The 144,179-nt window shown below is 40.0% G+C and overlaps 1 protein-coding gene across 7 annotated transcripts; it reads right to left on the bottom strand.

Moving 5' to 3' along the window:
• Positions 1 to 73,744: 73,744 nt before the first annotated feature.
• On the bottom strand, positions 73,745 to 131,099 carry TMEM200A (transmembrane protein 200A). Of its 7 annotated transcripts, none has more exons than XM_081141140.1 (4): positions 129,388 to 130,094; positions 116,300 to 116,390; positions 115,236 to 115,337; positions 73,745 to 76,764 (listed from the first exon to the last, which is right to left on the bottom strand). In XM_081141140.1, exon 4 carries the CDS (start codon positions 76,746 to 76,748, stop codon positions 75,273 to 75,275), a length of 1,476 nt encoding a protein of 491 aa, XP_080997266.1. In that variant the 5' UTR covers positions 76,749 to 76,764; positions 115,236 to 115,337; positions 116,300 to 116,390; positions 129,388 to 130,094; the 3' UTR covers positions 73,745 to 75,272. The 7 variants fall into 7 exon arrangements, with proteins under 7 accessions (XP_080997266.1, XP_080997262.1, XP_080997261.1 ...); XM_081141136.1 differs by lacking the exons at positions 115,236 to 115,337; positions 129,388 to 130,094 and adding exons at positions 121,446 to 121,493; positions 130,373 to 131,099 and having other exon boundaries at positions 73,751 to 76,764; XM_081141135.1 differs by lacking the exon at positions 115,236 to 115,337 and adding an exon at positions 121,446 to 121,493 and having other exon boundaries at positions 73,751 to 76,764; positions 129,388 to 130,093.
• Positions 131,100 to 144,179: the final 13,080 nt, after the last annotated feature.

Here is a 144,179-nt window from a genome sequence, read left to right as displayed (position 1 = left end):
CATGGATTATACATAAATGCCACTAAAAGAACACATTAGTTCGATCATTGCTTTCTGAATAATGCATATTAACAGCATGAAACAAAGCATGGAGGGCTCTGCACTCGTTGGCAACAAAAAATAGAAAAAATCTTCATGTAAACTGTTAAAACCATTGTTTAAGAGTAGAAAAACAGACCAATAAATTATTTCTAGAAACAGACTGATCTATAAGTGTATTGGGGGAGAGGCAGCATGGGAAACATTTGTTCTACACCTTCAAGTTTGCAGATTAAGAAAAATATTAACTGTTGAAATGTAACAGAAAATTGTCTAAAGTAAATACCAGTCAGATATGTGAACTGGAACATAAGCCATTAAGCAGGGTCCCAGGCAAATTTGTGACCAAGATGGGACGTAAAACCCACCATTACAAAAACAAAGTAATCTGTGACCCCATCTATGACATTGCTAATATTTACACAAATCTTTTGTGTGTCACAGTGGCTGTTAACTAGATTAGAATTTGATTAGCAGATATTAGATAGTTAATTTCAAACTCATGTCTACAATAATTCCCTTTCCTTTTTTTCCTTTTTACTTTTAAAATGAGATGGAAAACCTGCAAAGAGATCAAAAACATTTATTAACTTTTGAGTTTTTGAGATTGTTGCTTCTTTTTATAAAAATACAAAACTTACTTAATGTTATATGACAGCCAATGGGAAAGCAAACTAAAATGTAAAATCTTCATATTTCTCCTATCATTCAAACCAGGCACCTTTATGAAAGGCACCAGCTTTTATGTCCACATGGTATATGATCAATAAATATGCACAGGCGAATGTATCCATAAGAAACTCGAGGAAAGGGTGAGTTCACGAGCAGAGCATTTTCCTTTTCTTTCCCAGTTAAGCTTGGCGGTGAAGCGAGAAGGGTCATAGGAAGACCAGGCTGGCTCTGTGTGTCCAGCTTCCCTGGGGGCTGAAGTTACTTCAGGTTAAACAAATAAGCGACCCCAACCTCTGGGAGGGGCGCTGAGTGCAGAAGAAACAAATTAGAAAGGTGGTTGAGTTTGGGGAGCAGGGAGAAAGGTGCACAAAGATGGAGAAAAATGCTGAGCTGTTTACCTGACCTTCGCCCCGTTCCTGGACAAATACGAAGCCGGTGCTTTCGCTGAGTTTTTGCGTCTTCTATCAGGGCCAAGTGGGGCTGGATGATGCGGCCTTGGCGTGGCGCCCCGCAGAGCCCCCGGAGACGGGGCGCAGGGGCCGGTTCCCCTCAGCTGCCGCAGGCGCCTGAGAAACCGCAGGTCGGGGAGACACTTGTGGCCAAAAGGGTTTCCCAGTGAAGGGGATGGAACCTGCAGGCAACACACCTAAGGCTCTGAGGCAGGAGAGTCGTTCAAATACGTTCCACTTCAATAGGGAAAGAGATGTTTCCTAAAACCTTTGGTAGATGCATTCACAATGCATGTTGTAGGTTTGTGAAATAAGAACAAAGATCGTTGAATTAAAAAAACTGTGGCTGGAGAAGATGGCATGATTAAGTCACAGAATTCTTGAAATTTAAAGACTGAAATTTGTGATTGCAGGTGGGGATACTGAGAATATTTTAAAATCAGTTTATCAGACGTAACTGGAGTGGACCAGACCAGGAGACTGCTTTGTAGTGGACATACCCAGGTCCTTCATCATCTAACTCTTGCTTGCCTCCCAGTAGCTCCTGATAAGTCTCCTTGGATTCTTACATTCTAGGGCTACAAAACTGTACATGGGTCTCTGTCACATGCTTCTCCCTCTCCTCTGAGCGTCCTCCCTGTACCTTTTACTTTGCTAGTGGCTCCTTGATTTTTATGCCCCAGTTTGAAAATAATCTCCTCCAGGAAGCTGTACACAGTTATGCTAAGTAAGATTTTATTTCTTTGGAATCATCTATTTATATTTAAGTCTCCCCAACTAGATTATAGATTTTTGTTTATCCATTCATCCATCCGTTGGACAAGGAATTAACTTTCTATGCATGTCAGTAATAGGCCCTGCTGACAACGGTGAAGCAGATGGAAACGGTTCCTGTTTCCGTAGCCTGCCAGTCTGAGGGAGGTGCTGGACTCTTTGATCTCCTCGGCAGCTGGCCTCGTCTTGAGGGTTCACTGAGTTGTCAGTGAATCTTCACTGTGTCATGGAGAGATTCAACAGGACTAAGTTCTGTGTATGCAATTTTGTCACTTCAGTAATACAAAAAGCCACATCTTATACTTGTCAGGTATTTTTCAAGGTATCAGTTAGGAATGGGTTTGGCTGCATACAACTGAAAACCCAGTTTGCGGATAAGGGGTTAGTGGTTTTCACATACCAAGAAGTGTGTGGTTAGGCAGACCACTGTCTCCATTGCCATCAGGGATTCAGGGTCTGCTTCAGACACCCCTAACGTGTGGCTTTTATTTTCAAGATCGTTGCCTCACGGTGGCAAGGTGGCTGCTCCACTTTCAGCATCACGCTGCATTCCAGGCAGAAGAAAGGGAAGGGTAAAGGGCAAAAGGTACACGCTAAGTGACACTGCCCCCATTCAGGAGATTTCCCTGAAGTCCACCCAGCAAGTTCTAATTACATCTCGTTGGCCTTAAAGTACGTCATGAGACCACAGATTAGCTATAAAGCAGGCTGGGGAAAAAAATCTTTTAAACTGGTCATACATTGTCACCATGAACAAAATTTGGGTTCTGTTCATAAAAGAAGAGAAAGTAGATATTGGGTAGACAGCCATCAATATCTGCCATATACAGAAATCATGATTATAATCATTTTATTCATATCACACAGGCAGTTCCTAACTCTGGATTGACTGACGTTAAAATGTTCATTTCAAGATTTATTGTTTGTAACTCCGGTTGTATTTACTCATGCTGCAATTATAAAATGGGTTATGAGTGCTTGTTTATTCCCAATGTGTTCCAAGCAATTCCAAACATAACAGAATTATATTGCACAGAGGTAAACTCAGAAAGTACTAGAGGAGTTTTAACTCTCCTGACAACTGTGGGAAGCCTCCTGCTTGGCACAAAGCCGAACATCTGACAACTGACTGTCTCAAAAGATAAAGGAAACAATGAGTGGAATTAACACTATGGACTGAATTCTTACCAGCAAGAAAAAATAATGTAAAGAGGCCAGGCTTTAAAATCAGATGGTCCAGCTTTAAATTCCTGGCTTTTATGCTTATTGGTTATTTGACTCTTGGGCTATTTTCTCAATGTCTCTAAGCCTCAATTTTTCACTGATAGAACTCAGATAATAAAAAAATATTTCATAAGATTGTTGGGACAATTATATAAGACAATAATGTTAAAGGCCTGGATAGTCAGAATTCTTTTTTTTACTATAAAAGTCATATTTGTATTTTGAAGTAGAAGCAATTGGAATGTTTAGGGAGAAATGATCCTTTTAGTGTTAATATACCTTAAGGAAGGGAATTCTAGGTATAAACAGGCTTCAGAAAATACAAATTTGCTTTGTGAGCATACAAATGATGGCATTTCTGATTTTGGAATATAGATTTCAAAATTTTCTAAGACAAAATAGGTATGAATTTACAGCCAGAGATTTTAAAAGGGAAGATGATTTGAGGAGGTTGGTAAGCAATAATAAATAACACTTAGGCCACATTATTACTGTGATGAAAAAGAAACAAATGGCATTCAGAGAGCATCCCAGTCAATAGCCACAGATTTTTAAAAACATACACAGGGGTGGTGGAAGAGGGGCCCGTAAGTTAAGATGCTGTGCAGCTCTGGCATAGCCAGCCTCTCCAGCAGGATCTGAGCCTCTGTAGTTTTCTGTACCTCTCTTGATACCTTACTTAGAAAGGTTGTTTTTTAGCAAATCAGAACAAGTCAGAAGGCCATTCAAGATAGTCAGGACTTTGGTGGCATTTGATCTGGAAAGAAAGACATCCCTGAAGACGCAATGTCTGTCTCCAAAGGCTCAGAGGCCGTCACGTGGCCCAGCCTTCAGACGGTGTAGCGAGACAGAGGTCTGCAGAGGGGTTTGGCCAACTCTACATTGTCCCAAATAAATTTTTTAATGTTTTGAATTAATAGCCAGCTCTTAAAATAATAAGATTTTGTTCTTAAAATCTTGACTTCTGACTTCTCTTTAAGAATTAGAGATGATATCTCGCTTTATGACAGCAAATAGCTGGAGGTGAGTAGAGGTTGCCTGTACACGGGGCATGCGCCCTCCATTTCATCAACCTGTTATTCTCAGTGTCTGCTTACAGAGGCGGATTCATAGCAGTCTTTCATCAGTTTTTGGCCATACTTTTCCTAATGACTAAAATCTGGTGTAACTGGGCACGCATTGGAGTGTGCAGTACTCCGTTAGACTTTAAGACTTGATATAGAGTTTATTTATAGCCCCTACCTTTAAAATATCTCCATCCCTTGGTTCATCCAGACAATACTTATACCTCTTAATTCAGTGCAATTCATGTTTGCTAGGCTATCTGGCTCTGTAGTTGATTCTAGGGAAGGAGTACAAAACAATTATAAAAATGAAACACTAAGAATATCAAAGAGCTCACACATAGCCATTTGACAAACTTCCTTTACACTTACAAGTGTAACCGTAATTTTCAAACTCCTTTATTTAAGGAATGAGCCTTTTTTTCTTTTTCTTTTTTTTTTTGGCCTGAGGCATCAAACAATACTTTAAAGAATTTTTACAATTCGTCCACATGGTGTTAAGAAATGGCATGGTATCCAGTGTACATCTAAAGATGCTGAATGAGTGTGTACTATGTACAGAAAAGAGGTTTCTGGACAGAGGGCGACTTAAAAAAAAAATACTGATCCTGCAAATGAAATATTTTGCTGTGTTTATTTCCCATTATGAATTACTCAAAAGCCTGAGAAATTGTTAGGGCTTGACTTAGAGCTCTGGCTCTCTTACCTGAAGAAAAAAAATTGATGTGTTTTAATCACCTGTTCATGGGAGATGAAATGTACCAGGGCTCCCTGCTGCCAAAAATTAATTTGCTCGTGCACCAGGGCATGCACTGAGCGCGTGGCCTGGTTTCAGGGGAAACATGCCCGTGGCTATTTTGTAAGCTAATGTGAGCTTGTGCAGCAGTGCAGGGTCTGTCATTGACTGGATGATGGGCTGTGACTCAGAAAATCCCGGTTTCTATTTTTGCCTTTTTCCCTGACGTAATGTGTGACCTCAATCTTTTAACCCCTCTCTGCCTCAGTGTCCTTACCTGGTCAATGCTTCTCCCATTTTATAGAAGATAAATAAGGAGTAAAATATTGCTTGATAGAAAAAATAAGTGTTCTGCCACAGCAAAATATTGATTTTTTTTTTTATGAATTGCTTCATAAAAATGAGATGTCACAAAGGAAAGTGAGGATAGAAAATCTGCCAAGTTAAAATAATACTGCCGGTAACTGTGGTAATTGTTCCTGATGTTATTATTACTTGTAATGCTGAATTCATAGTGCTTTACTATAGAAATGCCATGGTTTGAAATTCTGTCCCATTAGATATATCATTCACAGAGCAACATAAAAATAAAAAAGCTATCTTATTATATGTATATGTGTATTTTCTCTGTCTCTCTTTCATTCCTGGAGAGAAAACAGAGAAAGCTCATTGCCATCATCCTCCAACACAGTAGTACACAGGCAAGGAAAGGAAAGTGTCTTTAGGAGGAAGAGGAATGAGATTTGGCTGTTCACCTAGAAATAACAAGTGAGAACTCTGTTGGTGAGTTTCTTCTCCAAACTTAACTGAGCAACAACATGGAGGACGATTGGCTCAGCAGTCAGCTCCTAATTTTGAATGGACATGAGCTAGTCAAGTGGATTTCCCCCTCATTTTGTTGGTTTAAACATAACCTCTGACTTTCAGTTATGAGCTAGCCCGATTCTGGACACTGAATAAACAATGTAAATAAGCTTTTCTTTAGAATATAACACTAGGCCATGCTTAAAAATAATACATAGTCCATAGAACTCCAAGTTTAGGCTTGCACTAGTATGTCTAATACAAGAAATGAATTTGTATTTCTTCATTCACATTCTCTTTACTAGTTTCCACCTGTAACCAGGCCATGGCACAGAGCCACACCAACCCGCCCTATGCATCCTTTGATTAGCGTCACAGTCTTATTTCTGACCAAAGAGATCTCAGGTCCTGACAGGCCTCTAGTGAGAAAACATAATGTCAAAACCTGAAAAGACCTAAGCGTGAGCTCAGTTCAACTATCTTTTTGGAGCCCTAATAGTTTTCAGTTGAGGGACAAAAAGATGAACTCACTTGCTTACGGTCTCATAGCTAGTGTCATGAATGGAGCCTATGTATCTTGATTCTAAATTCAAAGTTGGTTACTGTTTACTGTATCAATGCATTAAATAAGCTGCTTTTGTGTCCCAGGATATGCATTTTGTTTTTTACAGAAAGTTTGAAATGTAATGTAAGAACTGTAACTTGGTGGTTAAAAACAGGGGTTGGGCATCAGGCTGACTGAGTTCAGATTCTGACACAACTTAATGTGAGAACTTGGGAAAGTTATTAATTGACATAGCCTTTCTATTTCCCCATCTGTAAATAGATAAAACAATAAACTCATATGCATATTTTTGTGGGGATAAAAATGAGATAATCTGTATAATGTAGTTAATATAGTCTATAATGCCATTTAAGCAGGTAATAAATGAAAGCAAGGTGTACAGCAAATATAATTTTTTTTTCTCCTGGAGTACTTTGCACAAGTCCAGTTAAATTACAGAAACATACAAATTCTTAAAACTGGAGCTTTAGATGTTATCTGAAAAAAAATTCAAAGAGCTGAAAGAAATGATTCTGAGAAATGTGTGTAAAGTTCCTTGAATGCTTGTTTATTTAAAACAGATATTTGATTGCTGGAGTCAAGCCTAGAGCAAATCTTAAATGATATGTAAAGGAACACAATAAATCTAAATTTGGAAGAAGAAAAAAGAAGGGCGAAGCAGGACAAGCTTTCAGTGAAAATTCCATTTATTATTTTTCCTTTTTAAAATCTCTAGGGGATAAACTCATTCCTACGTTTTACACTTGGCCCTAGTAATTGGCTTCACTGCCCTTCAGAACACAGAAATATGGCAGGACACATGAACCCGGCCGTCCTGCAGATCAAATAAAACCAGGGACGGTTGGTATTTCCCTCACTTTAGCCTCTTGTCTGAATTTAATAGATGGGTGTATAGAATCTGAGCCAGCTGTAGGCTACAGAATCCAATCCCGAAGCTGTTCCAGGAAGGGAACTTTTCTGCTTTGTCCCTCGTCTCTCTTGGTATTTTCATTTCCTCTGCTGGGCTCAAGTGACTCAGACTCTCTTGCCCTCTCAGAGGCCTGCCTCTCCGCAGGCTGCCGATATGCACGTTTTGAAGACTAAATTGCAGCGTTAAGTAATGAAACCTCAAGCCACAATCCTCCCTTAATATCGTTTTTAGTTGTTTTCTCTTGGACCATTACGAACCCTGTCCATGACTTTGTAATAGAGAATAGGAATGCATGTTGGCCAAGCATATTCACAAGCTAATTATGCCAGTGGTTCTCCTTTCTGTGTAAGCAAACACAGAGCCATCTTAATAGCTCCCTACGCATTTTCCTCTATTACAGACCTTGCAAGCTGTGAAAAGTTAAGGTTTCTTTTAAAAATTCACTTATTCCTCAGTCAGAGAATCAGACAGGGACCAATATGAATGCACTAGGATTTTCTTTAATCACTTTGCTTTGGAAGAAAACAACCTAGTAGCTCTGTAATGCACGTTTGTAGTGCATTTTCCTAGGAAATGAAATCTTAAGTAATGTTTGCCCTATGCATTGGGGTAGAAGCTGGATGGTGACCCACATTATTTTATGACGGTGATGCTGTGGGCTCCATGTGCATTTCTTCTGGTGTTGTCCTTTAAGACAGAACCCCATTTGTACTTTTGCCAAGTGCCCAGGCTTCTATGGCATTAACTTTGAATATACACTCTACCCTCCACCTTTTATTCTATTATTCTGTCTTCATTTCTTGAAATCCCACTTTCTGCCTGTATCTTTTCCTACCTTATGTGTTCTTTTTTAGACTTCTTAAATACTTTTCCAAATGAAGCATGAGTGAGTGGATGATAAATGAATGAATAAGCTTCTCAGTGTGATCTGTACATTTGTCTTAATCTCATAATTAAATTTTAAAATTACCCCCTCAAAAAAGCAACGTTCTTCTTGGTAATACTATAGTTTATAGGGCAATCCATGCTAAGTTAATTCATGTATTTGTTGATGACTGTTTTGTACCAGGTTCTATGTTGTGTAGTAAAACAGTGGTATATAAACAGACATGGTTCCTGACCTCATGGAACATGCAGTCTATTTAAATAAGGTTTTCTACTAATTAATTACTACAACATCAGCATCAGTATTTTCTCTTCAATATGCTTTACTTCAATATATCCTGCCATACCTTCAATATACAAATACATATTTGTTTGCATGTGTGATATATGCAGCTGTTTTTACCTTAAACGTGTCTAGTCTGACAGAGACTACAGCCTGGCACAAAATCTTTCAGTTTTCTGTTGAAGGGTTGCTAGCACTGTCCATCTAGGAATTATTGATTAGGATTCATCCTTCATATAACTCTCTAATAGATTGTAGTCTCTGTTACTTTAATGTTTAGGATAAAATTTATTTTCTTTTGCTCATTATAAAAGGAATTTCCTCTGAGGGTCATGGACAGTCTTCACTACCTAATAAATCAAAGCTGAACATTCAACTGTTAACTAAATTAGTGTGTTGCTGTGTGTGTATATGTATGTACATGTGCATATTATTAGATGTTTATAAATATGCGGTGACTACTGGCTTATGAACTAAGTGGGTTGAACAGACGTAACACCTGCCCTCTAGTGTTATTGTCAAAAGCTTTTATTAACCACATACTTGTACAAGGCATTGGGCAGTTGCTTCACCAGAAGAGCTGCATACTCGGAGTTCTTAGATTTTTTTCCCCTGTCAGAGATGATTCTTAGGCAGCTTAATTTTCATATTCATGAAATTAAAATATTGGAGTTTTTTGTTTCATGGAAGATTGAAGCAATATACATCAACTCATAGTCTGGCACGTCCGTAGTCATGTGCAGGTGGCTGTTTGCTTTATCTGCATCTTTTTCTTTCATGGTATATTTTCTCTTCTCTGTCCCTGATTCTGTCTTTCTCACATAAGAAATCCTTAGATATTTTAACATCTTTTTTAAATGTATAGGATACTAGGTTCAGGTTGATATTTAACTAACTGACCATTTGTTCAAATCCATTTAAGAAAAATATCTTTAATAATTAAAACTTAAGTAGCTATAATGTGCACCACAGTGCTTCACAACTCCAGGGGGCACCATCATAGCCTCTGTGACTTGTACTTCACAACCAGATGCGCATATGGACCCCCAGAAACCCACCTCTGGCTCTGATCTTTCTCCTACAGTCCCAGTTTGTCCACAGAATGTCCCATTTCCCAATATTGATGTGGCTAAAAATGACATTTTAACTCCTCACAATCCAATAAACTCTGTACTGATTTCTCTATTTTTGTTCTTTTAATCACTAAAAAAAAAAAAAATCAGTGTCTTGAAGTCCTTCTTGCCTCATATCTCCTTAGTCACAAAATGTATTGAGTCACCAAAATGTCATGGGCATCTATCCAGATCTTTTCCTTGCTGGTCCTAACATTCTTAGTTTAAGTTCCTTATTAACTCATGTTTGCATAATTGCCAGTTCCCTTGCTTATTGGGGCCTTTCTCTTTCAATGATCAAAACTCCACTTAAAACTTCCACTGAAACTAGCTTGTTAGCACAACTCAAAGAGATTTAAGCCTCCAAGAATTTCTATGAAACTTAGATGATTATTTTCTAAAATAATCAACAAAGTTGTAAAATTCTTGAGAGGCAAAACCTCTCCTAATGCATAGTGTGCCATCGGTACACCCAGCAGTGACTATAACCTGGTCCACCATCAGACGATAAACACATGCTCAGGCCGCTCTCTCAACTCCGGATGTCTGCAGCTGCTCTCCTGGCCAAGGGAGTGAGCACGGCAGTGTCCCTTAGAAGCACCATGCCTATGTCCCGGTCCACCTACCTCCATCTCTCCTGGGCCGGTGACAGTATCCTCCTGCTCTCCCCCTACAGCCCTTTCCTCCCATAGAACTCACTGAAGTACATTGAAAACCCAGCTCAAAGCATGTCATCCATTTGCTGCAACTCTCCATTCTGAATAAAATCTAAACATCTATGTCTACAAGAGGCCACATCGTCTGTTCCTAAGCTCCTCCCTCGCTCCTGCGTTTCAGGGCTCTGCCCCTCCGTCACTGCTCGGCCACACCAGCCGCCTTGGTGTTGCCCCGAATACCCCGCTGTCCCTCCTCAGGGCCCTCTCATCCAGTGTTTTCTCTGCCTGGCATGTTGCTCGCTGACACTCCTGTGCTTACTCCCTAATTTTACTCAGAGTGTTTCCAACAGAAGCCTTCTCTGACCCTTTATCAAAGTTATGACCCTTTATCCTATCACTGTCTCTTTGACCTCCTGTATTGCATGTCTACTTTTTTATTTATTGGCTGCCTTCTCCACTAGAATTTAAACTCCATGATGGCAAGGAACTCACTGAGGAAAAGAAGCATTGAACATATTCTCTTTCTTGGTTATCTGACTGTGAGATAAAAATAGTGGCTTTGTTGGTAGCAGGACTAGAAGCGGAAAAGACGTAGAGGGTTAGTGCTGTGCATAGATAATTTCTGAGTGAGAAGAAGCTCTGAGTATTTGAATTGAAGAGCCAGAAACAAGAGTGTGGGCTATCAGGGAAATGGCAGTTATAAGAGAAATAAGACAGACAGAAGCCCGGTCACCATGGTAGTGAGGGAGCACTGAACTCCTTTTGCTGAGGGACAAAGCAATGCTGTGATCAGTGAGCTTTGCTAGGTTCTCCCAGTTCCTGGACATTTCCATCATGTCAAAGCCTGCCTGGTCAGCTGTACTCCATGTTCAGGGTGGTTTCAACCTGCTCTGATATTTACAGAGGCATGTACTTTTCGAAGTACCCTAAAAGCTCATAATGAGGTACGTATAAAACAATTTTAACATTTATAAAGAGATTTCACATCTATTTTTCAATTGAAATGCAAACCCTAACATAGATGTTAAGAGAGGGAGTGTCTTCATTTGACAGGTTCAGTTAAGTTTCCTTTGGGGAGGTTTCGCAGCTAGTACATGTATGACTTCCCCAAGTCTCATGTTCCTGCCACCATTCCAAGGAATCACACAGCTTTCCATTAAGCCATGGATACCATTTAAACTCCAGATTGAATCTGTGCATCATTTGTCATATCTTAAAGTCAATTATTTGAAATTCAATTTTGCAGATCTCAAGATCTTAGGTGTCTGGTGAATAATAATAGGTATTCTGTGTTTTTTTCCTTTGAATGACAGGTTTTGTTAACAGAGTCAGAGGGTAATAAATTTGCCAATGATAATGCACAATAAAGCACAGGGGCTATTTGATGCTCTAGGTTGCTGTGTGTTGAGGACTGCTTGTATTTAATGACTTATCAAATATGATAGTCATTAATATTCATAAGAAAATGACCTTGATATGATAGGACAACAAAACACCTTTAAAAACTCAAATCCACACATAGAAGCACAGTAAAAATGACCAAAAAATCAGGTTTTTCAATAAGTCAATTTTTATTTCTTTAATACTCAGTGCCAAATCATCTTCTAACTTTGTTGTCTATAAACTACAAGAGATAAAAAAGAAATCCTGTCACACACACCAGCCTTTCTCTCTGAACTGATATTACCCTTGAATCACTAAAGAGGTGTCCTATTTCTGAGATTTATGTTAATTCATTGTAGAATTAAAGATTTTCATTGTTGGCAGAAACCTGAAAGATCATATAGTCCAACCATCTATCTCAAGCTTACAAAATGTGCTAGCAATTTCACTGTTTGCAAGAGGTAAGTTACTGTTTCCTGACATTGTACTTCTGGAAACTTCTAGGAAGTGTAGCCAAATAAACCAACACTCAAAACAACTATAATAAACAAATAAACAACACTTCCCAACAACAGCAATTGGAAGGTGATATGTCTGAGATTTCCTTGCTCTGAAAATGGCCTCTGTGGTTGTTTCAACACTGTCACATGAACTTCATTATATCCAGGCTTCATGACCTTAACACAGACAAGCACTCAGCTCTGTAGTTTGCAATAAAGTCTAATACAAAGTAATGCTGTAAAAAAGAATTGGTACCCACAGAGCAGGAATCTAGGATACATTCTTTTTTTGTCTGGTAAATCCTCAGTAAATCTGGATGGAGAGATGTGAACTGCACTACCAATTTAGTAAGATTGAATGGTAGATTCAATAAAAGATTGACACTTTGAGCAATGAGAGTCCAGGAAAGTCTTCTTGTCAGGATATTCTAGTAATCTTCTTTGAGAAATTCTTAATCAATTGCACCATCCTTTCAAACACAGGATTTTAATGAGACACAGAGATGTTCTAATCCTTCAAGTCAGCTGAAGTTTTTGCAAGAATAATAGTGTCAAGGCATCTACACGTTGCACATAACTGCCATGGAACCGTGATTGTTTCAATAAAGGATTTAGCAAGAAAGGAAGTGAAAATCAGAGCCCATATCTGCCTGACTCTAAAATCCATACTAAAATCCATAGCACTATGCTTTCTCTCGGTCAATGGGAATTGTTTATTCAAAACAATGTGTTGTCATCTTTCTGGAATAACATGGAAATATTTACATCAAATATATTTTTCTATAAGTAGGCAACATATGTTGACAGCATGTGAACTACTTGAAAATTCAGGAGTGACTGATGAGAAAACAAAGATAATGGGGTAATACTAACAATGATCATGTCCATGCATAGTGTTTCACCAATTATAAACTATTTTCATTTATGCTTTTTCATTTGAACCTCACAACAACCCAGCTGAGGCTCAGAGATATTGAAGAACTTATTCAGGGTCACAGAGGTAATAAGTAGAGTCACTGAGAACCAAAACCAATGATTCCCACATAGCTTTTAAATTGCTCAACTCCACCGACTGCCCAACACATTTAGATTAAGACAGAGGCCATTTTAAGATCAAATCATATTTAATCAAATAATATTTGATCAAATCATATTTGATGCTGCTCTTCCAATTTATGCAATTAATGGTGTGGGGTTTTTTTTTGTTTTTTTGGTAATTCAAGACATCAGTTTCAAGTGTAAGAAAAGTCCCCAGTGGACAAATACTTCTGATTTAATAATAGGATGCTCTGGTTTCAAAATAGCAGGCTGAACATACACTGAACTCTGACATGCTACAACTCTAAAAATAAAACTTTATATGTGTATATAGTTAAGTAAATATATACATCTATATGTATTTAAGTAAACAAATGCATTATCACATTCTCACCAATAAAATAAAAAATATTTTCAAAAATCATGATGAATCTCTAAACTACTTAACAAATGGTATGGATTTTAAAGAGATAAATAGCAGCCCCAAACATGTGCCGAAGTCCAAGGGAAAGTGACACCAAATGTGCTTCAGGCTAAGAAGTGGGGAAAACCAGAAGCTGGAGAAGGCCAAGGGGTAATCAGAAAGATGCCTGATTTGGTTGTTGCAGTAAAAATGAGTTGGCTGATAAACCCTTAGAAACATACATATGCACTTTGTTTTAAGGCTAGGAAACTATGACAGGAGTGTCTGTTTCCAAGAGAAACAATGCTTGGGACAGAGAGCCGAGCCCTGGATAACAAGTGGAGAACAAGATCTATTAAGCCCAGATCAGGTGCCAAGATGTCACACCAGGGCATCCTGTCCTTCCCCCATACTCATTTAAAGCCTTGTAGAGCTCAATACCTTATAGGAGCTTCTGTTTTTTCCCTCCAGTCAGGTTTTATGTACAGATACCACTGGCCATCTGCAAGAATCATAGCACAGAGAGAAACTCAAAGTCAAGAATGACAGACAGACTGAGGAAAGCCACCCAATGAAAAAGGCAAAACATGGAACTTCCTCTGAAAAAACAGAACTAATAAAGCATTAAGAACAGGATGTGTAACGAATCTAATGCTATTATTGGAAAGATTAGGAAAAGCATTATACCCAGAAAACAAATTACAAGCAGTTAAAAGGAAGAAATAATTAGAAATTAAAAAATTTAATACACAGACATGATTAAACTACACACATACACACACAACTAATAGCTAACTAGGTATAGAAGAAACTTTTCTTACCCTGATGAAAGTTATTGACTAGAAATATTAAGCAAAGTTTATATTTAATGGAAAATATAATGCAAGTAAAACCAGAAATAAGATGAGAACGTTGGCTGTCTTGGGTAATATTCCAATTGTGTCTGAAACAAGAAGTAAAAGGTATAATGATTAGGGAAGGAAGTAAAAAACTTTGATTATTTACAGATAATATAATTGCTTACCTGGAATACACATGATAATGAATGGCAAGCTAGTCGAAGTAGTCTGAGAGTGTGTCTAAATGATATCAACAGACAAAAACCAATGGCTTCCATATACCTGAGCAATTACTATTTAGAAAATCCCAGTTACAATAGCAATAAAGACAATACAGTAACAAGAATAAAGTTTAATTAAAAATTAGAATACTTTTATAGAGAAAATTATTAAATGTTATTAAAGGACATAAAATAAGACCTCAATAAATGGTGATGTGCCATGGTCATTAAAAGGAAGACACATTATTATAAAGATGTTGCTCTTTCCCAAATTAATATATAAAGCAATGCAGTCCCAATCAATAACCCCATCAGACTTTTCATAGAAGTTGACAAATTGAATATAAAATTTGTATGGAATACTAATTATGTAAAAATAATAAAAACAATTCTGAAAAAGACTGTAAATGAGCTGGACTTGCCCTATTAGACATAGAGTTTATCACAAAACTAGGGTAAATAATGTGGTATTGATGCAGAAATAGACAAGTAGATTAGTGGACCAAACAGATCCCAGGGACAGATACATATACATGTGGATACCTGGCGTGTGAGGTTGGGAGGAAAGAAAGGATGGACTACTCAACAGAGAGTTCCATGATAACTGACTTGAAACTTTTTCTAACTCATGAAAAACAATGAGTTAGATCCTTAGAAGAGCAAATCTAACTGTCTTATAGACCTAAATGTACAGCAAAATTAAAACTATTCATAATACTGATTGCCTCTTAGGAGGTAGGGAGAGAAACAATTAATATGTGGTAGTAGAGAGTGATCAAAGTAATTACTTCACCTGTACTATTCAATTTATCTAAAGGGGGAATGTATTCTATTAACTTACATTGTCGAAATCAATTTTACAAACTAGTTATAAAAAATATAATGTTATAACTGCATATTCACTTAGTGCAATTATTCTCATGATTTATAGTTCATTCTTGTAATAAAATTAATAGCTACTATTTATTGGTCACCTACCACATGCTAGGAACTGTACCAGAAGCTTTATATACATCTCATTAATCCTAATTCATCCTGGGAGTTAAGTTTTACTAAAGTCTGATAGGTGGAAAAAACTGATTCTCAGAGAGGTCAAGCACCTGACCTGATATATGGCAGGGCCTAAGTTTGTAAAACCAGCACCCGGACTCATTTCTGTAACACTCTGAGACCAATGCAATTCCCACCAGCTAAGGCTTCCATCATGTCGTAGACTGATTAAAGCCGACCACTGTCTTCGGCTAATATGGAGACCAGGAGTATAGCACCATTTAAACATGAAGCCTGTCTCACAATTGTCTTTCTCTGGGCCCTTATGTTATAAGGCCGGTGTGAGAACGCAGGGCCTCATTTGCTCTTTGCAGCTCCTATTAGTGTATACTCCTGATTTTTCAGCGTTCAGGATAAACTCAGCTAGCCTAAGGGATTTGCTAGCTAAATGACCCAGTCTGCAGCACCACGAATGTGCCCAGACCAGAATGTACCAGCTTGGGTGTGAGGGTGATAGATGAGGCTTTTGTTTATGCCTGGGTAAGCCGTGCACGATGCGTTACATAATGCTGAGATTGACGCAGTGTACCTGGCTTGGATGTAGTGGTCACTGGAATGTGTCTTGCTGAATTGTGTGTGCAGAAATATGCTAGACTGGTGCATATAAAGCTGGGCCTAGAGAGGGGCAGTTATGCTTCAAGAAAGTGACTCACATAACCATTATCACCTGCAGCTGTGATGGCCCTATAATGTATTGGGGTGGGCCCAGAGGCTGCCTCTGTCCAGGAGAATGCCGCTCTCTCTGCACAGCAGGGCGTCAGAGTACAGAGGGTCTTAGTCACAGCGAATTGCAACTGAATGTCGCCTCTACAGTTGGGCAGTGCACAGCTGGGCAGCCATGCATGCTGGTTCTGTTGCTATGTGTCTTGACAAAGCTGTCTTCTTTGTGGTCTTTGATAAGTAAGCCCTGTTTGATTGGTCCTAGCAGTGTCTACATCTAGTCTTTTAAAAAATCTGGACCATCTATTGACATGGGCCAATACAGTAGCTGTGCATACCTTATTATGGGCCTTGGCCTTTGTTTTATAGATTCTCTGGTTACTCATTGGGAAAGCACATTTGTCAAGTCAATTCCTCATGCTTCCAAAGTAACCACATGGCTAATCTGTGTAACATGCGTGTAATCTTTCATCATCTTATTATTAAAAGCCTTCTGAGGGGATAAATTAGATTTATAGCCAATACTCCATTCACTAATACAATAAATAATTATTTTATATATTTTCTATTTTTATTCAATACAAATGCTTGTAGCTCTATAATAATCATGTAAAACAAGTGCGATAACCCACATGATTAGATCAAATTATAAATGTACCAGTCAAAGAATTATGGTAAGTGAGGGAGTTGAGAGTGATGTCTTCTTGGTCCCTGGATAATAGCAAACCTTTTTTTGTTTAGGTATAATTCCATTTGGTAGATGGAATTTTTTTTTATGCTGTTGGCAAGTTATATCTTAGATCCATTAGACAAGTCGTTGCTAAGCCCTGCTCCAATACTGTAAATTGAAACATAAGTGATAGGAAACAGGAGCTTCTCATGCAAGCATGCAGTCATCACAGTGAACCAGCCCAGACTTGAAAGTCAGGAAATACTTGACATTCTAAAGATTGTCCTAAGGACAGTGATTTCAACTCTGTAGATTTTCCTTTCTAGTGTGAGTTGTAGATACTCAAAAAAGTTGCCTTTAGAAAACATTAATAAAATAAAGTAAACCTGACACATGTTAAATAGCCCCAAGCAGAATAAAGTGATTGTCTTAGTTTAAGGATACCTCCATCAAGAATGACATATGGCCTGCCTTGGAGGGAGTGATCTCACAGGGGAATGGCTGTGTGCTGTGCCTAGACGCCACTGATGATACAGCAAAAATGGTGGCACTATTGATTTCACATGTCCCTTGAATGTGATGTGTAGAAAATACAAACTCCTTGCTAAAGCCTTTTTATGAATATATTCTCTAATAATTGCATCATTAGGAGATCATAGCAATATGGTACCTCACCTGGAATCCTACAGAGACAAAGTTTCACAGAGCTTTTAAGAATTCTACACCTACATAAACTATAAAAGAAAGGCCTTTGTTCAGAGTGCTTCTAGATGAGAGAGAACTGGCTGAATGCAGGAACCACATACGAAAAACTCTTAGAGAGTTTAGAAAATATCAAATTTGTAAAGACATTTCCCCAGATAGTATAACAGTAAGGATTTAACTGACTGCCTCGAAATGGATGCAGAGAAGGAATCTTGTTCTCAGTGCTCTGTATCTCATTCCATTACTAGGCCTAGTGCTATCTGCACCAATCTGAGGATGCCTGGTCTGCTTAGATGCTGAAACTCTTCATGCAAAAGAAATATTAATAGACTTCAAATAAATTATTGCAAGGTATGTTGAATTAAGCTATTTTTGGCTCCCTTTTTAGCTCCCAGGTCCTTAGATAACACCTAGACAAAGGTAATCATTGCTACTGTGAGTAGCTTCATATAATCACTCTTCTGTTTATTCTCTCTTTCAACTAATAAGTATTCTGTAGAGAAAACACTTTGAGGTTATGCAAATAATCTCTTCCTTAGACAAAGCGTATCTCTTAAAGTTGTTAAATCAACTAATAGAAGTGAGAACATATTTAAGAACATGAAATTAAACCTAAAGAAAAATCATATGCTTGACTAAAATAGAGTGGAGGAAGAGAGGGGTGGGAGAGGAGAGAAAGAGAAAATATTGTTCACGGTAGGACACTAATAGAAATTGTATAAAGCCTAAAGATAGTATATAAAATTATAATTACAAATGGAAGTCCCTAGAAGCAAAATATAATCCTTTGGACATATCAGAACTGTATTTTAAAATTAAATCTAAACTAAGCAGCAAATAGACCATATAATGAAAGACTTTGATAAAACTGTAGAAGCAAACAAAAAAAAAGACAAAACTAAGACAATACATAGCTGTCACATCTATACATAAATAAATAAAGCCTCATTCACCTATTAAAAGGAATGGATTTTCAGAGTGAACCACCAAGCAATATCTAACTCTGTTTTTTACAAGAGAAATTTAAAACAAATAGAAGATACAGAAAACAAATTAATTCTGAAGGTTGAAAATTTTTAAATGGACATATATGCATGAAGAAAATGCAAGCCCAACAAATCCCAAATCAAGTAACAGAAGTATGTGGTATTTAACAGTACAAAGATAAATAATAAGATAATGTCAGTGACTAAAATAGGGAAAGAAGGGGAGGGATGAGAAAAGAGGGAAAAAAAGAAATATTAGGTCATAATCCTAGTACCAGACAAGGCGGAATTCAGGCCAAAGAGCATTCAGAGAGTCAGTGCCCAAATGTGCAGTTCACAGGGAAGACTGAAATACCACAGCAGTGACATTCATAAGGCAGTATTCACAGAGATACTAGAAATAAAAATATGATAGTGCCAGGAGACTTTAATTCACTTCTCTTAGTCTGTGCCCAGTCAAGTTTATAAAATAAAAAGTATAGAGAAGATCTAATAATAGAATTAACAATTATTTCTTAACAATTAATATTTACTAATTAATAAAAACAAGTAATAGAGCCAAAAATCTAAACCTTTTTTTAAGGTTCCTTAATTTCTGGTAAACTCAGAAATTAAGATGTATTAGACAATTTTTTAAAACTTTGATAAATTTCATAAAGCAGAAATAACATTTTTCTACCACAATGCAAAAAAACCCCAAATTAATAGCAAAATCATAAAAAGAGCCCTTCCAATTAAGAAATTAAAAATTGCAGAGAACCTAGGAAAGATAAAAGGCAAACACTATATCAAATCTAAGAAATATGTTTAAATAACTGACCAGAGAAAATTTCATTGTCTCATATAGTGAAAGAATAGAAAGGAATTGAGCACCTGATTAAAAGAGTTAACAAAAGAAGAGAACTAAACCAAAAGGGAGACATTATTAAAGAGAAAGTGTGTGAGTTAGAAAATGGAAAAACAGTAGGACCATTAAACAAATCCAAAGCTGCTGCTTCGGAGGAAAAAAAGAAAATGATAAATTATATAAATCATTTTATATATGCTTAGCATATATGTGGGAGCATATATGTGGGAGCAGCAATTCCATAACTTCTTCTTTATCTTTTATAAAAATATATATTTTTAGATTTTTGTTTCTTATTAAGTTAGTTTTGGTAAACGTATTTCTAGAAAAGTATTCATTACATTAAGGTTTCCAGATTTATTTGCATCAGTATGAAAACAATCTTTTATGATACTTTTAATTGATTAAGCTGTACCATATTACCAGATAGAGGAAAAGCATATCACAAAGGTTCATGATTCATGAATGTTGAATGGCCCTGTTCGTATTATGTTTGAATTGCATTTAAAGCCCTAAAGGTGGAAACAATAAGTACTCAGGAGCAGCAGGACATAACCTCTTAAATAGCAGCAAAACCGGACCTGCTACATCAGCCCAACTCTTTACTTAAACAGAAGTCAAGACATACTTGAAGAGTCATGCGTTGGAGAGTTGTCAGCCTAAAGATAGGGCTGCAGTGCCCTTTCCCCAGGGAGATGAAAGGAAGCTTTCCGTCACCCTCCCTCAGTCCACAGTAAATGGACAGTAAAATAAAATGCTCAGAATTGGGCTCCGGGGGCCCGAACCAGCGTTTCCCCTTGTGCAGTTATCCCCTGTGCTTTTTGAATCAGGAGTGGTGGCAGGGCAGCGGAAGTCCCCCACTATTTGGCATGCAAGGCTGGGTCAAGTGCACGCTGCAGGCAGCCAGGCTTGAGCATCGTGCTGACAGCCGGTGTAAAGTCACCAGGTGAAGAGGCCGCTCCAGCCGGAGCCCCAGGGGTGAGCTGCCAGGGCAGGAAGAGGCATGAGCAGATCTCAGGTCAGAGCACTGCGCACTGGGGAGCTGCCAGCAACCCAACAAGGGCCACAATTCCACTGTCCCCTTCCTCTACCCCAAGCCCAGCGAAGCTAAAGAGGAAGGGCCCCCCACTCTGGGTCCTTCCTCGGGGGAGGCCTGGCTGGCCCTGGGGCCTGAGCAGCTGAGCATGAAGTTGGACTGAAGTTGTGAACTGAATGAACTTTTTATATCTGAAAATAACAGGAAAGATACGGCTCCTGCATGAGGTGTCTTTAAGGTTCAAAAAACGAGGGGCATTCTATAGCGCCTTTGGGACAAGTGATTAGAGAAAAAAGTAAAGCAATTTCTTGCTGTACCTTCGTTTCATGACTCATCTAACTGAAAATCCGGAGGCAGGTATTGTGAACTTGGACACCTCAAACCTCTTGCTGTTAGAAACTGTGGGACTCAATCTGGCGGATTATAGTTTAACACGAACTGTTCTATGTTTCAACTTTTGCAAGAAAATGAAATATGCATGAGAAGCAGATTGATCAGGAACATGCCTCTTCAGCGCATTCTTTTGCTTTGAAGTGTGTGGAATTCACGACTAGTAAATCCTAACTTTGAACTGATTGACGTGTGTCCTGTATCACTATTTTGTAATGTGTTTAAGGCAATATGTTCTATCTGAATATCTAAGGCCATATTCCTACTTAGGAATTTTCATCTTTCAAATATAGTGTAGTATGCATATTTGTCCTCAAAAAAGAAGTTCAAGTAAAAAAAAAGAAATAGTCCTGGTTGCTTGTTCCTATGGCAAAGCTACACACATAATGTGAATTATACAGATGTGTTCCACTGTGGGGGCCATTTCATTGGTCAGATGGGAGCTATATAGAAATGTGTACTCATCATCAATAACCTGAGCTCCCAGCCTGTGTCTGGGTGGCCTCTGCCATTACCTTCAGTGTAATCACTGCTTCCCATTGAAACAGAAGCGTCTGGTCTCTCAGCAGAGCTCACAAGGCAGCCAGCAGTAACCTCCCCCTCTTTCCTTCCACCTTCAGAAGAGCAGACAGGGAAGTTGTGTTTTACTTGCTGGAGCTAAAAATAACTCATTTGTAAGTTTTGTTTCCATGACTTAATCCTTCAAGGCAAAGGTAAAATAAAATTATACATCCTGATGGTGAAATTATCTAGGCGGGGGCAGGCAGGTGTGGAGAACCATCTTTCCCTAAACTGCAGTGCTGCTCTCCTGATTGAATATAAGGTGGTGATAAATGCACAGCCTTTGGTAAAAATATCACTTTTACCACTAATTAGCTGGGTAACTGATCAGACTCTTGGTCTGTTTCCTCTGAGGTATGAAGAGCAAGGAAGAGAAAGGACATACCAGTATAAAAACCTGTTCTAACCAGGAAAACAGGAACCATTCCTTACAACACAGGGTATTTACTGAAGGGAATGGGTGATGGAGGCTGGGAAGCCACCCAAGCAGAGTTAACCTCTGGCAGGCACAACTTTCTAGTTGACTCAGCCCCCTGTAAACCTAAAAATAAAAGACCTTTCGCCCTAGTAGGTTTGGCTCAGTGGTTAGCGTGACAGCCTACAGACTGAAGGATCTTGGGTTCTATTCCAGCCAAGGGCACCTACGTACTTGGTTGCAGGCTTGATCCCTGGCTCCAGTCGGGGTGTGTGTAGGAGGCAGTCAATTGAGGTATCTCTCTCACATCAGTGTTTCCCTCTCTCTCCCTCTCCCCCACCCCCTTCCACTCTCTCTGAAAAGCAATGGGAAAAATATCATTGGGTGAGGATTGGAAAAAAAAAGCCTTTCAAAGTGAGAGGCAACATTTATTTGAGATCAAGAATAGCTATTGAGGATGCACTGATTCAGGCAGAAGCCCAAATAGTGTTTTGACTAGGAGACAAAAGCAAAGGTTATTCATAAGAAAGGAAAGGGGAATATTTTCATCAGTAGAGGAAGGCATTTCTATTGTTGCAGATAACATAACAGTGATGTTAATTCCAAACAACAGTTTCAATTTTCAGTTCAGTCGTCATCAGTCTTGTAGTCATAATAACTGCTTTTTTAGTACCTTTGCAAACAGTTCTTTGGGACATGATGTTGCTTAGGCCCAGTCCAAAGTTTATTTTGCCCTGTTTTGACACTCCAAAGGATTGAGACAGAGGCGTGCAAGGCAGTTTCTGTGGCATGGCAGCTCCCACTCTATTTTAAAGTTGGTTCTCTTTATATTATTGTTTAAACCCCAAATCCTGATACTTAATGAGGATTCCTCAGTAAAAGATTAGGAGAAGAGACTGGAGGAGAAGTGATAACCACATCTGCTCTGGTGGATGCTAGATTAAACAACCCTATGCTCTCTCCCTGGTCAGAGCCTTGACGAGACTCCAAAACCCAAGTAGGACTCTGGGATCTGAGAGGAGAAGGGAACCTATGTTCTGCTCGGGTGGAGCCCCAGGGACATGGCAGTGCTCAGGCTGAGAGGAAGTGTCTGCGTGGGGAATGACATGACAGACTCCTCCCAGCTCTGCCCGTCACCCAGCAGGGCCCGTGTGTAGCAGAGCAAGTGTGGATGTGCAGGGACAGGCAGACAGGGATGAGCTACTTCAGTAGCAACCTGAGTGAAAGCTTCACCACGTGTTTTTCTCCCTGGAGCCTAGTGAGAAGCTTTTAAACTAAAGATTGTATGAAGAAAGCACTGTGGGACTCAGATAGCAAACACATCAATGTTCTCACAAATAAATTGTTATTTATAGGAAGCCAAGCTAGGATGGGGTTTGGTTTGCAGTGGACATCTGTTATATTTGGTCTCTGCCTCTGCATCCAGGCTGAGCCGGTCAGTATATTACAAACCCTGCATGATTGCTTTAGTAGCAGGCACACAGTCTCAGGGTAAAAACTGTTGGTTTTTAGCTACTGAAAAGTACATTGTTTTCTTATTGAGGGGCTGTTTCCATGAAGCTCCATGGGAGGGAGTGAGTAAAGAATGAAATCAACACAGAAGATGCTGGAGTAGAGACAAAGAAAATCAGGACTGGATGACATCATTTGGGCTGTACCTGAAACTAGTCCTATCCCTGGACTTTCCTGTTGTTTGAGCCAATATATTTCATTTTTGTTTAAGTCCATTACTGTTAAGTTTTCTGTCACCTGCATCTAAAAGTCCTAAGTGATACACTGTTCAATCAATTTATTTATTGCCCCATGTGACTTTGGGTAAATGACTCAAGCTTCTGAGCCTCAGGAAGAGTAAATGAGATAATAGCACCCTCAATTTCAGGGTATTCAACAAACATTAATTTCTTATATAGTATTACCTACTTTTCAAAGAGCTCGGGTTTTGAAGCTGAGCACCTAGATTCTAATCATTTGCTAGCTGTCTGTCCTTGGGCAAATTACTTATCCTCTCTGCCTTAGTTGTTTCATAAAAGTAGAATAGCATTTGTATCAGTCTCATAGGTTTGGTGATACAGTGGATATGGCACTGGATTTGAAGTCAGAAGAACTTGGCTTATGCCCAACTTCTGCCACTCACTAGCTCCTTGACCTTTTGTAAATCACTTAAATAATGTGGATCTCAGAGAGCCAAGGCTACTATTACTTGTTTGTAAATGTCAATAGTCTTCTTTGGAAAACTCAGCATTTTATCTGTCAGTGTGGTTGCCAAATTCTTGATAGGGTCGTGTTGTGAAATGGGATCATTTTAGAACCACCGATGAAGCAGCAGTGCTCAGCCTGGCCATTAAATCCCAGGTCGAACTTGTATAAGAAACATATTCTGGAGCCCACCGCCGTAGATCTCTGTTGACTAGGCTGTGGGTAAGATGTGAGAGCCTGCATTTTAAAATAATTCTTCAGATAATACTGATGATCACCTAGGCTTGGAAACTATTGTACAAAGGGGCTTGATAATCCAATGATGAGTCTGAATTCATTCATAGCTTCTTAAATGAATAATATGAATTTAAAGATAAGTATTTTAGATTAAAAAATTATGCATACATAATAGAATATTAGCTCTGGAATGAAGCGGAGATGATTAAGTTTGATCCACTTATTCACAAATCACTTTTTTCCCAAATCTCTTGATGTTTCTAGATTCTGGAGGTTTGCTCAAGGCCCTACATTTTATAGAAACAGCTACAATTAGAAACTCAGTCCTGACTTTGCTTTTCCTTTCCCCATACTGTCATCGTAACAGGACATTCAGGAGATGTGCTCTCTGCTTTAAGGAATGAAAGGCAAGATTTCAGGCCCACTTTCTCAATGTTTTTCTCAGTTCTTTAGTTTCAGCAAAGATGGCAGAGAGGGGTATTGCCTTTGTCTGGGAAGGGAAGGAGGCTAAGATTTACTAAATGTTGATTCTGTAATCTAATTTGTAACCACAGAGGGCTACGAAGAGCAATTAGACACTGACCCTAGTAGGGAGATCCTATCAGAACAGCTTTCCTATGGCACAGAGGGGCTTCAGTGAATATTTATTCTGTCTTCACTATTACCAGGCTTCAGAAATGTCCATCTGCTATGTACCATTTAATTTTCACAGATATTTCACTCTTTCCGGGGGACGGTGAATAGATGAAAAATTACTCTTTTAATGTGATGAGCAATACAGATCCCTCAGCCCTGGTCATATTAATTCAAATACCAAATTTGTTTACTTAATGATAAATTATACTTATTTTTAAAATAGCTTTGTAAGGTATTTTTGTAATGTACACACAATATTCTATTCTAGCATTTGTACTATATTTACTCATCAATCATAAAACTCTTAATGAGCCTATGTTTCAGAATTATCAAGCAAACCTATTATTACTAAAAGCCTGATATTTCATTCATGCTGCCTGAAAAATGATTCCATTTAGATATAATTTATTTCATCTAAGTCTTTACATTTGGTTTTAGTTGTAATTACTAAACCTGCCATCTAATTCCATGTATTGTTTTTGTTTCTATAATGAGGAAGCCTATTTAACTAGGAGAATGTAAAAATGTTCTTTATAGTAGTTAATAACCTCTGCAGGAAATATTAATCCACATAACACATGCATGATCTGACTAAAGTCTTTTAATAATTTTCAAGGATAATTTGGTTTTATGAATGGAATCAGAATATTATATGCCCACAGGGCATTTTTTGTTTTGCACAAATAGCAGTCATAAATGTAATACTTTTAATTCAACTTTTTATACAATATTTTTTTTGAAACAGAAGAGTTATAAAAATAAAATGAGAGTCAGAAGGTCGAAGTTCATGTCACTTGTAACTGGCTGAGCTCTCTAAAGTAGATTAATCTCTTTAGAACTTAGTTTCCTCATTTTTTATAAAAACAGAAAACTAACCATGCATATTTTAATGCCAATATGAAGATTAAGTGGCATAATTTATATGAAGTCTCTGTTAAACTCTTTGAAACTGTTAAAGATTATAATCGCCGTGAAGTTTCATAAGCTATTTAGCTTTTAGGAAGATAAAGAGCTTCTTATTCTGCGACAGTCATTATCCCAATAATGACCTTATCCAGTGTGTTTTTCACCATCCTAAAGTCGGCTCATATATTTTATTGATTTTATCCTAAGTTTGCATATCTGTCTGATAGGGTGAATTTTATTTTCCTTATTTTATAAAATAAGGGACAAAAAAATACATAGTTAGGTAACAGTTTTATTCTCTCAGTGAGAGTGCGAGCTCTTTTCTGGAGGCCACCTGCCTTAGGGAGCTAGTGGGCCTTTGCCAGCATCTTCCTCCAGATGATTTCCTCGGCGCAGTTCAGAAGAGAAAGTGGGAGTGTGCCCATTTGCTTTCTGGGTGTGCAGAAATGTCTTTTCTAGGATGCGGGGTGGCCAGAGGCAGAAAGACAAGTCGGCGCTAGCCCCAGGTGAGTCTGAGTCAGCGCTGAGTCAGTCTGAGCCAGACCTAGGAGAGCCCGTCTGCACTGCATAGAGTGATTGTGCATGTGATTCTGAAATACTGACGTAAGGCACATAAAACGAATGTGTGGCGGTACACCATGTTGCTCCTCCTGCGTGACAATCATAATGTCATCAGTAGCACACACTTATTAGGTACTTTGAGGGGCCTCCGGAACCTGAGAGTTCACAAGTGCCTTCCACCCCTGCTCAGGCACTGGACCCAAGAAGATTCACTGGCTTTGATCCTGAGATTAGGGTCTTCAGTGATGGTGCTACAAAGTCACAAAAGGCGGAAGGTTAGGGCAATGTCACTGAAGTGGGGATCTGAATATAGAATGAGGGCATTAGTGCCGGTATTTCCAAAAGTAGGGTTTTATATTAGTCAGGGTTCTCCAGAGAAGCAGAACCGATAGGATATCTATGAGGAGATTTATTATGGGAATTGACTCACATGATTACAGAGGCAGAGAGATGTCACAGCCTGCTGTCTGCAAGCTGGAGAACCAGGGAGCCAGTGGTCTAATTCAGTCCCAGTCTGAAGGCCCAAGAACCAGGAGCTCCAACATCTGAGGGCAGGAGGAGATGGGGATGCCAGCTCAAGAAGACAGAGAGTTCGTCCTTCCTCTGCCTTGCTGCTTTATTTGGACCCTCTGCTAGTTGAATAATGTCCACCCTCACCAGTGATGTTCTTTACTCAATCTACTGATGCAAATCTCTTCCTGAAATATCCTCATAGATACATCCAGAAATAATGCCTTATCAGTTATCTGGGCATTCCTTCTCAGATTCAAATGGACACACAAAATTAACCATCACAAGTTTTATAAGTGGAAGTGTGGGAGGAGGTCGTTTAGGCAAGCTAGGAGGGACAATAAGATTAATGAGTTGAACATATCGTGTTTCAGTCAATGAGCATTATGGGGTACCAAGGGGTTTGTGATCATCAGATCATCTCAAATTAAGAAAATTACTTCATCTGCTGCTCTTTTTATCAGAGCGTAAGAATCAGTACAATTTTCTTATAGTTCCTTTGAAAACATTTCTGACCATGTCTTGCTACTCATTGGGTTAGGAGAAGAAGAGAATCCTCCCAAATAAAGCCATCCTGCCTGTCAGCACCATCATGGCCATGTCCAGGGGATGGCAAGATGTCCCGGGTCTTCCATGTGATAAAGAGGCATGGTGCTTGCTCCAGATGAACTTAGTACGTTCCAAATACCGGGCATAGCTTCATTCTGTTTCTACTGAGAATTTTAGTTTCTCTAAACCTTCAAACGTACTGTCCCATGTGTCTGATTTTGGTTTGTAAGGGGATACGGATTCAACAAACTGCCTCCTTAGTGGTTCTATAATGAGAGTCCTTACTAATGCTACTTGTTTCACCCAGGTGCTAAGACAGCGAAGTTGCCGCTGCACCGATGTGAGTCAGATATTACAGTGGCATCCTTTGTTTTTATGAGGGATGAAACTGAAACAAAGCATTTCTCATGGTGTTGCTAGGTAACAGAAAATAGCTGGAATTTTTCACTCTCCAGGCAGATTCCCTCTTTCCTCCTTTTCACATTCAGAGATTGAAGTTACCTGTGGTGAAAAGAGCACTTGGGCAAAGGCCCTGGACACGAGGTCCTGCATCTGCTTTACCGCACAGCGAATGTGAGTCTTGGGCAAATGTGAGTCTTGGAGCTGCTCTTCATTTACTCACTCAGCAAAAATGTATTCAGCGCCTACTATGACACAGTGCTAATCCCTAGGGATACAGCGATGAGAAAATGATAGTCTTCATTCTCAAAATGCCTAGTATGTGGTAGAATAGAAACAGTTACCCACAACTGCTATGCAATGTATTTTCTGACATAATGAGATAAAGCTCAGGGCACTATGGGAATGTGAAATTAAAGCACCAAAGAAACTGAGGTTATGTTTCACTGTACGAAGACACTGACTGATAAGTGTGAATTCAGACTGTGGACTGGATCCTCTGTCAGAACACAGCTTCACAATCCAACACCAGTGCCATGATGTGAAAACAGGTATGGTGACATATTAAGCAGAGAAAGAGGGAGGCTCCCTGCGTTTAAATCCTAGTTCTGCCTTATTAACTCCATCACTTAGGCAAGTACTTCTGCACCTTGTTTTCATACCTGTAAAATGGAGAAGACAATTGAGCTATAAGTTTTCCAGAAGTACAAAATCAGCCATTGAAGACTAGACACTCTTATAGGCAATTCATATACTTTATTTACTTTTTTAATTTATAAGATCCTAGCACCTTCTTATAGGCTGTCAAAGAAGGATGAGAACAGCTTTTAGTTTTAATTTCAGTTGCCTGTAATACACTTTGCTGGTTCAATTCTATAATTCTATCTCATGTCTCTCTACTCACCATAGGAACCCTGAATGGATATAGGGCTGGCTGTTAAAGTGGTGGTGTTAATAATATCACCATTGGTCTTCGGTCTGTAGTTCTAAGCTGAGGAAGATAGGTAGGTCCTTTGCCAGACAGTATGGCCAAGAGCTTACAAACATGGTAAAATTCATCATGGAAGCTCTAAACAGAGGAACACACTTGCTGTTAATAATCCCTTCTACCGCATCATACAGATCAAAGTGCTTCCCTTCCCTGAATCGTGCAGTAGGTGGCCCACTCCTTATTACCCGTGAATGGCACTCCATTCTGTTGGACTTTCATGTGATACATGGTCTGTTAGCTGTGTAAGGTTCAATGACTGTTTCCTAGGGAAAGGAAATCTCAGGGATCAATTGCAGTAAGTATAGGAAAGTATAGATATTTAATCCAGTTTAACCTGGCCTTGGAACCATTGGCTTTTTGACGACTGTACTTCTGTTTCATATTAGGGCTAAGTAGCTCACTGAATGGCCCACCCATGGGAGACATTCTGCTCTTCCTTTTGAAGCTGCAAAAGAGACACCTAAATCCCAGTAGAAAAGTGCTTCTCCACAGATGGCTTTGAACATAATGTGCCAGGTCTGTCCTTTGTTGAGGCCCATCCAGAGCTCTTTAGCTACCTACACACAGATGTCCCCTAAAATTTATTACTTCCTTTTTTCTGTAAACAGCTTCCTCTTTTTCATCAGCCTTGCTGCCCTTCTTATCTCAAAATAGCAGCTTTTACTAACCTATGATAAACCAATCTGAAGATGAGAAAACTGAACCCGAGAGTTTGTGAATATCGCACCACTTCTCACTGCTTATGACTCAGTGTTCAGTGCTTCTTCCACCACCTCGTGAGAGATCTGCTTCCTGATAGAGGGTTGAACTAAATGTGTACTTAGACTCCTCCCATGATTGTCTTGTGAGTTAGGTTATTGATCTTAATAATTGTATTATCTCACAAAAAAGTTTTATTAAAAAAATTAAACCTAAAAACAAAATGATTTATGGAAAACTTTCAAATGAGGGTAGTAACTTGCAATATCAAATGACTGGCCTTAGTATTAGAATGAGGGTATAATATTATAAAATATGACTATTGTAAAATATGTTTAAAAAGATTTGTCTTAACTATAGAGTAGAAAATCTATTCTTGTGTGAACTGCCTCAGATTCTAATTAGGCAGATTTTTTTAGTGTCATATTTTTTTTACTGCATTCTATTATTTTACAGTAAAAATGAATTAATTATCACTATAATTTGAGACTTGGTCACTGTGGTATCTTATTTTAAATAGAAATGGAATTGTAAAGGACTTTATTCACATGACCCCATCACCACAAAGCAAAAAATCTCTACATAATGTCCTTGTAAAACAACCAACTAGTTGCTCCCTGAAGATATTTCTTGTTACATTTTTCTGTTTTGTTTTCCTTTTATTAATATGCAAATTTGTGACACAGTTGTGGGATGTATTCAAGTGTACCTCTATAGATATATCCATGAGGGATTCTTCTATCTGTCTGTAGAATCTTACTAATTGCCTATAAACAAAACACCAGTATCCTGGATACCAAGAGAAAAGCACTGACAAAGTCTGGCTCAATAGCTCTCTTCTTTCAGACTTCCATAGAAATCGCTATTAATATATCATAACCCCAAATAGGACAGTTGCAACACACTATATTTAAAAACATTTCCCTGTGAATTAAAAACTAAATATAAAATAAATCTATACAAGTATTGAAAAAAATACAGGAGAAGATATAGTATCCCCGATTGAGCACAACTTTCTTAAGAGAAGAAACCCACTGAAATGAAACAGGATAAAAAGAAAACAAATTGATAGATATTTCTGTATAGAAGTGTACAATTTCCATCTGATAAAAAATATTTTAAAACTCAAATTCAGATAGACTGAGAAAAAGAACTTGTTTTTTAAAAAAAGAGAAAAATCTCTTTAGAAATTAAGGGAAAGATAGCAAAATATAAAACTGAGTAAAGAGCATAAATAAGACAATTCACAGAAAAAGAATTGCAAGTGAACAATAAATATATTAGAAGATGCTCACCAAACTAGAAGTTGGGAAACATAAATTTTTTAAAATGTCTTTTCATTTATTATCCATCAGATTGGCAAAAATTAAAAAGATTAATAACATCTAGTATTGGCAAGGGTGTGGGGAAAATTGGTATTCTCATATGCAATTAATGAGGTTGTCAATTTGTACATAGCACTTTTGGAAAATAATTCTTGCATATTTTATTAAAATTGAAATGTGCATAACTTCTAATTCACTTTTAGAAATATTTATGATAGAAATGAAAACAGGACTATGTAATAATACACGTATAAAAATGTTTATTGACTCATTGCTTGCCATAGCAAAAAAATGAAAATGTACTACATATCTACCAATAGGTCCCACATAAATAAATTATGGCACATACATACTCTGAAACACTCTGCTGCTAAATTGGTACCTAATCTGTATATAATTGGTATCTAGGCAGAGTTAATGTCCCATCTACCTGCCATATATAATGTGGGACTTCATATTATACCTAGACTTCATATCCCAACCATCTTTGTCAGCCCAGTTGCTGAATATCTCTCCTTCTGCATCATAAACTCCCTGACTTCTCCGTCAGGGTTGAGGCGTGTGGAACTCTTTTAGCTTTCTCTTGCCAAGGAGCTTTGAGACTGGGCGTGAAGGAAAATGTGGTCTGTAAGACTTCTTGACTTGTGTTAAGACCTGATGGAGAGGTTCTGAGAAAGGTGCAGAGTGACTTAGAAGAAACGGAAGGAAATAAGGGGCATTTCTTAAAGCCCAGCACAAAACAGAGGACTTCACCCTGCAGAGGGAAGACAGGGAGCTGGGTGAGTGCAGTTGGGTGGGCAGCTAAGCAGCAGGTCAGCATGACTGAGCCAACTAGGACCTGAAATTCTAGTATTGGGGTTACCAGCCTCCCCAAAATGCCCTCATAGGAAGCGCAGCACAGGTGTTGCAGCTATGGGGTCATGCAGACAGGGTGGTGCACCATGCACATACCTTGGCACTGCTGTGCAGCCAGCAGTCTGGGACTTACACACACATTGAGTTGGGGGAGAAGTGACTCATATCCTGCCAGCTTGAAATACCAGGTCTCAGAGTCAAAAATGAAGTTGATTTATGGGAAATGCAGGAAGTGATATTTCTTACATACCTATGCTTAAAATTTATAACTGCTACACTTGCGCCTTCTCTCTAGGTGGCAGGGAGCATGTAAGAGAATTTCCTTCTGTTTTTGATATTGAGAGAAAAGTATTCGCCCTTCTCTGACAGATAAAGCTTTGGGACTAGATGTGGAATTCAGCCAGTGAGTGTCTTTTGTGTCTTGTTCCTGGGAAAAAAATTAAGAGTTCTCAATCTGTTTCTAAGAAAATCTTCTTTTAATGGAAAAATTCAAAGGCAAAGAAAAAAACAGAATTTGGCTCTAAGGTTAACAGTGGTTTTGGAATGTGAAACTACAGATAATAAATGAGATCTCAATTCCAGTTGTTTTGGGGGGTTTCTTTTTGGTAACAGCTTTTAAAGTGATTTTAAAAGTAGGGAAAACCTAATAATGTTTTTACTCCAAGAAAAATTCATCTCCTCAACCTTGCAGTCAGGTAATAAAAAAGCACATTCAATGTAGGGAACTTCATGCCTTCTGAGGCACCAGTAATGCAAGCCAGGTTTCTCTTGTCCTGTGAGGGAGTTTGCTTTGCAAAAGGTAAGGCCCTTATGTATTACATTATGTCCTGCTGGAGAATGAGTCATTCTGCTTGTTCCTTCCTTAGTCTTGAAGTTCTCAGCAAAGCAAGTAGAAATTGATTGATCTACTTTGAACAGAATGAGACTTTCAGCTGCCCAAGAGTTGGAATCCCTCCCTGTGCTACATCTTGAGTCCTCCTATGTGGCTTGTGTTGGGAAGGCTCACATTTCTGCTATAACATCATTTCAATTTCTCCTCTTTCTCTTTCTTGTAAATATTCTTTTTAAAAATTTTTACTTTAATTACTTTATATGTTACATATCATATGAACTTGATGTATGTTTTAATACCTGTATTATATTCTATCATGTAGATGTTCTATTATTTGCATAAACATTCCCCTATTACAGGAAACCTGGCTTGCTTCAGATTTTCTTTATAAATAAACATTGATGATTTATATTATCATTTATATAGTTTTTCTGTATCTTAGATTTTGTTTCCTTAATATAGATTTCTGGGTGTAGTTCTTGATAAATAAATTGCTACAATCTTTTAAACATTAAGATAAAAATAACTTTGACTCAGAAATCCTGGTTTTAGGAACAAGTCTTTAAGATAAATTTTAGTGTCATAAATTGGATCAAATTATATGTTTACTTGAAAATGAATGGATATTATAAATTGCTCTTAAACATTTCCCAATCTGTTTTCCAAAAGAAATAATTAATAATGTCTTAGCAATGTATGAAAGTTAGGAAGAAGCTGTTATCATTATTCAACACTACAAGTTTAAAATATTCTCTCTAACTTAATAGGCACAAAACAAAAATGTCACCTTGGTTTAATTTTTGCATACACTGCCAGGCTTGTAGTTGTGAGTACATGAAACACAGAGTTTATTCTTATATTATTAATTTATTATTGTATCATTTTCCACAGGAACACCTGTAAACCTACTTTTGCCTACATGTATGTGGTTGCCAGCAGGTTATATATCTTTCAAATTTTGTTTACTAATTGTATTTCTTAATTTGTGAATTACCTTTTTCACTCTTCTGCCTACTTGTCTTTCTTATCAAACTCCAAGAAAATAATAAAATATAGAATTAATAAATAATAGTAATAACTATTTATGTTTGTTATAAGTAGTCCTTCTATTTCTAAACTCTTACTCATATGTTTCTACACCTATAAAAAAGATGTGAATTATCTTTTTCACATACAGTACTAAATATTTATCCTTTTAAACCAGTCTGTTTCCTTAGAGAATCTTATAAAATTCTCTTGTCATACTTGTGGAATGGACACCATCCAGCAGGTCCATATTCCTATGGACTTATATCTAACTCTTTGTGTTAGTGTTTCTAGTTCACTTTGTAATTCACACGTAGTTGGGGCTTATAGACTGTGCTTGTAGACTGTTCCTACATAGTAGTGGTTCAGAAAATTACTTCAAAGCACAAGTTAAAAGCTGCAGAGCTGATCTAAGGATATTGATGTGCTAATTACATTGTCACATATCAGGATATTTTATTTATTATTTATTTCTTTATTTAAATATATATTTATTGATTTCAGAGAGAGGAAGGGAGAGGGAGAGAGAGAGATAGAAACATCAATGATGAGAGAGCCATTGATTGGCTGCCTCCTGCACACCTCTGACTGGGGATTGAACTGAAATCTCCTGGATCCTAGGTTGATGCTCAACCACTGAGCCACACCCAGCCAGGCCATATCAGGATATTTTATTTATTTATTTATTTATTTATTTATTTATTTATTTATTTATTTATTTTTAATTTATCTTTATTGTTGAAAGTATTACGGGTGTCCCATTTCCCCCCAATTGACCCCCTCCACCTCGCTCCCACCCCCTCCTCAGGCCTTCACCCTGTTATTGACTGTGTCCATGGGTTATGCATATATGCATATAACTTCTTTGTTAATCTCTTCCCACCCTCCAGCCCCCTTCCCTCTTTCCTCTGAAATATGATCATCTGTTGCATGGGTCAATGTCTCTGGCTCTATTTAGTTTGTCAGATTCTTTTGCTCATTAGCTTCTTCTTAAAGAAGACCCTTCAGCATTTCCTGTAGTGCTGGTCCAGTGGTGATGAACTCCTTTAGCTTTTTCTTATCTGTGAAGCTCTATATCTGACCTTCAGTTCTAAATGATAGCTTTGCTGGGTAGAGCAATCTTGGTTGTAGTTCCATGTTTTTCATCACTTTGAATATTTCTTGCCTCTCCCTTCTGGCCTGCAAAGTTTCTGTTGAGAAATCAGCTGACAGTTGTATGGGTGCTCCCTTGTAGGTAACTAATTGCCTTTCTCTTGCTGCTTTTAAGATTCTCTCTTTGTCTTTAACCTTTGGCATTTTAATTATGATGTGTCTTGCTGTGGGCCTCTTTGGGTTCCTCTTGTTTGGGACCCTCTGTGCCTCCTGGACTTGTAAGTCTATTTCTTTCTCCAGGTAGAGGAAGTTTTCTGTAATTATTTTTTTCAAATAGATTTTCAATTTCTTGCTCTCTTTCTTCCCCTTCTGGCACCCCAATAATACAAATTTTGGGCCTCTTGAAGTTGTCCTAGAGGCTCCTTATACTAACTTCATATTTCTGGATTCTGTTTTCTTTTTGATCTTCTGGTTGGGTGTTTTTTGTTTCCTCATGTTCTAAATTGCTGATTTGATTCTCAGTGTCCTCTACTCTATTGTTGACTCCCTGTAAATTATTCTTCATTTCAGTTTGTGTAGCCTTCATTTCAAATTGGTTCTTTATTATGTCATCGATTTTCTTAGTTGTTTTTGTAATAGTCTTACTAATATCCTTGAGCATCCTTATAAACAAAATTCTGAACTCTGTATCTGTTAGCTTGCTTGGATCTATTTCATTTAGTTCGTTTTCTAGAGATTTCTTCTGTTCTTTCCTTTGTGACATGTTTCTTTGCCTCCACATTTTGGATGCTTCCAGGTGTTTGTTTCTATGTATTAGGTAGAGTTGCAGTGTGTCCTGGAATTTGTAGAGTGGCTTTGTGTAGTAGGTGTCCTGTAGGGTGCAGTAACTCAGCGCCCCCTAGTCACCTGAGCTGGGCCTTCTAGGTGCTCCCCTGTGTGGGCTGTGTGCACTGTCCTGTTGTAGTTGAGCCTTGGTTGCTGTTGGTGTCATTGGGAGGAACTGACCCCCAGACCAATTGGCTGTGAGGATCTGCTGCAACTATAGCCAAAGAGCTGCTGCGCTGGAGACACCCCTATGAAGCAGGATTTACTTCAGTGGAGCTTTGGTGTTCACCAAGTGGGCCCCTTGAGTGTGTCACTTATGGATGTGGTAGGGTTGTAATTCAGCGTGGTCAAGTCTGACCACCAGGTGCACTGTCTCTGGGGCCTCCAGGGAGGTGCAAAGTCAACCTTTGCCAGTGCCTTGCCCAGGGCCACCCAGCATGAGCTACTTGGCAAACTATAGTTGGCTGCTACTTGTGCTGAGCTTGGAGATGTCCAGGAGGGGCCCAGCTATGAGCCAGTGCAGGATGCCACTAGTGCCAGGCCTGGGGCCGCTTATCAAGCTCTATGGGGCCCGCTGCTGCTTGTTTGAGAGGTTTTAGGAAAGTCCTAAGCATGAGGCTCGAGAGGCCACTTGCACAGAAAAGCCCCTGGAAACGGCCTGGATGAGCTGCAGGTGGGGAGGGGCGGGGCCTCAGGGAATCACGGGGCGGGGCCAAAGGTGCGAGTCAGGTGCTGGAGATTCAAACATGGCGCCTGCCTGCCGGCTGTGCGGGGAGGACTCGCCACAGGAGCCATGGCCTCCGCCGGCCCTTCTGCCTGGGAGGAAGCCACCCCTCCGCCTCTCGCCCGGATCTCAGGCAGGTTAGTTCCTCCCCAAGTGTCCCGGGTCCTTTCAGGCTGCTGCCCGGCGCTGGGCTCAGAGGGAGCGTCTGAGTGAGTCCGTGCCGGGCCCTTTAGGAGGAGCTGCTGGGGCTCCCGCGGCCTCCGAGACCCTCAGGGACAGTCCCTGCTGGTTTCACAGCCTGGAGTTGTGGGGGCGTCTCTTCCCGGCCTGGAGCCCTGGGCTGGGGGCCTGCTGTGGGGCTGGGACCCCTCGCTCCTCTGGGAAACCCCCACCGCCGAGATTCCCTCCCGGGTTTACCCCGCGGCACCGGGTGTGGGCCTGTGGCTGCGTCTCCACAATTCAGCCCCGATCCGCCCGCGTCTCCGCCCCTCCTCCCGGTCTCGGTGCTGCTTCAGCTCCCTGGTTGTGGGGCTTCTGTTCAGCCAGATTTCAGGAGGCTCTGAGTGACGGTGGTTCTGTGTTTTAGTTGTGATTTTGATGTGATTGCTGGAGGCAGCTGTTCCCTACGCCGCCATCTTGTTCCTCCCTCATATCAGGATATTTTAAAAGACGCCTAAAAAAGGTACACAAGGACAACATTTGGATTTATGTGAAAGCCATAGCAATCAACCTGCTTTTGGAAACAAAGCCATTCGCCAGCAGAGTCAGGAAAAACAATGTGTTTAAATGATTCATTTCAGATCTAAAACATCTATGTAATGGCCAATTTGTAAAGAATTATACAGTTCTGTATTAATCACATTAAATTACCAGCAACACTGAGATTTTATATGCATCAAGAGGCCTTGAGTTGTAAACATCTTAAGTAAACAGGTCACAAAATTCATACTGCTTATTTTAAGTAGAGCACTGATGGATTTCTAGTCATTAAGAAAATTGAGGTTGCAATCTAACTTTGGTTTTTGGCTCTCCGCAGATAGCTTTAAAGCCTGAGAAGCATAGAATTTGGTTGAAGTCTTCACTGACTGTTGAAAATTTCCCTACCTATCTCTGAGCAAATGGTAGCTCGTATGTTGTTGTATGAGAATAATTGGGGATAGAGTGAGAAAACAAACCAGAACAGCTGGTTAATATTTCAGATTATTAATTTATAGCATTTGTTATCCATGTATAGAATCGGGGGAAATTAGTATTATAGTGGCTGGGTCTGCATAGACAAATTCTAAGGTCATCTTCATACCAAGAAACTGAAGGGTTGGAAGGTGAAAAATACCAATATCCTGAAAAAATATCAAATTTAAGCAATGGTTCTTAATAGGGAGGTGGGGAATTTTGTACCCTCAGAGGAAATTTGCCAAGGTCTGGAGACATTTTTGATTATCTTAACTTGGAGGACAGGGTTGCTACTGGCATCTATCTAGCAGGGACCAAAGATGCTGCTAAGTATCCTACAATGCATAGGACCGCTCCTCACAACAAAGAATCATCTGGACCAAAATGTCAATAATGCTGTTATAGAGAGACCAGAAATTAATGAGGTATTTTTTAAAACTTGGAATATGTACAACTTGTCTCAGTTCTCCTGTTTTTATTGATTTGGTCATAGGGATAAAGCCAATAGGGAAAATATGATTTCTTATTATAAATTTGTTTAACTTGTTGATTAATGCCTAAGGTGTGGAACCCGTATTCTAGAAAAATGTGTTCATTTTCTAATCCTGCGAATTCTTTAAGTGAATAGTGCTTATCTTATGCTGTGGCAAATTAGTCAGGTAAAAATGAATTTACATAGCATTATCATAAACATTAAGACTGCCTCCATACCACACAGCATGAGGTGGAATCTGGTCATGCTGTAGTTAATGTGATTGATATTAATAACAAGCAAGATGCTTCAGAGCCCCGGTGAAACATTTGTCCTGAATTATCTGGGTTAACTGTCCACTCTTATTATGGGAACTGAAAGAGAGCCAAATTTTCTCTCCATGCAACACAGAGATAAACCAGATGCTGTGGTATTTCAGGGTGTAGGCAGGAGAGATAATTAACTAGGTTTGTTATTGCTCTTAGCAAAGAATGGAACTTAAAAAAAGGGAAATAGAACCGAGGAAGAAAGTGTGACAGAATATTTCATTCATTGTAATTGTGCGCTTATAGATGATGCTGGCAGTTAGTTTCCCTAAATTCTCCTGCATTATTTCAGTACAATTCTTTTCAAAATATGGAAGGCAGATGGAATATGTGTGGAAGTCGTAGGTGCCTTAACCGTTTGTTTCTGTGGTCTGAATACATTTGATGCCTTGTTTATGTGGTCAAGGGTGGGCCTCCTTTCACTGCCACTGTCATTTTTGAAGTATTTATTAACATATGTTGGTAGTAACAGTAAATAGCTGTGAATAGTTTTGGTAAGATATTAATTTCATATCTTACAACATATGTTAGCATGTTAAAAAATGTGTGTCTCCCTCTAAAATGCCTTGCTAGAAAACCCAATTACATGGAAAGTTTTTAAAAATATAATGAATTAAAACATTTGGCATACTATCTTTAGCAGGTTATCACATGGTATGAATTGTCCCTTCTTTTATTTGGTAGCTACTTTTCTTTCACTCACTAAGATTTGTTCGTTAATTTACATTAAATAAAAATTCAGGTGAAAAGCAAATTCCTATGGTTGTGCTTCAGGACAATATAGCACAGTTGAGTTTATACATTGAGTTTATGCTTCAAACCAATGGCAATAATAGATAAAAGAGAAAACCAAAAAATATATGTCCAGGTTCAAATCCAAGGTGAAATCTTTATGAACCAGAGATGGCACAGAAATGGGCATATAAATGGGGCTGAAGCCACTGGCATTCTGGCATTCTGGCATTCTGTGGTCACCAGGACTTTCATTCCTGCCAGGTAAAGGGAGCCAGAATCCTCCACAAGATGAGGGTTGGAAAGAGGCTTGCTAGGGAAGCCATGGGCTCAGGGACAGCCCTCTGACCCATGAGATGAGAGTAAATAAATGCTGTTAAACTGCCTCCTGACACTTCAGATTTATGGGAAGCCAAGAACCTAGGGAAGTGATCGGAATGAGCCACAACTTCATGACCATGAACTAAACCAATCCATCCACTGGTTTAGTGACTGCATTTGCAATGTCCCCAATTTCACAGCACAAGAATCCCAAAACATCATTATGAGTCCTTGTTTTGGATTAGGAACCTTTGCTGGTATGAATGGGGTGGAGCCACAGTTTTTTCTATGGTATTGGCCTGCAAAGAGCAGTTATTGTCTAAAACTGTTCTGTCTTGTCAGACTGCCCATGTTCTGGTCCTTTGGCTAGAGAGATCTGGCTTTTCTTGGAACTTTTGTTGTTGTTCACATCTGATGGCACCTGGATTGCTGGTTTCTTTAGCTCCAAGTCTGAAAAATTTAAGGTAAAATAAAACCCAGGCTGCTCACTGCTGTATGTTCCTTGCATTTCAAGGTCCCTAGTCAATCTACGTTCTTGTCTCCACCCTCTTGTGTTATGTTTGTTTTATATATCAAGTCCAGGGATTTTAGTTGTGCTTAGCAACATGAATAGGGCAAATTATGTCAACTCCATCTTCCTGAAAACAGAAGGCTTGGATTTTATTTTTAGCATTGGAATTTTAAGTAAAAAAAATAAAAGCATGAAGACTAGAGCAGAAGAGAAATAAAATATCATGCTCTTCTTTAATTCTATGAACCAAATACTTTAATTTGGAACAAACTAACAGCTGAATGGAATTGCCAGACATTTCCCAGATAGACTAGATATCAAATTAATTATTTAGAGAATTTTAAATTCTCCCTGGATGGTGACAGTTCATCCATCTTTTAATTTTAGTTGTCATACTCATTGCCTTCAGGCTCGAAAAACAAGTACCTCAAGATGTCTGTCATTTAGTAGGCAGAGAAGAGTTGTTACACAAGGGAAACTACAAAAGATAATCATGCTTTTAGAGCTTATGAAATGAAAACACTATGTAGTCAAATAAAAGCAGTGAACAAAGCTGTAAGTTTCCAGAAGTTAATGCTGTTCCGACAAAGAGTAAAATATCTATGCATAACAATGACCCCTTCTTGGGCCACTGAGCTCCTTAGAGAAATAAAAGTGATGACCCAGGAAAAATGGCCACAGTGTTAAAACTTAGAATTCTGTGTAGGTTTCTGAAGCATACACAGACAGAAGTCAAAACATGCACTCGGCACTAAACAGCTTTCAGCTCATCCTGCTTGTACTAAAACTAGTCTAGTTGTGAAAGATTTATGTCTAGCGATTTAAAATAATTGATCTCAGCTTGAGTCTTGAAATTTTTACTATCTTTGCTGAACTTGCATTTAACACTATAACATATTTTCCAAAATAAGGGTCTGAGTAGCAAACTACAATGCTACAATTGCAGTAGCATTTATTATGCTCATACAACAAATGGCATCCCTTCTGAGAGCTCTCTGTTCCTGAGAGACTGCTAGCTTGATTCTCAAGTACCTTTTATGCTTAGACCTTTCTGAGACACTGACTTTATAGTGGTTAATGTCAATGAAAACACTTCCATAAATTCATACCAGGCGATCTGGGGATTTTGTGTAGCACTGTTATCCTTATATCACTAAGAGGACTCCACGACCTTGATTCTCTCTTATTTATTTTTTATTCTAGAATTGTGTTGCATAAAATACCAGGAGAAATAAGTGGGCTGATGGTTGAAAATTGAAACTCTTATGATTATATGTGTTTTGATCAAAATGCCACTTGTAAAGAATCTATCCTGAGAATAAAAGCAGCCTTTACGCTCAGCTCCCCAATCCCTGACAAAATAAAATTTAAAAAAATCAATCTTTAATATAATAGAAAATCCTTGCATTTGCTAGTGATTAGATATATTTCATACTGTAGAGTTAAATCAAATAGTTTCTGCCTTAAAGCAGTTTTCATTCTAGGATGTGTGGTCTTGTCTTGGGAGGATGGGCCAAGTTCTGCCTCTTCCATCACGAGCTGTGTGAAAGCTCCACCACAAGAGAGGCAGGAGAGCATAGGGGTTGAGTGTGCAGCACCTACAGTCAGATGGCAGGCTTTAAATCCAACATGACATTTACTAGCTGACTAATCATGAGAAAGTTACTTGACCTCCCTAGGCCTCAGTTGCCTTATTTGTATAAAATAAACTGTCTTAGTCTGTTCAGGCTGCTATAACAGAAAACCATAGACCGAATGGCTTAAAGAACAAACATTTCTTTCTCAGTTTTGGAGGCTAGAACTCCAAGACCAAGGTGCTGGCAGATCTGGTGTCTGGTGAGAGTCCCTTCCTCATAGTGGCTTTTTGCTGTAACCTCACATGGTGAAAGGGGTGAGGGAGCTCTCTAGGGCACTTTTTTTTTTAAGGGTACTGATCACACTCATGACCTAATTACCTCTCAAAGGCCTCATCCTCAAATATGGTGACAAGGGGGCTTAGGTTTCAACATATGAATTTGAGGGGTTGGGGGACACAGACATTCAATCTGTGGCATGAGGGCAATAATAGTACATCTCACAGGGTTGTTGCAAGGGCTAAAGGAGTTATTACGTGTAAAATCCTTAGAACAGTGCGAACAAATAAGCATCAGCTTGTCATCTTGCTACAAAGCGGTGGCTGAGTCAATACACACTCTTTGTCTCTCACTCTTCTGTCTAACCTCCCTTCTTCTTCATTCTTGCTTCTCTGGGATGTACTCCCTGATCAAACCTGGAAAGGTATGTGTTGCAGGAGGATGTTTGCTTTCTGAAGGTTAAGCAGGATGACCTCTAAGGTTCCTTAGCACTCTAAAATCACCTGTTGTGATGCAAACAGAGTAATTGCAGTTGAAAGACCTAGTTTCAGGTCCTGGTTTTAACAACGGTATTTGTGTGAACTTGGGCTAGCCATTTAACCTCCTCACACGTTGGTTTTCTTTTTAGTAAATGAAGAGATCTACTTGATTCTATGAAAAACAGCATTCTTCACAAATTGTAAGAATCAACTGGTGTACATGAAAAAAGTTTGAGATTGTAGAACTCTACAAATTTATTTATCTGTTGGGGGCAGTCCTTATCCCTTCCACCTCACATTTGCATAACTAGGGATCTCTGTCCCCTATCCATTGGGGTGGGTATTGGGGAAGCTTCTTTTGCCTCTTATCCCTCCTCATAGAAAGCAGAGTGGTCCAGGTTTTTGGTGGGTAGGGTCCCTAGCTCACGTGCGGCAGGCCCATCTGCTCTCAGGCACCTCCTTGGAGTCAGATGAGGTGCATGTTCATTCATTGTAGCCCTCCTCTTAACTTCCTGCTACTCTGTTACCATAAGCACATCTATTCTTCCACATGAATAGGTCTATCTATTATTGGTCACTGCCAGTGACTAGGTACATAAAGCCACCCTGCTAATCTTGCAGCAGGTTAGAATAGACAAGTGCACTTTGTATCTACCATACTGGTTTAGGTGTCCTCAGCCAGTTCCCAAGACTCTGTGGAAAGGAGGTCCCATCACTCTAAGCTACCTGATCACCATAGTGCACAGGAGCCTTGAAATCTAGGAGTGAGCAGCAACCAATGAGCAGACAGTTTGTGAGCCTAGTCTCTATTTTGTTGGAATCTGGAAAAGACAAGGAGTGTTTCCTCACAGCTCCACTAGACCCCTCAACCTCTAGAAGTATCTATAACCTGAGATCAATGTTATCCTCAAACATTCATTACTTTTATTCCTTTACTGATGTTAAATCTTCAAAAGGGAAAAGTGGATTTGGAATGGCAAGTTTACAATCACTTTCCCTTTGAAAATATAAGAGAAAAAAATCCATTTAGAGAGCTAGATGTAAAAACCTTTAACAAGAAACAGATCCTATCTGCTTTGAACTGTGTTTAGATGGAAAGCCAGCTGGCCACTGCCCAAGCGTCCCTCCATGTTCTGTTCAGAACTTAGCACACTCTCTCTGTTCAACAAAATATACCATGAGCAGCAGGCATTGGTTATTTAATATGGGTTTAGACTGCTGGTTCTAAAAATAATCAGATTAACCAGCACACTTTACTGAATATCTGTAGGACAGAATAAGTATTTAAAACACTATGACAAAAAAGATTAGAACCAGTCCTAATGGTTCTGTTTCTCTGATTGAACCTTGACTGACACAAATTTTGGTATTGGAAGTGTTTCCACAGACCCTTAAGGGCAGGTTCTCTGAATTAGTTTTACATTATCTGGAATTGATTTTCTGATATGATTAGATTTAGAATCATCAATGACCCTGTTCTCAGTGATAACAGTTAATCAAGTGCAGCAATGAACTCAAGTTCATGGAATTCCCTGGTATGATTTTATCACCCTGAGGCAACTGGCCTGATGGAATGCTAGAATGGCCTTTTGAAGACTCGGTTATGAATGGCCATACCAGGGTTGGGGTAATATCCTCTGGGATATGACATATGCTCTAACTCAACAACCAGTAAATAGAGCTATTTCTCTCATAACAAGGATTCACAGGTCTAGGAATCAAAGGGCTAGAAATGGGATAGCTCTTCTCACTAGAGATCAACTAGTGAAATTGTTGCTTCCTGTACTCATGACTTATGACTCTGATAATCTCAGACATTTTAGTTTCCAAGTAAGAAATGCTTCCACTAGACAACACAGCAGTGGTTCCACAAAAGGGAAAGTTGAGACTGCCATTGACATTTTTAGGCAACTTGTGCCAGCAAATCTCCAGGCAAAGAAGGGGTTACCATATTGGCTGGATTGCTTGACCCGGATTATTAAGGGGAAATTGGGCTGCTTCTACACAATGGGAGTATGTCTGGGATACAAGAGATCTCAGAGAGTGTCTCTTTAGTACTACCAGGTTCCATGACTAATTCAGTGAAAAATTACATCAACTCAATTCAGGCAGTAGTCATAAAGGCCCATTCAAGAATGGAGGTTTGGATTACCCCACCAGGCAGTGAACCACAGCCATCTGAAGTGCTTGCTAAGGGCAAAGAAAATTGGAGAGAGAAAGGTCATAATTTTCATCACCAACTAGGACCACAGGACCAGTTACAGAAACAAAGAATGTAATAGTTTGAGTCTTTCTTCCTTATTTTGATATAAAAGATACATATTTGCCCTTACCATGTCCTAATCTTCTACCATTTAACATGTGATAGTAGGAGATAACTTTATATCTTAGTATTTAAATCACAGGATATCAAGAGGTAGGGTAACTCAGCCAGAAGCAGAATGAACACCACCTAAAGATGGGTAAATAGACTCGGTATCTTCTCTGGGGGAGAGGGTTGCCATGTTTTCAGTTACATGAGGAGATTGTTACATTATGTTCAACAGAGCAATGATCTTGTCTATGTTTATAAGTTGGGTTAAAGGAAGTGGGTATAGATGGTAAGTTGACAATGGGCAGAACGTAGAGGATTCATATTGTGTGAACTTAGCTAAGCTGAGACTACATTTCCCAAGATTCCTTTCCTTGCATAGTACCATTTTAGCAAGAGAGATTTTGCACAAGATTAAAAAGCAAAAGAGGCAGCCATTTCCTTTAAATCTCAGACAGTAGATATAAAGGCCACAAGTAGGGCTGCAGCTTGTGCATATTGATGCTTACGCGTTGGCTCACCTTGTTCGCACTGGCAACAAGACAGTGTAGCTGCTCCAGCTCCCACTATATCTTCCTTCACCTTCTCTGACTCCTAGGGGTGTGTTTAGCTTCGTCCTAGAAGAACACATCGTCATCAGTTTGGAGACTTACGGGTGCTGAGTAAGCAGCATGGGTTCCAGTTTGTCTGAATTCCAGTTTGTCTCCTCTCTCTCGCCCTCACTTCATATTAGTTTCCCCGTCACAACTTCCTGCCCTACGGACTTCAAACTTCAGCACAGATGCAAAAGCAACCGATTTACTTAGACTATTTAGCCAGTTCTGGGAAGTGTGTAAGGTCAAATATAAATACTTACATATGATCACTAGATGTATGTGTGTGTGTGTGTATATATATAAATGTATTTATACACATATGTAAATACATATAAATATGGCACATGCACATAATTAAAACCACCAGTATCTAGCATAACAAGTAATAGGCAATCAAAACACCTATGTTGAACTCAGACAATGAATTGAATAGAACTGAAAAGAGAGTCTATATGAACAATCTTAACATTTTAAAACAATAGAAGTTTATTATCTTACTGTTCTGCAGGTTAAAAGTCCCGCGGGCTTGGCTGATTTCTCTGTTCAAGAATAAGATGGGCCTTCATTATGAGGGTGATGGTAGAAATTAACCTAAGGTTATGCATTCCAGAAGTATCTAGAAAGTAAAATTGCTAGGAGTTGGATGCTGAGGGTAGGGGAGAAAGAAGGGGAGTGCTTTCAGGTAATTTCCAAGTTTCTGGTTGGAGAAAGGTAACTAAGAGCATGATGGTGGTGCTGAGACATGGACTACAGGGAAGCAAGCGGGTCTTGGAGGGGATCGAAAGGGAATGAGAGCTTCCATTCTGGACAAAGAGCCTACCGGACTTGAGATTTATGAGATAAATACAAATCTGTATGTGTATATGTATGTGTGTGTGTGTGAAGACTTTGTTTTACATGACTGGAAAGAGCAAGGCAGCAGATTTATTGGAGCACTCTGATACTTGGAAGTAAAGAGACAAACATAAAAAAATTAGTAACCTCTAATATTAGTTTGTACAAATCTCATACAGATTATTAGTTGACAGTTTGTGATTGATACTGCTTAGTCAGTTAGTGGGATTCAGAAATTTTTGGATGCAAATTTCCTCTGAATATAATATCAGAGACTCTATTCAGGTGTGTTCAGCTTTCTGGTGTTCTTGGAGAATTCCTACCTGCTCACAATTAGGTATACAGGTAATGGAAGTTAAAGGGGCGAAGAAGGAGCTACTCAGCCGATAAGGAAATGGGGTCGAATGCCCCTCTTTACGCCACATGCCCTCAGCTTCAGGACCTCATTTTGTTTTCTGGCCTTCAGGGTGTTCCATAGAAAGAAAAACAGAAACTTGGCAAGGAGATTTAGAGACAACCTACACAGCATGAACCACTGGCAGGCGAATTAGAAAATTAAAAGGCAGCTACGAAACCCCGCTGCCATTACCCATCAGAGGTTTCCTCTGAAGTAGAAAATTAATGGCAGTGGTCAAATTCAACCTTTTCAAAGCCAGAGGCTCGTGACGTTGATAACTGAGTCTACAAAGCGTGATGTGTTTAATGCATTTTTAGGAATTAGAATAGAAAGTGAATGTAACTTAATTAAAAGCATAATTGCAATATAAATTAATTGTGTTGCAGGTACCGGACTTTCCTGCTGTTAAAGGCATGGTCAGAAACTTCAATTTTCTTGCTTTGTGCGTTTTGATAACTCAAAATCAATTGCGCTATTTCAACAAGAGAGCAATCTTGTAAGAATGACTGCCTCTTAACTGTTTTTTCTCCAGAAGGTTAAATGCAGCCTGACTGTTATGTATGGCACACATAGGCACACACAGGCACCCCATGAAAGGTTTTCCTGCCCACAGCATCCACTTAACCTTGACTTCACGCAAGGCCCATTCTCTTAATCCTCAAAGAAATAAACTAAACATTTCTTTGTAATTTTTCCAATTTGAATTCTTATTTTTATTACTCAGAAAAACTTCAATTACTTCTGTTAAAAGTGAGCGACAAGAAATAGTTTTACCCTGGACCAAAAAGAGGAAGTGATCTGCTGAATTAAACATAAAACCATGAGGCGTTTTCACAGCTTGTGAGAATAGTCCGGTTTGTTTGCCCATTAATTAAGGGGCTGATGGTGCGCTGAGATCAGCATCTTCAGCCCTATGCAGGCTGATGGCTTCCCAGCTCCTCATTAGCACTGCCACCACCCCGGCTCCAGCCCTCATTATCTCTCACCTGGACTGTTGTAATAGCCTTCCAACTGGTCCCCTCCAGAACAGTCCCCTCCTGGACCTGGACCTTCGAAGTATCCCTGCAAGATTCATTTTCCCTCAGCACTGTGCTAATTATGGCGCATCTGCTCAGAAGCTTTAATGTACCCCCCACACGCTCCTCAGATCAAACCCAAGCTCCTCAGTCTGCTGCTGTAACGCCCGCCAGCAACGTCCTACCCTCCTCTTCCAGAACCCTCTCCCACTTCTCCTTTCCCTCTAGGTATCAACCGGACTTGATCTTCTTCCTACTCATTGACCCATCTCCCAATCCCTTTTTTACCTCCTTAATTGCTGTTTCTTCCATGCCAATTGTCCTCCCTTCTTGACTTATGACAATTTTTGTTTGTCAAAAAAGTACCACCAGCCATGCAAAACCTGCTTCCACTGTGACCGCTTTCTTTAAGCTTCTTGCTCTGCTCATCTCCTTCCCCTTCTTGAGCCAGATGAGAGCTTCTGTTTATGCCTCTTTCGGGCATTTATCTTATTCTGCTTTATATGTAGTTATTTGTGCCTTCAGAATAATGACCCAATTTCTTCGATCCATTTCTCCCTTTTGGAAAAAAAAAAAAATCCAATACCCTCATGTTAATGTTTTTGGGATTTCAAAAGAAAAAAATTATCATGACTAACCAAAAAAGTCAAAGTAGTATTGATTATGCTTTTTAAAACTATAATGGCCCCAACAGAATCTTTCCATCATTTGTTAATTATAACTCAGTACAAACACTGGAGTATACTGAAAATGTATGTAAGAGCTAAGCACAATCAATACCTGTCACACAGTACGTGAGCGATAAATGTTAGTGGTTTTTATTATTATGATTAGCTCCTTGAGAGTAACTCCTGGTGGCAAAATTCAAAACTGGCTGGTCCATTAAGTGACACGATTTTTATGTCATGACAAATTTAAGATCATGTCTTCTCCCTAATGATAATCAATAGTAACAGTCCATTCCATATTTTTTTTTATGACATGGCTTATGGGCTTGAAGAATAAATGAAACTGGCAGAGAAGAAACAATGTAGTTAGTGTAGTATGGGTAGTAAAGTACAGCTAAGTTGACTGGGCACTTCTGGGCATCACTGTGGGTTCAGGATTGGATTGTTCTCACACTGAAAGAGACAGATAAGATACTCTGATCGATAGTTCAGCCAGTCAGGCAAGTAGTCATTTCGGAGCTTTAAATTGTTCAGTCACCGATGTGTATCTCAGGGCTTGGATAGGAAATATGTCATATGACTCAAATAACTTGTTGAACTCACACAAGAGAAAATATCTCAGTGTTTCCAACTCAATGATCTTAAATGGGGGTTATGTAACAAAAGGGCAATTAATGATGTCAAACACCCATTTTAACTTAGGAAAAAGTCATCTATGGTAAAATGTTTATAAGCCCAGAATCACCCAAAACAGAAATTTCTCAAGTTTTCTGTTATTATTAGGAAAGAAGGCTCAGAGATTGAGCCAATATCAGAAGATAAAGTTGGAGACTAAACTCAATCACCTCTGTTTAAAAAAAGCTATGAGCATTTTCTTGTCAGATGGCTTAGAAAAGCATGGTCACACAAAGTATGTCATTAAATGCTGATGGAAATACCATCAAACATTCCAGAAAATATTCCATTGGTTCATAAAATTAATTTTATTATTTGTTATTAAAAAAACAAACCAAATGTGTTCTACAAGAACCAGGCAAACAATTTACAAGTACTCTTTAAATCAACATAGACATTAGCAGGGTTATGGAGCTAAATAAAGAACTAGGAGTTCAAAGCCTCACATTAATTGGGTTTTGAATCTTATCAAAAAATTGAGTCTTCTACATAATTTCTTACTCCCTTATCTTTAAATTGCAAAAAGTAGAAAAAAAATAATTTTTATTAACTGGATTAAAACTTTTAAGCAAATACTCAAGCAGGCTCTCAGGAATTTTACAGTGTGTTGTCTGTATTTGTGCTCTGACCACACAGCTTCCAGGGATGGGTGATGCCTTTGTGACAAGAGGCTGAGTTTGTAGAAAGAGCCTCCGTTCTATGCTCTGCTAATACAGGAGACAGTCATGAGGTCTCTGGTTATCTTCAGTTAGAAGGAACTGGCCAGCGGTCTGCAGGATCAAGCAAGATTTCCAAGGGGAGGGGACCTGTGAGCTGAGCGATCAGTGATGAGTGGGTGCTGGGGGAGAGGAGGCAGTGAAGAATGTCCTCTCTGAGGAAGGAGAACAGGGAGCAGGAGGACCTGACTGGAGGCTGCTGGGAGGCTAGGGAGTGACAAAGAATCTATCTTTTATCACCTTTGGTCAGGCATCTCTGAGCCCTCTTATTGACCAGTCCTGTCTTTGGCCTGCCTAGCCCATTTTTAGCAAGAATCCTGCTAAATCAGTTTAGAAAGAATCCCCCACCTTCGATATCTGGTCACCCTGGTCTGCTCTCAGCAAGAATCCTGCTAAGTCAGTTTAGCATGAACCACCCGCCCCCAACTTTGATATCTCTTCTTAGTAATTTTCCATCACAGACCTCGTCACTGCTCATTGATGATAAATTCTCATTGTCCTGTTGTCCTAAGAATTGAGGTAATCTGTTGTGATATTTTTGATAGTCCCCTACTCTAATAGTCTTGACACCTAATAAAGTGAGTTGCATATTGGGACCCACAAAATGGAAGCTCCCCCAGGGTTGGGCCCGCATCCCAAAGGTAAACCTAACTCAGCCTGCTCTTACAGGAAACACCTGTCAAGGAAACCTAACATTCACCAATCATAATCCTCTAACTTGGCTCTACCTAGCTTACCCTAGAAAACAGGACTTGCTAGACTTTAAAGGAAATTCCCAGCCTCCTAGCCAGTCCTGATGTATTTCCATGTTGCCTCTTCCAATATTCTATAAGCTTGCTCTTGCCCAAAATCCCTGGGGAAGAGTGCCTGACTGCTTGTGGGTCACTGTACTTCCCCATTGCATGGACTGTTTTCCCTGGTATAGAGGATATCAAACTGTTACTATTGCAGTAATCCTGAATAAAGTCTTCCTCACTGTTGTAACAGGTCTCAGATCATATTTTCAGAGGGAGTGGCGAACAATGAGTAGGGAGGAGAGAGTGTGAAAAAGCAGAGGAAAAAGGAGCTGGGGGAGGCAGCCTGGCACAGATCAGGCAGGGCTCCTAGGCCATGATGAGGATTTTGGTCTCTAGTTAAAGAGAGTGGAAAGGCACTGAAGAGTATTAAGCCACATAGTGACATGGTCAGGTTTGTATTTTTGAAAATCATTTTGGCCTTTAACAAACAGTAACAATACCAGTTTAAAAATTCTTTACAATATGTTAAGGGACATGCAAGAAAAATGAGCTCATTTATACACATGCAAACCTGCACCACAAGAGGCAGGGAGCTGACATCTATGTCAGCCCACAGCTTTTAGTGTTCCTCAGTCCAGGCTCCCCGGCCTCAGTTCGCCTACAGCTAAAAAGTGTTAGTAGTGATTAGCCATGACCATCCCAGCTACAAAATTTTCCCACAGGCTGGGAGGGGTGTACTGGGGGGTGTTTGCAGTTACTCCAGGAGCCCCACCTGAGACCCAAAGAGCCAGGTGAAAAGTATCGCCCGCCAACTGTCAACTGTATGTCTAGGATGTGTGCCCCCACGGGACTGATTTATCAGTGACTCTAAGTGTCTTAGAGAAACCTCTGCATTTTCTTACTCCATTCTAGGATATTACTGCATCTTTGTTTGCAGGGACAAAGAAACTCATTTTCATGGCTTCCTTTCTGCTTTTCAGAGAGCACGTTTAAGTACATTTTCTTCTGATGTTTAGAATTAGTCTAAAAAACAAAACCACCTCATTACTAAACTTCACTCACCAACAACTTTGTTTGCCTCTGATTAATATATATATATCTTACATTATGCTGTATAAGGTATTCCCATCCTCTGCTGAGTTGTGAGATGTTTCTTTTTCATTCACGGTCAGCTAATTAGCAGAGCAGGTAAAATTTCTAGCATGAAAAATAGTTAAGTATCTATAGGGAAGCATTTTGCTTCATGATTTGGCTGCCAGGTCCTTTGAGATCTTAGTGTTTTATGATTTGGCTACAGTATAAAATCTTGCTCCTTAAGTGTTTGAAAATAGGATTGAAATTTGACAAGTGGGAACATGAATTGTGTCTGACAATGCTTTGCAGTGAACAATGGAGGCATTTTAAGAAATTGAGCTGGATGCACCCATATACTCTCTGTATGACTAACTATGATAATGACAACAAACAAAAGGACTTGCTGTCCTGCAGCTACAATCTAATATTATATTATTATAACAGCTCAAAAAGCATAGTCGCTTCTAATCCATTATATAAAAATGGGCTGCAATCAAGGCCTCCTGGTGTAGTCATCACACAGACACAGGTATTTTTAAAAGCTGGAAAAGTAGGCAAGAATTCCAACATCACATGAATTTTCCCCCTCCCACTACTTTTTCTGTGGGTGGCAATCAGCAGTGGATATTATTGGGCAATTGACCTTTATAGAAATGAATGAGCACTAGACTAGAGCATTGATTGGTAAGAATTTTGTTTTTTATTAAGCAGTAGGAATTGAGGCTTTCTATTTGGGTCAAAAAAATTGATGCAACTAGAGTTTTAATTAGAAATATGCTGGCTTTAATTACCTATTCGTCACTCTTGTTTGATGTCAGTGAAAATGGTTCTACTTTTAATTCACAGTTCTTAGTTCTACCTCCAACCTATCCCCTATGGACAGTTAAATTGGTTGGGCTAAAACCTAGAACATTTAGTATTGAAAAATCACCTTAATAATAGAAAGAGACTGTCAGAGGCTAAGAACACAAACAGTTATACTATGGACTTCAGAAAACCATCTCCTTTTGGGGGAAGTGGCTGCTCAGTAGCATCTAAGGTATCCTTTTGTGGTCCCACAGTAGGTAGACAATAAAGTTGACTCCCACAAAACAGAACTAGTTCCCTTTCTGCCATCTGGTCCTGAAATGCACCAGGTTTCTTCCTCACTGCAGCCCAAGTTATACTCCCCCAAAACCACCACTCTTGCAGGTGCTCAGCTCCATCCAGTACAGTAGAGGTAGGATAGCCCTGGTGGAAGAAGCCCAGGTGGCCTGTGACACAGTGAACTACTTATTCACCTGGGCCTCCTCACCCTGCCCTGGGGCTTACTGCCTCACTGAGCACATTGAAGATGACAAATGTATAGTTATAGACTGACCCATTGATAGGATGGGCCAGGGAATATCTCCCTAACCTCCAATTCACTCAAATTAATCTGTCATAGGAGAGAACGTCTGTAATAAGAAATCAAGCGTTTTGAGTTAAGGTAGTATTTTGAAAAAGAACTTTTAAACTCCAAATGACTTAAACAAAATAACACCAAGTCATCAGCACTCATTATTAATGTTTACTGAATCTGTATATGCCCACATTAAACACTTCACAAATTTTTAAATCTCAATCATATCCCTAGAGGGTATTTGCTATCATCTCTATTTCATAAATGAGGAAATGTATTAATCTGCCAAGGGGGATTTGTACAAGACCACATGAATAGGAAGTAGCCAAATCCTAGCAGCCCAGCTCCGAAGCTGAACTCCATAGCCTTACTCTATATTGATGGGTTCAGTTATGAACTAGAGGGCACAAGAAGTAGCCCATGCTCCTGAGAAAGTAGGACAGAGAACATGTGTCAGTAGGGGGGAAGGAGAGGCCTGGGACATGGAGAGTGAGAGCGACAGGGAGGCCTGGGACCCCTGTGGAAAGAAAGAGTTGGGCACAGGTAAAGGAAGGCCTCTGAGGCCCGCCTGATCTTACTTTAAACTGTCCGATTATTCACAGTAGCCAGGACATGGAAACACCTAAGTGTCCATTGATCAATTAATGGACAAAGAAAATGTATATGTATAGAAATGTTAACTAACCTTAGTGGGGTGATCATTTTGCAGTGTATGCATGTATCTGATCATCACAATGTATACCTTACATGTGTTATATGTCAATAATATGTCAATAAAGCTGGAAAACAAAACAGAACTCCAAAAAGGTAAAACTCTCTGAGGTTGGCCCTGGACATAGCTTGGTATTGTCAGCTTGCATTAGACTAAGTACGTTCTTTTGAGGTGAAAAAGTCTGCCTATTAGTTTCCTACTGCTACTGCAAGAAATCCCTACATATTTAGTGTCTTAGAATAACAAACTTAGCTCACAGTTTCTCAGGGTTAGCCAGTTTGTAAGTAACACAAAAGTGCTGGTATTCAGAGCACCTTCTCCTACCATGAGCCACCTCATATCAGCCCATGAACCAGCAGTTAGAACTACTGGGCTCCAGGTATAACTCAGGGCCCTGGCCAGGAAGCTACATAAACAATGGTTTACACAATCTCAGGCTTTCCTTTCTTTCATACCCAGAAATAATTTCATGCAACTATGGCTGTTTCAATCAACACATATTCTATTTATGTGTTTATAAATGCAAGTTTTATTTTAAGGAGGCAAATTTCTAAACTGGAAGTGAGGAAATTCCAGTGTGTGTGCCTGTCTTAATGACAGCTAAAATATACTCCATAGACTACACATCTACTGGTTAAAGAAAGAAATAGGAACATCTTGAGATGAGTGTTTATTTTTAAATAAAAAATTGAAGATGCTAATATCTTCAGTGAACCACAAAATTAATATGGACAATTATGCTAAGCAATGTTGCCATAGTAACTTTCTATTCAGATTCTCATATACTCAGAACTTTTTCACTCTAATAACCTTAATTATTGATTTTTTCAAAGAAACTGAAATTTAGCATCTGTATGATATACCATCTAGCTTCCTGTCAGATACTAAATAATCATAACAGTTCTCTACTTTCTAAAATAATGCTCCAAGCAGTGTCAAAGCACTAATTACTGCTTTAACACATCCTTTTTTTTTTTTTAAGCAAACTGATTTGAAAGTCAACAATTTAAAATATGGCTATAGTCATTGTTAAAAGAAATTGACACTATACAAGTCAGCAAGTCCTGTGTCTGCCAGTATAGCTATGTGGCCTCAGTGTTGATGGGACCTAATGTCTCTGGGCTTCAGTTTCCTTATCTGTAAATGAGATTGGTGGACTAGATTACCTGACAGTCATATGATGCTCACAGTCAATGCTTTAAAGAGAATATCTGATTTGCATTGTCTTTTTGGTCCTGACCACTGTTCTCACTGAATCAATCTAGGAAGCCAAATCTCTAAGAGTTAACAAGACAATTGATTTATTTCAGGAATTAGACCTTTCACAGTTTGGGGGGGGGGGGGCAGGAGAATTGATGGTCTCATAGGATACTTAGAGTATCAATGGATTGGCTGACCCCTCCATTTGAGAAGCTAAAACCATGCAGCCATAAGAGAAGCAAGCCAAGGGGGAGCTGGTGGAGAGGTGTACAGGAGAAGCCTGTGGGTCCACAGCCAAGTGTCTAGAGACAGACTTAAGGACACTATTGGTCATCAGGCTCAAAGTCAGGAAAAATGGCTGAAAGAGAAGCAGGAGGGAGTAAGTTGAAACTGGAACCTGCTGGCATCTCTGACCATAGGACCTTCTGAGAGGGAGGCTTCTGCTTCACTCTACCTCCCAAATCTTGTATAAGGTTCTCTTTTGGCCAATTCTAACCTAGAACCACTCAACAATGGGGATCATAGATGCAGCTTAACTAAGTTGATAATGGAATCATTTAATGCGAACAACCCAACAACGTAGTAAGATCTTTGTTTTGATTCCCTCTCTATTTCGAATCCCGTTCTATGCATCTCAGTAATACTCTCAAATCCTTGATGCAAAAAGTAAGGTAATTAACACTTTTAAACAAGTATGAAAACATCTGAGGATTTAGGGACCATGTGGACAATCTTCAAGTGAAACTTTGGTCTAGAATTAACCTGACTGCTTGCTCACACCAGCCCCTCCCTCCTCACAGATGCCTGGGCTGTGGGAGGAAGAGTAGGAGGTTTTGCAGAAATGGGACACAGAGCCATAAGGGCAGGGGAGGCAGTGGGAGGAAATGGCAGGTGGAGATACAGGATCGAGAAAGACACAGAGAAAGGACTTGGGAGAAGGCAATAGGAGTAACAGAGGAATAGGGGTTTGGAAACAAGAACAATGAAAGTTGGAGAAACAGCCCTAAATGTACATCTGGCTGAGCATAAGAATTACCTTGGGAACATCTGTTTCTCATTACAATGATGTATTTTCTATATCTCCCAAGGAATATCTGTAACACACATGTAAAAGTTGGTGCGTTATAATTATATCAAATACCCATCACACTCAGCTTAAGAAAAAAATATTGCCCAGTCTTGAAGCTTCCTGGGTTCCAGTCTCAAACTGCCTCTCTTGCCCTGAGAAGGTGGCCTCTATCCTGAACTTAGAGCCCAGAACGTGAGGTTCTTTTTTAAAAGAAATGCACAGGAGAGTAAATGGTGTGGGCTATAAAAAGGAGGGTGGATGGGGTTTCATTAACTTTTTTTTCTCAAGAGAAACATCAGGTTACTATGACAGTAACCCAGCTTCTCCGGGCTGCAGAGGCCACCTGGGTGGTCTCTGGGCATACTGATAAGGTTCGAGTGAGCCAGCAGGGATCCTTGTCCTTACTCTCACTCCAGTAGCTACACTTCAATGCCTTTTGCATTTTTGCCCCAGGCAAATTCTAGCCCTATGATTATTACACTTAAACTGGAAGAGTAACCTTATCTGCAAGTAGGAGCTTTATACAAATGAGAGGCATTACTGAGATAGTTCTTGTATATAGAAATTCAGTATTTAATAGCCCCACTGAAAGCTGTTACTTTGTAAATGATAAATTAGCAGAACCTTCCAATAAAGAGGGCTATTGTTCTGTTGCCTTTTCTGGGACTTCTAGATTGGTCTCTTTGGGTCCTTTTAGCTTTATAGATTCTAAGCAGTCAATAAGTAGAAGTAAATCACAAGGAAGGGCTTTTTAAGCAAGTGAGGAGCAAGTACACAGCAGAGAGAAGAAAGGTGGAAGGAGCTGAGGCTGTGTCTCCTTGACGAAGGGACTGTCTTATCCGATGTTGAATCCTTCCCTGTGTCTTACACTTTGCCTGGCACAAAACCGTTTGTTGAATTGTTGAGCTGAAATGAGACAGTCATAATTGGTCAGCAAAGCCTCCACAGCTTTCTAGTTTAACCATCTTTTCTAGCATCTACTTTGATTCCAACTCCACTGTTTCAGAACTGCAAGCAAAAATGAAATCCACAGAAAAACCTCTCCAGCGTCAGTGTGTCTGCCAAACGCAGTGGTGACTCAGGAGTGGCCACACAGCAGACAGTCATCATTCTTCAAGTCTGTGAGCTTAAATGTCCCCAAAGAGTCAGATATAAGTCAGCATTTTCATTTCCTTATCTCTGTGCCCAGATTGTTAAAATGCTCTATAGTAAACTTCTGAGACACAGCCCACATGGGTTGGAGAAAGTGGTGAGTAGGCACCATGAACAGGCTTGACTCATGGGGAGGCTATAAACGAAAGGCAGATGTTCTGAGTTTTGGACCTAGGTCTGACTAGGTCAGTGTGGCTATAGAGCAGGTGTTCTCAACCTTAGCACAACTGTCATTTTGAATCAGATCATTCTTTGTTGTTGGGGGCAGTCCTGTGCGTTGCAGCATGTCTACCGGTATCTTTGACCTCTACTCACTAGATGCCCAGTAGCACTCCTTCCCAAGCTGTGACAGTTAAAAATACCACCAGACATTGTCAGATATCCCCTAGAGGCAAATTTACCCCCAATTGAGAACTGCTGTCATGAAAAATGTGTCTATAGAAGTTTTTCTCAAAACATTATTTTTGTATCAGAAACTTCCTGTGTGCTCATTAAAATACAGAGTCCTAGAGAACATTCCAGAATCACTGGGATGGTAGCATTTGTGTGTTTGACAAGCACCCTAAGAAATTCTTACATACATGAAGTTTATAACCAGTGGCTTTCACTGGGAGCTATGTGCCTGGTTACTTTGGGGAAGGGGCTTATGTTGTCAGAGTCCTGGGTGTGGTAGTTATGGGGAATGTCATACACAGACATTCTCTGGGCATTGGAGGATTGAAGCTGCCCAATCAGATGTGGAAGAACTGAAAACAGAACAGAGACTCTAAAAGTTAACAGCCTGCCTAAAAATTTTCCTTAAGGCTGACACTGCCAATAACAGCAGATGACATTTGTAATGTACTTTCTCCCTGTTTAATGGGCCTTTCCTCATGTAATCTCCACAGCCCTAGGAGGAAGGCGGGTGCTCCATTGCAGATGGGAAAACTCAAGTTGAGAGGCAGAACCATGACCTGAATGCAGGTCTGTCTTCTCTAATCCACGTTCTTACGATTACGTGATGAGCTGCCTAAATTCCAAAGAACTCAACTTGAAAACACCCTCTAGGGGGACAAAGGTTCTCAAGCTTCTGTAGATCTAGCAGCTAATCTATTAGAATGGCTTTGATTTGGTTCACAATTTGGGCTTCTAATGTATCAAAGTCATATCCTTTTGCCATCTTGGCGGGCTGTTGGGTGAAGAAGCAGAGCTGTCCTAAGGGGAGGGATTGGGAGAAACATGGACAGAGTAGCTGGACCGTCCCCCAGGGACCCAGCAGGAGAGCAAGGGCCTGGCACCCCTAGGGACTGGGAACCAGCAGTTCTCCCAGCTGGTGTGAGTGTAGACCAGAGCCCTTTAAACAGTTCAGCGTCACCCGATATCCTTTCTGTACTCTGCATTCTGCTGCATACTCCCTTTCATGTCTTCTTTTTCCTCTAAGACATTCTCTTCCATCTGAATTCATTCACTTGAAAATAAAAAAGAGGTGAGGAGGATGAGTCCAAGTGATTTTTCCAGCTCTGCACCCTTGCAGGGAAGCCCGAGGCTCCAGAGCTTTGCAGAGACCCTGGAGGGCTCTGTCAGTCACCATGGGGGAGAGAGGCCAGGGTTGGAAGCAAGGTGGCATCAGAGCTGAGTGTCTGCAGAGAAGAGAGAGCAAACTTGCTTTATTTAAATCAGGAGAGAGAGAGAGATTGACAGACAGACACATGTTATTCTGAAGGGATCATACAATCTTAATTTCCAATCAAGTGTATTAACACTAGAGTTTATCTGTATATATCTGCTCTGTGCTTCCATGACTCTGTCATCTTTCATGTCTTTTACTTGCTTGTTTTCCTCCTTTCTCACTTGGTCTGGAAAAGACGGTGCCTCTGGGAGCAGGATCTGAGGCCACAATGATGTGACTTAACAGTTGCCAGCACATTTTATTTGCTTGTGGTTCCCCCAAATTCAAGTTCCCCCAGTCACAGACAAAATGCTGATTAAAACAATGCTGAGCTACAATTTGTCTTCCAAACATATTGTGCCCCCACAGTAGGACATGCCCTCAACAGGGCCAGCACTTGTCCCCAGGCCTGGCCACCGACAGGGCTATGGGAGAATGGAGCCACCCAGTGCTCCTCCTGTCCCTTCTTTTTGCTCAAGGTCATCCTGTAAGCCACCTGCAACTCTAAGATGCTGTGACTGAGGGCTTTTCTTGGACTTGCTTCAAGTTGGTGCACTTACATTCATCCTTGGGGGAGAACTGGCCATAAGTGAACCACTTAACACCTGTTTTTCCCATGCAGGGGACAGGTCAGTGGGGAGAGTGAGGATTTCAGCCCAAGGCCATTGTGCCATGCACTTTTTAAGCACTGCACTCCAACAACTGTTGTGTCTTTGTGCCCCTGTGTTTGGGACAGAAAATACCCATCACACAACAAGAAAAATGCTCAAGAAGAATAAAGGAAGTAGACTTCCCTTTGTTTCCACCCAGGGAGACTCATTTCACACGCACACACACAACTGAACGAGTCATGTCAGGAAACTCAAATTTCCATTCACCAGTAGAGAGCAGCTACCACCAGGGACCCAGGCTCTGTAGTTCGCTTTCATAAAATCACTTGGTTTTAAAGAATCACATCAATCGTGTCTATTTTAAACGCTTCCCCAGAGGAGTGTCCACTCTCTGAAGAGCCACCTCAAAGATAAAGTGCTCTCTTTAAGGGAACAGATAATTACATTCACGTCTAATTCAAGTCATTCCTTTTATCGTGATGACAGTAGACCTTGAAATCAGTCTGAGTTCTTTGGGGATTTTCCTCAATATGAGTCTGAAAACATGACAAAGAAGCAGACCTAATTACCATGTCCCCATGCTGGCAGTGCTTTTTTTTTTTTTTTTGGTCCCTATTGCCCCCATCCCCTCCCCACTTTATATTGGAAGCATTAAAAGAAACATCTCAAACAACTTAATTGTTCAACTTTTGGAGGAAGTAACAGGGACTGAAATGGAATTCATTCTGTTTTGTCACATTTTCATATCTGGAGATATCCACTGTCTCTGAATTTAAGGAATAGAGTAGAAAAAGTTCAAAAGTTTAGATGTATGAAACCTGAGAGTGCTCTTTGTTTCAAAAGGTGCTGTTTGACTAGAAATAAGGTTTTTCCTGCCATATTCCTGCATCGTATCCTCTGAGCAGATGGTGTGTAAAGTCCCCGTCAGGGTGCTCAGCTTCCCTAAACTTGTCTCTGCAGCCACCAGGTGCCAGGTAGGAACACTTCTGAACATAGTAGGGCAGCTCTCATCATAGGACAAGATAAGACTCCCAGTGCCCACAGCTATGGGCCCTACTAAGTGGCCAGTCTGACAGCAGTGACTTCAGTCTGCCCTCAACTCTTCCTCCTCTCTGCCCCTACCCCCCTTTTCCTGCCTCCTTTCCCAGACACAATAGTAGGTTTCTAAGAGGCCAGTGTACCATGCGGTACCATTCCAACCCTTGGCAAGGGAAAAAATCAGGCCAATTTTGTGTGTAGGCAGGATGGAAGAAGCCTATGTGGCATGATTTTTTAAAAAGCCTATGAGAGCTAACATTTTAAAGTTTATTAGTCTAATGGGTTAATCAGATATTTTAAAAGACACGCCGGATGGAAAGAACTTGAAGGAACGTGACGGGGTTGCAAACGCTGTTCACTCAAGGCTGCCAAAAACCTATAATTTTGCCCCAGGCCATCTTTCCAAAAAGGCTTTCTTCCATCTTTGAATCCACTGAGCTGTGAGACAGCCTGCTCCCTTCTATTGTTCTTGGGACTCTTTCTAGGAAAGCCTTGCTATCTGGTACAATATTTATTCCTTCTGATGATAAGAGACTTCCTCATTTACCCTTCACTATAGAATTTTATTAATTTTAATGAAATTCAGAAACTTTAAGTCCATCAACTTGACTGATGTCTCTGCTTTGAAGAAGATGTAAGGCTATACTTAATATTGATTTTCTTTTTCCTTGAGGATATGCCTAGACCTCGTCAGTCTATTTCCAGGTAAATATGATAGTGATGCGTTATGGATGTTTGAAGTTATTATAAATATTTAATGCAACAAGGAGCTGTTTTAGTCAGCAAAAACCCTTTGGATCTTAAAGCCTGGTAACCTGGAACCAAGGGACAGGTTGGCTGAGAACACCTTTGTAATTCAATTGTCTGTTTACAGATGAATAGTTGGAGGTGGTGAGCTGGTTTTCTAACATCAGCAATGAAAAATTTATGACTGATGCTTAACTTCTCAGGATTACTCTTCCATCAGAGACCAGCCAGTGCTGCAGTGCAAAAATAAATATACAGTTGCCACGGAAACAGAGATCACCTTGGAGATTATTGATACCAATAGGGCTAACAGTGGAGGCTGTGATCACATCATCTGGCCAAATCAGTCGTGATCAAACAAAGAGCAGCCAACACTTTTATGACATGAGCCAAAATCCTCTTTTCCAGACCACTGAAGAATCATCATCATGGTTTTTTTTTTCCCTCTGTGAGTAAAGAAGTCTCTCAGTAAATGGTTACATTTTCATTTACTGAACAACTTTTTACTAGCTCAGTTGTCTGTGGTGAGTGTTGAATAACTTTTAGGGAGAAGAAAGGAAGGTTTGATGATAAAACACCTTGGAAAGGAAAACTTAGGACCATGTTTTTTAATTATTTCTCCTTTTGCTAGGAATCATTATCTTTTGAGAATCTGGTAACTTTACGTTTTTATAACCTTTGAGGTTTTAAATGTTTGGGTTTTTACAGAGATCACCTTGGTTGAGAGAGCTTTGCCAAACCATCAATACGTGATGCTATCAAGAGAGTCTATAATTGGACAGGAAGAAATCATTATTGCTTTAACAAACAAGTTCTAAATGGGATGGCAAGGCAATTAAAAAAATCTTTGTTCCCTGGCATGGTTGGTTGGAGATTAGGCTGTTCTGGCTTTAAAAGACAATAAAATCATTATCAACAAGGCTGTGCCAGTTACATATTTCTCTCAGAAATTTTACTATCAGAGGGAGACAAAATAATAGAAATAGTTATGCTTTTCAAGTAAAGAGGGTTACATTATGAAAATATTAAAAATTGATAATGTGAAAGATGATTATTTTGATGCCTATAATGTACTTTATAATACTTCTTCTGGACAAAGTGATGGTACTATAGATGCATTAATAATGATGAATAGTATAGCTTCTGTAGCAGAAAATCCCAGAAATCTCAGTTTAATTCCATAAAGATTACATCTCAATTACAATCCAATCCAATTTTAATGGCACACTGAACAATCTTAACATCACAAACAGAGACCACAGATCTCATGTGCCTCCTTAGACCCAATGAGAAGTACACAATACCATCTACAAAATGCCCTTGCCAAAACACCTCACTGATCAGACAAACCACACACAGGACATATGGGGCAGGGAAGCTTGGCAAATAACACCAGAGAGATATAATCAGCTAAACCAGAATGTGGAAAATGATAGAGGACAAATGGTCTGGTTTCTTCAACACAGCAGAAGAAAAAGAAAAAGAAAATGGAAGAGGTACCTAAATACTAAAAGAGACTTAAGAGGCATGTTAACCAATTGTAATTTGTGGACCTTATTTGTATTCCAATCTGATTCCAAAATGGAAAAAAAAGTTTGATAATGGCATTTTGATTAAATTAAGAAGAAAGAAGGCTCCTTTAGGGATAAATATTGAAACGTTTACAGATGAAATGGTATATCTGGGATCTGCTCCATAATAATTCAGTGGATGGTGGTAGTCGGGGTGAGACTGTTACCTTTTTGTTTTTTAAATCTTTCAGCAACAACAGACTGTTAATTGGTATAATTATATTAGAAATGACTTTGCATTGCTAAAATTTGTGCCTTTCTAAAAGCGAAATGGTGTGAGGGATGGGCTTCCACTGTGAAATCGATGGTATTCAAGACAAGAACATGGGTTAAAATATTGTGGCGTTATCCCTACACTTGCATGAACAGATTTAAAAGTCCTGGGATTCCTTTGACTTCATCTTTTATCCTTCATCTGTAGGGATGGTGCCTGAGGTTTTATTCCTAAATTGTCCTACATCCAGATATTGGTTCAGAGGATTCTAATTGCATCTGCTAATTTTTAAATAACTGAATCCTGACTGTAGATGGGTGAATCTGAAATCATGTTCCTGGGACCTCTGGGGGCCCTCAAGACTTGAAAGAAGTCCATGAGGTTAAAATTATTTTCCTAATAATAAGGCTATGTTTGCTTTTCTCACTCTCATTCTCTCAGGAGTGTAGATGTAGTTGTCCAGAGGCTACATGCTCTGCAAAAACACCACCACTCTGGCAGCTAGTGTATTTAGCGATGTGTGTTTATTTTCTAAAAGTTTATTTTCCAATAAAATACCCATGAATATAAAACATAACAAAACCCCCTTTGGAGTCTTTAATAAAATTTAAGAGCAAATTGATTTCTGAGCCCAAAAAGTTGGAGTTACCGCTGCATTAGATTGTTATTGTGTCTACCTTGAATGAAACTGTCATGCAAGATGTTGATGGGGTTCAGGATATGCTACCCCAAAATATGGCACTTTGGCATAGTGAATATCTTAAGCTGGAAAAGTTTGAGAAAACAGCAGAAACAAAGTCACTCTGATCTTCCCACTTGCCCTTTTCTCCTGAAAGCTGAGATAAATTTGCCATGTGAAAGATGACCTCTTTGTACCAGGAGAAAGGGAGACATCCTTATCACTCAAGGGAATTTAGGGCCAGGAAGGTTGTATAAACAAACCTTGCTACTCTTTCACCATTTACTACTCCTAGCCCAAACCCCATCGTCTTGTCAATTCTTCACAAGTTTATTGTTTCTTTATCTAAAAGGTAGGAATCCTTCCTGTTCTGGTCACTTCTTCAGGTCTTTATTCTCTTGGGAAGACTCCCATGTACATATAAAAATTTAACAAAATTTGTATGCTTTTCTCCTGTTAATCTGTTTTTGTCAGTTTCATTTTTAAACCCAGTCAGGGACTCAAAGAGGTTCAAGGAAAACTGTTTCCTCCCCCGCATTGTAATAGGAGCTTATGAATTTTCAGAGAATTATGACTTTATCAAGCTTATAGAACAAACTGGGTTTTTTCCTACTTGCTAATAAGTGTCTTTATTTTCCCAGAATTTGGTAGATTTGCCTTCATTACAACCTGGTAGCAAGGTAAGAGACTAGTTTAATATTCACCAATAATTAAGACACTGATCTGTAATTATTGGTGAGTATCATAATAAAAAAAAACCAACACCCCACTTTAATGGTTATTTGTGCCCATATTGGCTTAGGTGACTTTGTATCAGTAATGAAAACCATAAAGCATATGTGCTCAGGGGACTTGAAATAGAGGGTTAGAAAGTTGGAAGAGAAATAAAGCTATAGGGTATGAGAAGATAGAATGGAATCCAAATTCAGGCAGAGAAGAGAGCAGGTGTTGGGGGAAGGGCTGGTATGGAGGGAATATAAAGGACCCATGTGGTGAGGTTCTAGGCCCTAGAAAAAGCAGTAGATATGGGACTTACACTCCTCCATTCCCAGCAGTTCTTGAAATGGTTCTCTGGCAACTAAGCCAGACCTGGATTTCAGAAGAGTAGAGCTCCCAAGGTATAAATTCCCCATACCCCACCTGCTTGCAAAGAGAACCAGACAGTCACTCCGAGTTAGAGCTAAAAGGCTTAAAATCAAAGTGTAATCAACCAATTAACAAGCATGAATGATTATTTTGGATCTTTTCCTCTTGGGAGCTCAGGGGATGGAGGAAATTGCTCCCAAAGAGCCACATGTAGAGAGAGGAAGAGATTGAACTATAAACAGACATCGATTCACAATTTCCTTAGCAATTACTCCTTACCTAGGTGCTTTTTCAAGTGTAGTTAAGAAAATGTGCCACTGTGTTTCTCAAGTTTGGGAAGACTTTTTCTTTTCCTTTTTTTAAATAATGATTTTAGTTCTGAGAAGATCTATCACCGAGAAAGCAAGAAACTTAGAATCTACTCAAATCCATTCAATTATAGGTGACATGAGTTAATAATTTTTAAGTTTCTGGATCATCTCAGAAACAGTCTTTTCAAAACTGTTTGCCTTTGGTCTTCCTGGCCTCATCCAGCCTCTTCACTCTGAGTCCATTGTTTCCACCTCCCCATCCCTCATGCTGTCAGCAGGGGGTTCTGTGCATCCACACAGTAGAGAAGGCCAGAGAGGCAGGAGGGTGACCAGGCCAGAATAGATGGTTTGTGTCCAGAGCTAGGTGTGAGATAAAGGTCATAGTGATATTGGAGGAATTAATGGGCCATGTTTCCTAGACATGAGTGGGAAAGAGGTTCTTGGGGCGTGGATGAAAGAAGCATTTTCAGAAGCCCCCACGGGAGGATAGGACGTGGGAGAAGATTTTATTGGCATGGAGTTATATTTCTCGGGTTCCAAAGTCCCCTGCCCTTAATCCAGTCTGGAAAAGGTGCAGCTGGGGTTTCAGCAGAGCCAGAAACAAGGCCAGTGTCCAGAATTTCCTTTCCATGTTGCAGCTGGGTGTGGTTCATCATCCGAGCTAATTAAAGTCCATTAATCCATGGGTGGAGCCCAACGTGGGGAGAGCATCCCTATGCAGCAGGAGTCTCAAGAGGGAGAAAAAGAGAGAGAAAACTTCTGTTGTTTGGAAGTTTAACTATTCAGGTTTGTCATGCTTGCAGTGGCCTCGCTCATCCTGGCCACTGACTCATTTTCAGGTGTGACTGATGGACAAGTACCTTCCTTCCTCAGTCAGACCTTACTGGGCTTGTGTCTCAAATGCCTTTGTCCAGTCCCTTCTCCCATCAATCAGCGGGGGAATAGACTTGGCGAATGTTAAATGCAGCTTTTTAGCAAAGCTATATGAATGGCATACCTATGTCTAGTCTTCCCTTTCCTCCTTTCTTGTTGAATAATAACCAGGTTATTACAATGGCATCAAGAGCACAGTGACCATGCCCATGCAGGAAAGGGGGATTTGGTTGAGTTTTGTAAGCTGCTTAAAGGATGGGCAATGTTTCATTTAGCTTAGTTTTTGCAGAACCAAACTCAATGCTTGGTACACAATGACTCTCAAAAAGTGATTGTTACAGTGGCATCTAAGGGTGGGATCATGGAGGGCATTTCACTTTCTACATTATTCAAGTCCATTTTGAAAGACATGGCTCTGGTAAGAAGCAGCATCATTGTCCAAATGAGGCAGGACCCATATTCAAGGTTCAAGATCTGCCTTGGGGAACTGGGGAGGGAGAGAGTATGAGAAAATAATAAACCAGAAATACTAACTCAGCCTCTGAGATCAAGAAGGCATGCCGTTTTATCTACGGCAGGAACAGCTATCTGGAGGAATAATTTTCCAGGCAAAAAGGCACACACTGTAGAGAGACTTAAGGTAGGAGAATGTTTTGTTCAATGAACAGCAAGAAATATGAGTTGCTAGAGCTGAGTAAGGGAGAGAGTAATAGATGAGGTTAGAGGGTAATGAGGGACAAATTACATAAGATCTTGCCAGGGGTTGGAAGCCACTGAAAGGCTTGAGGAGGTAGTGACATAATTAATCTGGTTACCATGTTGAAAATAGACTACACAGAAGCAAGGAAAGAATTAGGAAGACTAGTTAGGTGGGTGTTTCAGAATTCTAGGTTAGATATGATGAAGGCTTGAATCAGTGGAAGTGGTAAGAAATGTGAGGCTTGTGGATCTATTTTGAAGGTGGAGCCAACAGCATTTGCTGAACAATTGGATATCGGATGTGATAAAAAGTCTTGAGTCAATGATGCTAAGGTTCTGGGCTGAGCAATTGGAGTGATGGAATTGCCATCAACAGAGAAGGGAAAGCCTACAAATGCATCAGGTTTAAGGGAATCATCCGAGTTCCATTTTTGATATGTTAAATTTCATTTGTATTAGACTTCCAAGTGGAAAAGAAGAGTCTGGAATAAAGGGGGAAGTTTGGAAGTCATGGGCATTAGGTAGTTTTAAAAGCCAATATACAGCCATAAAAAGAATGAAATTCAGCCATAAAAAAGAACGAAATCTTGTCATTTGTAACAACATGGAGGGAACTCAAGGGCATTGTGCTAAGTGAAAAAAGTCAGACAGAGAAAGACAAATACTGTATGATCCCTCTTATGTGTGGAATCTAAAATATCTAAGATGTTTAAGAGTCTTTTTAAAAATCTATTTCTTGACTCATTTAATAAAATTATGTAAGCATTAATTTTCATATTTGACTTGGAAGAATGAATATTTGCATCTTATATATCTAATTTCTCATTCTTCTGGTATCTTCTGTTAGCTCATACATATAAAAGTCCATTAAGAGCAAGTTCCTATTTCAGACTTACACCTAGAAAATGAAAGTAATTTGTATGCTCAGGTACTGCTGGGATTCCTGGGAGACTAGCTAATGAGGAAAATGTGCTATACCAACCACAAGATCTGTGTAAATGGACTAACCTGAGATTCACAAGAAGCACTAACTGAAGATAATTATTTTGATTTATAGATAATTGTATCATTGATGAAATGGAATATCTGCTTTATTTCAAATAGGGCTTGGGCCATTATATTAAAAGGCAAACATATGGGACAAAAAGATAATATAAAGTTAATGTTTCAGAAAGGCCACTGATCAACTCTACAAGTACCAAATTCCCTTTTCATTTCAGAAATAGCTTTTCTGTTTTTTAAGTCTGTAAAAGATATATAAGCTTTTGAAATTATTTTTCTTGTTCATTCTAGGATCAAATAACCAAAAATACCACTGGATTAATTCCTCCTTTACCTTCCTAAAATTGGTTTATAAGCCGTCTGTGCCTGATAGTCCAGTAAAACTTAAAAATTTATAATCAGCCACATATGTTCTCCCTTTGTTATCACAGAGTATTTGCAAACTGACCCTTAAGTGTAGGTCAATAAAATATAGACAGTATTTTTCACCATGAATGAAGAAGTGAATTGTCTCAATACGCATTGTAAGCCCAATGCCTACCAGCGCTGCAATACTCTAAGGCATCTTGATGAATAAAATCTGAAGTCTAGGAGTATAGAAATATTGAGAAAGGAGTCTACAAAGAATATGTTAAAATCAATTTCAGAATTTCCTGGACTTTCCAATATGTAAGTAATTCATTGACATACCTGAAGTGATAATAATCTTCATTCTGACCAACAGTCAACTCTTGGTCAACTATGGCAACAGAAATGAAAGAACAAAGAGAACACATATAACGTATGTACTTAGAAATACCCCCCATCGCACCTTCTCAGGTACTCTCCCTTTTCTTCCATGAGGAGCCCATTATGTTGCAGAATGGTCAGTAATGAATGTTACCTCTCTTTTAACCTATCAACCAGAGAACACAGCCATAAAACTATGTGGACAAAAGTAAATCATGAGATATATAAATAAATAAAAGAAGTTGAAAGAGAAGAGCCTGAATGATCCACAGGTTAAATACTAAATATTTAAATATTTGAGACCAGGCTATACTTTTAGGATTAGATTCTTTTGGTGTAATTTTATAAACAGAATAATTTTGTATCAGAATTTCTTATTGTCTGTCATTGCCAGAACTCTAGAGTAAGAAAAGAGTGGCCTGTATTAAATTGACTTTGTAAGTTGTTAAACATCTTGCTAGCCAGTATTAAACACAATGTAGTGCTCACGTGCCAATATATTTCACTTAGATTATTCATAAGACAAAATTTTTCCTGTCGGTTAAATGGTAATGAGCATGCTACACTGTAAGGGATAATTAATTATAACCCATATTGAATGTGATCCAGGTTCTAAATGTTCTTCATATTTTTTGCTCATATATATTTTATTTGACCCTCTTAAAGGCCCTGAAACAGTAATAAAATGTAATAACGAACTCATAAAATGCAAGAGTCTTTGAAAGATACTTCCTGAACTCTTCAACTAACTGGCTGAAAAGTTAATTTGATTTCTCAGGTTATGAACATTGTAAATGATAACACAGGGTGACACATTTGGAATTCTGAAATGCTTTAGGGAAAAACATATATATAATGAACACAGAAAATGTCTGTGTGCAAAGAAAGAGTGACTTCATTTTTTTAAATAACAACCTCTGAACAGCTTTGAGCTATTGATGACTCATTAGTTGACAACCTCAAATTAATGATTAATTCACTTACCCTTAGGGCGACTGACTCAAATAAGCTGAGTAATGAACACCGGTAGTGCATTTTAAAATCAATTAAGAATATTTTTTTCACTGCTTCAGGGATTAAAATTACGAGCTTGGTTTTATCCCAAAATAATATATAAATAAAATACCTTTTGCTGTGCACTGGTCTGCAATAAGCGGGAAAAGCATATGTCATTCTTTCCTCTACTCCTTCCCTCCTCATCTTCCTTACTTCCTTCTAGTACATGTGGTTTATAGAATATGGATGTCAATGACTCATTTTCGTTCCATAGAGCATGTTCAAAGATAATATAATGGCTCAGAAAGGCATAATTTCATGGCAGTTACATAGTTAATACATTAAAACACAGGAAACCAATGCATAAAATGAATACTAAGAATTCCCATTTCAAACTCTGCGCCATCTCCAATGTCAGTCCCGAGTGTATCATCCCCTCCCAGCCGCCCCCACACACTTCAAAGATGTGATGAAAATTTCAACACTGTATTTTCCACCTGAAATTTTAAGATACTTTTCTCTTTACCAGTCCTAATAAAGCCAAACTTATTCATCAGATTTTGAACATTTTAAAAAATCCTTTTTTAAAAACCTGGTTTGGTTTTAGATACTGAGAATCAACAGTCCTGGATTCAAGTGCTAATTCTGCCAGTAACTGTGTGCTCCACTGGGTGTCAACTACAATGTCCTTATTGCCTCTAAATTTCAGATTTTTATGTTTCTATTAACAAGTGTCCAATCTTTTGTATCACAAATACTGTGGCTTTGTATAGATTATAAACAATTGCACTACAAACAAAAATCTCTAAATTTAATTTGTAGAGTACACATATTCCTGGAGACACAATCTATACTATTTGATGATGAGAAAGAATTAGAGAATTATTAGAAATCTCAATGTGTTAAATGGTGAATTATTAGGTGAGGAGACACAAGTCAGTCATTTTCTCAATCATTTCTGTAATATAACAACTACTGAATCGATCAGTAGTAAAGAAAAGCAATAAAAAGAGAATACATGAAGTTTAATTTTACACAGTACAGTGAAAACCAACCTGATGCTGTGAAAATGACAAAATCCTATGTGTAGAGATTTCCTGTACCCTCGTTATTACTTATTTTCGCTCCCACCGTCAGAAACAGAAATATAAACAATAAGTTTACCAAAGACGTGCTTCAAGAATAGCAACTGAGCTGTGGACATATAAAGGTTGAGTGACTTCACTGGTTCACTTTGATGAGCCCTGTTCTTGGGCAGCCCTGAATTTTAAATTACTACCCCAAGATGGCATCAATGAGTAAAAGGCAGCTCAGTGAAGTTGGCCTTCCCCCCTTGTGCTACCATCCTGAGAGCAGCTTATAGACAGAAACAAATGGAGTGACTTCAGTTTGAATTCTGATCACAAAGGACTTAAGATAATTAAATAGGGATCTGATCCAATATCAAGGTTATATACACTATTATTGATATAGGGTTTAAAATAGGATTGCATATACGATGGGAAAGGGTAACGGGACAATCCATTGAAAGTAGGGGACAGAACCCATGTATGGCTACTCTTTTGGTTCCTACTTAGAGAGCAAGTGATTAAGATCTCTGAACAATCTGAATACCATAGCAGCTGAATAATCACTGGGAAGGCCACAGATTTAGTATTTATAACACTATAAAGTTTTGGTAAACTGACAAATTTTTAAAAAATTATTTTGCTTCTTTTAGTCATTCATGGCATGTTTCAGCAAGGATTAAAATGGGTTAAATTTGAACTGCTAAAATAAGTAAAATTTTATCTTTATCTAGCAAATTGTTAAATGCTAATATCCATTTTGATACAAAATTGTGCTAAAAAATGTGGTTTTTACTTATATTACCACTGTGTCTTCTAAAATTATAGACACAGAAACATTCATTTGAGCCTGAAAGCTTTTACAACTGAATGGCTACTCTTAAACCAACTGTGGCCTTTTATATTTTTTATCTATCCAAATCAATATTTCCTAATTCAAAGAAGCTCTACCTCCTTTGTTTAAATTATTATGCTTATGTTAAGATTATCAGAGCTAAAGTTTATGTAAAGTGAATCATATATCCATCCTGCTTTGGGCCACCTGCCATTGCCTGGTATGGATGGATGCCTTTCACTTTGCTTGTAGGTCTGCTGACAACTGGCTCACTGCTCTGAAAAAGCTCCTTTGGTTTGGAGGAATGTATTCCCTATGGCTGCTATAACAAATGACACAAACTTAGTGGATTAAAATAATACATATTTATTCTCTTATAGTTCTGGAGCCTGTAAGTCCAAAATCAGTTTCCCTGAGCTAAGGTCAAGGTGTCAGCAGGGCTGGTTCCTGTAGAGGCTCTGAGGGAGAATTCCTTGTAACTAGACCTTTGTTCCTTACATTTCTTGGCTCATGGCTACTCCCTCCATCTTCAGAGCCAGGATCTTAGCATCATCCATTCTTTCTCTGCTTTGGTCACATCATCTTCTCTGTAGTCAAATCTTCCCCTGCTTCCTAATAAGGACCCTTGTGATTTCATTGGGCCCACCTGAATAATCCAGGATAATTTCCCCCATCTCAGTATCTTTAATTTAGAGTTGTAAGCCATTCTTCCATATAAGTAATATTCATAGGTTCCAGAGATTGTGGACATGGGCATTTTTAGGGCCTTTATTCATCCTACCACAGAGGATATACTTGGGGTTGGGGTGGGGATGAGGTGGAGGTTGGAAAGCTCTTAGGTGACACTTTCAGATAGAAATAGTGCACACACACACACATATATAAATATATACATATGTAATGCTTGCTATACGTCAACCTGGGAACCCCCCTGGAGCATCAACTCATTTAATCTGTATCAGCTGGGACTGGGGCTGGCACTCAGTTGTGACACACCAATGGTCTTGCCTCGGTAGTTCTCAGCACCTCTGGTGGGTCAGCGCCCAAGGCCACATGACCAGAAAGTAGAAGAGCCAGTACAAATCCTGGTCCTCTGGCTCCAACATCCATGATTCTAACCAGTCTGCTCTACCTCAGCTCCTGGCCCTCATTTGAGAAGCAAACTGCTGCAGAGACAGTGACAGGAAAAAGAGATCTTCATCCCAGGGCACCTTATAGTTTATGTTCTTAGTTATCTCACTTCACAGTTGAGGACTCTAAAGGCTTGAAATTAAGAAATTAATTGAAATTGTATCTAGTAAAATTGGGAGATTAAGTGATTTATTCAAGGCTTACTGTGGGGGTGGTAAAGCCATTAAGGACATATTGTGCTCTTCTCACAAACTGTAGGCTCAGAACACTCTCTCAGCTCTACCACTTCTCAATGGCACACCTCACGTCATGGGCTGAACTGTATTCCCCTAAATACCCATGCTGCAGTCCTAACCCCCTGTACCTTGGAATGTAACTATATTTGGTGATAGGTAGGGCCTTTAAAAATGGTAACCAAGGTGAAAAGAGGCCTATAGGATGGGGCCCTAATACAATGTGACGGTGTCTTCATAAGAAAGAAAGAGATACCAGAGGTACTCATGCACAAAGGGGAGGCCATCTGAGGATACAGATAGAAAACCAACACCCGCAGCCAAAGAGAGAGGCCTCAGAAGAAACCAGACATCTTGATCTTGGACTTCTATCCTCCAGATCTGTGAGAAAATAAATTTCTATTGTATAAGCCACCCAGTCTGTGGTATTTGGTTATGGCAGCCCCAGCAACCCAACACAGCCCATGATAGGCCACAAGCCTTAGAAACTCTTTGGCTTGGCAGCATCTAGCCCATGATCCAGATTCCTGAAGTTTCCCACAAGAAGAATGGAGATTCTGAATAACTTTCACTATTTATAAAAGCTTAAGGGAAATGTACAAAATATAGTCTAATTAAAATTCCAGTACAGTAACATCAATTATCTCATATTCATCTGAAGCTTTAATTACAGCATGTGTTTTTAATTTAAAACAAGAGAATTATGGATCACTTAATAAAGTTGATTTGTTTGGTAAATAAAAAGCTGGGGGTTTTTTATGGAGGGAGGTTGAACAGGAAGCACCGCGTTAAGCCTCAATTATTTTATTTGGACCCTCCAACACCCATGCTGCTTAATCCTCTTCGAATTGTGAAAGGTCTTTCAGGGTGAACTGAGCAAATTATATGGCTTTAGTCATTTGTCACCTCAGGGGTGCTGAGAGCCATTGTTTTGAAATCTGAGTATTACTGATATTTGCTAGATGCTGTATACGTGGTTATTTTTCTGAGAGTCGATGAAATTTTAAATGAAAATGATCCTAGCTGTATTAGGCTTCTCTGGAGAAAATGAACCAATAGAATATACACAGATATATACAGGGAGATTATTATAAGGGACTGGCGCACAAGATTATGGAGGCCAAGAAGTTCCACAATCTGCCAACTGCCAGCTAGAGACGCAGGAAAGCAGGTGGTGTAGCTCCAGTCCAAACCTGAAGGCCTGAGAGCCAGGGGAGCCAATGGTGCACACCAGAGTCCAAGGCCAGGAGATGGATGTCCCAGCTCAAGCCCAAATTTGCCATTCCTCTGCCTTTTTGTTCTGTTCAGTCCCTCAATAGATTGTCTGATGTTCACTGGAATTGGTGAGGACAATCTTCTTTACTAAGTCACTGATTCAAACGCTAATCTCTTCTGGAAACACCCTCATAAAACACCTAGAACTGTTGGCGTCCTTTAGCCCAGTCAAGGTGACACATAAAATTAACCATCATACCAGGGGGACAAAATATGACAACAGCCTAATTAAATAGGTGAACGGACCAGTTCTCTAATCTAACAGAAGCAAAATAAAAAAAGTCACAGCAACCAATACATGTACTAGAGTATCAGCAACCTTCTGTAGAATGTGTCAGAAATTGTGAAAAAAATACTTTAAACAGAAATTTAAATTTTATTTAAAAAATTACAGCAAATGTATGAAGAACACAAATTTATATTAAGAACAGAAATTTATTAAATGCTTTATAGTAAAATACTGAGCCCACTCCATTACAATACACAGGCTTGATGTTCTAACAAGTAACACTGTACCTCAAATTCATGATGCCAACACAAGATGGAACTGTGGGAACCTACAAATAGAAATAGATCTTCCTTCTCTTCTTCCACAACAACTGCAATACTGATATTCAGAAATGTTTAGGCATTGGGAAAAACCTGTCAAGTTTCCTGAGTATTCCATTAAATAATTCTTAAAATTATATGTTACCTTAAAGGAAAACATGACAATTTTCTGGTGGAAAAGTTCATTTTATCGTCAATAACTGAGAAGCACACTCCCAAAAATGTATTATACCATAAGAAAGTCTTTGGAGTCATCATAAGGCTTTCCAGCACAAGATAAATTTCAAGGCAATTTATCAAGGACTGGATTTTCTTAAACCACCAAGCAAGGGACATGGGAAGATAAAAAGAAATGTCAAGGTTAGCTGATTATTTTCCAAATAACAGGGTCTAAAAAATACTGGGGAAAAATAAGGATGTGAGAATGAGTGGATACTGGGTGATCAAAGAGATGACTAGCAAAAGGAACTGACACTAATTAGCACTAACTAGCCTATAATGCATTTTCATTCATTAGTCAACATTTTTTCATGTATATTATTATTTTAAGGTAGCATTTCTAAAAACTTAATTGGTCCATTCATTTTTCAAGTCAGTCGAAAAGAAATTTCAATTCTGGATATCTAATGTTATAGCTGATAGCATTTTGACAATCTACCCCTAAGAATATCTCGCATTCTCAGCCATGGCTCTTGAATACATGGTTTCTTGAGAAAATACCACTAAAACAGAGCTGATGTTGAAAAAAATAATACCTACTTACCAACTTAACCAATTCATATCAATTAGCTCACACAGAATTAAAACAATTCATATCATTTAGCTCGCACAGAAGCTAGAATCTTTTCCCTTTTTAATAGTCTAATCAATCCTACATAAAAGCAATTATTCAGAAAAGCACACCTAAGATTTGCTCTCCTACTCATTTATAAATATATATTGAAGCTTGGGCCTGAATTTGGTACTTCTAGTCCACACTTTGGTTTCCTACCCTTTCCAAACTGGACACTTCATTCTATGAATATGACCACCAATGAGAGAACATAAAAGTAAAGAAAAGTGAGCTTTCAGGTGGAAGTATTTTGTATTTATATTAATAAAAGAGATCATGCTTTCAAAGGAATGGAAAAAATAAAATCGTATTTGATAACACAGAGTACTACAATCTTAGTAACCCAAACACACAACTATCTCCATTACAGAATTAAGCAGCCAGGTCTAAAACACTATGAACCATTTGATCAAAAATGGTTATAACCAGTGCTTTCACAAGGAAACACTGCTGAAAATAGTTTTAAAATATATAGCCTTGTAAAATCATATCCTTTAAACATTAAAACCTTGTTTCAGAAGTTCCCCGCTTTAGGTTGTTACTCAAAAACTCATCATGTTCAAAACTTAAATTATTGTGAGATCTTGAAATCATAAGAAGCTTCTCCTTATTGGTGAAGTCTTTTTTGATTGCAGTTTGGGGCACAAGCAACCTCTCCATCGGGTCCTCTTTGTTCTCTAGTTTCATGTATCCTTTGCTGTTGCTTCGATCCAACCGAGGCCAACTTGGATGTTTCCGTTGTTCTGCCTGAACAGTCAGGGTAGAGCGACTTCGGTCTAAGTCTAAGGATTTTGAATGTGATGAGAGCAAATGCAAGGATGTGTTGGACCCAAACTGTCTTCTAGCAGCCCCAGGAGATAAGAGCTGTCCAGCCCCAGGTCCAAGGGCCACAGAAGACTTGTACTGAGTAGACAATGACTCCCCAATGGAATTATTCCGCGGGAGCACCATGCTGACCGGCTGGAAGGACTCACTGGTGTTGGGCAAAGGGACCACCAGGGAATCCATGGACAAATTCCTCGACCTACTTTTGAGGTTCTCGGCATCCTCAGTGATGTTATCTATACTGGGCTCATCAATAACACAGTTATTAAGTTTGATCACAGGCAATGTAAAAGCACTGACGGATGACGACACAATTGACTTGGTTTCACATTTCTTAGAGCCGCTGGTCTTATCATCAGTTGTCTTGGAAGGAGGTGGATAGAGGCCAAAGACAGAGACAGAGCTGTCGGAGAGCAACGGTGGCATAAGATGCCCCAAACTCTTATTTTCATTTAGCACAAGCTCATCCTCTTCGACAGAGCTGTCCATCCGAAAACTGCTCCTAAAGCCCGAGAAAGAGGAAATGGTATTTGCTGCCAGCCTCGAGCCGCAGGAGCTCCCATTCTGCTTTACTTCTGTTTCTCCTATCAGACCAGTGTAGATGCCGTTCATGTGCTTTTGCTCCTTTATTCTTAGCGTGTGGATGTCGATGACCGTGGAATAGATGTCCCTCATGTGGATGATTTTGGTTTCTTTGTCACGGTTCTCATGAAGGATGGCATTAGCACAAATGAAAATGAAAATGCCAATCCCCATTGTGAAAGGGCCGAGCATTTTCATCTTATCAGAATGTAAATGCTGCTCAAAGAAGCGAACCACCACACCACTGTGGTTCCGAATGACCTGAGTTTCGTTGGTTGACAGTGTTGTCTCGGCATCCATAAAATGCTCTTTTTGGGGCCAATATCCAAGGACCGCCATTGCAATTCCTACAACGGAGATAAGCACTCCTAAAATGAGGAAAAAACCAGAGGGGGAATAAAGCCGGATTTTGCCTCGAACAACCACGACATCGGCCCGAGGCCGACGCCTGACTGGTTTCTTCTCTTGGGCAGCAGGTGATGGGCTGAGGCTGACATGATGCTGTGATCTGGCCGAGTCTTGCCTCTTCAAGGCGGCCAGGCCTGTTATCACTCCACCAGTCGCTATCATAGCTCGGTCTTTTATTCTGAAAGGAAGGGAAAAAGGTGATAATCTCAATATGTTTGAGGGTATGCTCATCAATTCAACAATTGTTTATGTATTTTTGTTGTTTCATATAATGAAAGGGGGCAGAATACCTTTTTAATTGACATAATTTGGGCAGAAGTTTTATTTATTGGCTAATGAAAAATCCTGTCGATTTCCTTTTTTGGCTGAATTAGTGTTTCTATTATTAAATGTAAGCTCTAGTATATTTTACTTAAATAATTTTATTATTTATATAAAATAGTTCCCTGGTCATAATCCTGTCTCTCTCTCTCTCTCTCTCTCTCTCTCTCTCTCTCTCTCTCACACACACACACACACACATATACACACACAATCCTCATTATCTGTGTTAATTTAAAGAAATAGAAAAATCCAGAACACTTAATAGGCCTAAAACAAACAAATCCCAGACTTAAAAAAAGAATACATTCCACTCTTGTGAAAGCCATCAATGGACTCTTAAAACTTCCACACTTAATGTCTCAATTCTCAACTTCCCTCCTTCTCTAATTCCATGGATATTACTGACCCCTCCTTTCTTGAAACTCCTGTCCAGGCTTTTATGATCCTAAGTCTTCTGGCTCTTCCCTCACCTCACTATTTAAATATTGGACCATCTTTCCTCATCTAAAAGTAGACCACCATCTCCTGAGGGTCCTGTCCTTGGCCATTTTCTCTTAATACTCTCCCTTGGCATTCATATCCACTCCTACACCTTCCGCCATTTCCTTTAGGCTAATGATTCCCAAGTCTGAATTTCAAATCATAGCCTGAGTTTCATTTTCACATTTCCAACTCTCCAGTGGAGAACGTATATACATTCAGGCACCACTAGCAAAGCTGCACTCTTCCCTACCAGCACTGCTTAACTTTTTTAATGGGGTCAGTTCTCAGCCTTGACTCCTCATGGTTATTTTTAACTCCTCCCTTTCTTCTTTCTCTCATCTTCCAATCAGGTTCCAAATCCTAGAAGTTTTTACTTCTCGATGCCTCTCCGTTCTACCCTCTAGTCCAGCCCCCTGTTCCCAGCCCAGAGCAGCTCTTACTAATCCTCACTAAACCAATTGGTCTTAATAATCTCCCAACTGGTCTTCCAAACTCCCAACCTCACTTCCGCCACAATCAAGCTTACACACTGCAGGCAGATTAATTACCCTCAAACACAACTCGGAAGTTGTTTAAAGAGTGGAATAATGCATAAAATATTCTCCACCACCTACCAAAGTTTAATCTGGGATTTCAAACCCATGGAATTCAGCTTTATCTCTAACTGCTCCCTTTCATTTACATAAAATGAGAACCCAACTATACTCCATATTATACTGTTTCTGAAACTTTGTTAATAATGGTTCCTCCATCTAGAGCCCCCTTACCACTCTCTCCCCCCAATTTCACATACTGACACCTGGCTGGTCATTAAGGCTCTTATTTCCACTTCCTCTATAAAGCCTTCTCTGACGGACTCAGCAAATCCCATATGTGCTCTCATTCCTCAGAGCATTTTAGCAAGTTTTCTATGGCACTTGCTGTATTATAATGTCTTAGTTCTTCCACATCTTGTGGTCAAACATCAAATTTAATTCACATTTCTTTTTTTTTCTTTTCTTTTTTATATATATCTTTATTGATTTCAGAGAGAGGAAAGGAGAGGGGGAGAGAGAGATAGAAACATCAATGATGACAGAGTCACTGATCGGCTGCCTAGCCCGCAACCCGGGCGTGTGCCCTGACCGAGATTCGAACCCCGATCACCTGCATCCTAGGTCGATGCTCAACCGCTGAGCCACACCCGGCCGCGCTTAATTCACATTTCTATCACCAGAAACATTCACTACAGTACCTTGCACACAGCCAGTGTTCAAGACACATTTGCTAAAATGATCAATAAGGGAGTAATTTTTCCTGAGATTTGATGAATGACTACTATATTGGTATACTAAATTTCCTAGCTAAAAGCAAAATTAATACTAAAAAGCAACATTTTGTGAGTTGGTAAAATATTTGTCATTATTTGTAATGAAGAGTTCTCAAGCTGCCAAATCAGGATGGTAGGAAACGGTATTTTAAGACCCACAAGGTCTCTGGTGAATTTCTGAGAGGGTTTCTTCACGGCATCGAATCTTGTCTTGCAAAATCAGGCTCTCCTTTTCAATTTCTATTTATGATTTCTGTTGTGTTTAAATAACAGCGCTGTGAATGGTATCTACAGTTTTAGCTAGCTGAGCAAGCTGGTGAGTAAACCTTCGCTGCAGTTATAACTAGGATTAAGAGTTTGATATTCGAAGCACAAACTATACTGTAACCCACAGTTCTAGTCTATGAAATTTATCAAAGTATGCATATTACAGTTTAAAACTCCCAAACCTTGCCTGCAACAAAACTTTGTGCCAGCTTATGTTTTCTTAAATCAAAACAGTTTTAAATGTTTACATAAAATGCTTAGCTTAGACAGCGGCCATCTAACTCACTTATTCCCATAGGGCAGGATAAGATTTACCCTGAAATCCTTCTAAATAGAATGAAAACAAGGGCAAGAGGCTTTTCATCCGGTTTAAAAACAACCACCATGAATTATCACCCCATACAGAGTCTCAGTCTTCCCCCACTTGCTAAAACATTCTCTGCAGGCTGTGCCACTTTCTGTTCCCGAGGCTGACAGAGGAAAGGGGGCCGAGAAAGACAAATATATATTTTTTGAAAGATAGATGGGAATAGTCCGGTGGAAGGGAGTGATGAGGGACTGAGCTCCTTTGTGAGGAAGCAAAGCAGGTTAGACCAGGCATGAGCAGGTTATACCATACTCAAATAGCAAGGGCAGTTTGAGTATGAAATTTTATAAAAAATGAGAAAAGACCCCTGGAGAAGTTTAGAAATAAAGGATGGAAATGGGGAAATCAAAGCATCACACAGCTTCTTCAGCCTGTCTACCCTGGCCAGGTCTGGGAACACTGGATTAGCAAACGCAGGCTGGGGGCCCTGGTCCTGCTTCAATTCTGCTGGAGGCAATTAAACGCTCAGAGAGCCTCTACTGTGACTCGGACCCAGCCCTGAGGGGAAAGCCAAGGCCTGCAAACTCAGTCACTGTTCCAAGAGCTTAGAACCTAATGAAGGAGCTGGTATATGAATGAGATAGCCCCTAGAATGAAATTTTCAATTACGGGGACCTTTGCAACAGGCTTCAAACCGTCATTAGCATTCTAACACTGAAAAAACAAGTGAACAGCATTTCAGGTAAGGTCAAGAGAAAGAAACAATAGACCTCTGACCAGCCTTTAGCACACAGCTCAGCACTGAGGGAGGAACCCAGGTAAGGCTAAAAATGAAGAGGGTCAGGTCTGAGAAACCAGGAAGGGTCACACCTAAATGCTTGAATTTTAAACTCATAAGCAATGGGGCCGGAGTAAGACACAAATACTGGTGCCGTTATCTTAGGAAAATTAATCTCAATATAGATAAGAGCAGCCATGCAAGACTGGTTTTGGGAAATAGCCTGAGGTTGCCAAGGGCAGTGTTGCAATAAGAAGACTGGTGAAACTATGAAACCTAGAGGGAGTAAATGCAAAGACCTTTGCTTCTTCAAACTGCAACATCCACTTGGTCCAAACTGTTCAGTATAAGCAAAAACAGCCTAAATCTACTTATTAGTTTATGCTGCAAAGCCACATCCTACACATCTATCACTTTTGGGAGTGTTGGGGAAGCATAGGGACCCTGTTAATACAGTCTCCTTATTGTAACAAGTCAGCATTCTTCTTAGTTTTAATAATAACAATAGTAGTAATGCTAGCTAACATACAAACCCACACTGCTTATGGTCAGGCACTGTTCTAAGTTCTTCGGATATAAGAACAAATTTATTCTTACAATTCTGAAAGTAGATATAATCATTATGATCTCTATTCTGCAGATAAGAAAACTGAAGCTCAGTAAGTTTAAGTACCACACCCAAGGTCACACAGCTCAAGGTTGGTTCCAGAGCCTGTGCTCTTACAGAATTTGAAATGGGGACAGGCCCCCAAATTTGCTTTCACTGAGGTTTTCTTTCCCTGTCAGTTTTATTTACATTCTAGTTTCCATCAGAACACCAGATCTTAAAAAATTCTCTCTGTCTTTAAAACTGTGAGTATGGACCAACCAACGGCCATTTCTCAAGTCACAATGACCACATGGGAAAAGCCATGGGGTGTAGCTGAGGTTAAAGGACTGTCCTTGGGAGAGCAGTGGGCCTCTCACACCTGTCTAAATGCTCTTCAGTGCATGAAGGTGCAGGCTCAGAACAGATCACCCCCACCTCCACACTCCTCTTCTTTACTCTCCCCCATCCCTGACAGGGCTAGGCCAAGACTTATTTACTCAAAGATCTAAACGAAAAATCTCACTATACTGAATTTCCTTTTGTTAACTTGGGCAGAGCTTTTGCTTATCAGTCTCTGGATTCAAAACTTCAACCAAAATTCTGGAACTTGAAGGAAGCCCTGTGGCATTCCACTAGAGATCTCCTCCTAGGTAGACATCGTTAACTGTGTAGATCTTCATTCATCGAATAGTATAAACTGGTGTCTGGTAGTGCAACAGACATAGGGCTCAAAATATGTTTCCTGGCCCAAAGAATATAATGATCAGCAGCTATCTTTTTGAAGAGGTCATTTGACTAGTTATGAATAAACCTAGCTAGAGGGTCAGTCACACTCGGTTTCCAAATTCTTATGATTCTTATGTTCTTACCAAAGTCCAAATGAAAAGTCAGGTATGCATATACTCTTCTGTCAACAAGCAAAAAAGAATAGTTTGGGTTAGCTCTTGGCTACATATTAATCATCCTATTTTCCATTCCCAGGGTTCAAAAAAAGTCACAATTTTGCTACAAGATCGCCAGCTTAACATTCCCACAACATACCTTCTTCAAGGTGCAAACCTGGGGCCTGCAGGGCTATCTCCAGGGCTTTCCCATCTTATCCATCCATCAGAGACCTCAGAAATCATCAGTAGGAATTGTCTCCTTTGCTACCTCTCTCAGCGCAGATGTGGATCCCTGCACTCGTGCAAGGGCCTGCCGTGGGCTCATCTTCCCCTGAACCATGTTTATTCCACCCCTTTCAGCCGAAAGGTCTCACCTTGACTGAGAAGATGCCCGCCTTATGTGTCACTTTAACACTACAGCATCCCATCTAATCATCAGGCTTAGTCTCTCCTGTTCTTGCTCTGATAATCTTTAAAGCCTTACTGTGTCCTTAACCCCTTTTACAAGCTTAAGCACACTCTGGAATTTGCTTTTCATACCGGTTTTTCGTATTCACACTCTCGTGGAAGTTTATTCCTGCACACGTAGGTCCTCGCCTGACCACACTGCGAGCCTACTACGCATCACGCACGGTTCCAGATGCATTCACGCACTTATATCTGAGTTGACGACAAGTACAGAAGCTTGCAGAGTTGAGTGACTTTAGAAGTTTTTGAATCAGACATTCCTTTTAGCGAACAAAGGACCAGGAATGTTGTCTAAGTTGCAATAATGAATTAGCAGGAAGAACAGGATTGGAATTCAAGCTTTCAGGCTCCCAGTGCAATATTCCTTTTTGGTGCAATGGTCCGCTTTCTATTGTTTTTTTATGCTATCCCGATGCCTCGCAGAGTGCCTGCCATGTAATAAATGCTCAGCAAAGTTATCTGTTGACTGTGAACTAGCATAACATCACTGAAATGGGCTAGATACTAGGCACTCTCTGATTTTAAGGAGTCTGGAGTCCAATGGGAAAGCAGTCCAAGTGCACATTTAAAATGAAATGAACTGACTGCTATGATGGAGTCAAGGGAACACTGAAGAATGTTCTTCCACACTACGCAGAGGTATCAGGGGACGCTTCCAAGCAGCAGCAGCAGTTACCAAAAGCTTGGTGCATCAGTAGGAGTCTGCCATGCAGACTTGTCCCGAATTCTATCACTGGGGTACCTGCCCTATGGTTTCTCTTTTATCTTTTCACTTGAAGTGTGCCAATTATTTTAAATACATTTGACACTGTCTTACTTATATGGTTGAATTTTTAGTCTTATCTCAAAGTTTAAAATTCGCCAGAATGTAAAGCTATCTACCAAATGGAAGTAGAAATTAACCTATGCCTTCAGGACCAAACAAAAACATTATATAAAACCCCCATGGTATTCACCAACGTGACAGATGGAAAAATTTTCTGTGCAAGCCAGAACAGTTTCAGGACCCTCTTTCCCATAGAGACATTTTAAGTGTTCAGAACAGGATTTCCTGTCTGTATCTTTACTGGAGTTCAAAGAGCAAATGCCCGTGGTGAATAAATGGTTCAATCGTATTAAAGTTTAAAAGATAAGCTAGAATGGAAATCATTTTTTAATGTGTAGCGTAATGGTTTGCACGTGGACACTGGAATCAGAGAAACGAGGGTCACATCCTTGCTTCCTCACTTGAGAGCCACCCCACCTTGGCCAAGTTGTTATACACTCTTCTTATCGCAGTCCTTCCATCTGTAAGATGGCAAAACCCTCTTTAACACACAGTATACCCCACCCTCTTACAGCCTCAGTTTCTTTGTCTGTAAAATGAAGACAGCAGCAGTACCTATAGGGTTGTTATAAAGCAAAGGAAATAATGAATGCTAATCACAGCTCAGTGTTTGGGAACTAAGATCTACATGAGCGACACCAGCTATGTCTATTTTTAAGGTCTTTCTAAGGACAAAATTAAGTAATATATATAAAATGTTTACAGTGTTGATTATAGTAAGTTCTCAGTAAGTTAGCTAATAATATCAAACTCTTCATTGCTCAGTATTAACTCCTTCATTGCTCAGTTAGTCAAATCAAAAATCTATTTTAATATATTAAGTTAAATTTCAATGATGGCTCACTGTATATGGAAAAGAAATTATGATTGAAAGTTTGTACTGAGAATTAGAGTCAAAAACTATCTGAGTGGAGTCTGTGTATTTTAGTGGCAGAGCACCATGAATAATTTGGTGGTTGCAAAGAAGACTTGAGTTTACATATGAGTGAGACAGGTGGGGAATATATTATAGAAAGAATAGAGCATGCCTTTCTTTTTAATTCATTCTATTTCTTCAGATTTGAAGACTTTTATAATGAAAAACAATAGCAAAAATAAAAATAAGGTAGGAAATCCCAAACCAGTTCATCTGATGTTTTTACTGATCTTAATGATGCCACTGAATCAAATGCATGAGTGATCTGATGGATTCTACAAGCACCATTCTGTTTCCATTGGGACACGTGGACATAAAACAGACTGAAAACAAAGAGGAATATGGAGGTTGGGAATATGAGGACTAGAGAAGATGCCATAGGGTGAAATAGAGTGAAAATGAGCAAAATGTTAATTTTGTGACAAAACGTTTAAGCTGTGATTTTATGTACATTCTGAAGGCCTTTGCTGGTTTGTACTGGAAAGAATGGTTTCTTAATATTCAGTATAATACTATATTCATGTGAATGCTGGAATTAAAGGAAGCATAGAATTTTCTGGTAATCATCAGAATGATAGTTATTAAATATAAAATATCACTTTTATGGTCAAGTACATCCAAAGCATGCAGAAACTGCTAGGAGTAGGGACTATACTTGGAAATCTACACTGTATATGTTCTTTGTTACTGATGCCTTCCAAACCTGCCACCCTGACAAACTATAAAATATGGGCCCAAACCAATTATGAGCTGTGTAACAACGACATGGAACAATTGCTCTCCAAGGACTAAAATCCATAAAGTCCACAGAACACAAAAGTCTTCAGGAGGCCAAATAATGGACCCATAATGAGCTATTAGAAAAAAACCCTGCTGAGACCCAGTGGGAGACATTTTCTGCAGGAGCATAAAAAATTAGAAGCCTATTTCCCCCAAAGTAGAAATATGCTTCCCGCTCTATACCCCAATTCTTCAAATCTGGACAAGCTCTTACGATGGCTGTCACATTCCCTTTTCACTGCAAAGTCAACTTGAAATTGGTATAAAGAAGCTACCCCTAAAGAAGTCACATATTTACTAAATGCAGGAAATTAGCTGAGATATTCCTGAATAAGAGATGAAGCACTTAAAATCACAAATTGGACTTTTTAATCAGATCCCTCCTTTGAAGAATATATATGGGAACTTCACTTACAGGGAAGACAACATTGGAAAGTGAGACTCTAATAGGTATTAACATTCTTTCCTGTGATTTTACATGCCCAGAAAATCCAAACACACTGTTGACATTCATAGAGGACAAGGGAAAAAGATAGAGGGCGTCAGTAAGTTTCAATTCCAGTTGCTCCACTTTCTATCCAACACCCTGGATAAGTCTATCAGCTTTGCACGTTGCCCAGCTGTGCCCATACGGTTAAGGATGCAAAAGATCTTTCTTCTCTACTGTAAACAAGGACTCATCTCTCACCAGAGCAAAAACACCACCTAAATTAGTAACGAGCCATGTTATCGTTTAATCCACAGTAACATACATCAAATTTATTTTAAAGTTTTCCAAACGATGGTACCTCAAAGCTATCATTAGCATTTTTAAAACCCTGTGAAAACATTAGGAAATAATTCAAACTATATAATTTCCACTGGAGCATTTTACTTTTTTTTTCCTATAAGTAAAATCTGAGCAGGGCTGCCCATAAAGCAAGGTAGAAAGAAGTATAAGAGGAGGCCTCATGAGGGATGGCAAGACCAAGCTCACCAATCATAAAAAGAATGACAGTGAGCCTGGAAATACAAAAGTCCTTTAGTACCAAAGGGACACATTCTATAGGTCCTTTGAGAAACTCCATTAAGGGAGGCTGTGGAGTACATGTGACTCCTCCTATTTCATCTTCTTTCCCCTATTCTACTTGTACATGTTAGTGGCAGCAAGGGGAATTAAGAAAAACAAATTATTTAGGCTTCTAATTTTTAAAAAAGTATTTTTGGTCAGTCTGTCTGTCTCTCCTTATTTGAAAAACTACTTGTGCCCATGGTAAAATCCCAACAGTACAAAATGAAGCGAAAGTCTCTCCAGCCATGGTTTCCCTGGTCCCCCTTCCCAGAGGTAAGCACAGTTTAGGATTTCTTGCAGCTATTTCCAGAGAAGGGGGAGATGTTTTCTCATTTGGTTTCTATAGAATTGATTTACAAAAGCACTTCATATATTGAAGAAATCCACTCTTTAGGAGTGATATGTCTGGCAAACATATTTAATTTGTTTACTTTTTTCATTTTTTGATTGTATCTTTTATCAAACAGAAAAAAAATCAACTGTATGTGGTTAACCTTACCAGTATGTTGATTGATGGCTTCATATAACCATTAGAAAGACCTTTTATAATCTAAGATCATATTTTTAAAGATTCCATGTGTTCATCCAATAATTTTATGGTCTAATTCTCTTTCATTCTAGTTTTTTGATGTATCTGGAATTTCTTTTTGTATAAGAACTGAGGCCAGAATCGAACACATTTAATCAGTCTCTCTTCCCTTGGTATGGATGCTACTTTCATGACACATTAATTTCATATATTTGTACTATATACCAAATCTCATATGCATTTGAGTCAACATTAAGACTTACCATTCTTTTTCAGAATTTTTATTGAATTTATTGGGGTGACATTGGTTAAAAATAGAAACAGATTCATAGATTCAGAGAAGAGACTGCCAGCAGTCAGAGGGGAGGGGCTTGGGGGGCTGGGTGAAAAGGTGAAGGAATTAAGGAAAAACAAACAAACAAACACCTCATAGACACAGACAATAGTAAGGTGATTACCAGAGGGAAAGGAGGGTGGGGGGAGGTAGAAGAGGGTCAGTGGGGGGTAAATGGTGATGGAAGGAGACTTGGCTCTGTGGAGTGAACACACAATACAATATACAGATGATGTATTATAGAAGACTTACTGTTCTATTCCAGTGATCTAATAATTCGCCAGAACCAACTGATTTAAGTGCTATTCATATTGTAATACACTGCATATTTGAATATCTGATTAGAATAGGTTATTCTCATTCTCTTTTGTCATACATTTCTTGTCTGTTCTTACATATTTTAGGTTGCTTATGAACTTTAGAATTTGATTTTTTAAAATCTTGTTAGCATTTTTATTGGGATCATGCTAAATCTCTACATAAACACAGGAAGAACTGACATTGTTTTACCACTGCAGCATTTTATCTAAAAAGTTTTCCTTTATGTCAGTTTTTTAAAATAAGATCTTTCTCATTTCTTGTTCCTTTCTGTTTCCTGGGTGTTTTCTCACTGGGTTGCCATTGTACATCGGGTATGTTTTCTTTCACTATCATTTCTATCTTCATCTGGTTGTTGTTTGGATGTCGGAAGGCTCCTGATTTTTGTGCATTAATTTTATACTAAGCTACTTCATTGAACTTGATCAATGTTTTTTTAAAAAGTTTTCAGTTCATTCTCTTAGATGTTCTAGAAATACAATTATATCGTCCAGATATAATAATATTCCCTTCCCCAATTTTAAATCAACAATTGCTATTTTCCAACGTTACCGCCTCTGACCTGGAGAGCTGTGGTGAGCAGGTAAGCCACAGCGAGGCCGAGACGTCCTGGCCTCTCCCCTAAGTGTAGCAGGAGAGCCCACTGCTTCCCCACTGAAGGCCGATCAGTGCCTCTTTATTTAGAGTTTTTACCTAGAATTCCAGGAGACAAAGGTAACTGAGCCAGCGCTGCTCCTGGAGAGGAAGCCGGGGAAAGTGAAAGGAACGAGCTGAAGGGCAAGGGCAGAAAAGGAAGGAGGGGAGATGGTGGGAGATAAAGCAGAGGAAGAAGAGGAGAAATGTGTATGGGGGAGAAAATAATGGATCTTTATCGCAAATGTTAACTATCTGAACTGACGAGACCTCCTGTATGTTTTCTGTAAGGCCCTTACGTCGTCCCATCTCTCCTTTTAAGAAGCATTTACATAAGGCCAGGAATGTCTCCCGGGATTACTGAATCAGCTACCAAATCCTGACTCTAATATGTTACCTGAAAAGGAAAAATTGAGAAGGAAGATAAACTGCATAAGGTATCAGGAATATAAACAAGACAGGAGAGAATGCTCAGCAGTGAGAACGGTGTCGAGGGAGGCCTAACCTAACAACAGAGGACGCCACCATGTCCCTGAAACACCCCGTGCAGGTGACCGCTTTTCACAAGGGGAGGGCATCTGGGGGTCGTGCCTGGGCATTTTTAGCCTCCAATACCTGTTATGCTTTACAGTGGTTTGCTTCTGGCAATTTCCTGTGAGAGACAGCCAGCCAAAAGAGAAGTGGGCCAAAGACCTTAAGGGCCGATTCATAGACCGAAAAATACAACTGTCCAGCTAACGAATGGAGAGGGTAGCTCAATAGTAAGCAAAGAAATGCAAATTAAAGCAATTTCAAAAGTAAAAATAGAGCTCCACTTACTAATTGACAGAAATGCAAAAAAAAGAGGAACTGGTTATGCCCATTACTGGTGAGGTACAAGGAAATAAACTCTAATAAGCTGTCAATGAGAGGATGGATTGGAGCTTCCAAATAAAAACGATGGAGAGAGAGAACCGGCGTAATTGCTCAGCTTGTTCGGGCTTCAAAATCCTTTGCTTTAAACTGTATGTGTGCAGGTGTCGGGATTGTTTTTGTATTACTATTGGAATGACGAAGGGGGCTCCTCTTCCTTCTTAAATCTGCATAAGATAATGAAGTCAAGTAATTAAATATCAAATCACATTCCTAATTCTTCCAAAAGGATGTTGATAATTGATTCCAATTTCTAGTTCACTCTGAAAAGCAGAGAATTTCATCTCTATTTCGCTCTGCTTGGGCTGTTTTTAATCCAGGTCATCACTTGTAATCATTTCAACCTTCTAAGCTCCTTTATCTGAGGAATCCATGCCTGTGATGTTTCACATCTACTTCTGCATTCAACAGCTATTTGTTGAACACCACATATGTGCCAGAGCTCCAAAGTGAATCCAACATCCTCTGCGGTCTTACCAGGCTGAGCGCCTAGAAGCAGGCAGACAAGCCAGTAGCAAGCAGCAGTCTAGGCCCGATGATGGAAGTATTCATGGGAGGAGAGGTCAACAACCCAAGGACACAGATAATGGTGGGGAGAGGGACTGGGGAGGGGGATGGGATGGGGTGGAATGGGTCATTGGGGAGAAAAAGGGACATCTGTAATATTTTAAACAAAAATAAATTTAAAAATATATATATATTTATTAAAAAACAAAAAAGGCAACAGTGACCTTAGGGGTTAGGGACAGGTGTAGGAATGAGTAGAGAGATTTCATAAAGGTGATCCTAGAGCTGTCTTCCAAGAAGGGAAGATGGAAGAAGCAGAGAGGCAGAGAGGACTTCCCAGCAAACGCAGGGAAGATGAGCCATGAGTATGGCATAAATGGACTCGCACGAATTCAGACTGCTTGGGGTTTAGACCTAAGAAGCGTAACTTCCTATCTGAAATCCCAAGGCAGAAACTGAATTCAGTGGTGAAATCTTAATTGATGGAGACACCGGTCACTATCATAGCTTCCCCTACCCAGCCCTGCCTGCTCAATCCATGATCTCAAATAGTAATTCCGTTTCATAAAATAGTTGACGACCTTGTTCTGCTTAAAAGGTCATTTTAGGATTTGTTCAGATTTCAATGGAATAAAGTTGGCTAAACTAAAGTCTACAGCCTTACTGAGATCCAAGTAAATATTAGTTAAATAGTGACTTTCTAATAATGATGAATTCCAGAAAGAAAGAAAAAAGTTTTATCTTGAATCTTTTCCAAGAGAACTGCCAAGAGGTTCCAATTATTTATCTGGAGACCTTGAGGGAAAGTATGAAAATTGAGAAGAATGAAAAATCAGAAACGAGAAAGGAACTAGTGCTTATTGAGTTCTGATATTTTTAAGGAACTTAATATATATTATCATGTTTAATCTTCAGTAAGATTCTGTAAAGGAGAAAAAACCGTACCATTTCGTTGAGGCTTGGAGAGGATAAGTCATTTGCTCAACGCCACGCAGCCAGGGAGTAGAACAAATTTCAAATGGAAGAACATGTGATTTCTCCTTCAATCATAAGGCACGTTAACAGAAATAGGATTAGGGGCAGGAGCCATAATTGGAAATGTTGAGAGAGAACAAGCAGATGAGGGTGAGGGAGAAGAGTTTAGGATTATGAATTTAGAGTGCAGTGAGAAAAACATGTTATTTAAATAAGAACAAAGTATGTCATTTAAAGAAAGAAACCAAATGCATCTCTTAATTGCATAGCATTGTGCCATGCCCTCAATAACTTGCAATTGTTGGTTAGGACAAAATGAGTTAAACTTCTAACCTTTATAAGAACCCACTTTTATAAAAATTATCACGTCTGTATGTGAGAAATAATCAAGTTCCTCAAATAAAAAGAAACTAACCAAAAAACCGTATCACCCAATGCATAGATAAAATAAAGATCCAATATTCTCAAAAGCAGGTAACAGTGGCAACACTATTAACCTAGTTAGTTTCCTAAGTATCTTATGACTTTGAGGCATATTTTTTGGTATTTTAGCTCTTTGTCACTACAATTTTGACTATCTGTTTCCTAAACTAAGAGAAGGATATTAAAAACTGACTCCTATCACCCTAAACTGATTGATAATATTTTAAAACCCAATCAGTTTAAAGATTTCATTTCCCCCCTTAAAGTATCATATGAAAAGTATGAGCTGAGAAAATATCAGCAAAAGCTTTTTATTTGTAAGCAACGTTTATATAAACGTTTTCTCTGTCTTTCCAAAGGATAATTTAGCAACATGTACACAATGATTTGACCAACTAATTATGGTACATTCAAATAAGGGAATACTACACAGACATCTGAAAATGTAGAAAACCATTTATCAACAGGAAGAAATGTTCAATTAAGTAAGTTAATTGAATAGAAAAAAACACAATGTGGTAAGCAATTTCATTTGAAAAATATTTTAACACAAACACAGACCTGGAGAACAAATACCAAAATGTACACAGCTGTCTATAGTGTACTACTGACTGAGCTACACAAATAGTCCTATTGTAACTAAAGGCACACTGAGAAAAAAATCTACATAAAGAAAAAATCCTGACAAGCCATTTGGAAAAGAGTTCACTTTATTGTCCATATAAGCATAATTTTTCTTTGCTCATATATTAATAAACATCTCAGATAGATTAAAAACTGGAATTTCATTTCTTTAAGCTAATGTGTGCCTTTATTTTCAAAAGTTGAATTACTTTGTTGTTACATCAAGAGCAATTTAAGAGCTACAACTGTGAATTTGTAGCTCCGATAAGTCAACGTGATAAAATTCCTTGTGAAAAACTGCAGACACACTAATTTTATCTCCCACCAATATAGCTGAAATATCTCCTTTTTAATGATTTCAAAAAGGCCAACCGGCTATCTAGATAGATACTAGGAGTATAATAAAAAAACTCATAAATTTCTTAGCTGGTAATAAGGTCCAAATGTCTCTGCTACAAGGAAACCATCCCTTTACGTTTGTAAGGTACCCAGCATTGTGTTTACTGTTTTATATCCACTAAGATCAAATACAGCCTTCATGAGTGCGGGGCAGGCAGCTCCCTTGGCTTCACCCCTTTAGAAAGTCTTCTGGAAAAGGCAGTTCCAGGGCGCAGGGATTCACAGCCCCAACGATCAAGGCATTTTGGCAGATAAATAAAAGGGAACGTTAGTACTGCGATATCATAAAGGGAGAGAACCAGGATCGTTCCGACAGCTCAAAAGCAACATGAGAAACTAAGCGAAGCCAGTGCCTGGAAAGCAACAGCACCGGACGCGTGGGCAGGGGGAGGAAGGGGCACCGGAAGCGTCGCTCAGAATGTGGCCACACTGCCATAACCCGCGGGCTGGTCAGAAATACGAACTCCTGGGCCCACTGCACCTACTGAATCAGAAACTGGGGGGGCTGTTTCAACAAGCCCTCCAGGTGATTGTGAGGCCTGCTGAAATCTGAGGGCCACTGAGATGGAGAAATTTCCTCAACAGACCCAGCCTCTGCTCAGATGAAACAGGGGTGGGAGCTGCTGACTGCATTTCTTCTAAAACAGGACTCCTTTTCGGGGGGGGGGGGGAGGAGGTGGGGGAGGGAATGCTATTATTAGACAAATATGCCGGTAGAATTAGGGGGACTCCTCCTTGCTTCCCCAGGGGTCACCACCTAGAGGACTCTAAAAACCATTCGGACTTATTTTTGCCTAAATTGCTTTGACTACAATCTGACCTGGCTCCTATCAACCTGGAAGAATCCGTGAACCATAAGCAGGGCTGTGTGTTTTGCAGCTTAACATGGTGCAAAGGAATGTGCAGAAACAAGGTTGGATGCTCAAAAATAATGAATGTGCCTCCATAAAACGAAATGTAGAAATCCAACCCTTTTTGTTCTTTAGCAGTTTGTAAACCACAAATTTCCCATCTGGACAGAAAAGAGTAACTGACCACTGTTACACATAAGTCACCCGAGTCATTATGGTTCGTCTGTGTAGTACACTGAGTCATTTCCGTCACACAAGGTTATGAGGTTACGCAGCCCTACTCTTCTAGACAGGCCTTATTGCAGATGTTTCGTTTTCTTAAGGAGTACTAAACGCAATGAGTTGAAATAAGCTTCAAGTCATCATTATTAATAAAGTTTGTAAGCAATGTAAGTCGTAACTATCCCTAATATTTACCTAGTTCTTGTAAGGTGCCAGGCGTTGTGCTTAGTGTTTTAATTCACTAATTTAATCCTCTTGACAATCCTAATAGGCCCAGGTGGTGGTCATTAGAGCTGTTGATCAACATTCCAGTTCTCCTTCCAGGCCACAGGCCCATTGTTGGGTTGCGTTTTCCTGACCCAGGGAAGTAAGACAAGAGAGGTGGATTGCTTTGGTCAGTGAAATGTGAGTCAGAGATGTGTATCCCTTCTCGGCAAAAATCTTTAAGAGTCAGTATGCGATTTGATATGATCCCTTCCCCTTGCCATGATGAGCAACAGCATTCCAGACAGTAAAAAGTCAGTCATCCCAGGTTGTCATAAGTATGAAGTAGAAGAACTACTGGTCAACCCACAATGGCCATGAGTGAATGAAAAATACGTTTTGTTATTTTAAATCATTGAGATTTGGGGCTTATTTGTTATGGCACACAATCTTTTTTGACTGATACAGGTGGGTACTGTTATTACTCCAATGTTATATGTAAAGAAACAGAGTAAAAGAGGCTAAAAAATAACAGTAAAACATAGAGGGGTAAGTGTCACCAGGTAAATGTAATTTTGTTTAATGCCTGATCCTTTGGCTTCAGGAGCAAAAGGAAATTCATTGGCTGATTCCTCAAAGAGTCCCTCTCGTGATTCCCATTTATACTTTGCCAAACTGATATATGAAAATATCACATCACCAAAAATGTCTCAGAAACTGCCTTGATCTAAAGAGATTAAGCATGTTGCCTGGTACGTGACCAAAGGAAGGCTCTAAACCTAGATCTTTCTGACACTAAAGCTTGTGATTTTACACAAAGCTACATTGCTTTTATGGCTCAGTGTATCCAAAAAGACTAAAAATTCTGGTCCTTAAAAGCTGTAACTTTGAGCTCATAATTTAAGTTATGGCTTCAGGTTTTTATTTATAAAACGAGAAAACGTATTCTCCTTTCCTCACAGGTTGCTATGAGCTAAGTTCAGTTTAAAGGGTTTTCAAACTACACAATAGAAGTGGAACTAGTAAATAGTAAAACTTCAGCCCTGGGACACTCCCCGGTTTATGAGTGGCTCTAAACACTGGATGCAATACTTTGTATTCAACTCTTTTAGAAGAAAAGCTTTTCACTTTCATTATTAGGGAGGAAAATATTTCTAAAATGTAATACTTCATTGCAGGCTCCTCAAACAATATTAAACATAATTTGATTTTGTCCTGATGACTCAGAGTTGTTTCGCTTTAAATATCAACTAGGACATGGTCTTGTGCGATGCTCTGAGTACCTTGGGAAAAGCTGTCTTTTCTTAAGAAGCTTAAGATCAAGAATGGGAAAAGACTTTTTTAAAGCATAACCATGATTAATGCTGTCACACAAGGTTCACAAAGGTCTGGATGAGGGCAAGAGGGCTCTGCTGACGACCGACGCTGCCACTGGGAAGAATGGGTTACTGCAGCACTTTCCCTGTCCAGCTCCTGTTTGGGGCTTTGGCCTTAGAAATGAGAGAGCCAAGTGAACAGGCTTATTTATACCATGTGCAAATTAAGAGCAAGCGAAGTTGGAGTGAAAACTTTGGGTATACACATTCTTTGGGCTTTGTGACACCTATTTAATCTTTTGTTGTCTTTTTCGATGTGTGTCTACTTCCTGGTTTTGCTGTATTCTTAATAGGTCTGCACATTTCCAGTAAGTGTAAAGTTCTATGTCGGATCAGCCTCGATGTTAGAGAGCTGTTTAGATTTGTAGCATGAATACAAGAAAAAAAATCTCTTCTTGATTTTACACTCCATATACATTCTCATTAAGAGTCCTTTCCACTGGTTCAGGGCTTACCAATATATTTAAATTTCTTCACCTGAAAGACTCTGTCTATAGGTACCCATACATTGCCAAGGCCACTGAATCTGAGTAGGCAAGACGGTTGATGATACGGTCAAACACACTTTTAAAAAGCACCATCCATCTGTGCTCAAATTTTCATTACTTGGTTTCTTTGAACTCCAACTGTCATAATAACCCAACACCAAAAGTAAGTATTTGAATGATACTTATATCAGTCTTTCATTCACTCGCTCACTGAATTCATGTATTCATTTTTATCCATCCAACAAATATTTACGGAGCATGTGCTATGCCTAAAGCACTTTGCTGGCAGCCAGAGATAACATAATGAACAATTCAGACTTCACCTTCACGTCCTTGAATCTTTACACATAAGATGGCAGTTGGTTTTCATTTGTTTGTGTTTTGTTTTTACATAATGGCCCATCTTCAGACACCATCCAAGAATTGTCTTATGAGGGGTAGGGACGGAGGCATCTAAGGAGATGTAAGTAGAGAAAAGGAGATCTCATAAACAGGGGACGGGCGGGCAGATTTACTGTAATTTAGTAAAGTATGAGTGTCCTCTCAAAATTTAAGGATGTATCGTGTTAGAGACTTTGATTCTCTTTTTTCCAACTAATGACATGTAGTTCTCTTTAAATTACAAAGAGCTGATTTCTTCACCAAGGAATGACACACTTCATTAATAATGAAGCTTGCTGTTGGCAAGCCAAGCGCACAGCATTGAGGAGAGCACACTAAACAATTCATCTCTTCAGGTTCCAGTTTGCTCTTTTAGTGTCCACAGGGTGCACGGGGAATTGTGGGTGGGGAAGGGCCTCTACTCTTCTCATCCTCGCACCTTGGCACCTTATCGGGCACTCATTAGGGGAAGGAAAAACCTTCCCCTCTGGGCCAGACCTCAGTTCTTTCCATCCATCATGGTCCCTAATTCCCTATCTTCCCCTCTTCCTCCTCCTTCCTTAGAGGCTAAATTTCCAAGTCCTTCCATGCCAACGAATTCTCTTCTGGATGGGGTGATAGAGGATAGATGATCTAAAAAACAATAAAATCTTTCATACTGCCTCAAATAATTTACCTTCTATTAGTTCATATGCCAAGAGTCTCTGACTCGTCCTTTTCTTTGTACTTCACTTCCAAAGGTTGGTTTGGAAGTTCGGTATGTTCCTGGCTCCAGAAAAACAGTGTGTATGAGCAACAAAAAATACCCCTCCAACTCATATTTGTATTTGCTGGCTTACTTGGCTTACTTGTTTTTTATGTGTCTCCTCCATTAGATCATGAGCTCTAAGAGAACATTTTTGTTCACAGATTCTTAGCCTAGGGCTTGATGCATAGTATATTCTCAAACAATATTTACTGAATGAAGGAGGAGTCTTAGCCAGGAGACGCTTCTCTGTGCTCTTTGTATACAGAGAAGTGTACAAGTCACTTCTCTGTGCTCTTGAGGCTGGAAATTCAAGAGAGACAACGCATGCACACGTGCTTGTACACTGAACTATTGTGTACATATAAGGAATTATTATAGTATTTACAAACACCATTAAAAATTTATCATCTTTACTGAAATGAGTCATGTGAAAATTAAACTAGTAATAAGTTAATAACAATAATACTTTAAATTCCATTTTCTTTCAGGTTTCAAAGTGTTTCATATACTGAATATTTTATAAACACTGTGGCTTTCTTCCTTTTTATATTTTAAATGTTATAATTACATTGGTTTTTATTAAGATGTTTATTTTAGAAGCAGTTGGAAGCAACCTTTTTTTTTTTAATATATCTTTATTGATTTCAGAGAGAGGAAGGGAAAGGGAGAGAGATAGAAACATCTATGATGAGAGTCATTGATCAGCTGCCTCCTGCATGCCCCCCACCAGGGATAAAGCCCACAACCTAGGCATGTGCCCTGACCAGGAATCAAACCAGGTTCTCCTGGATCATAGGTTGATGCTCAACTACTGAGCCATGCTAGCCAGGAAACAGACTCTTTCTTGTTGTTTTCTTAATTTACAAATTAAGTTTAACAACTAGTGCATACTAATTGCCACTGAAATTCTCCTTCAAGTACAAAATAAATAATATTGTAAGAGAACAGAAATTGGTCCCGAAATCACACTCATCAGTAAGCATTAGGCTCTAGTGTGAAGATTAAAGGTTCTATTTGGAATAGGAAAGTTTATGATATTCTAGGTAGATGATGTTCGAAAGCTCTAAGGTAGCAAAACGTTGATATGTTCCAGGAACAAAGAGAAGGCAAAGTGCTCAGACATAGTGAGGAGTGAACAGCACAAGATGAGACTGGAGGGATGGACAGGGGCTGTTCAAGCAGCTGTACACAGAACTGTGGTATTGGTGAAATGACATGATCCAATATGCAGACATCACTTTGGCAGTTGTGAGGACAATGAATCACCAAGTGACAAGAATGGAGTAAGAAGGAGACCAAGTGATAGGTATTGGTGGGTTGGATTAGGGCTGAGGCAGAAGGTGCTAAAAAGAACAGAACAGACCACAGAATGCACTGATCTAGTCTACATAAGGGATAAACGAGAAGAACCAAGGACATTTGCAGATCTCTGGCTAAGAGAATTGTTATGCCATTCACTGGGATAGGGAAGACTGGGAAGGACATTTGTGCTGGGAGGGTGGTGTTGGAAATCAAGAGTTCAGGAGTGGGCATGCTCAGTTTGAGAAGCCTGTGAGACCTCAAAATGAAGATGTCACAGAGGCACTGGCTATAGAAGCATGAAGCCCAGGGATGCCTACTTGACATGCCCATTTTGATATTTTGCAAGCATCTTCATGACAAAGTTGTGGCCCAATCGAGACAAACAGGCAGTCCAAAGTAGAGGACTTTGAAGCCAATTCCAGGGCCAATATCTGGGCTGCAAGTATAAATCTGGGGCCATCAGTATACCTCCTCATGTATAGAATGGGAAGTGGCTTTGAGACTGTTTGATATAAAAGACCACAGATCTGATGGAATGTAAATGAGAACCTGCTGGTTCTTGATTCTGAAGTTTTCATCATGCATTTCTTTAGACACAACATCCTCTGCAGACAACTAACTCCTAAGTAATTAGAGCACATGCCTACTTTGGAGAAGATATGCTATAAATATGTTTTTGTTTTTCACTGAATGCAGAATCAATTAAACATCAAAGCTTTGTCTTATTAAAATGTATTTTCACATTAAAAAATAAATTTTAAAAATTAATTGGCATGAGGAGACTTAAGCAGTCATTTTTCTTCAATTATATGTTCCAGGATCTCTGGAAAAATATGACCACAGATCTTTTTACTTTAGAAAATGACTAGGTAACTTCTATATCAACATTTTAAAATGGCATCCAGCCCCATTCCCCTTCATGAATAATTCATGCCTAAAGCCATTGGGTGGGACTGAGAAAGGTAGACATCCACATAGGAGCCATGGTGATGGAAAGTGGGATGGCAGAACCTGGTTAGTATAAGGAAGATGTTCACTCAGAAGCGTGGCAGCCCTGACCAGGGTGTCAAAATTTAAGCAGAGCAAAGAAGGCATGGGAGGCTGTGGGGATGCCCAGGCAGTGTCTCAGAGCCCAAGCAGAACAAGAGATATTTCCACGTGGGGTTGTGGTCCAGTGCAGGGTATCAGAGCCTGAGCAAGGTGAGATAGGACTCCCGTGGGAGGGGTGAGGAGGCCAGACACGGTGTTGACACCTTAGCAGCATAAGGAAGGAATGCTATTGCCCAATAGCCCAGGATAGGAAATCAGGGCACTAACACTGAGAAGGGGGTGCCCACAGGTTGGGATGGGGGCAGCAGTGATAAGAGGCCATTTACCTACTGAGGAGGTCTCTGAGCAGCAGCAACAGCCTGATAGCAATGAGCACATCTACCTTCCAGATCTTGGTTTCTAAATACCATTCTCCACTAAAAAGAATCAGGGCACCTGGGAGAAATGGCTAATTTCAGAGCTAGGGCAGTGAAGGTATAAGATGATCCCAGAACAACACGTGCCCACCCCCCGAAGCAAGGAAATGCTCAAAGAATAATGGGGTTATCAAAAGGACAGAGAAGCCAGCTTGAATGATCTGCCACTGGACAAATATGGGAGAACCAAGCGCCAAAATAAACGACAGTAGCAGGTTATGACCCATTAAACCATGAGACCATAATAATATAAATAAACAAATGAATAAATTGAAAGTTTAAGTAGGAACGAGATACTTGCATAAATTCAAAGTACACCCTCACAAAACACTTATTAAAAATGGAAAACAATGTGAAACTTGACAGTGGCAGACGCCCCTAATGAAGCAATCAAAGTGATCATCATTATCACAAGATGAGTTGACATCAAGCACTAACTGACACAATGAGAATACAGCACCATGAAAGGATTTAGGTTAAGCCACTGTGGCATAAAAATTGTATTAAGCCAAAGGCTTTTGAGTTCCTGAAATCCTTTGTTTGCCTAAAAGCAGAACCTCCGAAAAGAACTAAAAAAAATTCAATTGTCATAAAATCCCATCCCTGGGAACAAGTCCAGTCTTTTCTTTCAGAGAGAGAAGTTGGTACCACATCCAAATAGATACTGTCACAAAACTATCATATCTCCCATCTAATCTCCGAAGGGCCCATTCATCTTTCCAAAACCTCATTTGTTTTTCCATAAGTGCCCCTTTCCCCCACTTTTCTTCTAAGGAATCATTTGTTCTTCCAGAAGTGCCCTTCTGGCTGGCCCTCCCCATTCCCTATTAAGATGGTATATAAACCCCCAATCCTAGCTGCCTCTTTGAATGTTCTTTATGAACTCCTGTGCATACATAATTAAATGTTTTTCGTTCCTCTTGATAATCTGTCTTTTGTCAGTTTAATCTGCAGACCTCCAAACACTAAACCAAAGAATGTAGAGGAAAAATTATTTGCTTCCCCAACAACTACTTCTGTGAAACTCCTGCCAAATCTGAATCTAACAACAAGAAAGCATCAGACAAAACCACATGAAGAGACATCCTACAATAACTGCCTTTCAAGATCATCAAAGTCTAGGGAAGACTGAGGAAACATTCCAGATTGAAGGAGACTGAAGAGATATGACCATTGAATCGAACATATGATTCTGAGTCAGATTCTCTTATTACAGAAGACATTATTGGGACAACTGGAAAAACTTGAGTGGGGTCTGAGGATTAGATGGCAGTAATGTACCAATATTAATATCTTGAACTTGATGGTTATATTGTAGTTACGTAGAGAATGTCTTTGTGTGTAAGAAATGCACACTAAAATACTTGAAAGTGAGGGTATCATGCCAACAGCTATTTTCAAGTGATTTAGGAAAAACAGTTTTTGTACTATACTTGCAAAATTACTGTAAACATGGGTTTTAAAAAATAAACACTTGGAAAAATGACATTGATGTGCCTTATCGCCCCACTGAGATGCGACACCGATTTTCCAAAACTTCCACTTGATGTAGGCAGCCTCCCTATTGCAGCAAAATGTACATCCACTGTGGTTTCCCTGTGCTACAACAACACTGATAACCTATTCTTAATTAAATAAGAAGGTCATGCCCCCCAAATTCAATCTTATCAGAATTAAGACGTAAGTTCCTTAACATTTCACTTGGGGTTTGAAGTAACCATTTTTGACAAGTTCACTGATTATCATTTAGCTTTGTTTAAACAAGGGATATGCCACACTGAGCAGGAGCAACATCTCATTTGTACACAGGCTCTAAAAACTGTAAAATTATTATATCAGTTGAAATCTTTCACCAAACAGACTTCCTAGAACTATCAGACAATTCCACAGAATTAACAAGACATTTTTCTTTACATGGTTCTTTTCACTTTTAAGCAACTACTGTATATTCTCTTTAAATGAAAACTTACCAGAAAATTCCCACAATCACAATTATGTCATTGGATTTAAAAGTTTTTTTAATGGAAAAATTAATGTTAAAGGCATCTAACATTTTATCACAACACAGATTTTGAATCCATTTGAATTTTTGTGAGCCTTTTAGTTGTCTCACTGAACAGATTCTAATGTGTAAGATGAAAGTGAAGCAGTGCAGCCAAAACCATGAAGCTGGTCCTCTGTCTCTCCTTAAATCCTGGCCCACACAGGGAATTCCACTCGTAGAGAACCCAAGAAGGAGCTATGATCATGGGGATACTCAGAAATCTACCTAGGATAGATTTATAATAAACCTAATTCCACAACTTAACTCAAACACATTCACCTTAGTTTCAAAAAACATGATACTCAACCTACCCTTTTATTTTAAATAAACACAGTGTACAATTTTGCTATTAGCCAGGTTATATAAACTGCAATAAATATGACAGACCTTCTAAAAACTAACAATCAACTTTCATACTTATCTGATGTTTGACGATCACAACCTACTTCAGGACCAGGATGCATTGTTTTTACTTACACAGTGAATTTTTATTAAAAAGAGAGAGGGAGGAAGTACCTGTCATACACAAGGCACAATACTCCATAGAGAAATCCTGCCTTGATAATCACACGGAGGTTGGCTATAATTAATCCTGCTCCCTCAAATGCTAAGCCACAGGCTTTTAAGACTCGAATTATCTTCCTTTTTTATCTAACCACCTGCTAGTCATGAGATATCAAAATACTTTATAAGAATGACAGAGGGAAAATCCTATCTGTCTGAAGCGTTTCCTGTCCATCAACTCTTTGAGCTGGAGCCAATCCTGCCACGACGAGATGCATTTCTTAAGCAGAACCAGGCAAGGCCGGCGGCTCGGCACTAGTTCTCATAAGCCTGTCGGGTCCCAGGTAGTTGCAATGATAAACTTGCGTAAAAAAGCTGGGTATGCCCAGAGGTCCAATCTGCCCTAATTTATTTCAGATTACCCCTGACTTCATAAAACAGTTTATTTCATATAAAGGAAAGCATGTTAGTTCACAGGGTAAAACATAACCACTTAAAAATATACACTAAAATCTAAAAATAGACTTTAAGGCACCATGTGTCAGTTCATGTCCTATGGGAAGCAGATGTCAGGACAGATTTAGAAATATAAGAGATTATTGGGGAAAGCACCTGTGAGGGGTAAAGGGGGCTGGGTACAGAAACAGGCAGAGGGAGCTCAGTCCACCAGTAACTCTTGGCGCCCATGGAAGGAGGGAGAAAGGATTGAGTAGGAGCAGCCTCAGGTGCCTGAGGCTCTGAGAGTTTCTGCCCGTCCAGACTCGAGCAAAGGCCGCCCACCAGGAGACTTCTGCATTGGGCAGAACTGGCCCCTCAACGGTAACCCGTCATGCTCGGTCATTTTACACGTTAAAATAATTGTTAAAATAGTTGAAATATTAAAGTAACTGAAAAGACCTAGTGATGACAGAGTGTGGAGTAAGCATGAGCTGGGAGTTTAATTGGTATAACCTTTCAGGACAACAATCTTGCAGTGCCCATCCAATACTTCAAAATGTGTACACCCTTGGACCCAATGATTCCCTTTGCAGGCATTTACTCTAAAGTTGTGGGATAGGAAAGCATTTACATAAATTTTAAAATACAAAGGACAATGTTCTAAATAATCATAGATATAAACTTATACAGCATAAGTTTAAAAACAGTTTTTTATACTTTTGCATAAAAGTATGAGGTACTGGTTACTTCTGAGGACAGAGGGCAGAGCATGAGAGGTACAGGTGGGGGTTCTAACGGTACCTGAAGCATTTTACCTCTTAAAAGGTATTTTTAAATTATAAAATGTTAAAATAAATTTAGGCTGGGTAATGAGTACATACGTGCCTCCTAGCCTCCTGTATATTTTTGTACATTTGAAGTATTTCACTATTAAACAAAATGTTAACACATTAAAAAATAGGTATAAGATGATTCTATTTTTGTTAAATGCATTGAGTATATATGTGTAAGTGTATATCTAATATGTATATATTTTTATATGTTTTTTAAAATCAGGGAGGCTATGCACAAAATATGGATAGTCAATTTTTCTGGAGTGAGAATTTACTGCTGATTTTTATTTACTTCCTAAAATTTCTTTTAAAACTAAATATTTTTTTCATAAAACCAACAACAGCAATCACAAAAAACAACTCCCTCATTACCTCTTGGGAAATCTGATTCTTTACAACTTTTACCTCACCAATTTACCCAAACAAAAGTACATAAATAAAAAATGTTATAAAAGATTTTTAAATGTTTTAATCTCTTATCTCATCACCAGCTAATATGTGCAGAGCACCCACTATGTGCAAGACACTACTGGCCGTATGTGCAGAAATGTCAGAAACACTAGTTAATAAAAAGCCTGAGAAAAGACAATTTTTAAAAATTTCAGTAGATATTTTTGAGCCGAAAAATTAAACTATATTGATTTTGCACACAAGCTCATAACTAAAGTATACCTGATAATTTTCTTTGAAAATGATTCCAACACCAAATGTCCCTTCTCGCTATTTTCATATTTACTCCAGTAAGAAAGGGATGTTGAAGTGTTAAGTTGTAGGCATTAAGGGCACCATCACAAGCTTAATACCCTTACCTGTTTTAGAACTGCTCTCAAAAAACAATTATCTTAAATGACCACACTCTTACAGTTTCCATATTTTAACTGCTATTATGTCTAGCATTTGCTATAAATTCAATCAGACATTGATCCAGCCTGAATTAACTTTTTGGATACATCACACAATCCAGTCAAGGAAGTGTGTGGTGAGCCTGTTCTAGCATCATCACCAACAAAACCTCCACCTGACCGGTGAATTTAAAAGCAATTGTTACGACAAAACAGAAACAAACTCATAAATACAGACAACGAACTGATGGTTGCCAGATGGGAGAGAGTTAGGGAGCTGAGTGAAAAAGGTGAAGGGATTAAGAGGCACAAATTGGCAGTTATAAAATCGACACGAGATGTAAAGTACAGCATAGGGTATGTAGTCAATAGTATTGTAATAACTATTATGGTGCCAGGTGGGTACTGGACTTACTGGGGGAATCACTTCGTAAGTTGTAGAAATGTGTAACCACTATGCTGTACACCTGAAAACTAATATAATAACGAATGTCAACTGTAATTGAAAAATCAAAAAGTAAAAGCAACTGTTATGAAAAGAAACACAACTAATCAACCTTTTATTTTTTTTAAAAAAGCACTTCCTAATACCAGGTTTAATAAGAGCTTTATAAAAATTGAGCACTTAGGATTCTCAACCAGAACCTGAACATTTTTCCGAGCTACTGCACTTTCACTCAAATTAGTTGTTTACATAATCATCCCCTCCGAGGAATGGTCAGTGAGAGCTGTTCTTCCTGAGAATGCCTTCACAGAACTGCTATTAATGTTTCCGGCAGTGTAACAGCACAGACCGTCCAGGGCAGGCGGCTGGAACTGCTTCTCTACAGCCTCCAAAATTACAGATCGACTTCAACACCCGTCAGCTGGCTGGCATTTCAACCATGGGTCCAACCACTTGAGGGAGGGAAAACTACTGAAGTGGCCCCTTTCCCAGGCAATTCAATCAAGCTGTAAGAATCAGGGCCAACCCATTCAGTATGGCTTGTAGATAACAGACTTTTTTTGAAGAGGGAAGGAGAAAGGTTCTCTTTTTCTATCCTACGTGCAGAAAGAACCATGAAGATAGATATTCGATATCTCCAATAGAATTTACTGAATGCCTACTACTTTCAAAACATTGCAATATAGTGAGAACAACACAGGACAAAGCAAGACCAGAATTCTGACATGCACTCCAGCATGGCCAGCTGGGTAATGAAGGCAGTAGATCACATGAACTTTCAAATCCCTACCTGCTTACAAGTTTGAGGTTCTGTAATTTACTGTTCACTAAAAGGTCCTGAGGCTTTTGCAAGAAGGCAAGTAAATCACACCCACTCTCTTCTATTTACCCAGTACTGTAACCTCCATTGCAAAGAGAAAGCTTCTAACATCTCAGACCTACCAGAAGCTCCAGAATTAAACCCAACCTTCACTCCAATGCTTTGTACATGCTGCTGACATCTTAACAAATGCATAAAGGATGTCAAAAATAAATTAGCAAGGGCGCTGTCAGCCAGACATGAAGGGGGAAGGATAAACTGTGCCCAAAAATGTCCTCCCACGTGCTAAGAAACTGGTAATTGGAAGTTGGAGGAATCCCCCACCTCCCAGAGCAGACTGTGCAGAGGCGGGGCGCCCCTACCAATTCCCAAGCCTTTGCCAGCAGCAGAGGCAGCCTGTGGAAGGAAGAAAGCTCCCCACCCCTGCTACTCTGTGTACTCACAGGGATTCATTCGAGTTCCTGGCAGGAACCTGCTGGCAGAAGTACATGCTCCCTTCTTTGGGAATGGAAGAGAATTTCCATATGACAGGTGTCAACATCAGAATCAAACCACGCCTCGATCAAAATTCTTTCTTGCATATCAGTTCCGCAGTTTCATGTGAGCGGTACTGTACCAGGATTACAGACTCCAGCCTCGGTTTAGTGGAAGGGTGCTGGCTCCTTGGATACAGAGCAGTCAAGAGCCAAATCTTCCAGGGCTGGTATAAGGTTACTGAGAAATGGACCAATATCGACTTCAAACCCTAACAACTGACTCACAAGTACAATTTATTGAATCACTAACTCCAGCCAGGGATGTGATTCATTGCTATTTCACCTCAACAACAAGGCAGTGCACACGTAATGGAAATGGGGACTCATTTATGAATCTAATTGAAGAGCAATGTGCGCTACTCAATTTGTAAGATCAAGAAAGAGGGTCCTTTCCCAGAAGAGATGAGATTCCAAAGGATAAAACAGTTTAGGATTTTTCAAAAGTACTTCATAAAAGCACATACTTGGGCAATTCAGAAACATGTTCCCTGGACCAAGGAGACCAATATGATTCCTTTTAAAAAATCATAGGTTAAAATGCTTAGTGATGCCACTCAATGATGTTTGGGACACCTCCTTCGTGCTGAGAAAGTGGACGCCGTATTTCCCTGCTTTACATGAAATGCCTGAAAATAACCTTCCTGAAAAAAGGACTCTTGACACTATCACTTTTAGCAGCAAACTAATAACACTTAGGTAAAAAATGACAAAACACTGGCAGCCCTTGTGGTTGAGGCCATGTGATTCCAAGACAGTCTGCTCTATGGAAAGTGGTATTTGATCAAGCCCTTACGTGAAGCTGTTGTAGACACCGGAGGCTTGAAGCTGATGTAAAACACGTGCCCACTGCACATCTGCCTTTGATGTTTGAGCTGATCATGTTTGGCCCCCAGGCAATGACGTGACTCCAACTTGTTAAAAAATTACTTCATCTCTAATGCCACGACCTAGGTACATAACCTCTTTAAATAGCCTTCTATTGTAAGAATTGATTTATGTTTCCTCTGGTGTTTCTCCCTTGTGATGTCAAGATCCTTAAAGTCAGGGACAATAAAAGGAGGTGGCATGCCTTAACACCCAGACCCCTTGGTATTCTGTCAACTTATTCCAATTTAATTTTGTTCCTATAATTTTGTCAGTTTATGCTTCCTAATTCAATCTTATTAAATCCTAGCTCTATTCAGCAATGAATAGTTATTAAACACCTATTATGTGCTAAGAAATGAGCTACTCAGTGTAGAAACCAAAATGAATTCCATGTAAAAAAATCACAATTTAGTGGGGGACACAATCAAGAAACAAAAGTTACATAAGGTAGGTGCTGGGAGCTACACATACATGGCATGTAGTCAGAGGACAAGCACACCATGGAGCGATGGTCTCCGTGAAGGGTGGCCAGGTACTGCTTCTAAGATGAAGAGATGATGGAGCTTTGTCTTAAAGATGAATAAAATGTTCACGCAACAAAAAAAAAGAGAAAATAAACAAGGGAGAGGGAACAGTCAGTACAAAGGCGTGGAACCATGGGATGTCAGGAAACAGATGGTAAGACTGAAAGGCAAGCGGGAGGCAGGTCACAAAGGGCTACCTGCATCGCGCTTGAGAGGCTGGCTGTCTTTATAAAGGCCTGTCTCCACCCGGGCAGCCAGACAATGGACAGAGGGGCCACACGGAACTGAAATGGGCAGTAGGGTTAACAAAATGTAGGGTTTTGTTGGGTGGGAACAGGGGAATGGTGAGGGTGGGGTAAGAGAGGGAGTAAGAAGATAGAGTCAGGTATCTGGCTAAAGCAAGTTTTAGACAATAACAACATCTACCATTTATTAAGCAGGCCAGGAATTTTTTTCTAAGTGATTTACTTGCATCATTTAATTTACAGACATTATCTAATTTAATCCTCACAACAACCCTGGGAGACCAGTACCCATTTGACAGATGGGGAAAATGAGGCAAAAAGGAATAATCCGCACAAGATCACTGAGTTATCAAGTGGCAAAGGAAGACTCACTCCAGAGCCCTGAGCCATTCACTGGATAAAGAATCCTGAACGAATTTTTAAAGCAGCAAAAGAAGGGAAAGGATGAGCTCAGTTTTATACACATTGGGCTTCCGTGTTTAGAGCTTCTACAATACACAAAAGGAGGTATCTTGTAGGGCTAGAAAACATGAGTTGATAGGGAGGCTCTACACTATACACACATCTGAGGATCTTCAGGGTAGTTGGAGCCTGGGTGCCGAAGGTGTTACAGAGTTTGAGAAAGGAAGAGAGAGAGAAGTGTCTCTAATATCTGCCTGGACCCTGAAGCCTAAAGTCTCAGGTATCCAATCTCAAATTATACTCTACTTAGAGTGAGCACGCTGCATAATTCCATCAATGATCAGGGTGTAGGGGAGGGAAAAGTCTGAGAATGTGGTGACATTAATGGTCTCAAAAAAGAGACTTGAGGTTATGGCAAGTGCTTGCGCTTTTGGTCCAGAAGAAAACAAAAATCCACTACATATAATGGACCAACACAATCACTATAGCTGATTAGTTAAGTAGCTTTTCCTTTTCCTCTTTCCATATTTATTGCACTTCTACCATGTGACAGAGCTCCTGCCCAAAGAAAGACCCAGCACTACCCTCTCGGGGCTGGCTGGCTGGCGGGAGGCGGCGCAGGCACACTGCTTATCACATCGCGAAGTGGGGATACAGGGAGCCCACTGTGAACAGTGGCTCACGACTGAGGGCAACTTTGTTCCTAGGGGACAAGAGGTTATGTCTGTTGACATTTTTTATTATTACAACTTGAGTCAGGGTGTTACTGACATCTAGTAAGTAGAGGCTACAGATGTGAGTAAACGTCCTACAATGCACAAGGTGATCTCCCAAGCATGGGCCCAGACTGTAGTGAAAAAACTGAGAACTGCTATACTGGAGAGCTGACAAAGCCCAGGGCAGAGGAATCAAACACTCAAGACTGCCTACGAGAGGGTCAGAGCAACCTCACAAACACTGGCACTGACTCCAGAAGGAATCTGCCAGGCAGTGAGCCGACATCTGATCTTAGTGGGCACCTGCTCCTTGCTGGGCAGTGTTTTCCTTTTCACAGTCCCAATCCATTATCAGCGTTTACTAAGCACCTAATGTATGCCATGCATTCCCCCCATGGCACGGGGGAGATGTATTCATGAAAAAGACAGGTTCTCACCACTAAGTGTATAAAGAATCTTAACTCTTGTCAAGTTTTTTCACATCATCATTTAAACCCCAGAGCAATCCTATGAAGCAGGTGGTACAGTCTCACTTCGTGAATTCAGAAACAGCTGACTGAGATGACAGGACAGGCCACATGGAAAGTGGCAGAGCTGCTCTGAACGCAGGTCACTGTCATGCTGCTCCTGCGCTCTGCAAAACAGCACCGAACATAATGCATGTCACATTCACACACTATGATAAAAGACACTGGTCCTTTCATTCAAATTTTCTCTACGGCTGCTACAGTTAAGAACTTCAGGATGCGTCTTGGTTAAAACCAGAGGACGGAGAAGTAGGATAAGATCCTGTTTCCCCAGGATTCAAACAACTGAGATAAAATAAACAAAACTGTATGATTTATAATCATGTCTATCGGGCTCTGAGATTTTATAATCAAAGAAAGACTAAATTAGAGTTAAAAATAGTTTGGAGGCTGTTGCACATTTCATTTTTCATACTTTTTTGAAAATAGGTAAAGCAATTATAGTAATTCTTTGTTAACCAGAACATCCAAGAAACTAAAACACTTATTTCTGGCCATTCCTGACAAGTGCTTAATGCACTTGGAAGCAGAATAACTTCTGCTAGTAGCTCTAGCAATTTTCACAAGGCTAAACCTTAAATAAAGCATATTAACAAGGAAGTGGGCAGGGGAACGCATAGCTTTGTTTTAACAATGGGACCCCACGTAATGAAATGAGACCATGGAACCTTGAACATATGCTCCTTTCTTAGCACAACTGACCTGGAAATTTTACTGAGACATTTTGAAATTTCTAAGAAAATCTGAAACTCAGTGAATCATCAGAATCAACCAATGGTGTTAAAAATATGGCTTGTGATCTTCTATATCTAGAATGAATGGTTTTCAAAATTCCCCAAGGCTGTTTCACTGCTTGCCTCTTATCATGTAAAATCTTTTTTTGGTGGAGGACCCTGGGACCCATATAACTTCCCAGTTTTTAACATCTATTTTCTCTCAAATTTTTTTCTTATATGACGATAGAGTCATTGAGAGAGACAACATAATGTCAAAAGAGCAAGACTCTGGTGACAAACCCCTTATTGGTAAGCAACCAAGGACGAGTTCCTTCACTTTTCTGCAGTATTCTCAGATGGAGAACAGTTACCTGCGAGAGTGCAGTGAGGGTCACGTGAGAAGGCCTGAACAAAGTACCTAGCAAGGTAGAGTTCACACTAACAAACGTTAGGCATTTTCCTTCACAGAAAGATGAAATTCACGGTCTAAAGTGATATTTACTTCACACAGCCTTCCCTTCATATTTGAGAAGGCAACTGTCAGCGGTCACATATCACGGGGTCACTCGTGTATAGCGGTCACACGTGTTCAGAGTTGGCTTGGTGAACTACAGGTCCTGGCCCTAGCTCTTCTTTGTACTTTCCCGCAGGCTCATGCCTCACTCTTCCCCTGAGGGTGCCAACACTGAAACAGCTCTGCTCCTTGTCATTACTCCCCGCACGTGACTTCCCTGCCCTCCTCAAAACCTGCACTTGGCATTCAGGACACTTGGCATGCAGTGGAATGTGCCAGGGGCTAGAACTGGGAGACAACCCCACACCCCAATCTGGTCCCTGCTTCCACTAGTATCTTGCTGTATGACTGAGTCCCAATTCTAAATCTTTGTTTCCTCATATGTAAAATCAGAGGACTATATTAGATCTTTTACAGTCTACTTAAATGCAATAAGCTATTGTTCTAACCTAAAATTATATTCTAAGGTTCTAACTTGTTGAGAGGCAATGAAAATATCATTGGGCCTATCTAATTACTAAAAGATAATGGAGCCGACGATAGTGACATTTTTATATGTACTATATAAAATAAAATGTTTTATTTTATATTTATATTCAATACATCTTTATCAGATGAATGATGCAGCATTGTGTTTTTTAAAAGTAATAAGTTTGCTTGTCTTCTCCTTAAGCTCAATGATTAGTGTTAAATTTTTGCCACTTAGTGCCTAATGCCATGAGTTAGATGGTCTTATAGGCACCCATGCCTGCAGTAGTTGATGTAATTCACATAAACGGCAATAATTACGCTTTAGGGAAGAATATTCAAATGCTTTCTTTTTCCAGTCTTGGTAATTTTAGTGTTTATAATCGAGTGATGCATGTAATTTTTTAAGTAGCATAATTATTTTAAAAATCAAATATATACTTAAAAATATAAAAATTAATAATTTCTATTGTCAAGATTGAGAAAGCATAATTACCTAATTATGTCACTCACTAAAAGAATTAATCATCTTGTCAGAAAAAGAAAAAAATAGGGATATGTACATTTAGATTATGAAATGCTATACATGTGTGAAAACACACATAAGGAAGCACGCACATATAACATCAACAGAAACAGAACTCACAAAAGCAACGAGTTGTCACACCAAGGGGATGGGCCCCATTTTCTCTAAGGACAGATAAATTACCTCTCTTGAGAATTCATTCTGGGAGTTATCAACTTAGTAAGGAAGCATCTATAAGTAGCTAATTTCCTAATGGTGTGTTTAAGTACATTTCCTTTTAAACTTGTATTTCCCTGAAGAGAGAGATACGATTCTTACATCTGAAAACCATTACTACAAGTCTTCTTGTTTCCAGAATAACCCTAGTCATTTCACATTTCCCAACTTCTTAATCAAGCCTTATTGTTCACCTAGAACTCCTTCACCTCCCTCTTGACATGAAGATCACTGAAGTGGCTGTGATCGTCTCCAGAGGACCTCCACTAGAGCACAGTACGATGAAGTTAATGAATTTTAAAATTTTGATCTCATTCCTGAGTGGTACTTGCCATTCTCCCGTCTACTCTCATACTGCTCCTAATGAAAGCTTCCCACCTGTGAAAAATTATTTTGAGAAGCAGAAACTCACTGTAAACTTCCAATTCTCTAAAACACTGGACCGTGTACCCTCACATTTTTATGTTCCTTCCTCCTTTCACATAAAGCAAACAGGACTTGAAAAGCTTCCAAAGAGAAGAAAAAAAAACAGAAATTGGACAGGGCTCTAAAACCATTTTAGAGAGAAAGCTTAAACCTATTTATTCCCAAGTCCAGTTGCCAGAGATCCTCACATATGACTATTCCAGGGAAACGTATTTATGGGTAAGGAAACTGTCATGAATTCAGCCTAGATTTCGCTCTACAGGTTTGAGTCCCCTTGGCTCAAACAACCATAAACAGACTCGAGAAGTGAGGTGTCAGGTCCACACCGTCCCGTGTTGCCTGTCCTTTTAAAACCAAATCCAAAAAAAAAAAATTGTTCTGCTACAAAGGAATGATGGGAGTTTTTACAGGGGTTTTCAATGTTGCTAACATTGTCTTTACTATAAACACAAGAGGGCTGGGGGACAGTTACAGACAGGCGATCCCTCATTCTTTCTTTTCCAGCATTTCAGTGTCTTGTGCTAACTATCACCTTCGTATGAGACATCCTGCCACAAAATAACAGAGCCAGAAAGAGCCTTAAAGGTCAATTCCTCTTGGGATCGATAATTAAAGAAAGGGCCCTCTTCTGCCCACTCACTTTAATGGCGTGAAAGGATTACTGATGAATGAGCCACGTGCCTGCCTCCGGGACGTGATTGGAAAGGTTTAGAAACAGGTTCTCTGCCAGGGAGGGCCTGGGAGTCCTGCAGTGTCCCGTCGAAAGGACCTGGCTTTCAAAGGCTGCTGCTGAAGAAAAGGGAATTCTGCCTTTTAACCCAGTTTGAAAATAACAGTATTGTAATGCAAAGCAAGTCTGTTATATTAGAAAATGTCCCAAGGCGTATCTGTCGAGATTATCTCTTCAGTAGTTCCAACCCCCCCCCCCCGTTTTGTGTGTGTGTGTGTGTGTGTGTGTCTGTGTGAGAAAAAATATTTCACTGTTAGTCACCTAGAGGAGCTTTTAGTCGCCAACGTTTTCCTTAACGTTTGAAAGGGACGGAGACTGGCAATGTTGCATCCCTGGGGAAGCGGGGTGGGGGCGGCTGAAATGCCATCCAAGATGAAGAGCTTAGAGGCCTTCTCTAAACTTCCCGGAGCCTCTCCACTGGTCTGAAAAGTTCCTCGATTCACATGTGCCAGTCTTTATGGCTGACAATAACATGGTTCTTTTAGTAACTCTAAAAGCAGACAGCAAAAGGGACACTATTAGGGCAACCCTGACTCGCTCCGACGGGCGGAATCAGCCCGGGCAGCTTCCAGCTCTGCCCCGAAGCGGCCACCCTTTCCGCAGAGGCCGCAAACCCTCGAATGCTGCCACGGGAGCATCGCTCACCCTTCGTCCGAGCTCAGAGAACAGGACTGGCCCTGACTGAGTTCCCGCTTCGCTTTGTCAGAGGTCCTTTACCTTTCCGGGCTGGGGCTGGGATTATCTCAGAGAATGGAAGCCGAGAAGCTCTTTTAATACTTTAGATATTTTTAGCGATGGCTGTGTGTCAGTTGTTGTATAAACCCAGATACATACACACAAGTGAAATAAAGACTGCAGGAAAAGTCTAGGTAATTCATGTTTAAGAGCTCTCCCCTCACAAATATATAAACAATTTCCCCCAGAATATCAGTATGATTTCAGAAAAGGGGGAGTTTCCTGGTCATCGTAAGGATAATTGTTCATTTGCATTTCAAAGCGTCGCCAAAGGGCAAAAGGTCATCCCTAAAAACTCATCTGAAAATTCTTCTTGTGGTTTATTTATAATAATGTGAGATTACACAGCATTGTGAGTTGGTTGATGCTTAGACTCTTAGAAAAAGATTTCAAAATGGAAAATGGTCTGAGAGATGGCTGGTTACAAGGTTATAAACCTCCTTTTATTCCAAGCCGAACATGATGTAATTATAAACTTACAGAACTGCAATTAATTTTTTTCTTTAGACAATGGCTTCTCAATAAGGGCATTTTCTTTGGGGTACTTGGGTGGAGATGAAAGAACTGGGGGAAGAGGAACCATCTTGTTAAACAGCCTCCTCTAGAAAATGATCTATAAACTTACTTTTACAGCGAGTGTTTTACCAGGGAAGTGACATCTTTATTGTGCATTAAAAGTGTTTACTGGAGGAACTTTGATTTGGCAAAATAAGACAACTGCCTTATGTAATAAGGTTAACAAAATAAAAATGACTTGACAAATCCCAGACAATAAACTCTTTAGAATTTAAAGGAATTTTGTTAGATCACTGAAATACAAACAAATTATAAAAATGATCATAAAAAGCCACCTTCCACGTGATAATCAGTCCCCCAGAGCCCTGATGTCATCCTTCCTTGTTGTCACTCACTCACCTCCAGACACAGGATCCCAGTCTGGAGCCCCTGCCCCCCAGTCCTTGCAGTGGCTCCAGGCCGGGAAATTTAAAGTTTTATTATGTAATCTCCATAAGCAGTAATGCTCCAAAAGTGCATGCATGCAGCATAATGTTAACCGAGCAAATCCCATTTCTAGATAAACAGTTTTTTTCTGACTTTCTTCCACATTTATATTCAAAAGATTGTGTCAAAAACAACTGATCAGTCTTGTGTTTCTCTCTACCACTGTGCTAGAGATAAATCCTTTTGCAAAGAGATAATAAATGTACTCCAAATGTAAACTTCTGTAATATTCAAAGAAAAAGAAAAATAACACCAAACTAACATTATGAAACTTCTAAAAAGAAGAAAAAAAAATCTGTCAGAAAACTTTACAGGAGAGTTATCTGCTCATTGACAACTTGACCTCACTGTGATTTGATCACTTTAAATTGATAGAAAATGCCAAAAGAGCCAAGGATACATTTGGGAAACATGCTTTTCTTTCCCGAATCAAGGAAATTGCAAAAGAAAGTTCTAAATGTCGTAAGAATTAATATTCCCTTTTTTATTAATTAAAAACTAATTTAAAAACATAGGTAACAGAATATAACTCATCCTTTAGAAAGATGTATTTACCAAAACTTCAACACGACAAATGTCTATAATAAACTAAAAAATACATTCATAAAGGGTAAACTTATTTTATATGAAATACTGATTAAAAACAACTTACAATGTTGAGAAAGTACTTAAGAAGTGATTTCTTTTTTTTCCATATTATTTAAATAAATTATTCCTTAGAGACTTCTTTGGGTTCATTGGCCCTCAAGTTTTTAATACTTGTCAGTTAATTAGAAAAATTTAAAATGGGAACAGTAATCCTTCATACTCATTCTTAAGACAATATTCACCACTTTTTTATATCCATTTTTATCTCTATACCAGCCAAATGTGATTTAATAAAACACTAAAAATTAAAAGAAAACTGAAGACATTTACTGGGCTTTTGAGCATGACAGCTCATAATTTATTGATCAGTATTTTCAGAGCGACCTGGAAAGCAATATCTAGAGACATGGCTGAGTTATGACTTATAGGAAAGTATTTGCTGCCGCCAGGCATTCAAGTGCTCAATTTTAAATTTTATTAGAATGGCTTCATGGATGTTTCAAAACATCAAAATAAATAAGGCCAAAAAAGAGATGGATTATCTATTGTCATTTAATACTTCCCATCTGGCTATGTTTCGGAATGCCAGCACGCCCTGATTTGGCTGCCTCGTTCCGTTCAGAATGTCCCTTCCTCTAAACTAGTTCATACCCTTGCTTGATAGGACCAACACCTCAATCAAGGTGACACTATTGTACCCAATGCTACAGGCACCTAATAAACCCTTCAGAGCTACTGTCCTAATTCAATTTAATTCAACAATTCAATAACCACTGAGAGGAATCAAAAACACAACAGAACACCACACCTAACCATGAGGAGCTCACACAGTTCATCAGGTGCGAGGGTTTGCTTCTGGTCTGGAGTCACCCGGCAGAGCAGGTGCCTTGAGTAGCCCGGCCACAAAAGAAACTTAGTAATAGAAACTTGGCAGACTTATTAGCAGAAAGGTTCCTGCTTAGTGCGGCTGCCTTGACCCTTCCCCAGGAAGATGGAGAGAACACTTTCCTGGGGTGTGGAGAGGGGCTACTTCTTGTATGGCTTCAGCCTTTCTTCAGAAGCCTGTCCACTGGTCTCCAAAAGGCAACTGCTCAAGTCCATATCCACAGAGCGGCTGTGGGTCTATTTTTGTAGCACTGCCAGTGGTAACATCACTAATGGAAAACAACAACAACAACAACTCTCCTTCCAATCTCCATTCCCCTTTTTGTTGTTCTGAGGGAGAAGTTAGGTCCAATTTTACTACTCATATCCCTGGGCATCAGACAGAGACAGAAGTTAGACTAGTCACTCTCAGCGCATCGGGCTTACCTGTTGGCATGAGCGAAGCACCTCGACAGAGCTGGAAGGCACAGGCACCTCTCCCAGGAGCGGCAGGGGAAGACTGCACAGAGGAGGGCAACCAAGGAGGAGCTAGAAAAATGAAAAGTACTTCCCCTAGCAAGGATTTCAGCTTAGGTAACAGCTGTTCCACACAAGCACATGTGCAAAGGGCATCTTGGTGGGAATGAATGAGAGATGGGAGTGGGGGAGAAGGGAACACACCGGGCAGTGTCCACTCTGTGCCACACACTGTGCCAGATCCTTTACTTACATGAGCTTTTATAATCCCCAACCACCCTTCGAAGGAGTCAAGTTGTCCCATGCTAAGGATGAGTGATGTAAAGCCCAGCATGGTTAAGTAACATGACCAAGGTCACATAGCTCTTAGGTGATAAAGCTCAAATTCTCCAGTGATGTTTTTTGTTTTTTTTAAAATACATTTTTATTGATTTCAGAGAGAGGAAGGGAGAGGGAGAGAGAGAGTTGAAACATCAATGATGAGAGAGTGTCATTGATTGGCTGCCTCTTGCATGCCCCACACTAGGGACCGGGCCCACAATCCAGGCATGTGCCCTGACCGGGAATCAAACCTCGATCTCCTCCATCATAGGTCGATCGATGTTCAACTACTGAGCCATGCTCAACCGGGCTCTCCAGTGATCTTCAAATCATCCCTGGTAATGGAACTCTTTGTCAAGCAAAATCTCACTTAAATCATAAATAGCCCAGAAAATCAAAAGTTGACTCTATATTTTCTAAAATATCTTTGAAAGAGAGACACTTCGGCTACACAGCCAGATGGCAGTGGATTCTGGTGAGCACGGTGCTAACTCCCAAAGGACTCAAAGTCCAGGAGAGTTTTTATTTATACTTTTCAATCATAACTTAAGAAAGTACTATGGACCTAATAAGCACTATTAAGTGTTCTGATAACTTCATTTGATAAGTAAGGTTATTTCTGAATCTTAATGTTTTAATATAATGAAAACTATTAAAATGAAAAGGAAATACCGTAAGATTAGAGAAAGTGTAAAGTAAATGCAGTAAATCACCTCTAAGTTGACAATGCTTCACACGAGGATGACTGTCGATTTCTGCACGTTAGTTTCACGTACTAGCAGCACTTCTCCAGTGTGTATTTCTCTGTAGGAAAATAGGAACAAGGATGTGATTCTCCCTCAGGTCCACCATCACATACGAACTTCAGTAACAGGTGATTTTTTCCTCTTCTATTTAATGAGCTAAAATGCATTTATAGTAAGAGCAGAGGTAATCCTCTGAGTCTTCTGTTAGCTGTTCCAGCACTTCCCTTTTAAATTATACACCTTCCTTGTAGTGTCCTGGAAAAGAAAATAGCTTACATCTCTATTTGCGGTTTTAAAAACATCTGTCACAAAGATGATATATGACCTAGTAATGCTTTAAATTAAATTTATAAGACAAATAAGTCCTGGGAATGTAATATACAGCATGGTGACTAGAGTTAACAATACTGTATTGCATATTTGGAAGTTAAGAGAGTAGATCTTAGGTAAAGTCTTCCTCATCTATGCCAATGCTACCACCATCCATCTACTTTCTCATGCTAAAATCGTGGCATGTGCTGGACCACAATTTCCCACGTGCTATCAGTTACCAATGTCTGCTGGTGCTGCCTTAGAAATCTCTTTCCTCTGTCCCTTCTCTCCATCGTCATTGTTGCCAACAAGCTAAAGCCATTTTCTCTTCCTTCATGCTTTCTTGCCTCCTCCATCCCCTTCACAGTAAAACTGCCAGAGTGGTGTGTAAATGTAGATCAGTTCATGTCATTCCTGTTTTTTTTCAAAGTCTGCTCTTTGGATCAAGTATCAAACCCTTACCATTTCCGTCATGGCACCACATGGCAGGCCCCTTTCCTTCTACCCTCTCTCCCTTGCTCACTATGATTCCTTTCTTTCTGTTCCTCAAAAAAAGCCAAACTCCCTCCTTCCTCACCTTCCTGCCTGGGTTCTTCTCTCTGGCACGCATCTTCTCCAGACAAGCTCCCCCGGTTTCTGTTCTCATCTTACGTTTCCTGGGGAAGCATTCATTAACCTTCTGACTCACACCCCCCTCTCTCAGCAACCTGAATATTTTTGTGGCACTAATTACACTCATTGCTTATGATGTAATTGTTTTTGCCCCCACTAGCAGAGTATAAGCTCCCTCTCCACCCCATTCGCAGCTTTCCCCCCAGCATCACACACAGTCAGTGCCTACATCATAGTAGGTGCTCCATGAGTGTCTGTTGACCAGAAAAATGTTGAAATTTAAGGAAGTTGTCTGGAAATGTCCAAGCTGTTGACCCTGGCAGCCCTGGTTCTTATTAGGTGACTAACTTCAGTCCAAATTTCACAGCTTTTCTTTTCCTTAACAGGTGTGTGTCACCTGCATTATTCAAGGGCCAAGATCAGGAGGTGAAAAGCCTGATTTTAATCCTGTATCTGCACCTAGGATTCAGTAAATGAACTTTACAAAAAGTGAACTGCCTGTCCAGACCTCATATTTCTCACTGTTGTATGAAAACGTCTCCTTTTGGCTCTCATACTCTGAATCTGTGAATGCACACAGTTTTCAAAATCACAACAAAATTTCGTTCACACTCAAAGTAAAACAACTCCCACTGGCTTTGGAATTCTCTGGGCTATGCTTGCTTCAAAGTATTTATCAACGTCTCTTTTATTTGATCACATGGCTTCTGAGAACCTTGAATTAGAGTTCAGACCCATCAGGTGAGGGCAGGACCTACAGGTGAGGAATGCAGACACATGGGCCTCCTACCTCACCTGCTGCCTCCTCTAGGTTTTTGCACGTCCTGTTCTTACTGCCTGGTACCGTCCTCCCCGGACACTCTAATGATTCCTTCCCTCCCTTCATTCAGGTCTCTGCTCAATGTCAGACCTTATCAGAGGGGCTTCTGTGATTATGCCCCACTAATCTCCATCCCCGTTGCTCTGTCCTGAGCCCTGCTTCATTTTTCTTCTTATTATTTGTCACAGCAAATTATATGTGTATTGTCTGTCTCCTCCAACTGGAATGTAGAGATCATAAGGAGAGAAACTTTGTTTTGTTTACTGTTATATACCCAGTGCCTAAAAGAGTACATAGTAGGTACTCAGAAAATATTTATTGAATGAAAAAATAAAGGAATGGATGAGTGATGCTCTACAAGAAATCAAAAAGGAAGCAGGATTGGGAATCTTCCAATCTAAAGCTGCAGGAGTGCATGAAGGCCGGGAGAAGTGGTGCTGATGGAGGCAGGGAGGAGGAGCTTAGGTCCCTGAACCACAAGGCAGGAGAGTCAAGAGGCAGCCCCCGCCCCCATCTCCCACCCCTTCCAGGAGCCTGTAGACTCGAGGGTTGGGTTTCTGGCATGAAGGTGGGGCTGGGTCCCCCAGGGCCTGCCAGTTAGGGGGTCTCCTGCCAAATGAGCAGTGAGCCTCTAGCAGTTAAGAGCAGGAGAACAGGGAATCCCCAGGGTAATATCTTTGGAAATGAGAATCAGGACGCTGGTGGCCTTGATGGATGGCATGTGCTGCCTTTTTCATCTTTGTCTTCCATTTGTAATGTCTCTTAAAAATCACTTAACCAAATTCCGAATGAAAGGCTCCTGTGAATTAATCCACAGTTTCACTCACTACCACTCCCTTTCCCCAAACTCTGCCTCAGGGAGACCTACATATCATCTTATTTCAAAACTCTCAGCCTCACTCTAACCATGCAGGTGTTAGCCGAAAAGTTCTGAACAGAGGTTAGTTCAAGGATTTGGAGACTCACAAAATAAGGCAGGCATTTCCACATGTGTCAAGTAAGGTGTGATAAGACTAACAGATGGTAATAAAACCGTTATCTAACGTGTATTTGCCAGAGAGTTCTACCTATACTGAGGGGGGAGGGGTGGGGACTATGTAAAAATAATTATAGCTGTATATTATAATTTAATTTTCAATATTGCAATTTTTAACACTTTTAATATAATTTTAAAGTATTATTAATATTCACAGTACAGTTAACATTCTATTTAAATTTTTTCAAAGAAATTATTTGGTCTTTTCATAAAAATACTATGTCTCAAATGTGATTTTGTATGCTAGGGTGATTTTTTTCCTGACATCATGGAAGATTCAATACTATTAATTCAGCAAACATTTACTGAATGCATACAATATATACAAGTTAAAAAATATAAGCTTCACATAACAAAAAACTTCACAGTGAAACAACTATGCTGTTTTCATTCTACTGAGAGGACAATATTTATATTAATATTTAATATTTTTATTTATATTAAAACCCTTTGAAGGTGGAATGTCTTCAGCTACATAATGATGTACGACACACCGTGAGCATAACCACACAGGGAGTGTCTAATGCAAATACTGCTTTGCTCCCAATCCTAATACCATCATCACAGCAAAGAATGCACTACTTTGCATTCTTAACCTATTTTTAATAAATGACCTCAACCATCATGGTCCAAAAGAAAAACCTCCTAATGGCTTCCCACTATACTGAGAATAAAGCCTACCTCCCTCACCCACCCAAATATGTAAGGCTGGCTCCTTAGTATTTTAAAGGTCTCAGCTCAAATGCCTCGAACACAGAGAGGCCTCCCTGACCATCTGACCACAGAAGCCCAAGCACTCTGTACATCAGCTCCCCTCATTTCCTCAGAGCCCTTTCCCTCATCTGAAACGGACTTGCTCATTTATTTTTTGTACATTCCCCACCTAGAATGCACCTTCCACCAAACCTTTGTTTGGTTCCCTAACCTATTCCCAGCTGGCAGCACATAATATTCATTAAATCAATTATTAATTAGTGAACTTCCTGCAGAGCTTGCTTTCTATTTTATGCATGTTATGAGAACTTTTACATGTCTCATCAGAAAGCAAGTAATGGATGTACGGGTCATCCTTTCCTGCATGGTTTTCTAAATTATCATTGTGTAAGATGTGTCTCAAATTTGACAAAACAGCTAATTCGTATAATTTCATAGCAACTACTGAAAGACTCTCACTAAATAATGATTTGGTGAACAAATGAATGAAAACAATTTTGTTCAAAATTATTAACTAAGATCCATAAAAGAAAATGGAGTTATAACACTATAAAACTCTCCCTCAACTTTTAAAAAGAAACCAAAATTATTTTAATTTTAGTTGTGAATTATTTTTGTAGAAAATAGCAGTTGTGGAAAAACTGAAATTGGTACTCAAAATCCACCTCAAATTGACTGCTACAGCAAGTCTGATAGTTCCCCTGTCATCTCAAGCAATGTTTTTAGACAACAACAAAAAAACCTTTTCAAGGTTTAAATGAGATCCAAGTTCCTCCTTGTGGAATGAGTCTAAGTTCATCACTACAGAAATTAGATACAAAGCGGCAGCTTTTCTTTGGAAAATGGAGTACAGCAGAAGGTTCGAAGTTCAAGATCGGTGGCAAGTGTTGAGGGAATCAGTGACTAACAGAAGGGAGGTCCTCTGGGGGAATCTCCAGCGTTTTTACACCCTACATTACAGCACATTCCACCTACGGGCACCAACTGGGGGGTGGCCTGCTGAGAAACCACCAGGAACAGCACAGACACAGGCCTGCCCTGACTTAGGCCACAGCCCCTCAGATAGCATAGGACCATGAGCACAGCAGTGACAACGTTCCATGACCGCAAGGACCTGACCACCAAGCTACAGAGCTGAGGTTGGCAGAGGGTTCGCTCCACAACGTGGGGCTCATTTTTTTCATGTTTAACAGTATTTAATTCAAACCTGAAAGTTCCATAACAAGCCTTTCACCAGTTCTCAGCACCAGGGTTTGCAGAGCCCTCACAGGACATGCATATTATTGGCCCTAAAACTCATTCTGATCTTTCCTCTGTCATCCACCTCATCTGCATATTCAGGAACATTTGTAAATAAGTTTTAAAAAATTGAGTGGTTCATCACAGTATTTAACCAGTCTAAATTCTAAAAGACAGTTTTTGGTAACAAAGGGACAAAATCAACAGTGAGCATAACCTGTTACTTGTTTTGAAATGGTAGCTTTTTTTTAATTTAAAAAATAAATAACCCCTAATGCAGGCATAGGGAGGAGGTATTTCTTTGCACTGTCCATCACAAGGTCACCTATTCTGAAAACGAGTTTTGCATTAAGCATCAAGTATCTTAAGACATTCATTACCTTTGACGCAGGAACTACCCTTCCATGGATCTTGTCTAAAGAAGTCATCTGAAATTTGAACAAAGATTTCATTGAAGTGCCATTCATAATGCCAAATATTTGGAAACAGCCTAAAGGTCCAATTTTAAAGGAATGGCTAATAAATTATGGTGTATCCATACAATCAAATTTTATACAGACATTAATAAAGTTTGTTGCAAAGTTGGAAATATTTAGGACATAAGGTTAAGCAAACAGTGTAGGTTATAATATGTTATTGACTCTGGAAAAACGTATTAAAAATAAGGGGGAAGAAAATGTCAAAATGTTATGGTGCCTTTGAGTCATGGGATTATAGGCAAATATTCTTCCTGACTTTTTTTATACTTAATATATTTTCCAAGGTTTTTATTGGGAGCATATATTGCTTTCACAATTAGAAATAATAACATCTCCTCAGAAACGCTAACTCGACTGTATTACAAATACTTGCACATGTATTTTCACTAAGCTGCTCTGATATGTGGTTCACCAAGTGAGTGAAAATTTCTGCCTCTCCTATATTAAGATGAGTACTGAGATTCTTTGAATTCACCTTGCATTTCAGTCCAAAGACTCTAATTCTCAAAAAGAAAAATATTCCTAATAGCTGCCAACCTATCAGCACCTCTGTGATTAGCTCACTATTTGCAAGAGACCGCTCCTTCTCAGCTTTACTTTCATCCCAAGAGACTCTAACATCCTTTACCTATTCTAATATCTCTACCAGCTGTGTTTCAGTGTACTGTGGTCACTGGTTTATATCTGGCTCTTCCATTCGATTGCGAGATTCTTAAGATCCCTGTCATCCTGACTTCCTCAGAATCTAACACAGTACCCACTAAACAGTGGCCATTTAATAAATGTTGCTAAATAAATTATTCTCACTAACCCCCAAGAGAAACATTCCCTGACAGGATCCTATCATAATGGGATCTTGGTTGACGCATGGAATGAGATATACTCTGGAGTATCAGTTCTAGTTTATGAAAGAGCAGGACAGCACCCCTGACACCCAGGAGCTGACCTGGCTCTCACAGCCACATCCTGGTGTCCTGTTAGAGGGAGACGATACCACAGAATATCAACACCAGACAAGGACACTTCGTGACCGTGATGGATCAGGATAGAAACAAGACCACTATGTACTCAGATCTGAACACAAAAGCACGAACGTTGTCCAACCCCAACATGACCAATATCCCCCTAATCTGGCTCATGAGAGCCCAATTCTTCTTGGCCAATTACAGTGTTAGCCTCTGTAGTCTTGCCTCCTTCTAGAGAAAATTTAAGATACAAAATCATAGGATTATCCCCACTCCGACTAGGAGCAAAGCCCTGCTTCTTTAAACTCTCTCCCAAAGCATTTAACACAAGCCTAAATCCTATAATAACTAATTCCTAACACCCTCTTACTGAGACACCCCACTTTTCCCTACGGTATACATTCTCACTCCTCAATAAGTAGCAAACCCTGTTTGACTACATGCAGTTCCCTGGTGGTCTCTGGCTGGACGGCATTGATGAGTTCTTAGTCCCCCTGGAATGCCCTCCTCTCATCTCTCTGCCCATACATGTTCAACAGAACTCACCTCCCCCTGTAAGCCTCCCCTGTTGGCCTTCCATATTTCAGGTGGTTCCATTTCTTTTAGTCTCCATAATGCTTGTATTTAGCTGCTACTATTAAATTTGTATTTCATAATACTAGACAGAACTGTAATCTTAACTATTCTCTAAAAGATCTTTCCAATTCTAAAAAATCATATTATTCCATTGTGTTGTTTTAAAAGTTTTATGTATGGTTCTTTATCTCTCCGAATAGGCTTTCTCACAAATACACCTCAAATATGTTCTTTCACATATCTTCTCCTTCCACTTCCTCCTATCATATATAAACAGAGTCCACTACACATAGTGAAGAACTACAACCAGTCATACATCTAAACAGATACGAACTCGGCTTTCCATTTGTTGGGGAAAGCTATGATGTTCCATTAGTAAGTTTGTTTAGAGCAGCTTCAAGTACAGATCTTAATAGCTGGAGTGTATTCCACAGACCTACTATACTCAGTATATGTTAGTGCTTTCGCTCTCTCTCTCTCTTTCTCTCTGTATATATCTATTTTTTATTTATCATATTTAGGGCAAAGTACCTGTACATATAAAGGTAAATCCAGGCCATGGTAGCTGGCAGAGGTCCCTGCTCTTCAACTGAGTTCAGTGACTAAAATTAAGCTTTCCAAACATCTGACTTGCTGACGTATATATCCTGCATAATGATAGAGATCCTGTACTGAGGGGAAAAAACCTACTAGATTATTAGGTTTTCTGCCAAAGCCGGATATAATCCTGCTGGACAACAGTCTTTAGATGACCTGCCCCCATCTCATATTCAGATGTCTAAAAGTTAACTCTCAGTCTCCCTTCACAAACATATGCCCCTGCTGGCTTCCCCATTTCTACGGCCCAGATTTGATATTGACCTTGCCCTGCCAGGAACAGGATGACTCCCTGAAGACCCAGGATGAGGTCTAGACTCAGGCGGATCTGGGTTTCCATGACTACATCATCTTCCAGGGTAGTTCCAGAAGCTCAGGCAAGTGACTTAACCTCCATTTCTTGGCTTTAAAAAAAAAAGCCCTAATATTTACCCTCCCAGGACTCTAATGAAGACTTGGTGAGATTATGTAGTTAAGGTGCATGGCAGACACTTTACAAACGTTAGCTATTTTTTCCTTAGTAGTGTCTGACAACTAATAGAACCCAGTTTTCCCCTGCGGAGGCAGTCGCCCATTCCATATTCTTAGTGACTCACACCAGGAGTAGATGGTAGCCAGAATAGATGGTATAGAGTTCCTGTTCTCAGGTCAACGATCAAGCCCTACTTGCGCTATTGAACTGCCCACCTGTTCCTGATACCACTCTCATCTGACTTTCCTTACCACATTCCAAACCCCAAACCAAGAATCAATTCTTCCCTGGCATTCCTGTCCCATTTGCCTCTGAGCTTGGACGCTCTGCACCTCCACCCTGATAACCTCTATTCCACCCTCTCTGGTTGCCGATTAGAAGGCATAGCATTGCACCTGCCCCTCAATTTGGCCCGCTCTCCTGGATTCTGCCCTTGGGCTCGAGAGGTCGTTTAGCACAGTGTCTTAAAGCACAGGCTTTTGTTTTGGACCGCTGGGGTTTGAATCCCAGGTCCACAATTTAAGGACCACATGACCTTGAACAAGTTATTTACCCCCTAATTTTCAGTCCTCTCACCTTAGAGGTCTATTATGAGATTTAGTATAATGAACTTAAAACATGTAACAGGGGACCTGGCATATTAGGTAGCTGTTCAAAAAATGTCAATGCCACACATATAAAGGTTTTGTCTCTAGCACTCCTGGTGGCCAGTCTTCCTTTCTACACAGTCCAGTTACCATGAACCTACCCACAACAGACAGCCATTTCACCCACCAGCCCAGCCTATCTACTTGGTCTAGCCCCTCCTGATATGTTTCATCACACACATGCTTGGTCAACACAGATGCTCCTTCATCCTGACATACAACCTCACCAGACTTTCATAATGTTGTCCACATATTCTAACTTGGGACCTATCACCTTCTGCCTCCTAAATGATAACCCTGCTCTGAGCCTGCTGCCTCCCCTCTGCGCATCTCCCACAGCCCAATGAATCTGTATAAACAACAGTTCTGTGGTCATCACTTCACTTTCTTGTTCAAGCTTTCATTGATCTATAATGCCCAAAGCAGGGGTCTCCAACCTCATGATCTCTAGATGACAGGGCTTCTGTAAATAAAGTTCTTAGGCTGGAAATAAGGCACTGGGGTTTTTGCTAAAGGTACAAAGATAAATAGTCAGCTCCTCATAAAATAATGTTCTGTGAACCACAGTCCTTGTAGCAAAGTCCACTTCTGGAATTTGCATGGCATCTGAGTTGTCTCCCTGCGCAAACTTGACATCATAATGCAGGGGACTGTCCCCCCAAAAGAGGGGGCAATTCTCCGTAACAGCAGACAGTTTTGATTGGCAACACTGTTAGCTTGGGAGAACCATACCTCTATGTGACTAGACAGAACGGTCCATCACGGTGCCTCTACCAGACTCCTGCTCTCTACCCCACCCCTGGCATCACATACACAGTACTGGACACATGATCTGGCTAAGACTATCATGGTACTCCTCTCTGCTGGACACAGAGACTGATTCAATGATCGCCAAAGAAGGGTCAATCTGAGCCCTACCAGGAGATTTCTAGAAATGGGACCCGGAAGGGATAAGACTTCTATTTCTTATGGATCAAAAGGCCAGAGATGCAGGCTTGGAGCTATGAAAAATCATCTTCCTCAGCACATGGAAAAGGATCTCAGGATGAAGCTCACTCAGAGAGAAGGGGAGCTGATAAGCAGGGAGAGAAAGAACCACGTCTTGTGTGTCTCTGGCATCCAGTTAGGACTGAAGCAAAGTCTACCTCTGGACTTTCCAGTCACATGAGCCAAAAAAATCTTCCTCTTTGATTAACCTGGTTAAATATAGGTTCTTCGCATGTATACGCAGATGAATCCCAACCAACTCCCTTCCACAGGAACACAGGGTAGAGTGGTGGGAAAGAGGACTGGTCCCCGTTGGAACGCTTAATCCTTGAACAGATGACAAGGACACTACAGGAAAGAATGCAGAGCTCCACATCTTCTCACCTTGCTCACATTTCTGTGTAATTCCTATGACTTCTGTGTAATTTCACCTCTGGTGACAAAGTTTCCAAACCGCAACCTGCTACTGGAACATATCCCATTGTTTCACAGCATAATGCCCAAGAATCCACACCTTTATACGACAATTCCCTTTGCCAGCTGCACTGAAAGCTCTTGGAAGAGTCTTACCAATGAGTCTGTAATAATCAAATCCCCAGAATTACTGCAGAAGGAGAGGGAGGTGAGGTAAGAGAAAGCACAGACAGAAGCCATCAGACTAAACATCAACGATCAGAACTCAAGATATTTTAGGAGGTCTCTATCTCGTAATTGGAGACTCTTCTCTTCCAGAATGTAACCTAAATTTTTACTCAGAAATCTGAACCCCTACTAAAATGTGACACCAACCTTATCTCTCCCATTTCCACAGAGTTTCCAGGGGATGTTCTATCTAGCTTCTCTTATCTCTACAAATCCTGCAGAAAGGCAATGGAGCTGACTGGTGCAAGCATACTTTGCAGTGTTAGTGCTGGTTTCATCACCTTTCCGCTCTAATTACTTCTTGGGTTGTTATGAAAATCAATTGCCATTATTTCTGAAAATTCACTGAAAACCATCAAGTACTAAGTGAGCATTGGTGCTTATTTTACTCTGCATTCTGAACAAAGACCATCAATGATGGGCCAGACACCCCAGGTCAGATCTTACCTCCTATCATCATTGTATTACCCTTTCCCTATGTCGTCCCCCAACCCGAACTCTGCTAAAGACACCAACACCACCCTACTACATTCTGATTTCTCTCTCTCCTTAATTCCTCTAGCACTCATCACACAGTATTTTAAAAAGGGATGGAAAGATCACAGCCCAAAGGCTTTTATCTGTCGATGAGGGCAGAGAAGCCCAAAAAGGCCAAGGAATGTAATCAGTGGTTTGGTCAGGATAACAGCTGGTTTTTCCAATTCCCCATCCAATGCTTTTGACAACCCCCAATGCTCAGGGAACACCCCAGGTCCTCAGTCATCCCTGGCATATTTTCCAGTCCCCTCTCCACCAGCCTGCAAACTCCCATACCAGAAGCTACTTTGTCCTCCAGCAGCTAGTATGACACCACAAGTGTTCATCCACGCTCTCTGAGTGCTTGGGCACATATCACACCTTAGCAGACAAAACAGATCTAAGTCCTAAAATGCATACACTTGATAAACCTGCAATTCATATACTCCTTAATAAAACAAAGGGTCTATCTCACTGCAGGCTCGTTTGTTCCATCTCTACGTAAGTTCTTATTCCAAATGTGTTTTGCTTGATGCAGACTCCCCATGCTGTCTCCTATTTAGGGAGAGTAACATTAAGTGAAATTTATATTTAACTGCCTCCTCTTTTAAACTCTACATTCTATTTGATAAGTAATATGCACTGCCGTGAGGATTTATTTTTATCTTCTAATCATTTTGCTTAAGATATATAAAAAGTGACATCTTCTTTTATCTTTGTTTTTATCTATTTTCTTACGCCAAAGATAAACGTATTTCCCTTTAAGCTGAGAGTCATTGTGAAAATGAGAGAATTTAAACAAACAATTCAGACTCACTCCCCTATAAATCAGCAGTTACCTTTATCTGCCCAATGAGCAGTTGTCAAAATTCTGAAACTACACAAGTCCAACTATCACGTTTTAACTCCTAGAGCATTCAAAAGCTTCACTAAAAATTTCTCCGAGTTAAAATAACAAGTACAGATTTCTTTACGACCATCTTGCCTGCAGAACCCCTTCGATTACTGGTGTCTTTGGGGTGCTACACGCATTTACCTGGACCTGACACAGAAGCAACAGGTAAAACCTTCCTGTGCCAACTGCCTGGAAACTGCACACAGGGACTTTCCACAAAACAACTCTCATTCACTGAAGGCTTCCCCAGCCTAGAATACACAGCTATGTATAACCAGGTAACAAATTATAACAAAATCATTTCACAGTTATGGGCTCTCTATTAGGACTTGCTTAGAGAACATCATTCCTAACACCACAGAATATATTTTAAAGAGTAAAAAATCCCATTACATTAAATTGCGAAAGCATTTAACTCTAGTTCCACTTAATGGCAATAATTTCTGTTTAGAAGGTCACTTATTCCTCACTTAAGCTGTTTGGAAAGCAGGAAACTATGAGCAGATGCTTCAGCATGGGTGAACGGTAGCAGGAAAATAAGCTAAGGTTTAAGAAGTTTCAAAATTTAGCCTACTTTTCACAAAATGATAATATATTCTAGTATCAGGAGCCAAATAACAAACTGAAGGTCATTTTGTGGAATAAATATTACCATAATGCAAGACATGACAAGCCACCAAGGTAAAGGAAATGTTTTCAATATATACAGCTGTCCACAACTACTTATGATGGTCTCCAGAAGAAAAAAACAAGGAAAGAGACACTCGTTCAACATACTTTAGTTTTTAAATACACCACACAAAGGTGTACCAGGGTGGACTACAATTAGTAAATTACACTGATGTGAAGCATATGACTTTCTGGCTTTACCGATGCCTGGTACTGAACAATGAATTGTTTTTATTACAAATCCTCTCTCACACTCACACACACACACACACCCCTCAATCTAAATCTAAGGGCAGAAAATACACAGAGAGAGCTTACAACCACACAATATGAAATGCTGGCTTGGACAATTAATTATGGCAAAGGACTGATTAATGAAGCAAATCTTGCAAACCCTCAGTCCTTTCTCCTGAGGGCAGACTCTACAGGAAGAAGAGCGGTGCAGACTCTGGCGGTAATTGCTCGGCCTCTCCGTTTTCCCTATGTAGACACCACCACGCACAGGTCTGGCTTCGGGAACCCTGAGCGCACCTCGCCTGCCAAGCCCCCCTCTAAGCGAACGCTGAGAACGTCCTCCCGCGGACCGCTGGCTCCGGAGCGGAAACAAAGGAGGGTGTAGCTGGAGAAGCCCAGCCGCGCGCCGAGGCTCCGGGATCCCCGGCGCTGCTCCGCGCGGCTCGTGCGCTCGGGGACGGGGAGTCCCGAACTGATGGCGGACTTGGTTTATTTCCCAAACTTCAGAGGCAGTGTTTACCCCGACTCGCTAACTCTAGCGGCTGAAGCCGGCGCGGGGGGTGGGGCGGCGAAGCGGCGGGTTGGGGCTGCGGCGGCTGCCCACCCACCTCCCCACGCCAGCAGCACCCTTCCTTCCCCTCACCTGTCCTGAGCGCGGGGACTCGGCGCTGCAGCCGCCCCTCGGGGCTCTCACTCCCGGAGCTGCTGGGACGTCTGGCGCCTCCGGAGACGAGCTAGGGAGGCGGCGGCGGGGTCGGGGTCGTCAGCCGGAATCCCGGCGGCCGCAGGCAGCCGCTGTCTCCCTCCCCATCCCGGCGGGGCTCGGGCGGCGGAGGCGCACGGCCACCGCGGGCGGATGAGTCAGGCGAGGGGGCGGGCGGCGAGGGACGCGGGACCGTGCCGAGGGGCGGGGACGTCCCTACCCCCGCGCCGGCGGGGCGGCGGCGGCCTCTGCGGGGAGGGCGCGCCTCTGCCTGAGCCCCCCAAGAGTCGCGGGGCCGCCGGCCGCCGCCATAGGGCGCACGGAATCCGAGCGCTCCTGCCCTCGGCGGTCGCCGGGCGCAGCGCGCTGGGCTGGGGACCGGACTCCCAGCTCCGGCGTCGCCACCGCCCAGAAAGACAAAAAGGACCCAGGGGTTGGAAAAGGAAAAGTTTTCTGCTCCGCTCCAGAGGGATCCCAACGAAACCTTACGCCCTCAGCGTCCACGAGGCGGGTGAAGGGCAGGGCGCGGGTGAGGGGCGGGCTTCCAGGAGCGTCGGCGCACGACCGCCGCCCGGCTGTGAGCCAATCTCGCCGCCGCCCACGACCCGTGGGCACTCCCCCGGCCCTGCCGCCCCGCTCTCGCGGCCCGCCTCCTCCTGGAGGGTGCAGGCTGGATGTGCTCCTCCCCGCGCCGGACCCCCAACCCCCGGACCCGCGCCCCGCGCCCCAGCCGCAAAGTTGCACTTCTAGAGCCGGGAACACCGCAGACAGAAACCTTATCTTTGGGAGCAAAATACTCGCTTGTAGGAGCTCTTCTCCGGCTGGAAGGCCTGAGCGCGTGGAAACGGACACACCCACCGCAGGGGCGCCCTTTCTGCGGTGGAACCCCGCCCCAGGGAGCCGGGGCCCCGGGACCCGCCAGTACCCGAGAGCAGTGGCAGAGCCCCGGCCGATTCCGGTTTTCCTAGAGCGGGCGCCTCGGCCCCACGCCCCTCGGAGTCTTTTTCAGACGCCTCCCGGGCGGGTCGGGGTCCCCCTGGCGGGCTGCGCTGGCGCTGCGCGAGCGGAGCCAGACCCGCCCCGAGCGACACTGAACCGCCCTGTGAACCGCTCTGGAGCGCCCGGCGGATAAACCGCGGTCTGGCCGGGAAAGGGGCAGCAGCGGCGACGAGGATGGACTGGTGGACCGTTGAGGGCTTCGATGGCCAGTGCTGAGGTTCAACTCCAAGTATCAGAGCCCAGGCGGGAGGCCGGTTTCTCCCCCTTGCCCCCAAACATCCCCTGAGTGGAGACTGCCCTGCTCACCGAGCAAACCGACATGGCGGTTACCTCCAGCTGAACGGAGGTAGAAGCGATGACTGTATAAATGCAGGTCAGTTCAACAAACAGTTTCATGGGAGAGTGGAATAGCGGCTCTGCGATCCGCGGCGCGGAGCGGGTCAGAGCGCACCAGCGCCCACCCCGGCTCCCAGCGCGTGGCGGCGCGTGTGCCCAGGCGTGTCTCCTGTGTCTTAGGTGATGGGCCAGAAGGCAAGCACAGCTTTCTGGTGCGGTGGACTTGTGTATTTCAGTGTGTGATCCGCTGAACTCACTTTTTTCTACATAGTTATTTTATTATTACAAATTAAAGTTTAAACTAAAAATAAATCTAGAAATTTGAAAAAAAATGTTTTTAAGAGGAGTTTGTTTCTGGAGATGGAAAATGTATGAGAAGGAGGAAGGGAGAGTGGGAGAGAGATGAGGGGGTTCCATGCAAAACTTTCCACTTTAAAAAAAATCTTGGAAATCAGATAAGAGACTGCAGAAATGGATTGCTTGTGATACAATCTTCCTGCCTTGACTAGAAAAAAATTGGAGATCTGGCACTTTTAGTAAAAATTTCACAACCAAAATGTAAAAAAAAAACACCTAAACTAAAAGGGTTGGGAGGTTGGGAAGGAGATGGAGAAATGAGTCACTGCTATAAGCCATCTGTAGTTTTCTTTTTAGCCCACCTGCATCTAGTTCTTTAGCCCACAGCCGCCTGCTCAACTCTCTTAGGTTTTCTTACACATTTGTCCAGGCACACCATCAAAGGAATGTGATTCCACCGGGCCTTTCTTCTAGTCGTAGCCTCTACATTTAGAAAGAAATACCCTTGCACTGCGGGGAGTGGCTCAGAGATTGAGCATCGACCTGGGATCCGGGCGATCCTGGTTTGATTCCCGGTCAGGGCACATGCCCGGGTTGCAGGCTCCATCCCCAGTCGGGGGCCTACAGGAGGTAGCCGATCAATGACTCTCTCATCATTGATGTTTCAACTCTCTCTCCCTCTTCCTTCCTCTCTCTGAAATCAATAAAGATATATTTTTTAAAAAAAAATACCCTGAAGCCACCTTTCCCTATAAAGCTCCTGAGAGTGAACACCTCATGGTTATGATCACTAGCTTCCCAGGAGGAGGAACAGGCTCATAGTGTCCTTAGAGGTCGTTCAACAAGGCATCTTATCTAAGACAAGCAGTGAAATATTTAAAATGGCCATCTAACCATTTTAGACATTGAATGACTGAGCCTTCCTCAAAGAGTGACCGATGAAAGGAAGAATTAGCACATTCTTATGCCACCGATATTAATGATTCCTCATTTCTAAATTTAGATTTCAGTGATTCAGCCGTAAAAGAAGCAACAGAAAAATGAACTTTATAAGACCACCAACAGGGAATTATTTACATTTCTTTTAAAAATAATTACTATTAGTCTCAGAAAAGATTAGGGTAGCATGTCCTCTAAATAGAGGATTATCTACAATTGAATAGACCAAGCAACTCTTGAGATATTAGTTATAAATTCTTCCCTGGCACTGAGTGCTCAAGGCAAGCTCAGGTAAATTACACATTTAACATCTTTTAGTGGCCAGCATCTTTCCATCTGAAAAAACCCCAGTGCATGTACCATGCCTAATAGATTCTGAATTTAGCTCCATATCCACTTTTAAAGTAATGGATGGGACGTCTCGCCATCAAGCTTCACTGCACTTCACACATAATATTTTTTCCTGTATCCTTCCAAGATGTATAAATTTCCACTAGAACAAGCCCATCTCATAAGAGTATGTATTGGAAAGAGAACACTCCTCCCTGTGATTCAGCCCCAACTACCTACTAAGAGAGGGACTTCAAGCCTTGTTCCTCTCATCCCTTAGGTAGAAACAAAGTACCCATTTCAAAAGGTTTTTTTGCACATCGAATAAAATAATACATATAAGACTCTTCACCTGTGACATAGGTCCTCAACACGTAGCTACACAAGCACAACACAAGTTTTAATCCTATTAACATAGTAAAAAAGATTTCCTCTGGAATCAAGAATTAATTTGAAAAAAATGTTGAAATATGAAGCTCAAGATTTTTATTCCTGGTGCCCTATAAATGTAATAAATTTTTAATGAATTAATTTTGAAAACATACATTGGAATGAAAAACTAAGTATTCTTAAGTAGATCATGTAATGAGGCTAAGGGAAGGCCTATTAGAAAATTTATGTGGGATTATACCCATTTTCTTTTGCCGTAAGTGTAGCCCATAGCTTCTCCAGACTTGAGAAGGGGGTCCTCAACCAGAAAATAAAAATATCTTCAAAGGAAAACAAGTCGAATTGTTTGCCAGACTCTTATCTGAATTACTTTGCTCCAGCTGTGAAATAGATTGATAGCCTTAAAGCCCCAGGGGTATCTCTGCTGGCAGCCGTCATTGCTGTTTCAAAACAGGGAGTAAATAAAAGCAGTGTCACTCAAAGAAAATGATCTGTCTCATTTTATCCTTAAAACATAGAATTTGGTGGAAGGAATACAGGAGAAAGAAAAAGGTAGCAGAAACACATTTTAAAGTAAATTTTAAGGGCATTTTTATTTCACTCTGATTTTGACTAGCACTTTGACACATTTTAATTTTTTTCTCTCTCATTATGTACAATTGACTAATAGTTCAGTAGATATAGTGGCAGAAATTTCTGTTCATCAAATGTGCAAGTTAGATTGCCACCCTCTCAAGTAGATATTTTATAATATTGAGGCTGATGATCTTACTTAAATATTTTATGAATTCTGTATTAACGTCCTTATTTGATAATGAGCTTGATTAAATTCTTTTTATCCAAGGAGCACTGGCAGCATGCCTTTTAAAAATGCAAAAGGGGCACCCTCTGCCCTGTCTAAAGCCCCAGTTCTCTTCTCTGGGCCGATTTGTACCTATATGAAGGGAAAGATCACCACATAGCTGATAGCAATCCAAAAAGTAATTTAAAAAATTCTGTGTGTTTTGTTACTATGATCCCACCACAGAAGACATTAAGAGATTTGAAGGAAATGGCAGGGAAGGTGATGGTGACATCGCACCTGTTCCACTGTCCGTGGTGCTGAACGAGTCATCGAGTATGAGCTCTTGACAACTAGAAGTATGGTCTCAGGATCCGCAATACAGCCATTACTCGGGAGTTGTTAGAATAGCAAGGTCCCAGGTCCCAGCCCAAACCTCCTGTACCACGCTGCAATTAACAGCATCCTCATATATTCATCTGCTTGTTACAATCTGAGAAGTGCTGCACTGGGATGCGGTTCATGTTGCCTTGTGATTTTCCTGGTGCTCTGCTTATATCACCCCTCACAGCAGTTTCTTCTGGAGGTGCAGCCCCAATGCCATCTTTAGCTACATTTAACTTGGGGGTGACAGTGTGCTGTTAAGAGAGTATAGCCTTTGAATCAAACAACTAGGTTAAAACCTCAACTTGTACTGACCACTGTGAGCTTCATTGTCCCATCCATAAATGTCAATATTATTATATATCCTTATAATGCTGTTTTAAGGATTCAATAATAATAAAATAGTATTTGTAAAGCACTTGACATGACACACAGCAGATAAATCACTCAAGCACTGTGTGAGTGTTACATCCTGTACCAAGGAGGCGTGCCCTCTCAACATAAACTGTCAGGCATGGTAAAAAAACTTAATCTACAATTTCAGCTCAATCGAGTCAACAGTACATTTACATTAAATTAGTTAATACAAAAAATACTTAAAACCCACCAAATCTTTCAGTTTGGTGCTTCTCCACCCCCGTAATTATAACCTGGAGTAAAGAAAGATAAGGTCTTTCTTGACAATTATATTAGATCTGTTTTTATCAAATTAGAACAAGATGATTTGGTATTTTGAATTGTAAAATGTTTATAAATATCTGGATGCCTTAATTCTACTACCAACAGAAACCTGTACACATGTGCAGCTAACTTGGTAAACAATAATCATTTACACTCATGTACAGACTCTAATTAAGCCATAATGTTGGTAAAGTATAATGCAGTTTAAATTGTGTTAATTAGGAGCCCTGGGAATACTGTGTCACACATTTATTTTAGAACATGAGGAAATATTGACACAATCTTTTTTTTTTCTTCAAAAGAAATGTCAAATTTTATCATCTGCTCTATTACAATAGTCATTCAATGAATTTTGACACTAGGATCATTGCTCACTGCACCACTGCTGATCTGGAAACACCTGTTTCTATAAGGGAATGAGCTATCATGAACTTGAGAAAGTCAAATTTTCTTTTTAAAAAAAAATATATTTTATTATTGATTTCAGAGAGAGAGGAAAGGAGAGAGAGAGATAGAAACATCAATGATGAGAGTCATTGATCAGCTGCCTCCTGCAAGCCCCCTGCTGGGGATGGAGCCTGCTACCCGGGCATGTGCCCTGATGGGGATTCGAACCAGCAATCTCCTGAATCCTAGGTCAATGTTCAAATGCTGAGTCACACCGGCGGGGCTCAAATTTTCTTTTAAGTGCTACATTCAGTTTTTAAAGTTCCTGGAAAATAATCTTTAAAATATCTCAGATATCATTTCTTTTAGCTCCCTCATTTTTTAGTTTATGAACATGAGTAAAGTGCCTGTCTCAGGATCATGTAACCAGGGAGTGAACCCAGGTCTTCCTATTTCTAGTTCAGTAATTTTTCAAGACTCATAAAACATGACTCATATTAGGCTGATATAAAGCCCCCAGGTGACTGAGAGATTTTTACATATCCCTGGGAGTATTTGCATTTTCCCATCCTTACCACACCTCCACACCCAAGGAAACAGCCTTATGGTAAAAATAAGAGTCCTTCAGTTTTAGAATGTTCACTTGAGATTCCAAGGTGTGGAGATTGGGGGCTGACTGGAAGGATGGCAGGAAGAATGTCTGAGTTTTCAGTGAAATAAAATCTTTTCTAAGTTAACAGCTTATTCTAAAAAATCCTGAGAGCATTCCTGAAATTTCACCCCTGAAATTGCCTTTTATAGCAGATTCTACAATAGCACCTAAAAATCAATAAAAGTAATCCTAGAAATAATTAAATTTCATTGTCATTTCCAAAAAGTTAAGTCTTCTTCCAGAAGTTTTCTAAAATTAGGTATTTGACTCCATCTGGAAAAGTCAAATTTTGTTTCTAGTAGTTTTGAACCAAGGCCTCCCAACATGGTGTGAATTTCTTAGGTTCACCAGCTACGTTGCTTATCATTTCTTTTTCTTTATAGGTAAAGCCTTTGATAATATTATAAAATTTTAATAATATTTGTTGCAGCTATCTTTCAAGAAAGCTTCTTACTGTATATATATGAAGAACAGTTAAAATCAATTAAAATATTGAGTTACATATAAAACTTACTATATAATTAAGTATTGAGTTTAATAATAATTGGGTTAAACCTTTTTTAACAGTGGAGTTTCACATTTTTAAGCAATCATTAAAGAGAAAGATGTGTACATTTGCAATAGGAGTTGTGTTGTTCTGTCAAGATGAGATAGTGTTTCATATTTTTAAAAGGAGGGAAATCCTTGAGAAAACAAAAACACACCATGGCTTGTAGAGACCCTAAAGTGACTTTTAAAGCTATTAACTTTAATTAATTCTAAATATGATTGTAAGATATTAAAATTAATAGACCAATTCTTCAATAAAATTAATTGAAAATTATGCCTAATGCACAGGTTGCTTAGCAATTATATATTTATGTTTTCATATCAGTTTTTCATAGTTGCTTCTTACTTTATGCATGGTGGCCCAAAACAGCTCATTATGATTCCAAACAATTTTTTTCTGAAGTTTACAAGAAGCATCTTGTTAAAAAAAATTCTAAATCTCTGATCCTTAAGCATTTTATTTTCTTTGTCATTATTTGTTAAATACAATGTTATTTGAGAATCTGGTGAAAGCTATAGCTCCTCATTTCAGAAAAAGACACTTGCAGTCATATCCACAATTTTTTCCTTTGCTTATAGAGAATTCACTGTGGGACCACCCAATTACCCATAGACCTGAGGTTCAGAACCCCTATTTAAAAGCCACGTCAGCATTTTATGTTATGGTCAAGAGACATGTTTATGTTTTAGCTTTGTAGCAACTCTTTCTTTCCCTGCCAAGTTTAATGCACTGACAGAATAACAAACATGAATCATTTATGAATAGTTGAAATTTAGTGAGCTGAATTTACGAGGTGTTTGGGTGTGGAAAGCACATAATTACACATTTTAATATATTAGCCAGTCAGCGGGGTTAGAGAAAGTAGAGAAGTTAGAGAAAGTAGTGAATTGTCATCCTTCCATCAATCATTTCCTGAAAGCTTCCCAAAGTGCATGTTTCAATGTGTTTAACAGCTTGCTACCGTAACAACAAACCTCCACTCAGACCACTCCTGGGGCACCATCCCAAGATGCTGTCCAGGTCTTCACGCACTGGCAGATGTAGGTCACTCCTCACCAGCACAAAGTTCTCACTACACACACACCCGTCACCTGGGCCACAGACTCTACTGTCCCAGAATATCTTCATTTACCTGTCTATGATTCCAGAGCGGGCTTCAACTACTAGAGTGGCCTCATTAGTTTTGAGCAAGTGAAGCCTGATTTTATTTCATTTCTCATTCAACAATCTTAGTAGGTTCTTAATTGAGAGAAAACAACAAACAAAACTAAAACCTGAATTACAATAAAAAATAAGGACAAGCATTCCTATTGCATCTTTTTTCTAAATGTCATTAATGTTTGACCATTTTGAATTGTTCATAAAATACTAAGTTGTCAATTAGCTGAAGAATTCTGGTGTCATATGTTGTTGTGTTAAAGCAAGGTAGAGTGACAGACCATATTAGTTATTATCACTTAGCTTTTCTTTCTTCCTTTCTCCCTTTCTCCTCCTTTTTCTTTTTCTTTCTTTTCAGCAAACTGTCAAACAAAACACAAACATACATTAACACTGAGAGTTTGTGGAATTTAATGTCAATAAGACTCAATCATTAGAGGCACCTAAAACTTTATATACCTCAAATGTACTAAAAACCTCTGGCATCATTTTTTTGCATCCAGACAGATTTCACTCAGGATGACACAATTGTCTGGAGGCCGGACTGCATCAGGGAAATTAAACCTCATCAGAAGAAAAAAAAGTTTCAGAAAGAGACTGAAACACAATATGAAACAACATAACCTTGAACTTTATCATAAAGGATTCCAAATGGCTGGCTAGAATAGCAGGAAACCTCACACTAAAGTGTTTATGAAAGAAGAATCGAAATGATATAGGTATAAATATGAATATTGAATTAAACCAGATCTAGTATTTTCTTCCTTTTTGAGTTTCCAAGGAATTTTTACAGAACTAAAAGATGATTGTGCAAATCCATGGTAATTTTACCTTAACTCTCTTTATTTTTACTTAATTAGTATTTGTGGCAGGCATAGTAACGGTTTCCCAAAGATGTCCATTTGCTTTATCATGTAATAAGAATTAATGCACTGTTCTTCGCTTAGCAAGATGGGAGTGGTCCTCAGGAAGACTCACTGATGGAATTGTCTCCTTGGTAGTATTGTCTTGGGCTGAGCTGTGACGTCCTTGACATGTTTGTCCTAGTGACAGGTCATACACATTGGAGAGTCTCTTGGTCAGGGTCAGGGCCATACCCATCAGTCTTGGCACATTGTTTTCCCGTTAACACATGTACCTACCCATAACGGGAGAGAGCTCACAACCTTGGCCTCATTTCCATTCACCCTGGAGCATGACAAACGCTGCTAATCAACTGCCTGCTGACCACTTGGCTCCTCTTTGGGACTAGGAAAGCCAACTTGAGAAAAATAGCAGCTGGGAGCCTGACTCTTTTCTACTGTCTGGCCTTGAACCATCCACTGCAGCTCGGAGACAGATGATTGATGTTGCCAAGTGTTTATGCAAATATTATAAATCTTTTAATGGAAAAGGGTTATTGATAAATGATAGGTTGCCCTTTTCACACTGATCATGCATACCGCCTGTTTGCTCATAATAGATTTGTCTGTTAATATGGCCTGGTCCTCCATATTTCACTGCCTTTCTTGGATGACCACACTAAGGGTGCAATATGAACAGAACGGCCGTGGGAAAAGGGGAGCCTGGGCTTTCACTCTGGATCTGCCGCACATTGCATGGAGGGCTTTGCGCAATGGGGAAGAAACCCGCATGGTTGAATAACTTCTGTGTATCATTCTCTGCGTAAGGTACCATGTATGCATGTGAGCCCTTTAAATCTTCCAGCTACCCTAATAAGGTAAGTAGAATGATCCCCATTTTATAGGTGAAAAAGTTAAATCTCAGAAAGACTATAACCTGCCCAGGCTCACTGAACTAAAAAGATGCACAAAGGAAGATTTAAATACAACGTGGCATTTAACATTTGAAACAATTAGGAACATATTATTTTGCATGATTAAAAATAGAACATTTTAAATATAAATAAGCCTTTAAAACATTTCTTTACATTTTTGATGGATCAAATGGTCTTAAACATTAAGGTAATAGTTAACAAAGATTAGTTGAGTCCCAAAATGTTGATTTAGAAGAGGAGACCTTCTTAGTTAGAAGTTACCTTTGAGATAATTAACTTTTACTTTCAGACTAGAAGCCAGGCCTTGAAATTCAATGGTGACTTTTTTTCTTTTTAAACTTATTGCTGCCACAATTTGGTAAAAGCCATTGGTATAATAAGTATTTAAGTGTGGTTGATTTGGCTGCTAAAAATGTATGTGAGGAATACTCTTGACATTCTATATTTTTGTATGGTTGCATCAATTTCTAGAATTATTTTTGCAACTGGATTCTTTACCATCAAAATATAAAATTTTATTCTTAGATCTGTACTTAGCCCTTTTCACATTATGAAGCACTTTCTGAATAAGGTTTGTACCAATTTACTGTGGGCTTTCTTCCCCTTGGAAACTATTTCTCTTTCCTTGAAGAAACTAGGTTAAAACTCTGCTTATCAAGAAAATTAGGCTCGGAGGAAGACAAATGATCTTTTAAATATGTCAAGTAAATCCCTGAACTCAAAAGACCTGAACAATATCCTTGAAAATAGCTGGGACTAAAATAACGAAAATTGTATTTGGAAAAAACTTCTTGGAACAGAAAAATGTTAATTAATGCACAAAGTTGTCCAAATGCAATCACCTAGTCTGGTCTGGGTGCAGCCTACACACAAGAACTGAGCCTTTCCCGTGTCACCCTGGATCGCTACTGTGCAAGCTTGCCAAGGAGTCAGGGGGTCTTGCTTTTATTGGTTTCAATGAGAATCTTGCCATGTTTAAGTAAAGTACCTTTTTATTGCCGTCAATATCAGTGTAACCTTAAATGAAATTCTGCAGGTGCATGCCAGCCCTGGGGAGTTATATCTATTCACAAACAAGAGCTGTACCTCGCAGGTTTTTAATTTGGCAGAATCCTCATTGCGATTCATTTGGGATTTATGTGTTTCTTTGTACTTTTGGCACAGTTCAGTGCTGAGATTGTTTTTTAAATGTCATGATTTAAGAGCCTCCATTCGGATGTGTTCATTACTGAACTCATTACTGCCCCTCTCCTTTCCCACTATCACTGACCTCAGGGAATGGGCCACATCCATCCAGGTGCCCATCCAGAAACCCAGAAGTCAGCCTGCACTGCTTTCTCTCCCTCCCTCACATTCATCAGACACCTAATTATGGACTCGGGCAGGGGCCATGGGGGCAGGGACTTGGTCTATAAACTCAGAGGCTAGCCCAGTCCCTGATGCTCAATAAATACTTGAGGAATAAATGAATGACAAATATTAATCTAATCTATACCTTTCCTCCACTTCTATCTCGACCCTGGTTTCGGCATTCACCTTAGTCTTCCCTGGGTGTTGTAATAGCTTCTAATTTGGACAGTTCAACACTATCATTTCTCACTGCACCCGCCTTTAAATCTAGCCTCCTTGTGCCCTGGCCGTGTAGCTCAGTTGGTTGGAGGTCATCCTGTATACCAAAGGTTGAGGGTTTGATTCCAGATCAGGGCACATACCTAGGTTTTGGGTTTGATCCCTGGTTGGGTTGTATATCGGAGGCACCAGACTGATGTTTCTCTGTCACATCGATGTTTCTCTCTTTCTCTCTCTCATCAATAAAGACATATCATCCTCAGGTGAGGATTTAAAAACAGAGAAAGGGAACAGAACTGGGAAGTTAACTTTGTTCTTTTTTTAATTGAAATATATTTAACATATATAATACTGTGTAAGTTTAAGATGTGCAATATGTTGATCTGATACATTTACATATAATAATATGATTGTCATTGTCGTGATAGCGCCTCTGTCACATCACATAGCTATCATTTTTAAGTCTCTTAGCAAGTTTGATGATTATAGCACAATATTGTGTCTATACTCACTATAGTGTGCATTAGATCTCCAGGACTTATTTGTCTGCTAGTTACAACTTTATACCCTTGAACAACATCTCTCCTAGTCCCGCCTCCCAGCCTCTAGTAACCACCATTTTACTCTGTTTTTATGAGTTTGTCTTTTTTAGATTTCACATATAAGTGACATCATACAGTATTTGTCTTTCTCTGTCTGTCTTACCCCATTTAGTTGAATGTCCTCAAGTTCCATGCATGTTGTTGCAAATGGCAGGATTTCTTTTTTCTCATGGCTGAATTATTATTTTATGTGCATGTGTGTATAAACCACATCTTTACCCATTGAGCAGCACGCAGATTGTCCATATCTTGGCTGTTGTGAATACTGTTGCAACTTGGCTCTGCTCACTGCAAAGCCTTTGCAGACTGCTACACCACGCTGCCCTGGAACTGTCCTCTCACCCAACAGGAAGGAGGTGAACTAGATGGGGCATCCACATTTTCTCAGTAGAGAACCACACAAGTTCAAAATCCAATGCCATGGAGGCCACAGTCTTTCTTTTTTTCTATTTCTTTTCTTTTTAAAACATTTAAAAAAAAAATAACATGCCCACGCATTATGTAGAAATGTCCCAGGATTATTCACTGAGACAGTAATTTGTTTAAATGTGTTTCCCTCCTCCCCTCGCCTGCCACTGCCAATTTCTAGCAGTAGGCAGGGCTGTGCTCCTTTGCCTCAAAGAATATTTGTGGCAGGATGGAAACCAGAAGCCGCTTGAAATCAGAGAATTTTCTTAGTTTTTGTAAAAGCCTAAACTCCTTGACATTATTATGATAAGTGCTCCAGAGGGAGAGGAAAGAAAAAACAGTACCTTTGAAGTCAACAGATGGAGGCGAAAAGATTTCAATAAAGAAGGAAAAGAAAGGAGTTCTGTGTGCAGGGAACGGAGCATAGCTCTCAGACAGAGTCCCAGGGAAGCCGCAGCTCCACAGAGGGCGCTGTCCTCTGGTTTTGTTGAGGCTGGGTCTAAGCATAAGCTTCGCAGTCTCCATGTGGTAAGAAGGCAGAGAACCCATGGGATTAAAAGTGTGAGAATAGATGACTGTGATGAACTAGAAATGAAACAATCTTCCTTCAGCCAGTCCCACATACACTTCTTTGATTCTCACGCAGCCTTACTAATACTGAATTTCTCACCTGCCTGACAGCATAGGAGCTTAGAGCAGATTTTATATGAATTTAAAATAATAAACAAACGTGATATTTCCTGCCACCAGTTTATAGACTGAATTCCACCTGCTCTACAAGATTAGATGGACTCAGACATGAGCAAAGTACATGGAAGTTTTATTCAAACCTATCTTCTTTTTGTTTATAATGTCTCATAAGACACCCTTTTCATGGTTTAATTTTAAAGGAATTAAATATGAGCTACTCAAAATTCTATATTAAATGCTACCCAGCTTCCATTAGAATTGCTAACTGATCCAAGTTCATTTAACAATATATTGCAAGTAGTCAGTCATGAAACGATCACGCAGGAAGGGGTTAAGATGCACCGGACCACTAGCCCACACTCAGGTTACAATACCCATTTCAGAACCTTGGCTGCTTCGGGCAGAGGACAGGGTCAGGGAGGGGCACACAGGGCCGTGAGTGATGATGGTTGAATTCTAAAGTCTAGATCTTAAGTGGGTGATAGGAGCAGAAGGCTTTCCTTTATTATGTATACTTCATAACTTACACTTGCATAACAAATACTCTCTTGCATGTATCAAGTACACATTAAAGTATTTTGAATGCTAAAAACCTCTACCAAGGCTCAGATCATAATCTTAATACATGTGTCCAGCAGGTTTGTTTTCCTACTCTAGCAGAAAGCTGTTTCACCCCTTCCTACCACTCCTCAAAACTGCTACCCCCTTAACACACACACACACACACACACACACACACACACACACACACACACACACCCTGGGGCTTCTACGGACTTCCCTGAAGAAAGAAGCACAATGATTATGCTCCAATCATCAAACCTGTGATTGCATCTGACCTCCATTTCTTCCCTCTCTTCTGCTACAGTGGAAAAACTGTAGCAGTGTCTGAATCCTGTCTCCTCAGTCACACCAAATGCTTCCCCCATACCAGCCTCCAAGAACACTCTAGCATCTCAACCCTAATTAAACCACCAACAGCTTCCCAGGACCTCAGGCACCCCTACGCTAATTCTTTTTCCTTGTCAGCAAAACCTCTTTCTAAAAACCTGTGCACCCTCACAGCCTATATTTTCTTATGTCTTAGTTTCTCCTTGGCCCACTTGGCTCCATATCCCCACTGAAACCACTCATGTCAAGTTTCTTTTCCAACCACCTCAACCGGCATCTTCTTCAGTCCCTTCTCTTGACCGTTTCTCTAGCTGTCCCTAAATGTTGAACTGCCGGGGATCGTCCTCGGCCCCACTTTTACTCTTTAATCCTTCCCTAAACAGTCATCTCCCGCCTCAGATGTCACAGCATCTATTTCTGGTGGCTCCCAAATACATAAATCTGACCTCTCCCTTTTGTTCCAGAGTCACGGGGACAGGTGCCTCTTGCCGTCTCTATCTGAACGTGAATATCTCTCTCAAACTTAACAGGACTAAAACCTAACTCCTGCTCCCCACCCACAGACTGTTCCCTATCTAGTTTCTTCCTTCTCAGCAAGTAGCCCCACCTTCTACAGCCTTAGTCACTCAAAACAGAAGCTGAGGAACCATACTTTATTCCTCTCTCCATATCCAAATTCTCAAGTCCTGGCCATTCTTCCTCCTAAAAAACACCCCACGCCTGTCAGCTCTGCTCCATTTCTACCTCTACAGTCCTAACCCAATCACCATCATATTCTGTCTTACCCCTGCAGTAGAGGCTAAGCTGGTCTCTTGCTTCCGTTTTTACAGCCTCGTAAACTACCCTCCCCGTAACAGTCAGAAATACCTTCCAGCAGAAATCAGATCACATCCTTTCCGTCACCAGCAGGG

Source organism: Miniopterus schreibersii, assembly GCF_964146895.1.
Source record: "Miniopterus schreibersii genome assembly, chromosome: 6".
In the NCBI taxonomy this organism is placed as follows: Eukaryota; Metazoa; Chordata; class Mammalia; order Chiroptera; family Miniopteridae; genus Miniopterus; species Miniopterus schreibersii.
This window is presented reverse-complemented; position numbering and strand designations above follow the sequence as displayed.

Bases quoted from the DNA above. Each gene is read 5' to 3' on its own strand.
- TMEM200A (XM_081141136.1), bottom strand. From the start codon at position 76,748: ATGATAGCGACTGGTGGAGTGATAACAGGCCTGGCCGCCTTGAAGAGG.